This window comes from Lepidochelys olivacea (assembly GCF_965140295.1).
Source record: "Lepidochelys olivacea isolate rLepOli2 genome assembly, chromosome: 15".
NCBI classification, from domain to species: domain Eukaryota; kingdom Metazoa; phylum Chordata; order Testudines; family Cheloniidae; genus Lepidochelys; species Lepidochelys olivacea.
In genome coordinates, this window is record NC_140425.1 from 12574664 (window position 1) to 12713889 (window position 139226).

The following is a 139226-nucleotide window of genomic DNA, read 5'->3' on the forward strand; positions in this document are numbered from 1 at the left end:
CCTGCTCCTAAGGGATGAGAGAGAGTGAATGGAAGAGTAAGAAGGAGCACTTCACAGTGGGAAAGCCTGCCACAAGCACTAGATCATGTACGCTCATCACAAAGCTCCTGTGGATGAGCTTAATCTTAACGGGGGTGGGAGCCTGCAGCGTGAAGTGGCCTGTCCCAAGCCACAGCCTAAGAAGGAGACGGTAAGTATCATGAGTTAGAATTTTTATAGTAGGTTTGGAGGAAAAAAGAAAAAAAAATCAGGACGGGGACCTCTGGGTACAGCAGGACACCTAGTGCCTTCACATGGTCTCACAAATCAAGATCCATGGAACACATGCTGGGTGGGGAGAAGAATACAACCAAGTCTAATTAATTCACACAGTTGTTTAATCCAGGTTCTAAAAAGTAAGTATCACTTCATCAGATGCATGGAGTGAAAAATACAGGAGGCAGGTATAAATATACAGCCCATGAAAAGATGGGAGTTGCCTTATCAAGTGTGGGGGTGGGGTGGGAGGGCGGTCAGTGCTAACGAGGCCAATTCAATCAGGGGTGGATGTGGCCCATTCCCAACAGTTGACAAGAAGGAGTGAGTATCAACAGAGGGAAAATTACATTTTGGAGTGACCCAGCCACTCCCAGGCTTTATTCAGGCCTAATGTGATGGTGTCAAGTTTGCAAATTAATTCCAGTTCTGCAGTTTCTCGTTGAAGTCTGTTTTTGAAGTTTCTGTCTTTGAAGAATGGCTGCTTTTAAGTCTGTTGAGTGTCCAGGGAGATTGAAGCGCTCTCCTACTGGTTTATGAGTGTTACAATTCTTGATGTCTGATTTGTGTCCATTTTATTCTTTTGCGTAGAGACAGTCCGGTTTGGCCTGTGTACATGGAATCAAGTTCACGCAAGTTAAGAAGGTAGGTAGGATACATCTGGGGTCAGGCTTAAGGCACGTATCGGTTCCAAGGCTCACGAGATACATACATAGTATTTAACCAGCATACACCCAGATTGGGGTGTGCGAGTTCTTAAAGCATCAGTGATATGCCACCCAGAGAATATAGTGAGAATCCAAGTCGGTATTGGGTGTACCAAATTCAACTAATTCTATTTTTTAACCACAATAGTCTCCCCAAGGAGAGGTGCACCGTTCCTGGAGGTACTGCAATACCAGGTCGATGCGTGGAGTGGATGGAGCAAGCTCCTATTCCATCTCCCTGTTCCAAAAATCCATTTAATATATAGTCCTCAGATGGAGGACGTATCAGATATTAAACTGATAAGAACAGATTTAATAATTTTATTAAGATAATGTTGAAATAAGAAACGGTACAGAGTTCAAGCATAGAAGTTTCTGGTTGTCAGGGGATAAGGTACAGATTATCAAGGGGTGCGAAATTCGATTTAGGAGCTGGTGGAGCAAGGATCACATAATAATCTGCAATCTCCCCGACTAGGGGTAAAAGTTTAACCGGTCAGAGTACAGACATCGAGATATGGGGTAAGTTATCCACATGACGGCTATGTTCAGGTGCGGAGTATAGTGAGTGGATACGATGGTGGGGATGGGTCTACCCTCATTTGGTGGGATTTAATGTTCAGTGGGTTTATGGTTCCAGTTCATAAGGTCCAATGGGGAAAGCCTCGCAGTCCCTTTCCCACAGTGGGAATTTTTCGAATACAGACTAACACAGCTGCTACTCTGAAACCAGTGATATTATAGTAATTGTTACAGTATGGTTATAATTTCATGTATATAGTTATGAGGCTGAAAATGTATCCTCCTTGCTTAAAGCGAGCTCATGCAAAAACTCTCCAAGGACAGAGAGGCAGTTCACACCTCGTCAGGGCATGGATGGGGCCTGCTATGCAAGTGGAGAGCTGCATAAGGAGGCTTTCATCCCCAAGCCCTTTACCACCCATCAACCCCTAACCAGGGGGTGGGGCTATTCAGGGAGAACAAGGCTTTGAAAAGCCCTCTCCTAAGGGAGGAGAGAAGTTAGAGAACAGGAGCAGCTAATGTGAGTTTTGCAAGGCAGGTAACCAGATGAAGGAGGAGCAGGTCCATGACCCTTGGGGTGAGTTTCTTCTCTGTGGTGTAGGTGTGTGTGGTGTAGTGTGGTTGCTGCTTCAATGAAGGATATAGTGTGGTCTGTTCGTTTGAGGGAACTTGTGCTGAGCCTAGTGGCTTGCTAGGAAAGTTGAGAGCTTCTTAAGGAGGCTGTGATGGCCAAGCCCTTGAGCATCCATCAACCCTTAGCAGGGTTTGGGGTTCCGCAGGGAGAACGAGTCTTTAAAAAGCCTGCTCCGAAGGGATGAGGGATGCTTGGGAACAGGAAACTTTCAGCCCATGGGGTGAGTTTGTGGTGTGTGTGTGTGTGTGGTGTGCTGGGTTGTTTGAGGGAGCCTGTGCTGAGCCTAGCGGACTGCAATGCAAGGCTGAGAGCGTGTTCTCGAGGCTTTCATCCCCCCCATCCCTGTAGGACCTGCCAACCCTTCACTCGGGGCTGGGGCTAATCGTGGAGAACGAGTCTCTAAAAAGCCTGCTCCTAAGCGACCAGAGGAGCTAGAGAACAGGAGAGCTCTGCGAGGGAGTTCTCCAGGTGAAGGAGGAGCGACTACGTGACCCTTGGGGTGAGTTTGTTGTCTGTAGCACAGGCACTGACTGGTGGCTGCTTTGGAAGAGGGGTGGATGTGCTTGGGGAGAGAGGGTGAAGGGGGCACTCTGCCAGTTTTGGGGGGAAGCAATTGTCAGCATTTATACTGCACACGTCTATCCTATTCTAGTTACTGAACGTGTCTCTCATTGTTATCTTTACTATTTTAAGAATTAAATAGTTTTGAACTACATCATGCTCAAATAAATTGGTTAGTCTCTAAGGTGCCACAAGTACTCCTTTTCTTTTTGCAATTACTTTAAAGCGCTCTTCACTAACGTCCCAGTTTAAAGACATAATGGATCACTGTCGCTTTCTGGATGAAAGGGTCAGCAATCTTATTCACATCTAGGTCCCTTGGTATTGTTTTGGGGATTGGGTGGGGGGGGTGGGGGGGTGGTCACTGAAGTCTATAGTGCGCATAGGCGGCCAGTTCTAGGGGCCCGTAGTGCCTGGGCACCAGGAATATTCCTGGCCAGGGGTGACAGTAACTCTGCAGACTTACCTGTATGGGGGCTGGGGCCAGTCCCGGCCCCCGGGAGGGGCGGGGCGGGGCTGGGGGGGTCAGCGTCCCCCAGCCCACCCTTCAGCCCGCCTGAGCCACACCAGCCGGGGCGCCAGTGGCGGTTTAAAGGGCCGGGGGTTCCTGCCGCAGCAGCCACCAGGGAGGGGCAGCGCGTTAAGGACCGTCCTTGGCCGTGGCCGCGCTCGGACGTCCTGCGACTGCTCCGGGAGGGTTCACTCTTGGGGAGAGGCAGCAGCCGGGAGCCGCGAGCCCCCCCCCCCCTCCGCCGGGCAGGCGCCCGAGCTCCCCCCGTCTGGAAGGTGGAGAACGGGCGGGGGGATGGGGAGCTCCAGGAGCCGGACTGTACCCGTAAAAGAGCCGCGTGTGGTTTGCCCCCCTCCCCCCGCCAGACAGCGCTTGCGCACATCGTCTCTGATCTGTTTTGCTGCCAGACTTAACGGTCACGGAGCACGTCACAGGACGTGGGGGGAGGGGCAGAAGGAGGGGGGGGTGCGTGGTGCTTACCTGGGGCTCCTGGGCCGGGGGGGCCTCCGCGCGCTGCTGCCCCCAGGCTCTGCCCCTGCAGCTTCCTATTGGCCCCAGGGGCGCTTGGGGCAGAAGGAGCGGGTGTGGACAGACCCTGCTCACTCCGCCCAGGGGCCGCGGCCCGCGGCCGGCAGCCATGCGGAGCGAGCAGGCAGGAAGCCACCCCGCTGCCGGTGGTGGCGAAGGGTGCCCGGGGGTGGAAGGCGGGGCGGAGGGAGAGACCCAGCCTCAAACAGCGCTGGAGTCGGTCCCCGGGCGGGCGGGCGGGCGGGGGTGAAAGGGAGCGGGTACCCGCCCACACACAGCCCACATTAAAGCGCTGCTTGCTGCTTTTGCCTCCCCCGTCCACGGCCCTGCTGGTAGGGCCAGCACTGGCAGGGCCGCCGACAGTGAGGGGGGAAGAGAAGAGCGAAGGGGCGGCGACGTTAAAGCGCTGCCACGGCAAGGGACGGTCCTTAAAGCGCTGCCGCAACGGCGCTTTAACGTCCCTGCGCCTTCCCCGTTGGCGCCTCTGCCGGTACGAACCCTTCTTCCCCCTTCCCTCCCCCCGCCAAGCCGCCAACGGGGGCGGGAGGGGGCAAAGGGAGCAGCCGTGCCAGGGCCGGCCATTTAAGAGGGCCTGGGGCTGCTGCTACTGGGCCGGAACCCCCGGCCCTTTAAACCGCCACTGGCGCCCCGGCTGGTGTGGCTCAGGCGGCCTGAAGGGCGGGCTGGGGGACGCTGACCCCCCCCAGCCCCGCCCCTCCCGGGGGCCGGGACTGGCCCCAGCCCCCTTACAGGTAAGTCTGCAGAGTTACTGTCACCCCTGGCCAGGAATATTCCTGGTGCCCAGGCACTACGGGCCCCTAGAACTGGCCGCCTATGCGCACTATAGACTTCAGTGAGCACCCCCCCCCCAAACACACCCTAGGGGGTCACGTTGTTGTTCCTCCTTCACCTGGAGAACTCCCTCGCAAAACTCATGTTAGCTGCTCCTGTTCGCTAGTTCCTCTGGTCACTTGAGAGTTGGCTTTTGGAAGCCTTGTTCTCACATAAGACAATCCCACTCTTAAATTTATCCAGCTCTATTTTTATATCTAATTTAGGTATTTGTCTCTATTACTCCGTGCTTTGGAATGAGTAGTGCCACCCACCCCACCACCAGAAAACTACCCTCAACAGGATTTCCCTGCACAGCTTACCTCTTAATTCTTGGTTTTCCTGAGTTGAGCGGGAGTGTTGGGAACGGAATCAGCTCAGGATAGGGTGTATGGGCGGTGGTTAGACAAGAGTCAGCAAGGAACTGGACTGGTGCTGCAAGAGAGTGAGTACCTTAGGCAAGCCTGATTGTCTGTTTGAGAGAGTTATGGGAGAGCAGAAAAGAGCATTGGGACTACCGTAGAGCACAGGGGCCAGGGCCGGTTTAAGGCATAAGCTAACTAAGGAACAGCTTAGGGCCTTGCAGTAGGAGAGGCCTCTAAAAAAGAAAAAACTGACTCCATTTCAAATTTTATCAAAATCGGTTGATAAATAAAGGAGATAAGGGAAAAAGAGGAGGAGATTTTCGTTCACATATGACAAATATACACATCTGGCTAGACAAAAACCCTTACCCTTTACTAATTGTTCATTATTGACAGGTGCGAGGCCAGGGCTGAGGGAAGGGGGAATTGCACTTGTAAAATTAGTATTTCTACAAGTAAGTCTGCTGTCAGTCTCCTAAGGCAGCGTTTTGTCGGCCAGCTGCAACTGGTAAAATTCTGACCGTGCCTTCAGAACTCATTTAAATAAATAACCTCACCCCCAGTAAAAATCGGGAGGAAATGTGAGGTCAGAGACGGCAGCGTCAGGAAGCAATCCTGCCAAGCTCATACTCGTGCGGGACTCGTCCTAGGAGCGAGGTCATGTGTAGCGTCCCCCTTGGCTGGTAATACCCGGAAGGGCGCCGTCTTTGGTTTACGGTCCAGCACGTTGAGTCGCATAGTGCCTTCGTTCCTGTTTTTCTTCGTTTTCTTAAGTGTTCGTGTGTTTTCTTTCTTCTGAGCCGTACAATAGTGTATTTTAGTGCGCACGCCGCTTTCTGCTTCATGAGCCATCCACGTTTCACGTGCCTGAGCTTGCAGGCGATCGTCTTATGGACTTGAGTCGAGCGGATCTTGAGGAGGATGCATTTGTTTTGGCTTCCCTCCATCAGTTTTGGGAAACTTCACAGTAAATATCAGAGTGCTGACGAAAGGATAAATAGAGGGTTTTGAGAGAAGCGAAGGAAGATCTAGATCTATCTATATCAAACTATCCTGAGTACTTGGTGAGCAAGTTATTTCAAACTATGTGCATATAAGATTTATAGGCTAGTTATTATATTTGCTTGACTATAGGCTAGATTTTCCTCACTCTCTCCATGCCTGTCTAAAGATTACCATTCTCTCTGTGGCTTGTCGTCACTGTGTGCGTCCTCTGTGTTTTCTCAAGATAAATGAGCGGTCCTTGGGGAGACCGAAGTGAACACGGAGAGAGAAGTCTGCCTGGAAAATGCTGCAAGAAAAGCAATCTGCCCTAAGCATTCTGTGCAGCGAAAGAGAATCATAGAAGATCAGGGTTGGAAGGGACCTCAGGAGGTCATCTAGTCCAACCCCCTGCAGGGCCAATCCCCAATTTTTGCCCCAGATCCCTAAATGGCCCCCTCAAGGATTGAACTCACAACCCTGGGTTTAGCAGGCCAATGCTCAAACCACTGAGCTATCCGTGGCAGGCACCAGTCTCCTCTAGCAGAAGCCCCTAGCCCCACCACTCCGCCGCAGGGCAGAAGCCCTGAGCTCCCCGTCCCCAGTCTGTGGTAGGTGGAGAACGGGCAGGGGGAAATGTGGAGCTCCAGGATCCGCACTGGAACTGTAAAAGAGCCGCATGCAGTTTGGCCACCCCGGCCGGATAGCGCTTGCTCACATTTGCTTTGATCTGTTTTGCTGCAAGAGTTAACAGTGACTGAGTACGTCACAGGAAGTGGGTGGGTTTATGCAATTTAGGAGTATGCGGCAGCAGCCAGGGAAAGCAGCGAGATGAACCCAAGTAACCAGACTGAAAGAATTCTCGGTCCTTGAGCAGAATTGTGTGTTGAGTTCTTGCTTGAATTATTACATTGGAGTCATTTAGGGGGAGCGATTGTCACTGAGAGTTTCCTAGTTGTCAAAGTCTCATTGAGGGCATTTGGTCCCTGTCTGGGAGCTCCTCGTGGTGACATAGAAAGCTGTGGCAGAGGTAGGGCTGCCTCGTTTTTCAGCGTATCGTTATCGCTTCTCGGCCTTTTGGCTAAGATCAAGTGTAGTATCTGTTCTTATCAGTTTAATATCTGATACGTCCTCTATCTGAGGACTATATATTAAATGGATTTTTGGAACAGGGAGATGGAATAGGAGCTTGCTCCATCCACTCCACGCATCGACCTGGTATTGCAGTACCTCCAGGAACGGTGCACCTCCCCTTGGGGAGACTATTGTGGTTAAAAAAATAGAAGTAGTTGAATTTGGTACACCCAATACCGACTTGGATTCTCACTATATTCTCTGGGTGGCATATCACTGATGCTTTAAGAACTCGCACCCCCCAATCTGGGTGTATGTATGTATGCTGGTTACATACTATGTATGTATCTCGTGAGCCTTGTAACCGATACGTGCCTTAAGCCTGACCCCAGATGTATCCTACCTACCTTCTTAACTTGCGTGAACTTGATTCCATGTACATAGGCCAAACCGGACTGTCTCTACGCAAAAGAATAAAATGGACACAAATCAGACATCAAGAATTGTAACACTCATAAACCAGTAGGAGAGCGCTTCAATCTCCCTGGACACTCAACAGACTTAAAAGCAGCCATTCTTCAAAGACAGAAACTTCAAAAACAGACTTCAACGAGAAACTGCAGAACTGGAATTAATTTGCAAACTTGACACCAGCACATTAGGCCTGAATAAAGCCTGGGAGTGGCTGGGTCACTCAAATGTAATTTTCCCTCTGTTGATACTCACTCCTTCTTGTCAACTGTTGGGAATGGGCCACATCCACCCCTGATTGAATTGGCCTCGTTAGCACTGACCGCCCTCCCACCCCACCCCCACACTTGATAAGGCAACTCCCATCTTTTCATGGGCTGTATATTTATACCTGCCTCCTGTATTTTTCACTCCATGCATCTGATGAAGTGATACTTACTTTTTAGAACCTGGATTAAACAACTGTGTGAATTAATTAGACTTGGTTGTATTCTTCTCCCCACCCAGCATGTGTTCCATGGATCTTGATTTGTGAGACCATGTGAAGGCACTAGGTGTCCTGCTGTACCCAGAGGTCCCCGTCCTGATTTTTTTTCTTTTTTCCTCCAAACCTACTATAAAAATTCTAACTCATGATACTTACCGTCTCCTTCTTAGGCTGTGGCTTGGGACAGGCCACTTCACGCTGCAGGCTCCCACCCCCGTTAAGATTAAGCTCATCCACAGGAGCTTTGTGATGAGCGTACATGATCTAGTGCTTGTGGCAGGCTTTCCCACTGTGAAGTGCTCCTCGTTACTCTTCCATTCACTCTCTTTTTGTGGGGATCGATTTACCTCTGTCAGGCACTCGGTGAGAGAGTTGCTTCCCCCGCCCTTGCGGTTGTTTATTTTGCTACCAAGCTTTGAAATCCGAACCAGCAGGTGGCGCCATCGCTCCACAGCCGACCCTAGAGAGGGGAACGTGAAGTCTGCTCTGCAGGCTGAGCAGAGCCGGCTGTTGGGACCCACAGGGCGTGCAGTCGACGGGCTCCTCTGCCCGGCATCGTAGCTATAAGCCTAGTACCTGTTCCAGCACCACGCCCCCACGTAGACTCTATTCCAAATAAAATCAACTTGGTTCCCCCAAATTACGACTCTGCTTGGATGAAAAGCGTCTTCTTCCATCTCCGGTTTTCCATGTACTACCCACGGATGGCATCCTCCAGGGTCCTCTCCAGCATGGTTCTCGCTCTCGGAGTGATGATGGTGCGCTCGGTGTTCTTGACCCGTGGCAGCAGGACTCCCAGCTCCCGACGTTCCTCACACCACATCAAGTAGCTGCCGATATGCTTTTCCAGCTGTTGTGTTGCATTGCAGGCATGAGTCCAAAGTGGAGCAAAGACTCCACCGTCTCTTCCAAATACGGCTTCCAGGCGACCTCTTGGCTGGAAGGGGCCACGGCGATTCGCTTCCCCATGATGTCACGCACAGCACTCGCCACAAGGTTCCTCACCGTAGCATCCAGGCACATCGAAAGATGGAATGCGCAAGTGATCGCCGCAGCGTCAGACACATCACCCCTTCGAGGGATGTTGGTGCCTCCCTACCTGTGCTCGTTACTAGCCCTCCCAGGGAGTGACAGCCTCTTCTTCGCCAGCTGCCTTATGGAGCTGTTTGCCTTGTTGAGAGGTACCTTTGCCACAGCAGTTAGCACCAGGAAACCACGATCTGTATTTTTCAGGAGTTGTCGTACCAAATGCTGTCCTTTCCTGGGGCTCTACTGTGTGTCTTCATGCGTCTGTCACTATTTCCTGTGCTGTAAAGTCAACTTCTTCCAGCACCACTTCATGGCTGAGCTGGGGCAGGGGCGAAAACCATCTTGAACGCTCGGGACTACACGGTCAAACACAGCCATGGAGTATGAGAAGAGTCTCTCGGATGGGATGGCACGGTAGGATGAGGGCCCGTCCGAGGAGCTCCCTCATAGCCTTAGGACGGTTTGACCATTATTGCTTCTGAATCCTGGAATCTGCTGTCGGATCATAGCGGTGACTCAGGTGTTTCTTCTCCCGGCTTCCTGGCTGTAGTTATATCTAGACGCAGGGGCTCTGTGAGAATTCGCTGTGTTCCCCTGATTTCCATTCTTCCCCGATGGAATTTCTGCAGACAGGTCTTTAGTGAGCCTGTCTACAAGGCGGTCAAAGTCATTGAAGGATTCTATCCCCCATCCCACTCAACTCCCTCAGAGCTACAGCCAGGAAGAGATGGTCCAACAACTTACTGCATGGTGTGCCATGTTGTAGCAGTCTGCCGCCAGCCTGTAGGCCAGGTAATCATACATCCTACGTTCAGTGCAATAAACTGGATAGCCCCCACTCTGTTGCTGGACTTCTGCCTGCATTCTCTTTTTACTCCTGCAGCTCTTTCCTTTCTTCTTTGTTTTTGTTTTTATCAGGGGGGTTTTATTTACTTAAACTTCATTAACATTCTTTAATGTTATCTTCTCCTCTCCCTCCCTCCCTCCCCCCCCCCCCCGCCCACTCCCCTCTAATCTCCCTCAAAACTTTCCTGTTCCCTAGTTCCCCTGGTCCCTTAGGAGCAGGCTTTTTAAAGTCTTGTTCTCCCTGAGGAGCCCCACCCACCGATTAAGAGTTAGCACCCACCAAAGGGCTTGGCCATCAAAGCCTTCTTAAGAAGCTCTCAACTTGCCTAGCAGGTCTCCAGGCTCAGCACAGGGTCCCTCAAACGACCAGACCACACTATATACTTCCGTCAAGCAGCAAGCACACAACGGACAAGCCAGGGACCATAGGTGCTGACTCTGCGGGTGCTCAGCACTCAGGAGCCAGAGCTTCAATGTAGAATGTGATCAGTTCTGTGCTGCGAACAACTTCTGCCCTTTGGGCAGGGAGTTTGATTGTAAACAGAGGCAGGGTGATTAATTACAAGCCTTTTGTAATCTTAAATTAAGTTAAGGATGGCTAGATCATGAAAGCATTCCCAGGCGCTCCAGTAAAAGATAGGAAACAAAGGGTAGGAATAAATGGTCCATTTCCAGAATGGAGAGAAGTAAATAGTGGTTTCCCTGAGGGGCTTGTACTGGGACCCAGTCAACAGATTCATAAATGATCTGGGAAAAGGGGTAAACAGCGAGGTGGCAAAATTTGCAGATGATACAAAAAACTACTCAAGAGACTTAAGTCCCAGGCAGACTGCAAAGAGCGACAAAAGGATCTCAGGTTTCAGAGTAACAGCCCTGTTAGTCTGTCTTTGCAAAAAGAAAAGGAGTACTTGTGGCACCTTAGCGACTAACCAATTTATTTGAGCATGAGCTTTCGTGAGCTACAGCTCACTTCGATGAAGTGAGCTGTAGCTCACGAAAGCTCATGCTCAAATAAATTGGTTAGTCGCTAAGGTGCCAAAAGGATCTCACAAAACTAGGTGACCTGGCAACAAAATGGCAGATGAAATTCAATGTTAAATGCAAAGTAATGCACCTGGCAAAATATAATCCCAACTATATATCCAAAATGATGGTGCCTAAATTAGCTGCTACCCCTCAAGAAAGATCTTGGAGTCATTTGCAGTACTCCGGAAGCACTGTGTTTCCAGCTTACTGCAAATGTATAAGAAGCCTTCTCGCTGTGCCTCTATCATCCTGAACTCATTCTTCAGCTTCAGAAGACTTCAGAATTATCTCCAGTCATCAATGGGACAGACACAACTGAATAACGTAGCTGGGCTTAACATGCATCAAAACAATACCAAGGGACCTAGATGTAAATAAGATTGCTGATCCTTTCATCCAGAAAGCGACAGTGTTCCATAATGTCTTTAACCTGGGACGTTAGTGAAGACCGCTTTTAAGTAATTGCAATGATTTTAATCTACTGTAATTCATAGTGGTGTAATTATGTAGTTCAAAACAACTTAATTTTTAAAATAGTAAAGATAACAATGAGAGACACATTCAGTAACTAGAATAGGATAGACGTGTGCCGTATAAATGCTGACAATTGCTTCCCCCCAAAACTGGCAGAGTGCCCCCTTCACCCTCCCTCCCCAAGCACACACACACCCCACCTCCTCCAAAGCATCCACTAGTCAGCACCTATGCTACACACAACTCACTCACCCCAAGGGTCACGTAGTCGCTCCTCCTTCACCTGGAGAACTGCCTCCCAAAAGTCAGGTTAGCTGCTCCTGTTCCCTAGCTCCTCTGGTCGCTTAGGAGCAGACTTTTTAAAGACTCGTTCTTCATGATTAGCCCCAGCCCCGAGTGAAGGGTTGGCAGGTCCTACAGGGATGGGGGGGATGAAAGCCTCGAGAACACGCTCTCAGCCTTGCATTGCAGTCCGCTAGGCTCAGCACAGGCTCCCTCAAACAACCCAGCACACCACACACACACACACCACAAACTCACCCCATGGGCTGAAAGTTTCCTGTTCCCAAGCATCCCTCATCCCTTCGGAGCAGGCTTTTTAAAGACTCGTTCTCCCTGAGGAGCCCCAAACCCTGCTAAGGGTTGATGGATGCTCAAGGGCTTGGCCATCACAGCCTCCTTAAGAAGCTCTCAACTTTCCTAGCAGGCCACTAGGCTCAGCACAAGTTCCTTCAAACAACAGACCACACTATATCCTTCATTGAAGCAGCAACCACACTACACCCCCCCCCCCACCACACTCACACACACGCACACCCACCCACCCCACAGAGAAAAAACTCACCTCAAGGGTCATGGACCTGCTCCTCCTTCTTCTGGTTACCTGCCTTGCAAAACTCACAAATAGCTGCTCCTGTTCTCTAACTTCTCTCCTCCCTTAGGAGAGGGCTTTTTAAAGCCTTGTTCTCCCTGAATAGCCCCACCCCCTGGTTAGGGGTTGATGGGCGGTGGAGGGCTTGGGGACCAAAGCCTCCTTATGCAACTCTCCACTTGCATAGCAGGCCCCATCCATGCCCTGACGAGGTGTGAACTGCCTCTCTGTTCTTGGAGAGTTTTTGCATGGGCTCGCTTTAAGCAAGGAGGATACATTTTCAGCCTCATAACTATATACATAAAATTATAACTATACTATAACAATTACTGTAACAATTTAATAATTTTATTAAGATGAAATTTATAACATCACTATAACAACCATGCTTAGTTCATTATGAGCGTTCCGAAGGCACCCAACATGACAAACTTTGCATTGCATACCACACAATCATTTTCTAAAGATGAACCTGGTGTGTAGGATGTTCCCCCGAGGTACAGAGCATCACACCTCCCCTCTTAGTTTACTGATCTGAAAGGTAGTTTGTTGTTATAGTTCTCTTGGCATCCAGCCATTAAGGCCATGAGGGAGCGTGACTCAGTTTCCCCATTCACACACCGCAAACCAGGGTTTTTTTTTTATGGTTTCTCTGCTGTGATAAGGTTTAAACCCGTTTACAGGTATTAATTGAAAAGTAGCATTCTCAAAAGGTTTAAAATCTGTGTTGAAATTCCTATCCCCAAAACTTAACATTAATACCAAATTTTTTTTATCACAGATGGGTGTTTACAAGTATCTTTTGGATACCACACCCCTCTGTTCAGTTAGTGTAGTTTGAGGTTAGTTTGTTCATTACCCATGGTGTCCTTTGACTCTCCCATGTAATCAGTCACAGGCTTCTCTTTCCCTCCAGTGTTTCCCTTTGTGTGGGCTCTTAATTTAATCCTATTTCTGGGATTTTGATATCTCAGGCTCTGGCAAGATAAGGGTCCAGGGGGATCCTGCACACTGGCTGGCCCTTTAGGGAGTGGTCTCCCAACCCCAGGACTGTACGTATGTAGGCAATCCAGCTCCCCTTTTGGGGTTACCCTGTGTTTCCCCCTCCCAGCACTGAGTCCTTCCCTGCCCCCTAGAGGGCTGTGATCATAGAACATCAGGGTTGGCAGAGATCTAGTCCAACATCCGGCTCAAAGCAGGACCAATCCCCAATTTTTGCCCCAGATCCCTAAATGGCCCCTCTCAAGGATTGAGCTCACAACGCTCAGTTTAGCAGGCCAATGCTCAAACCACTGTGCTCTCTCTCCCCCCTGCGATCCCTGCTCTCTGTGCTAGCTGTGTTTACCCTTTGACCAGCTGAACCTCTTCCCAGCAGCTTTCCCATAACTGTTCCCCGTCTCTCAGCAGCCTGGGGAAACACCCCTCCTCTCTATCGGCTGGGTCATTTGTGTTCTGGCCAAAGGCCACCGGGAACTTTCCTGGACTCAACTCCCCTGCTGTTACTGGAGCTGCATCCTGATGTAAAAAGACAGTTGGTTTCCAAAAACTTATCAGAAATAGCATCTTGAAAACTCGGGACCTGGATTGGGGTACCCTGCGCCACCCCTCTCTCTGTCCCTGAGAAGTCAGCTCCAGGAGGTCAGTTACAGAGGTCCTTCTCAAAACCTAGGTCACAGGCTGAGTGCCTGGGTGCAGGGATGCTGAGCCAGCCATCCCCCTAGTGTCCTTAGCATCCTGCCCCAAGTGACTAATGAGGACACACTCCTGTATCCCCACTATTCTTTCCCCAGTTTCCTCCTCTGGGCCCCCTCCTTCAGCTGCCAGCTAACAACGGGGACAGTTTCCTTAATGACTGAGGACACCTCTCCTGCCCCTGTGCCTGAGGGCATGTGGCCTTCTGCTGGAAAGGAGCTAGTCTCAGCCCCTCCCATACTTAGAAGCACCCTGCTTCCCTGTGTTACAGAAATCCTCACTCACCTCAGTGGTTTCTGAGATTCCCTGCTCCATATCTTAACATGCTCCATATCTGGTTCTGCAGTGGCTAACCTCACAGAACCGATATGCAAAAAGAAAAGGAGGACTTGTGGCACCTTAGAGGCTAGCCAGTTTATTTGAGCATAAGCTTTCGTGAGCTATAGCTGACTGCATCCAATGAAGTGAGCTGTAGCTCACGAAAGCTTATGCTCAAATAAATTGGTTAGTCTCTAAGGTGCCACAAGTACTCCTTTTCTTTTTGCAAATACAGACTAACATGGCTGTTACTCTAGAACCAATATGATAAGTTTCAATTGCTTGGGGGGTTTCTGGGTTGAAAACAGCAGAACTAACATGAACTATTGTTTGCTTGCTTGCTTCCTCCTAGCACAGGGCATTTATTCCTCCAGCGATCAGTGGAATTACACTGATTGCACCTTCTGGTCGCTAAGCTCGCAGTTCTGTTCTCTCTTCTGAGGGACAAAACGGGATCCTCCCCTCCCACCAGTTTTAAACTCCTCTTTCTGGGGCCTGCCCTCAATAGACGCCTGATTCTGTTTGAAGGCATCAGCTGAAAAAAGCCATCTCAACCACAGACTTTCCATCTTTGTCCCACAGACACTGCTTCACATCAGCCTTAGGTATGCTTATATTGCACCACAAACACACAATACAGACAAACTCACCCCAGGGGTCATGTAGTTGTTCCTCCTTCACCTGGAGGACTGCCTCCCAAAAGTCAGGTTAGCTGCTCCTGTTCGCTAGCTCCTCTGGTTGCTTAGGAGCAGGCATTTTAAAGCCTTGTTCTCCCTCAGGAGCCCCACCCCCTGGTTAAGGGTTGATAGGTGCTAAATGGCTTGGCCATCAAAGCCTCCTTAAGAAGCTCTCAACTTTCCTAGCAGGCCTCTAGGCTCAGTTCAGGGTCCCTCAAAGGAACAGACCACACTATATACTTCCGTCAAGCAGCAAGCACACAACGGACAAGCTACGGACCATAGGTGCTGACTCTGTGGGTGCTCAGCACCCAGGAGCCAGAGCTTCAGTGTAGAATGTGATCAGTTCTGCGCTGGGAACAACTTCTGCCCTTTGGGCAGGGAGTTTGTTTGTAAGCAGAGGCAGGGTGATTAATTACAAGCCTTTTGTAATCTTAAATTAAGTTAAGGATGGCTAGATCATGAAAGCATTCCCAGGCTCTCCAGTAAAAGATAGGAAACAAAAGGTAGGAATAAATGGCCCATTTTCAGAATGGAGAGAAGTAAATAGTGGTGGTCCTGAGGGGCTTGTACTGGGACCTAGTCAACAGATTCATAAATGATCTGGAAAAAAGGGTGAACAGCAAGGTGGCAAAATTTGCAGATGATACAAGAAACTACTCAAGATAGTTAAGTCTCAGGCAGACTGCAAAGAGTGACAAAAGGATCTCACAAAGCTGGGTGACCTGGCAACAAAATGGCAGATGAAATTCAATGTTAAATGCAAAGTAATGCACCTGGCAAAATATAATCCCAACTATATATCCAAAATGATGGTGCCTAAATTAGCTGCTACCCCTCAAGAAAGGGCTTCGGCTTCAGAAGACTTCAGAATTATCTCCAGTCATCAATGGGACAGACACAAGTGAATAACGTAGCTGGGCTTAACATGCATCAAAACAATACCAAGGGACCTAGATGTAAATAAGATTGCTGACCCTTTCATCCAGAAAGCGACAGTGATCCATAATGTCTTTAACCTGGGACGTTAGTGAAGACCGCTTTTAAGTAATTGCAATGATTTTAATCTACTGTAATTCATAGTAGTGTAATTATGTAGTTCAAACAACTTAATTTTTAAAATAGTAAAGATAACAATGAGAGACACATTCAGTAACTAGAATAGGATAGACATGTGCCGTATAAATGCTGACAATTGCTTCCCCCCAAAACTGGCAAAGTGCCCCCTTCACCCTCCCTCCCCAAGCGCACACACACACACACACCTCCTCCAAAGCACCCACCAGTCAGCACCTATGCTACAGACAACAAACTCACCCCAAGGGTCATGTAGTCGCTCCTCCTTCACCTGCAGAACTCCCTCGCAGAGCTCTCCTGTTCCCTAGCTCCTCTGGTCGCTTAGGTGCAGGCTTTTTAGAGACTCATCCTCCACGGTTAGCCCCAGCCCCAAGTGAAGGGTTGGCAGGTCCTACAGGGATGGGGGGGATGAAAGCCTTGAGAACATGCTCTCAGCCTTGCATTGCAGTCCGCTAGGCTCAGCAGAGGCTCCCTCAGACAAACCAAGCACACCACACACACACAGACCACAAACTCACCCCATGGGCTAAAAGTTTCTTGTTCCCAAGCGTCTCTTGTCCCTTAGGAGCAGGCTTTTTAAAGACTCGTTCTCCCTGAGGAGCCCCAAACCCTGCTAAGAGTTGATGGATGCTAAAGGACTTGGCCATCAAAGCCTCCTTAAGAAGCTCTCAACTTTCCTAGCAGGCCACTAGGCTCAGCACAAGTTCCCTCAAATGAACAGACCACACTATATCCTTCATTGAAGCAGCAACCACACTACACCACACATACGTACACCACAGAGAAGAAACTCACCCCAAGGGTCATGGACCTGCTCCTCCTTCATCTGGTTACCTGCCTTGCAAAACTCACATAAGTTTTCATCGGATGCAGTGAGCTGTAGCTCACGAAAGCTTATGCTCAAATAAATTGGTTAGTCTCTAAGGTGCCACAAGTACTCCTTTTCTTTTTTCAGGAGCAGCTTATGTGAGTTTTGCAAGGCAGGTAACCAGATGAAGGAGGAGCAGGTCCATGACCCTTGGGGTGAGTTTCTTCTCTGTGGTGTACGTATGTGTGGTGTAGTGTGGTTGCTGCTTCAATGAAGGATATAGTGTGGTCTGTTCATTTGAGGGAACTTGTGCTGAGCCTAGTGGCCTGCTAGGAAAGTTGAGAGCTTCTTAAGGAGGCTTTGATGGCCAAGCCCTTTAGCATCCATCAACCCTTAGCAGGGTTTGGGGCTCCTCAGGGAGAACGAGTCTTTAAAAAGCCTGCTCCGAAGGGATGAGGGATGCTTGGGAACAGGAAACTTTCAGCCCATGGGGTGAGTTTGTGGTGTGTGTGTGTGTGGTGTGCTGGGTTGTTTGAGGGAGCCTGTGCTGAGCCTAGCGGACTGCAATGCAAGGCTGAGAGCGTGTTCTCGAGGCTTTCATCCCCCCCATCCCTGTAGGACCTGCCAACCCTTCACTCGGGGCTGGGGCTAATCATGAAGAACGAGTCTTTAAAAAGTCTGCTCCTAAGCGACCAGAGGAGCTAGGGAACAGGAGCAGCTAACCTGACTTTTGGGAGGCAGTTCTCCAGGTGAAGGAGGAGCGACTACGTGACCCTTGGGGTGAGTGAGTTGTGTGTAGCATAGGTGCTGACTAGTGGATGCTTTGGAGGAGGTGGGGGTGTGTGTGTGCTTGGGGAGGGAGGGTGAAGGGGGCACTCTGCCAGTTTTGGGGGGAAGCAATTGTCAGCATTTATACGGCACACGTCTATCCTATTCTAGTTACTGAATGTGTCTCTCATTGTTATCTTTACTATTTTAAAAATTAAGTTGTTTTGAACTACATAATTACACCACTATGAATTACAGTAGATTAAAATCATTGCAATTACTTAAAAGCGGTCTTCACTAACGTCCCAGGTTAAAGACATTATGGAACACTGTCGCTTTCTGGATGAAAGGATCAGCAATCTTATTTACATCTAGGTCCCTTGGTATTGTTTTGATGCATGTTAAGCCCAGCTACGTTATTCAGTTGTGTCTGTCCCATTGATGACTGGAGATAATTCTGAAGTCTTCTGAAGCTGAAGAATGAGTTCAGGATGATAGAGGCACAGCGAGAAGGCTTCTTATACATTTGCAGTAAGCTGGAAACACAGTGCTTCCGGAGTACTGCAAATGACTCCAAGATCTTTCTTGAGGGGTAGCAGCTAATTTAGGCACCATCATTTTGGATATATAGTTGGGATTATATTTTGCCAGGTGCATTACTTTGCATTTAACATTGAATTTCATCTGCCATTTTGTTGCCAGGTCACCTAGTTTTGTGAGATCCTTTTGGCACCTTAGCGACTAACCAATTTATTTGAGCATGAGCTTTCGTGAGCTACAGCTCACTTCATCGAAGTGAGCTGTAGCTCACGAAAGCTCATGCTCAAATAAATTGGTTAGTCGCTAAGGTGCCACAAGTACTCCTTTTCTTTTTGCAAAGACAGACTAACAGGGCTGTTACTCTGAAACCTGAGATCCTTTTGTCGCTCTTTGCAGTCTGCCTGGGACTTAAGTCTCTTGAGTAGTTTTTTGTATCATCTGCAAATTTTGCCACCTCGCTGTTTACCCCTTTTCCCAGATCATTTATGAATCTGTTGACTGGGTCCCAGTACAAGCCCCTCAGGGAAACCACTATTTACTTCTCTCCATTCTGGAAATGGACCATTTATTCCTACCCTTTGTTTCCTATCTTTTACTGGAGCGCCTGGGAATGCTTTCATGATCTAGCCATCCTTAACTTAATTTAAGATTACAAAAGGCTTGTAATTAATCACCCTGCCTCTGTTTACAATCAAACTCCCTGCCCAAAGGGCAGAAGTTGTTCGCAGCACAGAACTGATCACATTCTACATTGAAGCTCTGGCTCCTGAGTGCTGAGCACCCGCAGAGTCAGCACCTATGGTCCCTGGCTTGTCCGTTGTGTGCTTGCTGCTTGACGGAAGTATATAGTGTGGTCTGGTCGTTTGAGGGACCCTGTGCTGAGCCTGGAGACCTGCTAGGCAAGTTGAGAGCTTCTTAAGAAGGCTTTGATGGCCAAGCCCTTTGGTGGGTGCTAACTCTTAATCGGTGGGTGGGGCTCCTCAGGGAGAACAAGACTTTAAAAAGCCTGCTCCTAAGGGACCAGGGGAACTAGGGAACAGGAAAGTTTTGAGGGAGATTAGAGGGGAGTGGGCGGGGGGGGGGGGAGGGAGGGAGGGAGAGGAGAAGATAACATTAAAGAATGTTAATGAAGTTTAAGTAAATAAAACCCCCCTGATAAAAACAAAAACAAAGAAGAAAGGAAAGAGCTGCAGGAGTAAAAAGAGAATGCAGGCAGAAGTCCAGCAACAGAGTGGGGGCTATCCAGTTTATTGCACTGAACGTAGGATGTATGATTACCTGGCCTACAGGCTGGCGGCAGACTGCTACAACATGGCACACCATGCAGTAAGTTGTTGGACCATCTCTTCCTGGCTGTAGCTCTGAGGGAGTTGAGTGGGATGGGGGATAGAATCCTTCAATGACTTTGACCGCCTTGTAGACAGGCTCACTAAAGACCTGTCTGCAGAAATTCCATCGGGGAAGAATGGAAATCAGGGGAACACAGCGAATTCTCACAGAGCCCCTGCGTCTAGATATAACTACAGCCAGGAAGCCGGGAGAAGAAACACCTGAGTCACCGCTATGATCCGACAGCAGATTCCAGGATTCAGAAGCAATAATGGTCAAACCGTCCTAAGGCTATGAGGGAGCTCCTCGGACGGGCCCTCATCCTACCGTGCCATCCCATCCGAGAGACTCTTCTCATACTCCATGGCTGTGTTTGACCGTGTAGTCCCGAGCGTTCAAGATGGTTTTCGCCCCTGCCCCAGCTCAGCCATGAAGTGGTGCTGGAAGAAGTTGACTTTACAGCACAGGAAATAGTGACAGACGCATGAAGACACACAGTAGAGCCCCAGGAAAGGACAGCATTTGGTACGACAACTCCTGAAAAATACAGATCGTGGTTTCCTGGTGCTAACTGCTGTGGCAAAGGTACCTCTCAACAAGGCAAACAGCTCCATAAGGCAGCTGGCGAAGAAGAGGCTGTCACTCCCTGGGAGGGCTAGTAACGAGCACAGGTAGGGAGGCACCAACATCCCTCGAAGGGGTGATGTGTCTGACGCTGCGGCGATCACTTGCGCATTCCATCTTTCGATGTGCCTGGATGCTACGGTGAGGAACCTTGTGGCGAGTGCTGTGCGTGACATCATGGGGAAGCGAATCGCCGTGGCCCCTTCCAGCCAAGAGGTCGCCTGGAAGCCGTATTTGGAAGAGACGGTGGAGTCTTTGCTCCACTTTGGACTCATGCCTGCAATGCAACACAACAGCTGGAAAAGCATATCGGCAGCTACTTGATGTGGTGTGAGGAACGTCGGGAGCTGGGAGTCCTGCTGCCACGGGTCAAGAACACCGAGCGCACCATCATCACTCCGAGAGCGAGAACCATGCTGGAGAGGACCCTGGAGGATGCCATCCGTGGGTAGTACATGGAAAACCGGAGATGGAAGAAGACGCTTTTCATCCAAGCAGAGTCGTAATTTGGGGGAACCAAGTTGATTTTATTTGGAATAGAGTCTACGTGGGGGCGTGGTGCTGGAACAGGTACTAGGCTTATAGCTACGATGCCGGGCAGAGGAGCCCGTCGACTGCACGCCCTGTGGGTCCCAACAGCCGGCTCTGCTCAGCCTGCAGAGCAGACTTCACGTTCCCCTCTCTAGGGTCGGCTGTGGAGCGATGGCGCCACCTGCTGGTTCGGATTTCAAAGCTTGGTAGCAAAATAAACAACCGCAAGGGCGGGGGAAGCAACTCTCTCACCGAGTGCCTGACAGAGGTAAATCGATCCCCACAAAAAGAGAGTGAATGGAAGAGTAACGAGGAGCACTTCACAGTGGGAAAGCCTGCCACAAGCACTAGATCATGTACGCTCATCACAAAGCTCCTGTGGATGAGCTTAATCTTAACGGGGGTGGGAGCCTGCAGCGTGAAGTGGCCTGTCCCAAGCCACAGCCTAAGAAGGAGACGGTAAGTATCATGAGTTAGAATTTTTATAGTAGGTTTGGAGGAAAAAAGAAAAAAAATCAGGACGGGGACCTCTGGGTACAGCAGGACACCTAGTGCCTTCACATGGTCTCACAAATCAAGATCCATGGAACACATGCTGGGTGGGGAGAAGAATACAACCAAGTCTAATTAATTCACACAGTTGTTTAATCCAGGTTCTAAAAAGTAAGTATCACTTCATCAGATGCATGGAGTGAAAAATACAGGAGGCAGGTATAAATATACAGCCCATGAAAAGATGGGAGTTGCCTTATCAAGTGTGGGGGTGGGGTGGGAGGGCGGTCAGTGCTAACGAGGCCAATTCAATCAGGGGTGGATGTGGCCCATTCCCAACAGTTGACAAGAAGGAGTGAGTATCAACAGAGGGAAAATTACATTTGAGTGACCCAGCCACTCCCAGGCTTTATTCAGGCCTAATGTGCTGGTGTCAAGTTTGCAAATTAATTCCAGTTCTGCAGTTTCTCGTTGAAGTCTGTTTTTGAAGTTTCTGTCTTTGAAGAATGGCTGCTTTTAAGTCTGTTGAGTGTCCAGGGAGATTGAAGCGCTCTCCTACTGGTTTATGAGTGTTACAATTCTTGATGTCTGATTTGTGTCCATTTTATTCTTTTGCGTAGAGACAGTCCGGTTTGGCCTATGTACATGGAATCAAGTTCACGCAAGTTAAGAAGGTAGGTAGGATACATCTGGGGTCAGGCTTAAGGCACGTATCGGTTACAAGGCTCACGAGATACATACATAGTATGTAACCAGCATACATACATACACCCAGATTGGGGGGTGCGAGTTCTTAAAGCATCAGTGATATGCCACCCAGAGAATATAGTGAGAATCCAAGTCGGTATTGGGTGTACCAAATTCAACTACTTCTATTTTTTTAACCACAATAGTCTCCCCAAGGGGAGGTGCACCGTTCCTGGAGGTACTGCAATACCAGGTCGATGCGTGGAGTGGATGGAGCAAGCTCCTATTCCATCTCCCTGTTCCAAAAATCCATTTAATATATAGTCCTCAGATAGAGGACGTATCAGATATTAAACTGATAAGAACAGATACTACACTTGATCTTAGCCAAAAGGCCGAGAAGCGATAACGATACGCTGAAAAACGAGGCAGCCCTACCTCTGCCACAGCTTTCTATGTCACCACGAGGAGCTCCCAGACAGGGACCAAATGCCCTCAATGAGACTTTGACAACTAGGAAACTCTCAGTGACAATCGCTCCCCCTAAATGACTCCAATGTAATAATTCAAGCAAGAACTCAACACACAATTCTGCTCAAGGACCGAGAATTCTTTCAGTCTGGTTACTTGGGTTCATCTCGCTGCTTTCCCTGGCTGCTGCCGCATACTCCTAAATTGCATAAACCCACCCACTTCCTGTGACGTACTCAGTCACTGTTAACTCTTGCAGCAAAACAGATCAAAGCAAATGTGAGCAAGCGCTATCCGGCCGGGGTGGCCAAACTGCATGCGGCTCTTTTACAGTTCCAGTGCGGATCCTGGAGCTCCACATTTCCCCCTGCCCGTTCTCCACCTACCACAGACTGGGGACGGGGAGCTCAGGGCTTCTGCCCTGCGGCGGAGTGGTGGGGCTAGGGGCTTCTGCTAGAGGAGACTGGTGCCTGCCACGGATAGCTCAGTGGTTTGAGCATTGGCCTGCTAAACCCAGGGTTGTGAGTTCAATCCTTGAGGGGGCCATTTAGGGATCTGGGGCAAAAATTGGGGATTGGCCCTGCAGGGGGTTGGACTAGATGACCTCCTGAGGTCCCTTCCAACCCTGATCTTCTATGATTCTCTTTCGCTGCACAGAATGCTTAGGGCAGATTGCTTTTCTTGCAGCATTTTCCAGGCAGACTTCTCTCTCCGTGTTCACTTCGGTCTCCCCAAGGACCGCTCATTTATCTTGAGAAAACACAGAGGACGCACACAGTGACGACAAGCCACAGAGAGAATGGTAATCTTTAGACAGGCATGGAGAGAGTGAGGAAAATCTAGCCTATAGTCAAGCAAATATAATAACTAGCCTATAAATCTTATATGCACATAGTTTGAAATAACTTGCTCACCAAGTACTCAGGATAGTTTGATATAGATAGATCTAGATCTTCCTTCGCTTCTCTCAAAACCCTCTATTTATCCTTTCGTCAGCACTCTGATATTTACTGTGAAGTTTCCCAAAACTGATGGAGGGAAGCCAAAACAAATGCATCCTCCTCAAGATCCGCTCGACTCAAGTCCATAAGACGATCGCCTGCAAGCTCAGGCACGTGAAACGTGGATGGCTCATGAAGCAGAAAGCGGCGTGCGCACTAAAATACACTATTGTACGGCTCAGAAGAAAGAAAACACACGAACACTTAAGAAAACGAAGAAAAACAGGAACGAAGGCACTATGCGACTCAACGTGCTGGACCGTAAACCAAAGACGGCGCCCTTCCGGGTATTACCAGCCAAGGGGGACGCTACACATGACCTCGCTCCTAGGACGAGTCCCGCACGAGTATGAGCTTGGCAGGATTGCTTCCTGACGCTGCCGTCTCTGACCTCACATTTCCTCCCGATTTTTACTGGGGGTGAGGTTATTTATTTAAATGAGTTCTGAAGGCACGGTCAGAATTTTACCAGTTGCAGCTGGCCGACAAAACGCTGCCTTAGGAGACTGACAGCAGACTTACTTGTAGAAATACTAATTTTACAAGTGCAATTCCCCCTTCCCTCAGCCCTGGCCTCGCACCTGTCAATAATGAACAATTAGTAAAGGGTAAGGGTTTTTGTCTAGCCAGATGTGTATATTTGTCATATGTGAACGAAAATCTCCTCCTCTTTTTCCCTTATCTCCTTTATTTATCAACCGATTTTGATAAAATTTGAAATGGAGTCAGTTTTTTCTTTTTTAGAGGCCTCTCCTACTGCAAGGCCCTAAGCTGTTCCTTAGTTAGCTTATGCCTTAAACCGGCCCTGGCCCCTGTGCTCTACGGTAGTCCCAATGCTCTTTTCTGCTCTCCCATAACTCTCTCAAACAGACAATCAGGCTTGCCTAAGGTACTCACTCTCTTGCAGCACCAGTCCAGTTCCTTGCTGACTCTTGTCTAACCACCGCCCATACACCCTATCCTGAGCTGATTCCGTTCCCAACACTCCCGCTCAACTCAGGAAAACCAAGAATTAAGAGGTAAGCTGTGCAGGGAAATCCTGTTGAGGGTAGTTTTCTGGTGGTGGGGTGGGTGGCACTACTCATTCCAAAGCACGGAGTAATAGAGACAAATACCTAAATTAGATATAAAAATAGAGCTGGATAAATTTAAGAGTGGGATTGTCTTATGTGAGAACAAGGCTTCCAAAAGCCAACTCTCAAGTGACCAGAGGAACTAGCGAACAGGAGCAGCTAACATGAGTTTTGCGAGGGAGTTCTCCAGGTGAAGGAGGAACAACAACGTGACCCCCTAGGGTGTGTTTGGGGGGGGGGTGCTCACTGAAGTCTATAGTGCGCATAGGCGGCCAGTTCTAGGGGCCCGTAGTGCCTGGGCACCAGGAATATTCCTGGCCAGGGGTGACAGTAACTCTGCAGACTTACCTGTAAGGGGGCTGGGGCCAGTCCCGGCCCCCGGGAGGGGCGGGGCTGGGGGGGGTCAGCGTCCCCCAGCCCGCCCTTCAGGCCGCCTGAGCCACACCAGCCGGGGCGCCAGTGGCGGTTTAAAGGGCCGGGGGTTCCGGCCCAGTAGCAGCAGCCCCAGGCCCTCTTAAATGGCCGGCCCTGGCACGGCTGCTCCCTTTGCCCCCTCCCGCCCCCGTTGGCGGCTTGGCGGGGGGAGGGAAGGGGGAAGAAGGGTTCGTACCGGCAGAGGCGCCAACGGGGAAGGCGCAGGGACGTTAAAGCGCCGTTGCGGCAGCGCTTTAAGGACCGTCCCTTGCCGTGGCAGCGCTTTAACGTCGCCGCCCCTTCGCTCTTCTCTTCCCCCCTCACTGTCGGCGGCCCTGCCAGTGCTGGCCCTACCAGCAGGGCCGTGGACGGGGGAGGCAAAAGCAGCAAGCAGCGCTTTAATGTGGGCTGTGTGTGGGCGGGTACCCGCTCCCTTTCACCCCCGCCCGCCCGCCCGCCCGGGGACCGACTCCAGCGCTGTTTGAGGCTGGGTCTCTCCCTCCGCCCCGCCTTCCACCCCCGGGCACCCTTCGCCACCACCGGCAGCGGGGTGGCTTCCTGCCTGCTCGCTCCGCATGGCTGCCGGCCGCGGGCCGCGGCCCCTGGGCGGAGTGAGCAGGGTCTGTCCACACCCGCTCCTTCTGCCCCAAGCGCCCCTGGGGCCAATAGGAAGCTGCAGGGGCAGAGCCTGGGGGCAGCAGCGCGCGGAGGCCCCCCCGGCCCAGGAGCCCCAGGTAAGCACCACGCACCCCCCCCTCCTTCTGCCCCTCCCCCCACGTCCTGTGACGTGCTCCGTGACCGTTAAGTCTGGCAGCAAAACAGATCAGAGACGATGTGCGCAAGCGCTGTCTGGCGGGGGGAGGGGGGCAAACCACACGCGGCTCTTTTACGGGTACAGTCTGGCTCCTGGAGCTCCCCATCCCCCCGCCCGTTCTCCACCTTCCAGACGGGGGGAGCTCGGGCGCCTGCCCGGCGGAGGGGGGGGGGGGGCTCGCGGCTCCCGGCTGCTGCCTCTCCCCAAGAGTGAACCCTCCCGGAGCAGTCGCAGGACGTCCGAGCGCGGCCACGGCCAAGGACGGTCCTTAACGCGCTGCCCCTCCCTGGTGGCTGCTGCGGCAGGAACCCCCGGCCCTTTAAACCGCCACTGGCGCCCCGGCTGGTGTGGCTCAGGCGGGCTGAAGGGTGGGCTGGGGGACGCTGACCCCCCCAGCCCCGCCCCGCCCCTCCCGGGGGCCGGGACTGGCCCCAGCCCCCATACAGGTAAGTCTGCAGAGTTACTGTCACCCCTGGCCAGGAATATTCCTGGTGCCCAGGCACTACGGGCCCCTAGAACTGGCCGCCTATGCGCACTATAGACTTCAGTGACCACCCCCCCACCCCCCCCACCCAATCCCCAAAACAATACCAAGGGACCTAGATGTGAATAAGATTGCTGACCCTTTCATCCAGAAAGCGACAGTGATCCATTATGTCTTTAAACTGGGACGTTAGTGAAGAGCGCTTTAAAGTAATTGCAAAAAGAAAAGGAGTACTTGTGGCACCTTAGAGACTAACCAATTTATTTGAGCATGATGTAGTTCAAAACTATTTAATTCTTAAAATAGTAAAGATAACAATGAGAGACACGTTCAGTAACTAGAATAGGATAGACGTGTGCAGTATAAATGCTGACAATTGCTTCCCCCCAAAACTGGCAGAGTGCCCCCTTCACCCTCTCTCCCCAAGCACATCCACCCCTCTTCCAAAGCAGCCACCAGTCAGTGCCTGTGCTACAGACAACAAACTCACCCCAAGGGTCACGTAGTCGCTCCTCCTTCACCTGGAGAACTCCCTCGCAGAGCTCTCCTGTTCTCTAGCTCCTCTGGTCGCTTAGGAGCAGGCTTTTTAGAGACTCGTTCTCCACGATTAGCCCCAGCCCCGAGTGAAGGGTTGGCAGGTCCTACAGGGATGGGGGGGATGAAAGCCTCGAGAACACGCTCTCAGCCTTGCATTGCAGTCCGCTAGGCTCAGCACAGGCTCCCTCAAACAACCCAGCACACCACACACACACACACACCACAAACTCACCCCATGGGCTGAAAGTTTCCTGTTCCCAAGCATCCCTCATCCCTTCGGAGCAGGCTTTTTAAAGACTCGTTCTCCCTGCGGAACCCCAAACCCTGCTAAGGGTTGATGGATGCTCAAGGGCTTGGCCATCACAGCCTCCTTAAGAAGCTCTCAACTTTCCTAGCAAGCCACTAGGCTCAGCACAAGTTCCCTCAAACGAACAGACCACACTATATCCTTCATTGAAGCAGCAACCACACTACACCACACACACCTACACCACAGAGAAGAAACTCACCCCAAGGGTCATGGACCTGCTCCTCCTTCATCTGGTTACCTGCCTTGCAAAACTCACATTAGCTGCTCCTGTTCTCTAACTTCTCTCCTCCCTTAGGAGAGGGCTTTTCAAAGCCTTGTTCTCCCTGAATAGCCCCACCCCCTGGTTAGGGGTTGATGGGTGGTAAAGGGCTTGGGGATGAAAGCCTCCTTATGCAGCTCTCCACTTGCATAGCAGGCCCCATCCATGCCCTGACGAGGTGTGAACTGCCTCTCTGTCCTTGGAGAGTTTTTGCATGGGCTCGCTTTAAGCAAGGAGGATACATTTTCAGCCTCATAACTATATACATGAAATTATAACCATACTGTAACAATTACTATAATATCACTGGTTTCAGAGTAGCAGCTGTGTTAGTCTGTATTCGAAAAATTCCCACTGTGGGAAAGGGACTGCGAGGCTTTCCCCATTGGACCTTATGAACTGGAACCATAAACCCACTGAACATTAAATCCCACCAAATGAGGGTAGACCCATCCCCACCATCGTATCCACTCACTATACTCCGCACCTGAACATAGCCGTCATGTGGATAACTTACCCCATATCTCGATGTCTGTACTCTGACCGGTTAAACTTTTACCCCTAGTCGGGGAGATTGCAGATTATTATGTGATCCTTGCTCCACCAGCTCCTAAATCGAATTTCGCACCCCTTGATAATCTGTACCTTATCCCCTGACAACCAGAAACTTCTATGCTTGAACTCTGTACCGTTTCTTATTTCAACATTATCTTAATAAAATTATTAAATCTGTTCTTACCAGTTTAATATCTGATACGTCCTCCATCTGAGGACTATATATTAAATGGATTTTTGGAACAGGGAGATGGAATAGGAGCTTGCTCCATCCACTCCACGCATCGACCTGGTATTGCAGTACCTCCAGGAACGGTGCACCTCCCCTTGGGGAGACTATTGTGGTTAAAAAATAGAATTAGTTGAATTTGGTACACCCAATACTGACTTGGATTCTCACTATATTCTCTGGGTGGCATATCACTGATGCTTTAAGAACTCGCACACCCCAATCTGGGTGTATGCTGGTTAAATACTATGTATGTATCTCGTGAGCCTTGTAACCGATACGTGCCTTAAGCCTGACCCCAGATGTATCCTACCTTCCTTCTTAACTTGCGTAAACTTGATTTCAGTGCCCCTCTCCCATGTACATAGGCCAAACCAGACTGTCTCTACGCAAAAGAATAAAATGGACACAAATCAGACATCAAGAATTGTAACACTCATAAACCAGTAGGAGAGCGCTTCAATCTCCCTGGACACTCAACAGACATAAAAAGGGCTTAGGATAATAATTTTATTAAGATGAAATTTATAACATCACTATAACAACCATGCTCAGTTCATTATGAGCGTTCCGAAGGCACCCAACATGACAAACTTTGCATTGCATACCACACAATCATTTTCTAAAGATGAACCTGGTGTGTAGGGTGTTCCCCCGAGGTACAGAGCATCACACCTCCCCTCTTAGTTTACTGATCTCAAAGGTAGTTTGTTGTTACAGTTCTCTTGGCATCCAGCCATTAAGGCCATGAGGGAGCGTGCCTCAGTTTCCCCATTCACACACCGCAAACCAGGGTTTTTTTTTTATGTTTTCTCTGCTGTGATAAGGTTTAAACCCGTTTACAGGTATTAATTGAAAAGTAGCATTCTCAAAAAGTTTAACATCTGTGTTGAAATTCTTATCCCCAAAACTTAACATTAATACCAAAATTTTTTATCACAGATGGGTGTTTACAAGTATCTTTTGGATACCACACCCCTCTGTTCAGTTAGTGTAGTTTGAGGTTAGTTTGTTCATTACCCAGGGTGTCCTTTGACTCTCCCATGTAATCAGTCACAGGCTTCTCTTTCCCTCCAGTGTTTCCCTTTGTGTGGGCTCTTAATTTAATCCTATTTCTGGCATGTTGATATCTCAGGCTCTGGCAAGATAAGGGTCCAGGGGGATCCTGCACATTGGCTGGCCCTTTGGGGAGCGGTCTCCCAACCCCAGGACTGTACATATGTAGGCAATCCAGCTCCCCTTTCGGGGTTACCCTGTGTTTCCCCTTCCCTGCTCCCAGAGGGCTGTGATCACAGAATATCAGGGTTGGAAGGGATCTCAAAGCAGGGCCAATCCCCAATTTTTGCCCCAGATCCCTAAATGGATTGAACTCACAATGCTGAGTTTAGCAGGCCAATGCTCAAACCACTGCGCTATCCCTCCCCCCTGCGCTCCCTGCTCTCTGGGCTAGCTGTGTTTACCCTTTGACCAGCTGCACCTCTTCCCTGCAGCTTTCCCATAACTGCTCCCCGTCTCTCAGCAGCCTGGGGAAACACCCCTCCTCTCTATCAGCTGGGTCATTTGTGTTCTGGCCAAAGGCCACCGGGAACTTTCCTGGACTCAACTCCCCTGCTGTTACTGGAGCTGCATCCTGATGTAAAAAGACAGTTGGTTTCCAAAAACTTATCAGAAATAGCATCTTGAAAACTTGGGACCTGGATTGGGGTACCCTGCGCCACCCCTCTCTCTGTCCCTGAGAAGTCAGCTCCAGGAGGTCAGTTACAGAGGTCCTTCTCAAAACCTAGGTCACAGGCTGAGTGCCTGGGTGCAGGGATGCTGAGCCAGCCATCCCCCTAGTGTCCTTAGCATCCTGCCCCAAGTGACTAATGAGGACACACTCCTGTATCCCCACTATTCTTTCCCCAGTTTCCTCCTCTGGGCCCCCTCCTTCAGCTGCCAGCTAACAACGGGGACAGTTTCCTTAATGACTGAGGACACCTCTCCTGCCCCTGTGCCTGAGGGCATGTGGCCTTCTGCTGGAAAGGAGCTAGTCTCAGCCCCTCCCATACTTAGAAGCACCCTGCTTCCCTGTGTTACAGAAATCCTCACTCACCTCAGTGGTTTCTGAGATTCCCTGCTCCATATCTTAACATGCTCCATATCTGGTTCTGCAGTGGCTAACCTCACAGAACCGATATGCAAAAAGAAAAGGAGGACTTGTGGCACCTTAGAGGCTAGCCAATTTATTTGAGCATAAGCTTTCGTGAGCTATAGCTGACTGCATCCGATGAAGCGAGCTGTAGCTCACGAAAGCTTATGCTCAAATAAATTGGTTAGTCTCTAAGGTGCCACAAGTACTCCTTTTCTTTTTGCAAATACAGACTAACATGGCTGTTACTCTAGAACCAATATGATAAGTTTCAATTGCTTGGGGGGTTTCTGGGTTGAAAACAGCAGAACTAACATGAACTATTGTTTGCTTGCTTCCTCCTAGCACAGGGCATTTATTCCTCCAGCGATCAGTGGAATTACACTGATTGCACCTTCTGGTCTCTAGGCTCCCAGTTCCGTTCTCTCTTCCGAGGGACAAAATGGGATCCTCCCCTCCCACCAGTTTTAAACTCCTCTTTCTGGGGCCTGCCCTCAATAGACGCCTGATTCTGTTTGAAGGCATCAGCTGAAAAAAGCCATCTCAACCACAGACTTTCCATCTTTGTCCCACAGACACTGCTTCACATCAGCCTTAGGTATGCTTATATTGCACCACAAATACACACTACAGACAATCTCAACCCAGGGGTCATGTAGTTGTTCCTCCTTCACCTGGAGGACTGCCTCCCAAAAGTCAGGTTAGCTGCTCCTGTTCGCTAGCTCCTCTGGTTTCTTAGGAGCAGGCATTTTAAAGCCTTGTTCTCCCTGAGGAGCCCCACCTCCTGGTTAAGGGTTGATAGGTGCTAAATGGCTTGGCCATCAAAGCCTCCTTAAGAAGCTCTCAACTTTCCTAGCAGGCCTCTGGGCTCAGTTCAGGGTCCCTCAAAGGAACAGACCACACTATATACTTCCGTCAAGCAGCAAGCACACAACGGACAAGCTACGGACCATAGGTGCTGACTCTGCGGGTGCTCAGCACCCAGGAGCCAGAGCTTCAGTGTAGAATGTGATCAGTTCTGCGCTGGGAACAACTTCTGCCCTTTGGGCAGGGAGTTTGTTTGTAAGCAGAGGCAGGGTGATTAATTACAAGCCTTTTGTAATCTTAAATTAAGTTAAGGATGGCTAGATCATGAAAGCATTCCCAGGCTCTCCAGTAAAAGATAGGAAACAAAAGGTAGGAATAAATGGCCCATTTTCAGAATGGAGAGAAGTAAATAGTGGTGGTCCTGAGGGGCTTGTACTGGGACCTAGTCAACAGATTCATAAATGATCTGGAAAAAAGGGTGAACAGCGAGGTGGCAAAATTTGCAGATGATACAAGAAACTACTCAAGATAGTTAAGTCCCAGGCAGACTGCAAAGAGTGACAAAAGGATCTCACAAAGCTGGGTGACCTGGCAACAAAATGGCAGATGAAATTCAATGTTAAATGCAAAGTAATGCACCTGGCAAAATATAATCCCAACTATATATCCAAAATGATGGTGCCTAAATTAGCTGCTACCCCTCAAGAAAGATCTTGGAGTCATTTGCAGTACTTCGGAAGCACTGTGTTTCCAGCATACTGCAAATGTATAAGAAGCCTTCTCGCTGTGCCTCTATCATCCTGAACTCATTCTTCGGCTTCAGAATTATCTCCAGTCATCAATGGGACAGACGCAACTGAATAACGTAGCTGGGCTTAACATGCATCAAAACAATACCAAGGGACCTAGATGTAAATAAGATTGCTGACCCTTTCATCCAGAAAGCGACAGTGATCCATAATGTCTTTAACCTGGGACGTTAGTGAAGACCGCTTTTAAGTAATTGCAATGATTTTAATCTACTGTAATTCATAGTAGTGTAATTATGTAGTTCAAACAACTTAATTTTTAAAATAGTAAAGATAACAATGAGAGACAAAAAGAAAAGGAGGACTTGTGGCACCTTAGAGACTAACCAATTTATTAGAGCATAAGCTTTCGTGAGCTACAGCTCACTTCCTCAGATGCATATCGTGGAAACTGCAGCAGGCTTTATATATACACAGAGAATATGAAACAATACCTATTCCCACCCCACTGTCCTGCTGGTAATAGCTTATCTAAAGTGATTTCCAGCACAAATCCAGGTTTTCTCACCCTCCACCCCCCCACACAAATTCACTCTCCTGCTGGTGATAGCCCATCCAAAGTGACAACTCTTTACACAATGTGCATGACAATCAAGCTGGGCTATTTCCTGCATAAATCCAGGTTCTCACATCCCCCCCACCCCCATACACACACAAATGAGAGACACATTCAGTAACTAGAATAGGATAAAAGAAAAGGAGGACTTGTGGCACCTTAGAGACTAACCAATTTATTAGAGCATAAGCTTTCGTGAGCTACAGCTCACTTCCTCACGAAAGCTTATGCTCTAATAAATTGGTTAGTCTCTAAGGTGCCACAAGTCCTCCTTTTCTTTTTGCGAATACAGACTAACACGGCTGCTACTCTGAAACCTAGAATAGGATAGACATGTGCCGTATAAATGCTGACAATTGCTTCCCCCCAAAACTGGCAGAGTGCCCCCTTCACCCTCCCTCCCCAAGCGCGCGCACACACACACACCTCCTCCAAAGCATCCACCACTCAGTGCCTGTACTACAGACAACAAACTCACCCCAAGTGTCATGTAGTCGCTCCTCCTTCACCTGGAGAACTCCCTCGCAGAGCTCTCCTGTTCCCTAGCTCCTCTGGTCGCTTAGGTGCAGGCTTTTTAGAGACTCATCCTCCACGATTAGCCCCAGCCCCAAGTGAAGGGTTGGCAGGTCCTACAGGGATGGGGGGGATGAAAGCCTCGAGAACATGCTCTCAGCCTTGCATTGCAGTCCGCTAGGCTCAGCAGAGGCTCCCTCAGACAAACCAAGCACACCACACACACACAGACCACAAACTCACCCCATGGGCTAAAAGTTTCTTGTTCCCAAGCGTCTCTCGTCCCTGAGGAGCAGGCTTTTTAAAGACTCGTTCTCCCTGAGGAGCCCCAAACCCTGCTAAGAGTTGATGGATGCTAAAGGACTTGGCCATCACAGCCTCCTTAAGAAGCTCTCAACTTTCCTAGCAAGCCACTAGGCTCAGCACAAGTTCCCTCAAATGAACAGACCACACTATATCCTTCATAGGAGCAGCAACCACACTACACCACACATACCTACACCACAGAGAAGAAACTCACCCCAAGGGTCATGGACCTGCTCCTCCTTCATCTGGTTACCTGCCTTGCAAAACTCACATTAGCTGCTCCTGTTCTCTAACTTCTCTCCTCCCTTAGGAGAGGGCTTTTTAAAGCCTTGTTCTCCCTGAATAGCCCCACCCCCTGGTTAGGGGTTGATGGGTGGTAAAGGGCTTGGGGATGAAAGCCTCCTTATGCAGCTCTCCACTTGCATAGCAGGCCCCATCCATGCCCTGACGAGGTGTGAACTGCCTCTCTGTTCTTGGAGAGTTTTTGCATGGGCTTGCTTTAAGCAAGGAGGATACATTTTCAGCCTCATAACTATAATACATGAAATTGTAACCGTACTATAACAATGACTGTGACAATTTAATAATTTTATTAAGATGAAATTTATCACTATAACAACCATGCTCAGTGCATTATGAGCCTTCCAAAGGCACCCAACATGACAAACTTTGCATTGCATACTACACAATCGTTTTCTAAAGATGAACCTGGTGTGTAGGGTGTTCCCCCGAGGTACAGAGCATCACACCTCCCCTCTTAGTTTACTGATCTGAAAGGTAGTTTGTTGTTATAGTTCTCTTGGCATCCAGCCATTAAGGCTATGAGGCAGCGTGCCTCAGTTTCCCCATTCACACACAGCAAACCAGGGTTTGGTTTTTTTTATGTTTTCTCTGCTGTGATAAGGTTTAAACCTGTTTACAGGTATTAATTGAAAAGTAGCATTCTCAAAAAGTTTAATGTCTGTGTTGAAATTCTTATCCCCAAAACTTAACATTAATACCAATATTTTTATCTCAGATGGGTGTTTACAATATCTTTTTGAAACCACTCCCTTCTGTTCAGTTAGTGTAGTTTGAGGTTAGTTTGTTCATTACCCATGGTGTCCTTTGACTCTCCCATGTAATCAGTCACAGGCTTCTCTTTCCCTCCAGTGTGGGCTCTTAATTTAATCCTATTTCTGGCATTTTGATATCTCAGGCTCTGGCAAGATAAGGGTCCAGGGGGATCCTGCACATTGGCTGGCCCTTTGGGGAGCGGTCTCCCAACCCCAGGACTGTACAAATGTGGGCAATCCAGCTCCCCTTTCGGGGTTACCCTGTGTTTCCCCTTCCCTGCTTCCAATGGGCTGTGATCACAGAATATCAGGGTTGGAAGGGATCTAGGCCAACCCCCTGCTCAAAGCAGGACCAATCCCCAATTTTTTCCCCAGATCCCTAAATGGACTGAACTCACAATGCTGAGTATAGGAGGCCAATGCTCAAACCACTGCACTCTCCCTCCCCCCACGATCCCCGCTCTCTGGGCTAGCTGTGTTTACCCTTTGACCAGCTGCACCTCTTCCCTGCAGCTTTCCCATAACTGCTCCCCATCTCTCAGCAGCCCGGGGAAACACCCCCCCTCTCTGTCAGCTGGGTCATTTGTGTTCTGGCCAAGGACCACCTGGAAATTTCCTGGTCTCAGCTCCCCTGCTGTGATGTAAAGGGACACAGTTACTTTCCAAAAACCTTATCAGAAATAGCATCTTGAAAACTTGGGACCTGGATTGGGGTACCGTCCTCCACCCCTCTCTCTGTCCCTAAGAAGTCAGCTGTGTGACTGCTCCCCTCCAGGAGGTCAGTTACACAGGTCCTTCTCGAAACCTGGGTCACAGGCTGAGTGCCTGGGTGCAGGGATGCTGAGCCAGCCATCCTCCTAGGGTCCTAAGCATCCTGCCCCAAGTGACTAATGAGGAGACACTCCTGTATCCCCACTATTCCTTCCGCAGTTTCCTCCTCTGGGCTCCCTCCTTCAGCTGCCAGCTAACAACGGGGACAGTTTCCTTAATGACTGAGGACACCTCTCCTGCCCCTGTGCCTGAGGGCATGTGGCCTTCTGCTGGAAAGGAGCTAGTCTCAGCCCCTCCCATACTTAGAAGCACCCTGCTTCCCTGTGTTACAGAAATCCTCACTCACCTCAGTGGTTTCTGAGGTTCCCTGCTCTTTCTCTGGGACACATCTCTCTGCTCCCTAGAGCCAGGTTTCTCTCTGGTTCAGCTGCAACCTGGACAGTTGTCTCCCTGGCAGGCATTACACCCCCATCCCTTCCTGATGTGGTGTTGCCTCCAGCTACAGTGTAGGAGTTGGTCTCAATCACCCTCCCACCTAGAAGCATGTGGCTTCCCCCAGCTGCAGAAGAAGCAAGGGGACTCTCTCCCATTCTCTCAGAAGTTCCTGAGACCTTCCCCTTCCCCTTGGGGGGTCCCAGCATAAAATTCCCTCCTGCTGCAGGCAAAGGCTTTAACCTGAGGTAGACAGAAAAAATCGTTACCCAGGAGCAGGCCCAATAGGAGGTGTTCCATTACCCGTCCAGTCAAAACACCTTCCAAACCACATGGATTTTAGCTAGTGGTATGAGGAATCTGCTTTTGTGCACCCCCAGAATCTCTGCTATTTGGCCAGGCAACATACTGGCCTTTGGGACCCCACACTGCTTAACCAGAGAGATCTGGGCCCCTGTATCCCTCTGCCCCAAGCATTACCTGCCATCAATTTGGACAGCCTTAACATGCTCCATATCTGGTTCTGCAGTGGCTAACCTCACAGAACCAATATGATTGGTTTCAATTGCTTGGGGGGAGGGGGGGTCTCTGTGCTGAGGACAGCAGAACTAATGAGCTATTGTTTGCTTGCTTCCTCCTAGCACAGGGCATTTATTCCTCCAGCAATCAGTGGAATTACACTGATCACACCTTTGGGCTCTTCTGCTTTTACAGGAGATTTGGGATAGGAGTTAGCAGTAGAGGAATGTTTTTAGGTCAGAGAATGTTTAGGCTCCCAGCCCCCTTCTCTCTTCCCAGGGACAAAATGGGATCCTCCCCTCCCACCAGCTTTAAACCCCTCTTTCTCTAGCCTGCCTTCAATAAGCGCTTGATTCTGTTTGAAGGCATCCGCTAAAAAAAGCCATCTCAACCACAGACTTTACATCTTTGTCCCATTGATGCTGCTTCACATCAGCCTTAGGTATGCTTATATTGCACCACAAACACACACTACAGACAAACTCACCCCAGGGGTCATGTAGTTGTTCCTCCTTCACCTGGAGAGCCCCCTCACAGAACTCAGGTTACAGCTCCTGTTTTCTAGCTCCTCTGGTTGCTTAGGAGCAGGCAAAGCCTTGTTCTCCCTGAGGAGCTCCACCCCCTGGTTAGGGCTTGATCCATCCATGCCTCAGCACAAGGTCCCTCAAACGAACAGACCACCCTATATACTTCAATCAAGCAGCAAGCACACCACAAACGCAAACACACACCAGCCACAGACAACAAGCTCACCCCAGGCTCCTCCTCCATGTGGAGAACTCACTGGCAAAACTCACATTAGCTGCTCCTGTTCCCTAGCTTCTCTGGGCACTGAGGAGCGGGCTTTTTAAAGCCTTGTTCTCCCTGAGTAGCCCCACCCTCGGGTTACCAACTTTCTACTTGCATAAAACCAAACAGCTAGATGGACTTTGGTCTGACCCAGTAGGCCATTCTTCTGGTCTTATGAAAAGTTATACTTGGAGTAGCTTGTGGAAAGTAAATGTAATGAGTGTAAATTGTCTCTTAGTAATCAAGAATTTAGTCCCTGAATAAATACAGTCTATTAAAGAAGTATTTTGGCTACTTACCTGTCTTGGCTTCTCACTGAAACTTTAACTCGTTTCTCCTGGTATTGCCAATGTCTGGTGATATGTTCTAAATAAATGTGCCTTGACCGCCTGATGAAATACCAGGAGAAATGAGCTACAGTGCCAATGAGACACAAAGAAGGGAAAGCAGCTGAAATTCTTCTCTAGTGGATCTTATTTACTCACAAACAACCTACTTTAAATTCCCAGTTACTGAGGGACACTGTATTTATTCTCTGCAAGTTGCCCCTAGTATAACTTCCTGTGAGTGATGTATCTGAATATTTGAATACTGATATTTAAATTGTACTGCTAAATATATTAACCCCAATTTGGGATATTGGCATGATTGTTGAACTCTTGGTGAGTTTTGAGGTTGGCGAGACTGTAGGAACCATGACAACAGCTCTGTGACCTTTGAGGATCCTCCACTCAGTGAGTCTGCAAGGAACCAGATCCGGTCAACGGGCCTAGTAATTTCCCTGGCACACACAGCTTATTTCCCCAGCCACCATCACAGATAACTAAGCTGGAATAAGACGTTTCCCCCCTCAGTCCCCAGAGTCTACACAAACAGCACCAAATGGCACCGTTTTCTGCTGATGTCACTGTGGCCTCATAGTCTTTTACCAAGGGAGGCTTTGAGATTCCACTTATAGTTCAAGGAGAAGCTACAGCTAGGGGAGGGAACATTGCTTTTGTGGAGACAAATGGATAATTTGTTACACAGGCAGGAAAGAAGCTGGTGAGAAACGAATGGGACATGGGTGGAAGGGTCCCTCCGAGTGGAAATTTGCTTTTCAAGTAGTTGGTGCAGGTTTTTTTGTCTAGGAAAAACTATTTGCTGGCTCAGACTACTCTATCTAAGACCAGGGGGCTATTCTTCCAATAATAAGGCTTAGTACAACTGTAAATGCTTTAAATTTTCAAAGTGCCTTAGGTCCTAATTATCTCACACAACATGCCTGCAAGGTATTATCCCCATTTTATTACTAGGTGTATATTGTGCCGTCCTTGTATACAGTGTATTTTTTCTTTCTGAAGAGCTGGAGCCAGATTCTGATTTCTGTGACACCAGTGTAAATGAGGAGTGACTCCACTGACAACAATGGGGTTACACCAGCATAAACCTTGTGAGAGCATCAGAACCACAGCCCCTGCTCTGAGACGCTTTTGCTCTATAGTGGGAAACAGAGGCACAGAGAGAGAACTGACTTGTTCAAGGCCAAACAGCTAGTCAGTGGCAGAGCCTGGAATAGAACTCACAAATCCATGGGTCTTAGCTCCACGGCAGGCTGGTAATTTTAGTCATTTCTGAGTTGCTGCAGTCCAGATTCCTACACTGAAACTCAGTGTTTAAAAAATGTCAGCACAGTAGACTCCACCCACAGACAAAGGGTCTCCTGCTACTGCATACACGTTGAGGCAAAGCAGAGATTTATGATTTATAGGAAGTGGCTGGCGAGAGGCAGAATTTTTTTTTTTTTTGCAAAGTGGGGGAGGGGGCAGTTGATCCTGGCTCAGCACTTAATTATAATTACTTCTATTAAAACCAGTGTCAGATGGATGCCAGTGCAATAGAGGAGCAGCTGTTCTCCGAACTCATATTGGTTTGTTGCATTCTGGCTCGTTAAGTGATTCAGCCAAGCAGAGAGCAGTTTAGGCAGGAGACTAGAGGGTCGAGGGTGCTGTTTTCATTTAGCACATGCTTGGGGTCTAGTTATGCAGCTGGAAATTCTGGTCAGCCACCCCAACACCAGAGTGCTGGGCTAAGAGTCCATGAGGTGACAGGAGGACTGGTTTTGTGAGGAGCCCTTTATTAACACCATTGTATGTTTAAGGGCTCAGCTACAACAGAAAAGTGACTCAATTTAAAGGTGTGATTTTCAAACCTGTGCAAAAGTGGGAATGGCTGTTGCAGTTCAGTTTAAATTGATGAGGAAGAGGTTTAAGATCAACGGAAATAAAATGGTCTTAAATCCCAGTAAGTCTCCACACAGGGTGATTGTGGTTTAAAAAAAGAATTTTTAAGATAAAGTTGGTGCAACTTTCTCATGTAGACAAGGCCTAAAGCCCATTTCCGACCAAAGGGTTTCACTGTTTGCGACATGACACGTCTGAAACAGCCAGTGCCCTGCAGAAGGAAGAGACCCTTTTGCCCAAACAAACAGGGACAAGGTTCTAATCTTACAAAAAAAGCAAGGGGTCTTTCACAGCTGCACAGGGGATGTAGCATCTCCCTCCTTCATGGCTCACGCTAAAGACACATAGTGAAGTGCTTGGTATTCCACTCATCGTCCCTGCAGGATTTTTCAAGCCTGAAGCTCAGTCCAATAGATCAGCCCATCTGGATTTAAAAATGTGTTTGGTCCCATTCATAGAAGGTTGGTTACAAAATGCTCATCCATGGCAAACACGAGCTTCTGGTGTGTCATCTGGGCTCAATCCATGGAAATCACTAGGCACTTAAGACCCACCCGGGAGGGGGCTGGTGACTGCAAGGGAAAGAGAGGGAGAGAGGCCTTGTATAGAGTTCTCTGAGGCCTGTGCCCACCTCTGAAGTTTTGTCAATGGGCCCTAGAGGGAGCTGTGAGTCTTCTCCGAAGCTGGAGTGTAAGCCAAACTCCTGCAGGGAAAGGCGAAAACAGGGAGGATCTGGAAATTAAATACAAATGTGGCTGCCTCCACGATCAGGTTTTGTCTCCATGTAAATACCAAGCTGCTCCACGCAGGACAGCGCAGGGGGACTGAAGAGTAAATTCTCACCAAGTCCAAGGTTATTTGGTTCTTGTAGATCCTCTACGTGTTTCTGCAAAATATTCAGAGGCTGGGGCCTGTTCTTAATCCTCAGCCTCAAGCTGATCTTGTATATGTTGCACCTGTGCGTGTTGTGTCTCTAAGTGCCTGGAGCCGGTTGTTACTGGGATTAGATGGGGGTGAGAGAATGTTTGCCAAACGTCGCGTTAGAAATCTCAGTCAAGGCAGTGCTCAGTAGGGGCATTATTTATTGAACTCCATTTTTGTGTTTAGTGTGCAGTATGTAGAGGAAGTCACAACTCGGATTGCAGAAGAAACACCCCTGGACTTATCCTACAATACCTATTGTATTGGACATGCCTTGCCGCAGTTCAGATTCTTTATGTTGTGACGTTCCCCTCTGGTGTTAGCCGGATGGGTGATCTGCTAGGCCACTCCAATCCTTGACTCTGCCTTACCCTGCTCTGCCGTGAGAACCCCCATTCGTGGGTTGTTCACGCACAGCCTCTGGCATGTAAGCTGCTCCCAGCTACTTGCAACCAAATGACACTAGCCAACATCTCCGGTCCCAGACACAACCCTAGGAACCTCCGTCTTGCAGTGTCCAGTTATGCCCACTGGATGCTGCAAGCTTATCTAAGTTCATCAATTTAACAAAGAAATTGATATGTACCAGGCTTGTTATCCCAAGGGGAGCCTCTGATACACTTCAAACCAAACACACTGCTTCAGATAGGATAAACAAACAGATTTATTAGTGATTATAAGTCAAAGCATAAGAAGTCAGATTTGGTCAAATGAAATAAAAGCAAAACACATTCTAAGCTGATCTTAACATTTTCAATGTCCTTACAAACTTAGATGCTTCTCACCACAGGCTGGTTGGTTGCCCTTCAGCCAGGCTCTCCCCTTTGATCAGCATTTCAGTCGCTTGGTGGTGTCTGTAGATGTAGGTGGAAGAGAGAGCATGGCAAAATGTCTCTCCCTTTTATCAAGTCCTTTCTTCCCTCTGGGCTTTGCCCCACCCCCCTTCAGAGTCAGGTGAGCATTACCTCATCGCAGTCCCAAACTGCCCAAAGGAAGGGGGTGACTCCCTCCAGGGCGTAACAGATTCTTTTGTTGCTGCCTACGCCAGTGTCCATTGTTCCTGTGAGGCTGGGCTGGGTTTGTCCCATCCATGCCCTGAAAAGGTGTGAACTGCCTCTCTGTTCTTGGAGAGTTTTTGCCTGGGCTTGCTTTAAGCCAGGAGGACACATTTTCAGCCTCAAACTATACACATGAAATTATAACCTATAACCTTATTATAACATTACTGTAACAATTACTATCACATCACTATAACAACCATGCTCAGTGCATCATGAGCCTTCCGAAGACACCCGACATAACAAACTTTGCATTGGATACCACACAATCATTTTATAAAGATGAACATGGTGGGGGTGTAGGGTGTTCCCCCAAGGTACAGAGCGTCACATATGTAAACTAGCTCTAGGCAGATGGCCAGGTTCTGGCAGAATATGGAGGTCAAATCACTCCCAACCCCATTAGCTAGTAGCCCCAGCCTTCAGCACAAATAGCAGGAGAGACAACTAGTAGCCTCTCTCCTCTCTGGAAGACCCACCTAACCTCAATGGCTGATTGATCCACGCCACTCAGCCAGCAGCAGAGAGGGAGGCACACAAGTTCTGGTTCTCTAGCTTGGGGAATTCGGTAGATAGTCAGCATGGTAGTCAATGACACCACCACCACCACCTAGGCAGGACGCTGCACTCCGTGGTCCTGTGTTAATGGGAAGGGAGAATTATGCTGGAAACTGGGGTGCAGCAAGTCAAGAAAGGAGAAAGCGTTAGCGAAAACTACTTAGAATGGTCATTAACCACTGAAAGTCTCTGCCATCTACTTGTTGGCTTGGGGCCAGCGGAATGAGTTGGTAGGTCTGAATCAAGTTCCTAGTCCCCAGCTGTCAACATCACAGGTCACCATATTCCAGCTGGCATAATGGACTAGCCCAGCCTAAGCAGGGAGGCCGAGAACTAAATGGAATGTGGAGACTGAACAATGCTCATGATTTCTGTCCAAAGAGGCTGTTGCTGAGACTCTTAACATGAGGGAGTTTGCAACCTTCGCTATGAAATAACCGTCAAATCCTCTCTCCAGCCCTAACCGTCCCACTGTGTTATTGGGGGCAGGAGGAAATGGCAGGCGTGAAAGCAAGAACTGGGGAAGGTGACATTTTAGTCTTTTCCACAAAGTAATTTTTTTTTTGTTTAAAGGAACATATTTTGTTACTCCAAGCCAGGCAAAAAGGAACGAGGTGGGTGGTTTGTGGCCCTGTGTATGTGCTAAACCAAAAACAGCAATTACAGTCAGCTACATGTTTAACCAGGAAAAAAAATCCGGAAAATATTTTGTGCTCGTAACAGGACCAAGTTAATAGTGCTAGGAGAATCCTTAACTGCTTAAATTGTGAATTGAAGTTCTAAGTCGCGGGCTTTAACACTGCATTCCTGTCAACTTTTGGATTTCATACATACATGCGCACAGCACACAAGGGTTTAGGATTAACCAGCTTGAGAGAATTTTAATTAGAATTTCCTGCTGTTGTACTGCCGCCTGCCATCCAGACGCTGCTTGTATGCTGTGGTGCGGGATCTGGGGCTTTTAATAAATCAGTTTAGGACTCAGATCTATAAAGGCCACTTCATTTTCTTCACATGCCCTCTGCTCAGAAATCGGAAATCAGACCAGTTCCTCCACATGCAAACTGGGAGTTAACTCCAGTCTCCATGAAGGGTACAGATTTTTTTCTTGATTAACAGCAGCTTTCTATTGACCTTTTACTACATTATTGTACACAGGACCAGGTTCATGCCCAAAGCCTTGTTTTCATTTGCTTCTTGGTGATCATTCCTTGTGAAGGTCAAAGTCCCAGAGCCAAACCCTATTGTCTTTTTCTTGTGCTACTGGCATTGGCCTGTATAAGTCCCTTTAGACTGTGAGCTCTTTAGGGCAGGGATGACATTTTCTGTTCAGGCATGTGTGGGTTTTTTTTTAATTGTTATTACTGCAAACAGCCTATACATCTGTGGTGTTAGGTGGAATAATCAGTGGCATGATTTCAAGTGCTTCGCACAGAGGTGCATCAGGAAGGTTACTATGCAGTCCAGGGGGTTTAAATGTAGGTTGTGATTTCCAGCTGCTGTCACCATGCAAAGGTTGAGAACGACCTGAGGGTATTAGCACTCTTCATGACCCAGTGTCCGGGCAGTTATTGCATTGCACGAGGGTGTGGCAACACCAGCGTATTGTGCTGAGGCAGGGGGCTGAGAAGGATGAAGAGAGTGTGTCAGGATTCACATCTGCTTATTGCACAAGTGACAGTTTCTGTTTTAGCACCTTCAGTTTTACATCTCTGCCCTGTCCATGCAAGATGTGCACTTTGGCCCTGTCCAGGCTAAGGCAGAAATCGTACTAATAAACATCACCCTCCTCAGCTCTTGCCAGTGTGGCCTTTGGTTTCTCCATGATGAAAGGGAAGAGGAGCAATAGATGACAGATGCTTTGAACCATTTCCACAAGATTAGAAATGACTGGAACCAAGTCAAGTGAAAATAATGGTAAAATTTTATTAGCATAATCACAGGAATTTTAAATGGAAAAAGCAGAGTTAGAAGTTTACAAGGGAAAACAAATGAAATAACTGTCGACCCAGAGGGAAATCCCCCCCCAAGCTATTCGGGGCATGATTTGATTGAGACCCACCTTGTCTGACAGCTCTTTGATTGCACTGCAAGAGTTCATCAGATTAGGAGATCATTGTAAACAGAGCACTAAGGCCTTGAAAGACAGCACTACAGTAACCCCAGCACAAAACCTGTCAAAGCAACAGGTGTATCTAGAGCTTAACTTGCCTCTGAACGGGCAGCGGCAAGGCCTCTGCATGCACAGTCCTTTAGCTCCTCAGAGGTTTTGTACTGTACACACCTGCCTCCTGTGTCCAGTTTAAGCCTGAATAACCCGTCTCAGCCTTCCAAAGGCACATTCTTGCCTAACCCCTCCTAAACCCTCTCCTAACCACTCCTTGGGACATGTCCTCGGACCTGCAACAGTGCTAGTACAACTTGCTGGTCTGCACTTTAGCACCATCAGTATCCGTGAAGTATGCCTGCAAATCACCCAGGGCAATCTTAACACAGCCCTTTCCCCAGTTTGCTCTGTACAGCATCTCAAATGTTCGAGTCTAAACTGTACTTGAAATTAGGAAATGTGAAATGGGTATTTCTGGCCCTCCTACTCGCAGCAGCCATCTCGAGGGAAAGTAACATTTGGAGGCAACAATGAGCATAGGACCTATCCCCAAACCAGTTTAAATCCCAATTTATCAGGAAAGCTCTCAACATTTTGCTAAGGCAGTAATGGTCATGGAGACTATTAAACCATTATTAAAAGGGGATGAAACTGTTTTGCTCTGACATTGGGATACTGTAACAAGATTTTCCCCTTCTACAGCACCTTCCCTCCAAGGATCTCAAAGCCCTTCAGAAATATCAGTGAATTAAGCCTCAACACCCCAGTGAGGTAGGTTAAGTATTATCCCCATTTTACAGGTAAGGAAACTGAGGCACAGGTTATAAACTCACTCAGTATCACACAGAAATGCAATGGCAGAGCCACTCCCAATCCTGTGCATTGGACACAGGACCGTTCTCCCAACCAGCAGAGTCAGAACAAGTGTCAGTTTCAGCAGGAAGCTCAGAAATCCCAGTTTTAAATCAAACTAATTTCAAATCCAAAGTGACAGTTTAGACAGTTTCTTGCCTTGTGAACTTTCCAAAAGCTGTGCTCAGTCCAGCTAGAGTAGCTTTTTGTTTTACCACTTGTTCCACAAAACCCTGCTTTCACAACCACAGCCTGAGGCTCATTTGTCTGGGAAACCAGTGAAAAACAGTTCCACTTATTCAAGTGGGGTATTGAAGCATCGAGACAAGGTTATTTAAAATAGTAAGCTAGGATCCCTCTGTTAAAGTGAGGGTTTGTTTCTTACACAGTTAATCCCAGAACTCCCTATGCCTTTTCCACGTTGAACACTGTAACCACCCTAATGTTGCACGCCTTAATAATCAAAGGTCTATAATATTCTAGAGTCATATTTTCAAACCCACTTCTCACTGCACCACTTTGGCCATTAGTGTAGAACACTGTAGGGTTGTTTCTAACACACAATCCTTTGCCCTTCTACAGCACCCTGCTTCTGAAGGCCTTTGACAAATATGAACCAAACCTCAAAATCCTACAAGGCGGGAATACTACCCCATTTTGCAGATGGGGAAACTGAGGCACAGAGTGGTTAAGTGACTGGCCCAAGGTTACACAGCAAGTCCGTGGCAGAATCAGGAACAGATTCCAGGTCTCCTGACTCCCACCCCTTTTCTTTAGCCCCAGGACAATCCTTCCCACCTACGGGGAGGACTCACCTTCCCGAGTTAACCCTCTGCTCTAATTTCTGATGGCTGAAGAGGAATAAAACTATGAGGGTGGACTTTGAGTTCTCCATCTTGCAGCGTGTGGCACTGAATTAAGACTCACTTTATTACCCTGGAAGTTGGGCTTTGGGAGAAAGGCAGGTAAGTCAAATACAGCAGTTTACAGGTTACAAAATAAACTTTCCAGGTGATCTGTGAAAATTAAAATAGCTATTCACAGCTCACCTGCTTGTGCTAGAAAAAAAATACAAGTCACGTTCCCTTCCCCTGCAAAACCCAGAGCCCTCCCAACCCCCAATAAAAAGAAAATACTTCAGGTTAATAGTTGGTTAAACCCAAGCATTGAGGTTACAGATACAGTAACCAGCACAACTGGTACACTGCTTAGAACAGCACAGTTTGAGATATAAAAGTAGCTTTCTTAAAATCACATCAAAACCAATTTCTGTATAAGAGGATTAAAAGAAAATTAGTTAGGAATTCAAACCTCAGTGTAGAAATCCACAGTTTTTATCAAAGCATACAGTATTCAGTTCGATAGCAAAACTCCAAGTGTCACACACACCAGATCTCAGGGACTTGTTAGACCAGTAACAGTCAATATAAAAGGTTATTGCTCGAGAGATTCTCGGTAGAACATGTTTATCAAGAGCAAGGAACAGAACAGTATCAAAGAGGAGGGACTGCAGGCCTGCTCAGCAAAGAGCAGAGAGGAAGATGAACAAGGAATATGAAGTCTGTAGCTTTATTTTTTCCTTGCTTTTTAAAAAATCCTAGAGGGGCTTTTCAGGCCCTTTCCTTAGTAAAATGCAGGCCAGACTCACAGCATAAGCTACATTCACTCAGAGGGGAGGGCTGGGCCCTCAAATTTCTCTGCATTTTCTTTTAAAATGAATTGGTGCCAGTCTCCTCCTCTCTCCCCGGAGCAGCAGAATTAGGAGCATTTGCCCTAACCACTCCTGGAGAGCTGGGGGTGTCCTGCACAAAATGGGACACTCCATTCAAGCAGGGAGGGGGTTTTCTTCCACCCCCTCTGCCCCAGCGCGTTGAGGAGGGGGAGAGAATCACAAACTAGAAAAACAGACTAACCCCCGACTCCCCCTTTCCAAAAAATAAGTGGCATCACTTCCCTGTAGTGTTACTGAACTGGAAAGACTCCACTGCAGGGTCTTTCCAGCTTCGGGGGCTGCTGCTGTAATCTTAGTAAATCCTGTGTGTCCCAGGACTCGACCAGGCACAGCCCAGGCAATGCAGAGGTCACAGCATGGCCTTTGCTGTGCAGGAGCAGAGCTACTGCCTGGGTCACACAGCATTTCAATGCCCCAGCGAAGCCGAGGACACTTTTGTTTGGAAGTGTCACATGTTGGCTCAGGGAGAGCTGACTCAAGGCTGGCTTTATCCAGCCCTCTCCTTGAGAAAGGCGTCTCCTCGCTAGAGCCTCAGGCTCCTCTTGGCTGTCAACGATCATACAACACTTTAATGATGGGGCTCAGCATCTCCCCGCTGAAGCACAGCATGGGCATTTCCAGTTTAATGGTCCATCTGGTCTCCCTGGATCCACTGTCTCTCTAGAGCAGCAGTTAGCATCCCACAACCTTCCCCTTTTCCCTCCCCCCCGGCCCTGGTAAGGTTTCTAAATCACAGTAATGCTCAGAGAGACTTGGCTGCCTAGTGAGTGGCAGAAAGATGCCCCGTTCCCAGCTAGGATGAGTCTAGCAGAAGAGTTTGAGGAAGCAGTTCTGACAGTAGGGCTTGTCATTCTGTTCCTTGAAGGTTCCTTTGTTGAGCTGCTTGAGGCAGAAGGCACAGACAAAGTGTTCTGGGTGAAATTTCTTGGCCATGGCAGTGATGCAGCGTCCCGTGATGGGCTTCTGGCAGCCGGAACACAGCGAGCCGCGGCGTTCGTGATAATGCACCTCACAGTAGGGCTGCCCATCATGCTCAAAGAAGCTGCCGTTGATGAACGGCGTGAAACATTCCTGCAGGAGGAGGAAGCAAAAGGGAACAGATTGATATGGCAAGCTGGGGACACAGGCAACTCCACAACCCATGCCTTCGCCTGCCATGCCTAGCTGCCTCCTGCAGGAAGTGGGCAGGGTGAGTCATCTTCATCCAGCAGAAAGGGGAAGGGGGCTGCAGAAGTACTGCTGCAAAGACTGACCGGTGCCCAGCAGAGACAGGGTTACTGAGCGCAAGCAGGGCAGATACAGAAACTGGGAGGGAAAATAAAGCCCTCAACGATAGTTCATGTCCCTTTACTCCAGGCTGGCTTTATTAACACAAAGAAAATCCAAACCCAAGAGCAAAACTACTGAGAACACTTGGTAAGCAACACCAGAGCCTCTCAGGAGGGAAGAGAACACCCCCATCCGCACAGACAGCTGCCACAACAGCAGCTTTTATCACCCCACCCACCCCAGCTCACCCAGGTGATAGTCAGGGAACCCAGGCTCTCCTGGAATTCCTTATGCTCCAGGGCATCAGCATCAGGGGCACCTTTTACCTTGTCACACTGGGCTGGTTTTAATTTCTTTAGCTGTATCTGCCCTGCTTACGCTCATATTAATGAAAAAGAAGGTGACAGCCAGCTGTTTTTTTAATTACCCATATAGAATGCCAGATATTATGCATATTCCCTGGGTACAGCACCCTCCTTCTCCATGCATCCCCAAACTATGCACATACAAGAGTCACTTCACCACTGAAATACAGTGGCAGGCGGAGGGTGACAGCCCCTGGAGAAATGTGGAGGGGGGAGAAATTTTGGCTAAGGACCCTAGGGACAAGTCCATACCCTTACAAAAGTGATACTGGGTCTTTAATGTCTTTGAAGAGAAGCTGTTAGAGACCAATTTTTTAATAGGCACCCATCTCTCCATAATGGTTATCACTGTCTAAGCCCCTCCCAGACATTAATGGATGTACCTTCACTACAGTCATGGGACTTTAGGAGGAATTCCCCCCATTTTACAGATGGGGAAACTGAGGTATACAGCCATTCAGGGACTTGCCCAGGGTCACACGATGAGTCAGCAGCAAAGTCAAGAACAGAAGCCAGATGTCCTGAGTCCTAGTTTTGTACTTGAGCTTCATGACCATCCTTCCTCCCTAGGGGACATGCACATGACTGCATGTGCACTCATGGTTGGACATCTATTTAGTCACAGGCAAATGCAAACTGAGCCCTGCATGCAGGCATCCAGCAGAGTGCAGCCACAGTAAGTGCATATCCATGCATGTTCACACACCGTGAACTGCAAGGAACTCCATTTGCCTGCAGCATTGAAAGGCAGCAGGTCCCTGGGAGCCTGATGCTGAGACTACTGACCCATCCACCTCCATTTGAAAATAAACACTAGAAATTGGCCTTACTTTAACAACAGAAAGACAGAATACGCCCAAAAGTTGCGGGCCCCACGAACAGGCAGCAGCATGAAGAATGCCAAGCAACGTCTCCTGAGCAGAAGAAAAGCCTGAACCCAGGTCCAGGCAAGGGCGGAGCTGGTCCGCTGCCTACAAGAGGCTGCTAGAATTTCTATTCACAGGGGCCTTCGAGTGATGGAGTTTCAAACGGACAGCTTCAGCCAACTCCTTTCATGCTGGCTGCTCTGCAGCAGAGGAAAGCAGACTAGGTGTCTGAGCACAAGATTTGAAACAGGAACTCGTGTTCTGACCCTCATTCTGAACTCCGCCTTTCTGCCTCAGTCCTGGTAACACGTGGCTGATATTAATCTTTACAATGCTTCTGGGAGATGGGTAAATATTTGCAAGGCTCTTTGAAGACGTGCTAAGTATTTATTCTGCAGCATTACAGTTCACTATGCAACAGCATATTCAGTTTACAGCTATTTCATTTGTTTCCAAGTTGGTCCAAATAGGTCAGTCTCATTAAGTTTACATTTCCAGAGTGAGCACACGAGGAAGCTCCTCAAATCAGGGTGCTGAGGCGGAGTGCTTAGAAAGCTTAGCTCACTATTACTAAGAAGCCACTGGAAACATTCTGTGCTTCTCAGTGAACTACTGCAGAAACCCATAACTGTGGCTATGGGGGAGGGAATTAAGCCCCTAGGGAATTTAATGGAAACAGGCAGAGAAGCAAGAGGGTGCTTGGTGACTATCACGCTATATATTTTGTGGGGCTGGCTGTCCTGTGCTGGCACAGATCCCTTGTTCTGATCGAGGTAACCACCAGACACCCACCTACGGGAACTGGGAGAGGGGTCAGGTGACAGTGGGGCAGCACAGGCTCTCTTACCCGACAGACAAAGCACTCAGGGTGCCACAGGGTATTCAAGGCAGAGATGTAATTTTCCAGGATGGCCCGGGCGCAGCCCCCACACTTTGGAGCGAACATGTCGAAGTAATCCTTGCGGCAATAGGCTTTGCCATCCTTCTCATGAAATCCTGCCAAGGACACAAGGGAAAAACAGAGCCAGACAGCATCAGCCTGTGACCTTCATTTGTGGGAACACCTAGCCAGACTCGATGAGGTTAACAGGGTGGCTGGGATCCCCAGTCACAGATCAGTTATCCCCATCCACTAAGTAACGCCACAGTCCCTCTCTACCCTCATACCCCCAGTTTTCTACATTGCTTGCTCTATGACCGTAGTCCCCACACTTTTCATGTCATGCCCCTTCTTATCCCTGTCCACGCCCCACTCCCCAGAGCTGCGGTTGGGAGCGGGGCCACGACTCCTGGAGGGAGGCGTGGACAGGGTAAGGTGGGCGAGGATGGGGCTGGAGCTCCGGCCGGGAGTGGAGTTGCAGCTGGGCCACAGTCGGGGGCCAAGAATCAGGCGGGGCTGGAGCTGAGCCCGGGCGGAGCCAAGCCAGGGCTGGGCCCAGAGTGCAGCCACAGCCGGCCCCGGAGCATAGTACGGGTGGCAGCCAGGGCTGCGGTCGGGTACGGAGCCACAGCCAGGCCAAGCGCCAGAGGACAGGGCCTTAGCTGGGGGCAGAGCGGGTTTGGCGCTTCCTCCCCACCCTCTATGGGAGCTGGACAGGGCCCTGCCACTCCCCCCAAACCTGCCCCACAGTTTGGGGACCACTGCTCTATGAAAAGGACCCATCACAGCCCCTTACGTTGCCTCCATTCCCATCCCTTACTTGCTTCACCAGAGTGGCTTCTCTCTGCACAAACCAATAGTACCTTCAGGTCCAAAGAAAGCTCCACACTGCGCACAAAAGAAGTGTTCTGGGTGCCATGTCCTGTCCAGGGCTGTCACCACTTTCTGTTTGGGAGAAACCACAAACAGTGAGCACTCAAACGCCAGTGCTGAGTGCAGCAAAAATCAAATGTGCTTAAAGAGCTGAGCTAAGCCCCCTCCTTGGGGATTCAATCCCCCCCTTTACCCTAACAAGGTCAGACACACCACTCCTTTCCTCTGGCCCCACCGGGGGGTGGGGGAAGGGGGCACAGTCCCTTGCAGTACTCGAAACTCGGGAGGAATGCCTCTTACTATGGTATCCCATTGGGAAAAACCTGGAGCTCCTTACTGCAATGACAATAGATCGATCCTAATACTGAGTTCAGTAGAGTTGCAATAGAGGCAAATCTATTTCAGTAGAACCTGCCCTCTCATTGCAGGACCTTACAGCAGATGGAGGGAGATAGCTGCACTGGGTCCAATTATTTCCCCTACAGCACTAGGGTGAAGGAAGAATAGGGGTCCCAAAACTACAAGAGAGGAGTTATCAGGGATAGATGGACGTGTGCTTTTCTACTTGACTGTACAGAACCAGACTCCACCGTGCATGGCCAAGAGAGACACTCCTACTGACACGCGCTGGCTCAGGGACTCACATCAAGGATCGGCCCGTTGCAGTAGTAGCAGCGAGGGGAGAAGAGATTATGATAGTCCTTCTCACAGTAGGGCTGACCGTCGCGTTCAAAGAAGTTGCGTGACCCGATTTCCTCCTGACAGTGGGTGCAAACAAAGTGCTCCGGGTGCCAGGTTTTCCCCATGGCTGTGACGACCTGCAGGGAAGATGGAGCGGTTATGGGGGACGACTCTACTTCTTTGCTGTGGCAACTCACGTGACAACACACCAGGCAGAGTTTGGCACTAACTACACGTTCTACTACTCAAGTGAGCCCTGGACTGGGGTAGCATGAAAACTGAATTACCTATCATCTCAGGAGAGGGCAGTCCCTCAAGGGCAGGGTAGAGGTCACTGGAGGAGCTTACAGCGTACCTGGCCAGTGGATAAATAGAGTACTTCAGTTTCTTCAGCATCGCCAGTCCCTTCAGCCTCATGATACAGCCCTCCCAGTTACTCCTTGCTGTAGCCCAAGGCTTAGCAACAAGATGGTGCCTTAGACTTACCTGACCAGCAATTGGTTTCTTGCAGGCTCCACAAACACCTTTGGCAACAGTAGCTACTCCCAGTTTGTTCAGGTCAGACTGGAGGCTTCCCAACATACTGTCCAACTGGCTGCCAGGTTTTGGAGGTGCAGACGGAGGGGAGCTGCCCCCAGCTTTCCCCTGGGCCATGAACTGCAAAGAAAAAACCCAGAGACTGTAAGACAAGCACTGTACAGCTCCTCAGGGATTTCTGCAGTCTCTGAACATAAGAACAGCCATACTGAGTCAGACCAAAGGTCCATCTAGCCCAGTATCCTGTCTTCCGACAGTGGCCAATGCCAGGTGCCCCAGAGGGAATGAACAGAACAGGTAGTCATCAAATGATCCAACCCTCTGCCCACAGCTCTTCAGCTGTCCTGCATATGGACAGACCAGAACTTGCTCTGGAGAGGCTAATGTGTCTACAGAAGGCAGTGAGAATCAGGACGAGGGGCAGAGATGCACCCTTGTTACAATGGGGTTGTGACAAAAGTGTGGCTTACCCAGAGACCCCAGGAGCTAGAACATCAGAGTGTGGAGGGGTGGAGATTTGGCCTCCTTACCCTCCCAATAAAGCAGAGATTACTAGAAGGCCACAAGAATTTTTTTCAATAGAGCCTCCACGGAGATCTTCCCTCTACCTCATAGGTTCCTGGCTGGCTTACAAAGGCAGAGACATGCTCTCTGAGTGGTTCCCAAACTGTCTCCCCTTCCCTGTCACACACAGTTGTTGCTGTCTCTCCAGTCTCTCCTCTCCTCTACAGTCTCCTTCTCACCCTCCCACACTTCTTGTCTGTTCTTTTCAGGGTATTTCCCCCCTTTTCCTTTGGCATAGTTTTGCTCTCTCTTCTGTGCCCTTTTGGATAGCTCTGACCCCACTCCCCAGATTCACTAAAGGCTGCAATGGAAGAAGTGAGGGAAGGTGGGGAGCATTCAAAGAATCACCTGTCGCTTTACCTGCAGATGTGGCAGCACATCAGTAGTGCATGGGGAGGAGGTGGTAGGCCAGCAAACACTGCACGATCCACATGAGAGATTTACAGGAGGGAATGTGGAGAGGGGATAAGAAAGGTCTTTGGAAGCCCACTTTGGGAATCACCTCAATGAATACTTTACTTTGAACCCTGTTTTCCGCTGGGGGTGGTTGGGGGGTGCGGGGGAGAAAACAGATCTATTTTCTTTAGTATTCTAACCTCAAGAGGAAGTAGGGAAGAGGAGAGAGGAAGTGTGCAGGACTTTGCTCTTTATGTTTGGATACTCATCTCCATGTGACTCAGAGTTCACGTCCTGTTACACAGTAAAGCGTAGGTTATTTTACTTGACCCTGCAGCGCAATGGTGGTGGTCAGGTTTAGAGATCTCCACTGAGCCGTTTCCTGAAGGGACCTTTTGGGTGGATTTATTGTAGGACATTATGTCATGTCGCTGTTAAAAGTGAAATGACACGGCCATAACGCTAACAATATTTGTGAAAAAGGTGCAGGGTGGAAGGACTGAAGCAACCTAACATCCCAGCACTTGTACTGTTAGACTACCGTGGAGTGCCAAAGGGAATGGACACATGCTGAAGTGCCCTACAGCCCTGGTTTTACTGAAAGGGCCCCTTCCACTGCACACACAGGGAGTGTCACCCACCCTCCTGTAGCTACTGGCATTAGACACTGTCCATATAAGCTAGTCAAGTACTAACACTGGTTTCCATTTGTTCGTCAGAAGCCGCATACCACATGCATACTTTACCCCATCATGCCTAACCAGCATGCTGGGACTCAAGAGATCAGCAGCACTCAGCTCCTAATGGAACATAAATGCACCTCCTTCCTACTATCCCCCTGACCCCTCTCCTCAGACAGCTGGTTCTAGCAGTCCAGCACCATGAAGCGCACACTGAACATAAAGGCCTCTCTCTAGTCCGTCCAACCCTCAAACTCCTATTCTATGTTGTGATGAACGAGGACATTTTTGTAATATTTCCATGATTCCTATGTGTGTATCAGTTTCTCACCGGGCTTTGCATTGAGTGTAAAGGGAAGGGATGTGGTGTTGACTCAGCAGCCTTGCTGGAAACTAGAGTCAAAACAAGCTGAATGAAGTCTACACATGTGAGTGGAGGATCGGAAGAGACAATGGAACCTCCAATCCCTGGGCCAGTCACACCTAGCGACCAACAGCCAAGAGGATGGAGATTTCCCCCCCACTTCTCTACAGGGAAGCAGAGCAAAGGCCCCGGGATTGTTAGGCAAGCACTGTACAGTCCTCAGGGAATTTCTGCAGTCTCTGCCCATAGCTCTTCAGCTGTCCTATGTGCAGACATACAAAGAGGAAAGATATCAGGTGGCTGTTGTACGAGCTGTTCTCACAGAGAGAGACAGCACACACCCCGCACCTGAAACCAAAGACAACAGGATAGAGACAGAGACAAAATGATTCCACAGCAGCTTGGCTGGCCACACTGAACTGTGTCTTAATCTTTGCTTCTCTGTGCTCACCCCTAACGACTTTCAGATTCTGTACCCCAGCTGACCAATACGCTGTTTTGAAAAGGCTCCCTACCGTCATTAGTACTGGGAACACTGCACTCTGAAGGAGCGAAGGACACACCTCCCACAGGAGTCTGGCTCTGCCGGATTTGCTGCAGGGAGCCATGGAGGGAAACAGGGATTGCTGGTGCCCAAAAACCCAGTTTCGGAGTCTGTGGAGTCTTGCCCCTGTGGAACTGGATGAGTCCTTGGGGCCCGGCACATGAAAAGGGTCAGCCCAAAAAGACTGGTTACAGGCTGAGACATAGACCAGACCCTGTGGATCTGATACACAGGCACACAAGCATTTGTCATTTATACCTACAGTGCAAATTCCCCAAGACAGTGTTATGGGGAGGGAACATCTTGCCAGACACAGAGTTTAGGATTCTCCCTCTCTAAACTGCAGGGCAGTCAGGGGCCTGATCCTGAGAGGTGCAGAGTACAGTGAATTGGGGACGTTCAGCACCTCTAAAAATTAGACCAGCGAATCTAGACTGATCATAACTCAAGTGTATAGAAAATGGGGGTGGGTGGACATGTTTATGTATCTAGTAGCTCTTATCTCCTGCCCTTACACCCAGGTTTCTCTGAAGCTGGTTTTTCTCTATCATCAGCACCTTTCCTAGTCTGATCCCTGGAGCACTTCAGAGCCAACCCACAAAAAAGGTAACAATACAAATGTGTGGGTGCCCATATGATGCAACAGAGGGTCACAGGGAGCCACATGCTTCCTCATCCTGGCCAGGGGCCTGTGGCCATTGGACAGGGGGTGCCGAAACCGACAAGAAACAGACAAATGAGAAGAGAAGTGCCACTTGCAGAGAGGATGGCAATGAATGGAATTCATAGTGACACTTCCCTCCCTGCCCCAGGGACCAGCCTGCCTCAGCTAACTTCAGTGCAGCCACTGACATCTCAGGGCAGGACAACATGGACTTGACCTTTACTGGTGGTACAGGTACTGCATTCTTACCAGCCAAGGGATGCAGTTCCTTTTGGAAATATTACACACACACACCCCCAGGGGTACACACCCAATGCCTGCACTTTGTAGAGAAACTCATGAGCACAGCCCCTTTAGGAACACTACGAATGCACACCACACTCGTGTGCTAGAAATGCTCATGCAAAGGCCTTCCAAATTCCTGCCCTAATTTAAAAAGTCTACCACTGCTGTCAGGTTCAGCAACACACCCGTAAACAGCAGACCATGCATAGAAAAAACAACAATCCAGCATTCATAGCCACAGGACCTCTAGGAACAGCTCAGAGGACTGTGCCAGAATCACATCTCTCTTGCCTTAACAGCACACCATGCTGAGAGGGGAAACAGAAAGGGTATCCTGCCTTTTCATGGGTGGGCGGCGTGAGGGGTGGCTGAGCAGCAAGTGGATTGGTGTGTTGGACCAGCAGTGGAGTAGGGATCACCTGCAAAGTATGACAACAATTTATGATGCAGAGGAGCTTCCTTGATGGATTGTTGCCTGTGGAGACTGAAGCTGTACTGCACTGGCTTGTGTGTATGAGGGTCACTACCTATAATGGATGGAATCAGGCCTGCTCAGGTACTGAGTCTTCCTACACTTTTCTAGCAGTATTCTCCCTGGGTTTAGGCAGCAGAACATCCAGAGCAACTATTTATTGCCTCTGCACTACACCCCAAACCCCATAGAATTGCAGCTAAGCAGTGTCCCCATGGATGGGGTTCAGGGGCATGTGGAATCACTGTTCAGCCTCTTCTGGTTCTCAGGCTCTTCCACATTTTTCTCCCCTTCCCTCAGTGCCACACTGTGGAGGGGAGTATTGGGCCCTAACTAATGAACGTGATTCCTTCAGTTCAATGGAGAGAAACAAAGATCATGGTCCATTCCCAATGCCGCATGTATGTGGCCAGCAAACGGACACAGGATCTGTATCGTTCCATGCATGTGCACCTCACACAGCTATAAAGGGACACATCTGATAGAAAATCAGCCATTGGCAGCACTAAACTCATCTTCTGAGCCTAGTACCAGCCTTTACCCAAACAGTCTACCTAAAGAGCCAACAGGCCAGAAGTGCTGGACTCAGGCTTGTAATTGCTCTGTTAAAGGAAGAGCATGAGGAAAAGCATGCCTGCATCGGTGGGAAGAATGGATCTTCATCAGTCTGACAGCCAACAGAAGATAGTGTCTTGGCAGAAGAAGACGCTACCACTGGCTCAGTCAGCATGGCAGGAGGAATCTGGGCTTGGGGAGAATGGAGGAATCTATGATCTTCAGAGGGAGGAGTGCCCACCACAGAGAGTTCCTGGTAGTCATCAGAAGAAGTCTCCCACTGGAACAGAGGCTGGGGAGGCAAGCTGAAGTAGCAGGAGACTGGACTAGAAGCAGCAGCAGAGCGTACATAGGAAGATTGTGGTGGGAATGGAGGAGGGGGTGGAGGGAGTGGAGAGGGAATAGGGTGAGAAGAGGAAGAAGCTTTGGCTGGGAAAATCTTGGCAGCTTCTTTGGGATGCTGGAGTGGGGGAGAAGCTGGCACAGAGACTGTTCTTCTCATGGGCAGGGGGGATTCTGGAGGAATTATAATCTAGAAAGAAAGAAGGGAGAAAGGTGAACAAATCTGGAGACGAACCGAGAAGCACTTCCTGCATCAGAAGGACAGGCAGCATGAAACAGATGGTAACACGGCACTCACTACCTAGCACTTCTATACTTTCCTTTCAAAATAGTCTTCCTTTCACGTCAGAACACAGAGTGCAAGCAGGCCAACCTCACTGCTGTAGCCAAACAGAAATAGAGACCATGGTGCCATTTTCGACAGACCTTCTTTGAGGAAGTGCCAGATTCTCAAGGACAAGGCACCTAGTAACACCTGCCTAGCTATAAGCACTTCAGGGCAAGTTCCTTATCTTGCATCTAAAAACATCATACACCCCTATGTTGCCAAATAAAAGAAAGAAATAAAGTCTGCTTATTGACTGAGCTCCCCACTGTGGAATGAAAATAAACCTCACTTCAATGCCTGACCTTAGACAGCGTTAGACTTCCCATCAGATAATACTGCTCTCCCAAGAGATTGCTTACTCCAATTCCTACATCGCTGGGATTTGGATTTCCTAGCTGATCTGAAAAGGGAACAGTGCTAGGACAGAGGAGTCAGATTCCAAAACTATCCCAGGACTCTCAAGAGACCTGTCACGCCCACCTCCTACTCTACATCTCCATTAGAGACCTTCTGAGCAGAGGGACACCCTAGTGTCTCACACTAGGGGAATACCCTAGTACAGAGTTTGCTCTCTACCTTCTGTACTTGCTGTCCACCATCCTGCTGCTTCCTCTGTGGCCTGGCGGTGACAATGACCCCCTCAGTCAGCCAGTCTTCCTGGCTTTTCCATTCCTCCTCTTCCTGTTTGCTGATGCCCAGTCTGTCTTGAAGCTCTTCAATCAAGCGATCCTGCGACACAGTCTTGTGAAATATGACTGGCCCTACCTTCCGCCTCGGTGAGCGCTCACGATACATTGGGTGCACATTTAAGGTCTCTTTTGTCCTCTCAATTACAGATTTTATCTGAATGACAAGGTGACAGTTTCAGCATGAAAAGAGCTATGCAACACCAAGCCCCAAGATGCAGCAGCACAAACCCAAACTATTAGTGACAACTGTGAGCAGGAAGAGTGATGGTATTTACTGCACAGTGCCAAAGTTCCTCTTGGCAGAGCCCAGAGCAGTGACTCAGTGCAAGGAAAATCCCAGCCAGGCCGGTCATAGCAGCCGAAAAGAACTCCGGCAACAAAATGAAGAGAGATTAACCAGCACAAAGCCATGATTTGAGGTACAAGGTCACAGTTCAACAAGATCACCCCATTACGTGTTATGGTTTCCCTAACACCACAGTGATCCATGTCAGCCTCTTTTTCACCCTTCCCCTGCACAGTTCTGGGGTAAATAAAATTGCCCAGCACAGAGGATTCTGGGATGCAACAGCATTTCTAGTGCTGGAAGGACCCTAGGGGCTCCCGTGTCAATACCTTAACAGGCTCAGATCTAAGCCAGCAGGGAAGAGGAGTTGCCATCCCAAGTCTGGGCAGTCATTAGCAAATCGCTCCATCACTGTGGAACAGCACTTTGCTCTTCAGAGACCTCTGTGGATCATGCACTTGCCCCATTCTAGCTATGAGACAGCCTGCAGATTATGGTTGCTATTCATGTTCTATGCTGCACAAGCAGCCAATCACTGATCCACATGCAAAAGGTACCACAAAACTGCTGCTAGAGTAGAGGGTCTCAGACCTGTGCGCCATGCAGCTGTCATTACAGCGACTCCAAGCACTCCAGAACAGCATGCCGTTAGTCTGGAGTAAGCTATCAGACTGCTCCGGAAGAGCCCAAATATGCATTCACACCATGCACAGGCGGCTGGCTAGGACCTGCCCACTCCTGCATTCACTCAATGCCTGCCTGGCCTGATGCAGAAATCCGCTCAATAGGTGGCTTGGAGACAGACAGCAGATCCGATTCATCTTTCCAAACATTTTCAGCTGTTTCTGGAGTGACTGTTGAGCTTCTGACTTGCTCTCTTTCCCAGTCTTCTCCTGGCTTGCTCTTAGCAGGGCCACCTTTCCTAGGAGTTCTCTCTCTGCTCTGCCTCTTTTTAGCCATATCAGGAGAGTCATCTGTCCTGCTTTCATGCTCAATTTCAGCATCCTGCTTCTGTCCTTGTTCTGCTCCAAGACCTAACTGGCCTTTAGTGTCTGGGAAGACATCCCACCGGTCCACAGCCACAATAGCAGGTTCACATGCTGACTGCAAGACATGGTCATTCTCAGAATATAGCTCTGGTATAAGTTCAGATAGCTCCAGAGCCCACAACTGATCTAAAGCTGCTTCCATTTTTCCATCCTTCTGGGAAGGAAAGGCTGAATTATCCCTGAAAATTGCCTGCTGCGCTGACTCCTTGGGTGTCTGCATCTTCACTTGGGTGGTTATGCTCGGGCTAGAAACAGGAACAGTTGTGAGCTTGGTCTCAGTTCTATGCTTCTTTTCAGTGACTTTTGCCTCATCAAGCCCCTGACTGTGGGCCTCTGCATTAGAAGGAACAGACAGAGATTCCATCTTGGAGGATATCATGGACTGGGACATCTCTCTAGGAGGATCTGACTTTTTGCTCAGCCTGACTGAGCTCAAAGAAAGCATATGATCCCCCAAAGGAGCAGAAATAGCAAAGTCCTCTGGAAGTGATTGACCCATCTGAGCCACAGAGGGGAGCTGCGGAGTGGTGGCAGAACGTCCTGGAATAGCTGCAACTGCAGCGCTGCTGCCTTCTTCAATATGAAGGACTTCCAAGGTGGCAGGTGCCAGCAAGGCCAGTAGGTCCTTGCTGTGGCCTGTCCCATGGTGTTTTGACTGGAGCAGCAGAACTGTACCGGGAGGAGTGTCGATTGAGTCTGGATTTGTGGGGCTGGAAAGCAGCTCCAGGGAGGGTTCAGAAATCAGTGACATAGTGGAAATAGCCTGTAAAAACGAGACAGAAAAAAGAGGAACAGAGAGGGGGAAAAGATAGAGACAGAGGTGAGGAAAGGAAAAGAACAAGGCACAACATGGCAGAACAATCAAAACCTGCAAACCACTGAGCCCTCCTGACATAAAGCCATCAAGGTAGCCAGGATGGACAAGTGGGAAGTCAGAGTGTGGAATGTGAACACACAGTTGTGCCCCTTCTCAAAGGAGGGTGCTGGGAATGAGGAAAGATCATGCAGCCATTGAGTACTTTTTCTTAGGCTCTTCAAAGCTGCAGTAATTCTTTCTCCTGTAAATGGGGCTGGTGCATCTGTCCCCAGAGCCCAGCCCATTAGATCAAGAGTGCCTAGACCAAGACTGAGAGTCACATTAGCAATGTTCTCCAAGTCAGACACTCGCATTAATTTGCATAGAAATTTACACACTTTTTGAAGAAACAAACCATGAAGCATGTAAGCCATAATATTTGCCTCCCTGATACACTAGCCTCAGGGCATTCACAGCAAGAGGTGTACATGACTCAGGCTCTGGCCTGCTAAAATCACAAGGCTCTCCTCCGGATCGAATACATCATGAATCAGAGGGAAGCATTCTAGGACTTCACAGGCTGTCCTTCGGGAGCCCTGTATTAACTCTCTTCTTCCTTTAGGACTATAACAGGGTTTACAAGAGAACTGGATAAATTCATGGAGGTTAAGGCCATTAATGGCTGTTAGCCAGGATGGGTAAGGAATGGTGTCCCTAGCCTCTGTTTGTCAGAGGGTGGAGATGGATGGCAGGAGAGAGATCACTTGATCATTACCTGTTAGGTTCACTCCCTCTGGGGCACCTGGCAATGGCCACTGTTGGTAGACAGGATACTGGGCTGGATGGACCTTTGGTCTGACCCAGTATGGCCATTCTTATGTTCTTCCTCACCCATCCCACTTTTCTTGCCCCTTTCATATTTGGGCAAGAGAAGTATAAATTTTGTTCCAAAACATGCTCTGAAATGGTCAGTGGCAGGTACTCTGTTTTTAGTTCTCCACTGCTTATATTTTAAACCTGACAGATCATGGCTCTGATCCTGTCCACTATGTCAGCTCCTACGTGACAAACAGGAATTCTTTCCCTTTTCCTTAATGGAGTAGAAATTAGCGTGGCTTATTTTGTGCACTCCCAAACCAGCCACTGTGGCCTACTAAGTGACTGGAGTGTCTATGCAATCACAGAACTTGTCTGAGATGTCAGGCTGCCGAGCTAAGCAGGACTGGGCTTGGTAAGCATCTGAATGGGAGACCTCTCTAGGAAAACCCAAAGGGCAGCAGAAAGCGATGCTAGTGATTTATTACAGAGCACTCTTCCCTCTGAGCTATAGTTTGTAAGCACAGAGAGGCTCTGGCAGTAAAAGGTGCTATATTAAAGTGTATTTATTATTAGAAAACTCCCTGTGTGTTTACACTATTTGTTCTCCGTTACACACCAACTGCCCTCTGAAGCATAGATGTCATGGTTAAGGTGTTCCTATTTTTACCTGAGTTTGGGACAAAGTTTTCAAGCTTTCTAAAATCTAGTCATTTTCAATAAGGCAGCTTATTTTGCTCTAGAAATCATTTTTCCAACACGTTAAAAATATTAAAACAAGATGAGAGCAGCAGTGAACGTATAAAGAGCTGCACTACAATGGGAGGCTGGTTAATGCAGACACCAAGTCACATAGCAAGGAGGAATCACATGTCACAAATATGCGAAAGGTGCAAAACTTGTGCATTCAGTAACCTCAGTGCCAGCTGACTGATAAGCGGAACAACACTATCAAGTGAATTCTGTAAGTGAACAAAATAAGCAACTCATTAAGGTTAATGCATCAGCCTGCAATAGCACCTTTTACTCTATGGCTTGAGAAAAACTGAACTAAAAGCAAACAAAAAATCCCACACCACCCACCCACATGCTGTAATTTCTGTCTGGACTTTGTCCTCCTGGCTTTAAATTAATCTTCTTTCCTAGCATGTTTGCCTTATTCCTCTCTGCCTCTCTCATACACGCATGGGACTGGAGCTCAGAAGTAAGGTCAGCCTTTCATCTTTAACAGTTACAAAGTACTCTGCAGAGCAGGGCATCAACAACATTTGACATGCAAAGACCTGCTGCTCCCTGCCTCTATTCATGGTACCAGCAAAGCGAACTAGGCCAGAGACATTGTCAACTCAACTGAGCTAGCACATGGGAGCAGAATTGAGGGGTGAAAATCAAAAAGGACTTAGAGGGAAGTGTGAAACAATTGGGAGGTGAGAGGAAAGGGAAAGTAACTGCTGGGAGCAGGTAGTAATGTCAACAGAGGAGGCTGACAAGAAATAGACAAGTTGCCAAGAGACGAGGTTTAGGAACACACTGATAAATTAAACAATAAAGTCCCCAGGACCAGATAATATTCACCTGAAAGCTCTGAAGGAACTTCAATATGAAATGGCAGAACTACTAACTGTGGTTTACAATCTACTACTTAAATCAGCCTCTGTACCACATGACTGGTGGATAGCTAATGTGACAGCGATTTTTTTTAAAAGGCTCTGGGGTGATTCTACCCATTAACTGGCTGAGAAGCCTAACTTCAGTACCAGGCAAATTGGTTGAAACTACAGTAAAAAACAATCATCAGACACATAGATGAATACAATATGTAGGGGAAAAGTCAACACAGCTTTGGTAAAGGGAAATCATGCCTCACCAATCTATTAGAATTCTTTGAAGGGGTCAACAAACATGTGGAAAAGGGTGATCCAGTGGATACACTGCACTTGGACTTCCAGTAAACCTTTGACAAGGTTCCTCAGCAACCTCTAAAGTAAAATAAGGAGTCATAGGATAAGAGGGAAGGTCCTCTCATGGATCAGTCACCGGTTAAAAGACAGGAAACAAAGGATAGGAATAAATGGTCAGTTTTCACATTGGAGAGAGGTAAACAGCAGGGTCTCCCAAGGATGTGTACTGGGACCAGTGCTGTTCAACATATTCATAAATGGATATGGAAAAAGGGATAAACAGTGAGATGGCAAAGTTTGCAGACGATATAAAAATTACTCAAGGTAGTTAAGTCCAAAGCAGACTGCAGAGAGTTACAAAGGGATCTCACAAAACTGGGTGATTGGCCAACAAAACGGCAGATGAAATTCAGTGTTGATAAATGCAAAGTAATGCATACTGGAAAACATAATCCCAACTATACAGACAAAATGATGGGGTCTAAATTAGCTGTTACCACTCAAGAAAGAGATACTGGAGTCATCATGGATAGTTCTCTGAATACATCTGCTCAATATGCAACGAAAGTCAAAAAAGCGAATAGACTGTTAGGAACCATTAGGAAAGGGATAGATAATAAGACAGAAAATATCATAAAGCCATGGTACGCCCACACCTTGAATATTGCATGCAGTTCTAGTCACCTCATCTCAAAAAAAGAGATATCAGAATTGGAAAAAGTACAGAGAAGGGCCACAAAAATGACGAGGGGTATGGAACAGCTCCCATATAGGAGAGAGCCATATGAGGAGAGATTAAAAAGACTGGGACTCATCAGTTTGGAAAAGAAACAACTGAGGGATATGACAGAGGTCTATAAAATCATGAATGGTGTGGAAAAAGTGAATCAGGCAGTGTTCTTTACCCTTGTACATAACACACGAACCAAGTACCTCCCAATGAAATTAACAGTCAGCAGGTTTAACACACACATAAGGAAGTACTTCTTCACCCAACACACAGTCAACCTGTGGAACTTGTTGCCAGGGAATGTTGTGAAGGCCAAAAGCATAACTGGGTTCAAAACAGATAAGTTCATGGAGGATAGGTCCATCAATGGCTATTAGCCAAAATGGTCAAGGACGCAACCCCATGCTCTTGGTGTGTCTAAACTTCTGACTGCTAGGAGTTGGGACTGGATGACAGTGGATGGATCACTCAATAAATTGCCATGTTCTGTTCATTCCTTCTGAAGCATTTGGCACCAGCCACTGTAGGGAGACAGGATACTGGACTAGATGAACCATTGGTCTAGCCCAGTATGGCCATTCTCATAATGGAAGCAAAGTGAAATAGATATGGAGATGTTTATGCATTCTCGACACCACAGGAGTACCTTTAAGGTTCAGATACAGAGTTAGGCACGTCAGCATCTCACAGAAATGTAATTGCATACAGTAACTCCTCACTTAACATTGTCCCGGTTAACACTGTTTCCTTGTTACATCACTGATCTATTAGGGAACATGCTCATTTAAAGTTGCACAATGCTCCCTTATAACGTTGTTTGGCAGCTGCCTGCTTTGTCCACTGCTTGCAGAAAGAGCAGCCCGTTGGAGCGAGCTGGTGGGGGCTTGCAACCAAGGTGCGCCGGCAGCCCCCCTAAGTTCCCTGTGCGGCAGCCACCCAGCAGGCTATCAATTGCCAGCAGTTCAGCTGTCCCTCCCCCCACTGCCATGTGCTGCTCCTGCCCTCTGCCTCGGAGCTTCTCCCTTGTGCCTCCTGCTTGCTGTGCAGGGGGGTGGGAAAGGTGGGTGCTGATGTCAGGGTGTCCCCCTCCCCCGCTCCTGTACCCCATCACCACAGAGCGCTGGGCAGGGGGGAAGGGGGAGGACAGGGCTCTGGATGGAGGGAGTTTGCTGGCAGCAGCTGCTGTTTCAATTCGCTGATCGACTTCAATATACTTAAGAGTGGGGTCAGCGTACTTAAAGGGGCAATACGTTTGTCTCTCACACACACATGAACTCACAGTGTGTGTCTGTGTCTCTCATACACATTCTCCCCCCACAGCACTTTGGAAAGTGGAGGGAGTGGTGCGCTCCAGCAGAATAGCATGGGTTCGTCATCACATTCAGTTTCTGCAGGGAATGTTTGCAGCTACCACCATGCATCTATTGTGTCTCCTCTATTGTGTCTCCTCCCTCCATTTGTGCTGCCTGGTAGAATGTAAGGCTACATTAACAACATGTTAACCCTTGAGGGCTCAACTGAGTGCTAATTCATCATTTAGCAGCAAGGCCTTCCCTGGGAAATATCCCACCCTCTTATTCCATCACCTCAACCAAGCTTCACAGTCATCACTGCTGTGTACAATATTAAATTGTTTGTTTAAAACTTTGTGTGTGTATGTATTTCTATATTGTCTGGCGAAAAAAATTTCCCTAGAACCTAACCCCCCTCCATTTTCACTAATTCTTATGGGGAAATTGGATTCGCTTAACATCATTTCGCTTAAAGTAGCACTTTTCACAAACATAACTGCCATGTTAAGCGAGGAGTTATTGTATTTATTAAACGAAAATTATTTTTACAAATAAACAACCTGTCCCTAACCCTTGCTGTCGAGGGTAACTTCAGAAACCCAAATGCATGGGCCCAAATTTCCTGGTTTGCGCCTTGGGCTCAGCTATCAATACAGCTAGGAAACAAGCAAGGGGGACAAGAGTATTCTGAGACTCTAACAGCCCTGCCAAACACTACCCATCCTGCCAAGCAGCTTTTACTAGTGCTCTGATATTTAGTCTCACAGCCTTTCCAATGACTGTAAGACAGGCAAGCTTACAGACTCCCGACCCTAAGTGCCTCTTCTGTAGAAGAGAGACAAAAGGCTGGAAAGCTGAAGTCCTTAGGCTGCATGAGGATGTTTCTCAGTCATCAAGAGTTCACTTGTGTATACCTGTGCTTAGTGCCAGCAGCCACAATGAGATTTTGTTTGCTAAACATTGACAATAATGTCATGAACATATGGCTGCTGAATGTGTTATCCTGCAGCTTCTATATCACCTGTCTCGGGCTTGAATAATTTACTTGGGGCTATCAAAGAGGGAATTCTTTTCTACCCTAACTGCACAGTTGAATAAACTGTCAATTTTCAACATACAAAAGGTTAATAGTGCTCTGTACTAGGACTGTTATTGTTTAATATATTGTTGATGTGAGAACAAAAGGTGAACAGCCAGGTGACAAAATCTGCAGGTGATGCAAGATTAAGTTAGTCAAAACTCAAGAAGACTGTGAGGAACTTCATAAGATCCTAACAAAACTAGGTGATTGGGCCACACGATGGCAGATTTAATTCATTGCAACAAATGCAAAATAGCGTAGATTATTCCTTCCAATTTTAAAGTACTCACACCAATTTTTGATTTCTAAATTAACTGTAAACACTTAAGAGATACAGACAGCTCAATGAAAGCCTCTGCTCCATACACAGCAGCAGTCAAAAAAGAAAACAAGATGTTAGGGTGCACAAGGAATGAGAACACTGAAAATCTAATGTCATTATATAAATCCATGGTACCCTCTCCCCCATTCTGGAATATTTTGTTCAGCTCTGGTTGCTCATCTTAAAAAAAAAAAAATACAGTGGGAACAGAGGGCATTCAGGTGACAAAAATGGTCAAAGGCCTGGAGAAGCTTTCATATGAACACAGATTGAAAAGACCGGGACTTTACTGGATTAGGGAAAAAAACTGAAGTGGGGATATGGTAGAAGTACATAAAATACTGAGTGTTATAAAGAAGGTAAGTCAAGCAGTCCTACTTTACCCTCACTCATAATCTAAGAGATTCAATTCAAGTAAAACTCAAAATATTAAAAATAACAACATGGAATCTTTTTGTAATCTTGCTAAGATTGTGGCATAAACAATATCATGTGGCAATGAGTTCCACAGGTTAGCCATGCATTGTAAGTAAAAGTATTATACGTCTGAAAGGATGAGACCGTCCAATGTTTGTGTGCACGTGAGTGATATCTATATCTATCTATATAAAAATCTTATGTAAGGGATACAAACCCTCCTACTCCAGGTCATAAGGTAACCACTAACTGAGGAAGGAACTTTCCTCATGGGCAGGTTATTCCATTATGGGCTTTTTTGCAACCTTCCTCTGAACCCACTGGTACTAGCCAGTGAAATACCTGGATCATTGGTCTGATCCAGTATGAAAATTCTCATGTTCCAGCAGATGTGTTGATGCAGCACTTCCCATCCTTCTGCCCCAAAAGGCTTAGACATCAACCCCTTTTTACCTGCATGGTAGGAGGTCCTTTAGAACCCAACCCTGGAATTTTCCTGCCCTTTGAGATGGAACCTCTACTGCCCAAATCATCTGCCTGGAAGTCTCAAAAATCATCTTCCATCTTCTTAATTGGGAAAAATCAAGGGCACCAAAGGAGATATCCTCCAGAGCAGCAGAGGCTGGTCTTTGCCAGTAAATAGATGGGAGATGGATTCCTCTTATTAAATTACAACCCACCAAAACAATGGGCGCTGCACTTAGAAGAACTCAGCTCCTACCTGTTGCCAACAAAGCATTTCACTTCACTGTGAATCACACACTGTCACACTCCTCCCCATCCCTCCCAAAAGATATCCCCATCCTACAAATTAGTGTTGCTGGGCAACATAGGTACAGTTAGTCATTATTTCAGTGAAGTGTTTTTCCTGAATCAGAACAAAAAAATGGGCACTACACCAGCTGGGATTTCCCCTCATGATGTTGACAGAGATAGGCATTGCCTTGATCCAGTGTTTGGCATGGGGAGAAATACCACTGAATGCCAGCTAAGCACTTGGTACGGTACACAGCAGGAGCAAATCCTCCCTGCTTCTAAGAGACTTCTGGACATTATGAGATCTGCACTTTGCACCAGCATATCCTACCTATTGCTCACCACTTCAGAAGATTAGCCTACTCCCTTGAATGCTACTCTAGGGCAAACCCTGACAGATCTAAAGAGCAGTAAACTTAATTTACAAGTCTCTGCATATCCACGCCAGGTATAAGACTTCATCACACCAACCACACCTGCAGCAACACTTTGACAGCACTAATACACCACCGAGAATTAACTGGTACAAGGAGTAAAGGTTGCAGTGGGTCATCTGAGGAGAGGAGGTGGTCAGTAGAAAAGGATGACAGACAAGTGAGTGGAGAACAAAGCTCAGAAATTATTACGGTTGGGCACCTTGAAGTCAGAGAGAGATGCCATCAGCTCATCCAGTTCTCGTGTGGCTGAAGAAGCAGATATGCGAGTCTGCTGCTGGCTGGAGGTGACCCGCTGTGGGCTGCTCACCTCGCCCTGGTTCACAGTGATGGCAGGGCTGATAAAAAAAACAAAAATAAAACCACACACATTACATTTTAATGCGGTGGTAGTGGTGGTGAAAAATCCCAGGCTGACAGCCTCAGCTCTTGGGATTCTGTTTATCCTCAGGACAGGTACAGCATGGAAAGCAGCACAGCCCGATTCCCCACACTTGGACCCCAAATACACCTCAACATGCCTTCCAGGAGATCAGCTTTTGTGGCACTTCCAACCTTTTGCTCTCTCTATGAGACTGCCAAAGAAGCCAATTAGTGCAGTTGTGGTAGTTTGTGATATGGGCAAGCATCCATTGGGAACTAGACTGAGACCCACCCAATTTATTTTGTCAGATGGTGACAATTTGCAGTCAGCATAACTGCGTTCAAAGCAGAGTTAGATAAGTTCATGGAGGATAGGGGTCCATCTGGATTTGAACACATACCCCCAAATGGTAAAATGACCCATTAAACAATTATTTGTTTTTCCAACATTAGCAGCTTCTGACTCAATGGCAGTTGCAGTAAATCTGAGCCCCAAAAAGAAGCAGACATGGCCACAATCTTCAACTTCCTCCTTGACCTTCCCCAGTTTGGAGAGAGAACATCCCCTCATTACCAAGAAAACAGGAGGCCATCTGCCCAGCTAGTACTGCACTCTACTAGCTGCCGTCATTAAACTGTGTGGAGTCACTAACCCATCTCTTCCCCAGTGCCCCCTGCTCCCAAGGGAACAGTAGCTGGGTCAGTACTCACACTGGACTTGGCACAGAGCTCTCCAATTCATCCAAAAGGCTCTCCACACTGGGACGCACATCTTCAATCCCACGCCCTCCGTTCCGCTTTGGCTTCTCTTTTGTAGGGGGTGCTGCCTTCACCCCCAAAGAGCTAGTGCTCTCTGGGACAACATAGAGAGGTCCAGTCCCGCCTGGCAGGGAGGGGCTCCTGCTGGCCTCATCTTACAGAAAAAGAAATAAAGAGTCAACAGACCCTTGCTTACAGTGGAAAGAGAGGCAGGTACAACATGGGGAGGGCAAAAAGGAGGATGAACCGGGCAGGGGAGAAAGTTACAGGGAGATTTATACATGGAGTGAGGTGAGAGATCCAGGCATCAACATACCTACCACTGACACATGGGTCACCACTTCCTACCTGTTGGGAAGCCACTAGGGGGATTGTGCTGAACAGCGTTCAGTTCTAGGAGTAGTCGGTCCAGTTCTGACAGGTTGCTGCCCAAGGAAGAGCTCATCATGGTGGGAGATGGTTCTGCAGACTTCTGCTTGTTGGGAAAACTGGGTTGAGAGGAAAAAGAAGAGTGTAAAAATGGAGAGTCACCCCCCTTTTGGGTGAAAGAAAGCAGGATGGGGTCTGGGGAAAGCTTTGTAACAAGAGCCCCACTGGCATCTTGTCAGGAACCCAAGACACATTTAATGTACACACTGAAAATAAAATGAATAAATGCACTCAGCATAGTATCAGCTGGTGCTCACTGTTGGAGCACACTAGCAACAAAGCAGCTGATCAGCTGTGTCCTCACTCTGCAATAGCAGCTATGAACAAAGTCTCCAATTTCCATGGCTGCATATAGCACAGGGTTAACAGACTGCAGATCAGGAATATGCAGAAGAGAAGAAGAACCATTAGCTAGCATAGAAGAAAGTCATTTGTTTCCACTGACACCACAAAAGCAAGAAAAATTCCCTCCTAGAGGAAAAGAGGTGAAGCAGGGCTGGTTTAGAGAAAGGGAAGGCAACTGAAGTAAATACCCCACCCAGCACTCTGGAATCTAGCCTCCCTAACTACTATGTGATAAAACAGCATACACCAGCAAGGCATGAGGTTTCTCTTTAAACCCCAATAAACTGCTAAACAGTCCTTTACCTTCTAGGGTGCTACTCCACTGAAACAATTTTTAATGATCATCATAACACCCCATTAAATATGTACATTTAATGTTATTTTAATATATAACTGTGTGTGATGTTTGTTTTAGATACTACTTATCCCTTAGGGATATTCCCCACCCCCCATTTTCATACCCATACTTAGCACTTGCTGTGCTTTGCATCTTCAGAGTGCTGTTGACATTAATCTTTGCAACCACTCTGGGAGGGAAATAAGTTTATCACAGTTTATCAGATAGGAAAAAATGAGCCACGGAGAGAAGTGATTTCTTTAATGTCACAAAACACGTTAGTTTCCAATCTGGATTAGAACTCAAGACTTCCTGGCTGCTGGTCCTGTGACTGACAATCACACCCACTATCTATCTCCCTGCCATACCAGAATTACAGGGTTTAGGACTCCACAAAGCCTACGGTACAAATGACAACCCTGGAGTTCCATAATAGGACCAGTGGATACCCCCATTTTGAATCTGAAGGTGAAGTCCACCGATGATGTAGCCCCAGTATGCAATGTGTCATCTTGATCCATGCAGCCAGGCTGCACCTCTTGCTGGGACCCGCCAGCTATGCCCCAAGATTAACAAACAAGGGAAGCTGCAAACTGCTCCATTTTGTGCCATTTGCATGCAGTCCTCATGCCCCTGGCAACTGCCATTACTGTCTGAGTTGGGAAAGGTCTGGGCATCCATGTTTGGGTAGGTCTACACTGCAACGCAGACCAGGATTAGTAGAACTCGGGTTAACAGATCCTGGGTTTGTTAACCAAGGGCTTCAGCATCTATAACCTCAGAATAGGAATTGTTGAACCTTGGGTGCCAACCTGGGGCTCTAGCGTCTACACTGCATGACACAGGCCTGAGTCCAGCCAACCATATCCCAGACTTCCTCACGCCCTCCCAAAATGTGGCCGCTCTTGCCCTTTGTTCATGATGCAGTGGGGGAAAACTTGACTATCCACCAAAAAAATCGGCCGTAGGAGCGTGGGATACTTTTGGCAGACTGCCAGAGCACAAGTCCAGTGGGGCTGCATTAACACTGCAAACCAACAGGGCTTGAACCCTGGGGGTCCCAGCTTGACTCAGGTTCGGACCTTTCAGCCCTGTAGGGCCCTGGGACCTTGGGTTAGTTCCATTTGTGTGTAGATGGAAGGGGATTAGAGCTGAGCCTGAGTTTGAACACTGGGTTCACATTGCTTACCCTTAGGGTATGTCTACACTGCAATAAAACACCCACGGCTGGCCCATGTCAGCAGACTTGGGCTTGCATGGCTATAAAACTGCAGTACAGATGTTCAGGCTCAAGCTTCAGCCTGGGCTCTGGGACCCCGGGGTCCTGGCCCGAGCATCTACACTGCAATTTTTTTTATAACCCTGCAGCCCAAGGCCTACAAATCCCAGTCAGCTGACACGGGACAGCTGCAGGTGTTTTATTGCAGCGTAGATATACCTTTAATGGCTTTAACCAGAACGAGGACTGTCAGGCTGCTGCTGAACTAATTCAAGAACCAGCTTTCATTGTGATCAGCAGAAAGAATTGACGTGGTTAGAACTTGTCATGGATCAGGAAAAAGTCACAGCTGCAGCAACTTAAAAATACCAGACAGCAGGTGACAGGTTTCAGAGTTGCAGCCGTGTTAGTCTGTATTCGCAAAAAGAAAAGGAGGACTTGTGGCACCTTAGAGACTAACAAATTTATTTGAGCATAAGCTTTTGTGAGCTACAGCTCACTTCATCGGATGCATTCAGTGGAAAATACAGTGGGGAGATTTATATACACAGAGAACATGAAACAATGGGTGTTACCATACACACTGTAAGGAGAGTGATCACTTAAGATGAGCTAATACCAGCAGGAGAGCGGGGAGGGGGACGGAGGAGGGGACAACACACGACCTTTTGTAGTGATAATCAAGGTGGGCCATTAGCAGGGGAGGGGAGAGGAATAAACATGGGGAAATTTGTTAGTCTCTAAGGTGCCACAAGTACTCCTTTTCTTCAGATAGCAGGTGGACTGTCCAGTTTGGGGAGGCTGCTGGAAGCAGCTCTTGGGATCCTAGAGCTGCAGGGGGAGTTATATTAACTTGAGAAAGAAACTAACAGCAGCAGAAATTGGAACACTGAAGAAGCGGTCTCACTGTTCTTGCTACTTTTCCACAGTCTCCTAATACGAAAGAGGAGGCAGTACTGGTGGCCATAAATATACATCTAAATAGTTCTGACCTCTCTGAGCACGGAGATTTATAAATTTGCCATGAGCAGTCAGATTGTTCCTTCATTCAAGGTCATTTTATAAGTCATATCACTTCACATCCACCCAGTTCACAGGTAACTGAATCATATCTGTTGGTCATTCCCTGGACCCAGCTTCTGTCTCCCTTCTAACAAACTGCATCTGGGATGCTTAACATTGGACTGCAGGAGACTATCCTTTGCATTTTTATGGAGCTGTTCATCCATATTGCTCAGAGCCGGCTCAGGTTTACCGTACAGTAACTCCTCACTTAACCTTGTCCCAGTTAACGATGTTTCGTTGTTACGTTGCTGATCTATTAGGGAACAGACTCATTTAAAGTTGCGCAATGCTCCCTTATAGTCATTTGGCAGCAGCCTGCTTTGTCCACTGCTTGCAGAATTCCCTGGAAAAGCAGCCAGCCTTGTAGAGTGTCAGGCTACATTAATATCTGTGTATTAACCCTTGAGGGCTCAGCCGAGTGCTAGTTCATCATTTAGCAGCAAGGCATTCCCTGGGAAATATTCCACTCTCTTACTCCACCACCTCAGCCAAGCTTCACAATCATTCATTGCTGTGTACAATATTAAACTGTTTAAAATTGTTTAAAACTTATACTGTATATGTATATAATGTCTTTTGTCTGGTGAAAAAAATTTCCCTGGAACCTAACCCCCCCGCCATTTACATTAATTCTTATGGGGAAATTGGATTTGCTTAACATCGTTTTGCATAAAGTCGCATTTTCCCGGAACATAACTACAACATTAAGTGAGGAGTTACTGTACAATTGGGAAAACACACAAGGTTAAATGACTTACCCAAGATCAGACAGCAAGTCACAGGCAGAGTGTGAAACAAAAGCCATTTTTTTCTGATTCCCTGGTGCCCTGTTCACTAGATCATGTTGCCTCCTACCCTGCCTATGGAGGGATTAAATCAGTTTCCCATCTCAAAGTCATTTCCACAAGTTTTGACACCCTACTACACTTGAAACAAGGCTAAATTAACAATGACCTCCATGAAAAAGGAGAAGTTCTCAGAACTCTGGAGAGCCCTGAGCAGTAAAACCAAAACAGAATGGGTGGGGTTGGGATCTATCCTGCCTCCTATAACTGGAAGCAGAGTCACAGTGCTTACTTCCCCCAGCACCCCGACTATGACTCAGGCTTCTCATCTCCCTAGGAGGGGAAGGAGGGGAAGGATACCTGTAGACGTGCTCCTCTTCACTGGCCCGTGAGGAAGGAGAGCAGACACTCTCTCGGGGAACGGAGGCACTGGAGCTGTACACAGGAGACTGGGACTGAGGCTGAGGAAAGGAGATTTGTATTGGAGACCGAGAACACTGAACAAATGCGTACACTTTAGTGAACTTAACAGGACAAAGCCTGACAACAAACAACTACAGATCAGCCTCAACCCCTATTGCACAAGCTAGCCCAGCAACACATCTCATGCGCCCTCTAGCTCACCCACGAATTCTGCATCTGAGTTGGAAACCTCCCAGTCTCCTTTCCATAGGCTGCAAGGTGGATGATTAATATAAGTCTTTTGTACTGTGGTTTTCACTGGAACATTGATGATGGGTCTTCAGATGGTATTTTATTACTAAGCCAGACAAAAGTGGGTGCTTAGACTTTCCCTTCCCCCAGTCACTCCATCTTGTTGGGAAACTTCCCCCATTTCCTCACCACATGCCAGCCTGCTGATTACCCAAATTCCTCCCTCCTCACCTCATCTCCTGCACCCTAGATACACTCCACATCAGATCAGAAGACATGCACAGACCCCTTCGCTTCCCCCTAGCATCGCACACTTACTTGCTGGTAGATGTATCGGGAGACACTGGGTTGCCACTGGTCTAAAGGGTCAATCACAGTCCCATTCAGGGCTTCGCTGGAAGGAGGGGGTGGCACTGGTGGGGGCACTGGGATTTCCTGGTATGTATGGTTTCCAGTTGGATAGGAATAGGGTGTTTCCTCCGACAGGAACACTGGCCGCTTGGAGATGTGAGAGGTGGTAGACTCCAGGTCCGCTAGCAAAGCATCTGCAGAGAAACAACAAAAAAGGTCTTTTTGTCTTGGCTAGGCAGACCACCAGTTTATTCCTCTTCCCCTCATTCACATGGTGTCACATTTACAGCCCCTATGGATGATGTACTGCCCGTCCTACAAAACACTACTGGACAGGGAAAGATTCCATTCTCTCCAGCACAGCACTGCAAGGGTCAGTAAAACCTCTGCTATAAAAAGGAAACTTCAAGAGGCACCAAAGTAGCCAGAAGAAACCACAATCTGGGATTTTGTGCTAAACTGGGGAACAGCCCAGCAGCAAGGAGCTTTTCGTCTCATTGTGCTTTGCAGTAGAAGAACTCGGAGGATCTATGTCAGATATTGACACAGACTAATTACAAGCCCCATATCACTAAAACATGGCTGCGAGTGCCACTTTCTCCAGGAAACAAGCTCCCCGGAAGGGATTTTCTCTGGAGTCTCAGAAGCCTGAACCAGCACAAAAGAGACTTAAGTTTCAATCAGTCTATCAGTGCAGCAAGCGAGCATTTGCCTCCCAGAGGAACAAGATTCCTCCTTATCACACAGCAAGCCACACAAATGGTTAACTGGATGGCGCCTGCCAGGTAAAGGCAATTTCATCTCCTGGAAACTATTCTTAACTTGCTGGGTGGAGACTGCTTACAAATTCCTGAAGGGAAGAAAAAATCTCCATAAAGCTAGAAACGTACACACTAGCATATTAGGCAAACACATAACGAGAGGGTAAGACACACTCTGGAAGCAGAATAGTCACTTTAACCTCTGAGATGAAGCAAGAAAAAGGGTCCCTGCCATTCTGGCTTTCTTCCCACAAACTTTGCTCCTTGCCCAGTCCAAGCACAGCAAGCACCTTTTGCAGTGACTCACAAACAAATCCCAGCTTGCTGGGCCTGTGATCCCACCCCAAGGAGCCTCCTGCAACCCCCAATGGTGGAAACTCCAGTGAAGCATTGCAGGTCTGTACGGTACTTGCTTTCTAAAGAAAGCCTCACTGGCTGGGTGGCCAGCCTTCCAGAGGAGCAACAGACTCCAACGCACACCTACTTAAGACTAGTAGAGAAGAGAGGAGTTGGTCAACAAGGGACAGAGGCATTCTCCATTACCAAAGCATCCAGATGTACCAGGCAGGACAGTTCAGAGACACAGAATGCTGCCAGAGTGCAGTGAAGTAAAGCAGCTTACATAGGACTAGGAGATGAGGCTGCCTCTCCAGAAGCCCCTTTAACTGCTCTGGATCTCAATCCCCTTCACCATAACTGCAGACCAACAGTCTTCAAGGGATCTCTCAGCCATTTTCCTCTGTGTGCAACAGCTAGCTTCAGTTCCTTCAGAACTCAGAGGGAAAATCTCTCTCATTGCTAGGCTTCACAGACATCTGGGCTTTCCAAAGCACAGCACAGCTCCCAAGCCCCAGCTGGCATCACACAGTCCTACTGGCTGTCTCCTCAAAACCCCTTCGTGAGCTGAGCAGCTCATACAAGCCCAACACATTCAATAGCCCAAACTGTATTCAAGGGTCAAATGGAGGACAGATGTTGTTACACTACACAAAGAAGGAAGGGGAGGCTTTTCTGTTCTCCCAAGGGCATCTTCCTCCATGGGCCAAGGTGTTACCATGGAGAAAGACCTCTTAAATCAGAGCCCCCCCACGGCAGGGCAGAATAGAGAGCCCCAGCAGAGGCGGTATGTTAAATTAATGCCATGACTTTAGTCTCATCAAAAGATACTCCAAGTCATTTAAACCACAGTCGCCATCTTATGGTGGACAAAATATCCCAGGAACAGATTCCCCAAGGGCTTTTCACAGCCATGGAAAAGTCAATCCAGCCTTTTTTAAGCAACAGAACAGAGGGTGGATTCCAGAGTTATACAGACACATACCTCAGAGGAGCCAGGGACGTACTGCCGCTGCTCTGACTGTGCAGGTCCAATGTCTGTGTGGTTTTGTGTACGGTTTCCTGCACAATCTCTATCAGGGAAGGTGTGGTTCTGGCCTTCTCAGGGCCAATGACTAAAGCAAATCATACTCCACCAGGAAGCAAGAAAACCACGCAAACTCAAGCCTTCGAAGTCTCCACACCCACAGCACATAAAAGCAGAGTCCTGTGCCAGTCATTCTGGACACACCTTCCTATCCCTCCCATTCTACTGCTCTTCTCCTCTAAGGGGCAGACGCAAGTAACTTTCAGCTCCTCACAAAAATCGCCTTCTCAGATCACTTGCCCTTCAAAGGAGAGGCTGAACAGAGGGCACTCCATTTCCTCTTGCTGCACAGCACAAAACTAAGCAAAACTAGCTACATGCACCTGCTTGGTCCTGTGTGTCTGTGCATGTGACAGGGTGGACAAGGAGGGGAAGGGAGAGAGTGGAGAGCAAGCGCAGTTGATGTAAAGAAGAAACCCAACCTTCCCAGCTGCCCACTGACAAAAGAGAGCCACAGTGCATGGAAAGGAAATATGGACACAACCACTCTACTCCCTGCTTGTGAACAGTTACGTGGCAGACAGTACAGTTTAATGATTAACTACCCCCCACATCCTCCCCCCTTCCTGACTTGAGCAAACACTACAGAGCTGAGGAACAGGAAGCTGAAGGAGGAGGGGGATCACTCATAGTTACTCAGCCAGAGCTTCTGAGCCAGATGATGGGGGGGTGGTTGGTGACGAACTGTGCTTCAGCTTTACAACTGCTTCCAGAGCAGTTCAGTTACATGCACCAGGGCAAGATCCACCATGGTCTGTGCACATTGGGTGGAGAGAGGAAGAGAGAGGCAGGAAGGGAAATAAGATAGAGATCTACCATCTGAAGAGCTGAGAAGCTCATTGTGAGGTCAACATAAGAGTAACGTTCAGTTCACTACACTAACCTTCACTCCCCAAAAGGGACACTGGAGCCCAGGTGGTCAGAGCCTGCTGAACTGTACCAGTCTGTGGCATTTTTATCATGTGGAAAAGTGTCCCCTAAAGATTAGTCCGCCAAGGCCTTGATAGACTAGCCCAGTGGTTTTCAAACTGTGGGTCATGACCCAGTACTGGGTCATGGAACGCAAGGCACTGGGTTGCGGCAGCTCTGGCCAGCACCGCCGACCGGGCCATTAGAAGTCCTGCTGGCGGTCCTGCCCAGCTAAGGCAGGCTAGTCCCTAACTGTTCCAACACCAGGCTGCACCCCAGAAGTGGCCAGCAGCAGGTTCAGCTCCTAGGTGGAGGTAGGGTGGGGCATGGGGCTCTGCGCGCTGCCCCGAACATCAGCCCCGCACTTCCATTGGCCGGGGCAGTACCTGCGGGAGAGAGCCGCGCGCCTCCGCCTAGGAACGGACCTGCTGCTGGCTGCTTCCGGGATGCAGCACCATCCGTGGTGCCAGGACAGGCAGGAAGCCTGCCTTAGCACTGCCGCTGACCGGGAGCCGCCCGAGGTAAGCCCACATCCCAACCCCGTGCCCCAGTCCTGACCTCCTCCCGAACCCCAACCCCCTGCCCCAGCCCTGAGCCTCCCCCAAACCCAGAGCCCCCTCCTGCAGCCCAAACCCCTCATCCCCGGCCCCAGCCCAGAGTCCTGACCCCCTTCTGCACCCCAAACCTCTGCTCCATCCCAAAGCCCCCTCCCACACCCCAAACCCCTCATCCCCAGCTCCGTTGGGTCATGGGCATCAACAATTTTCTTCAACTGCATCGACAGAAAAAAAGTTTGAAAACCACTGGACTAGCCCACAGTGCAGGCTGCTCCCGATATACAAATGTTACAGGCTTAGTTGATTTCTTGGATAAAGAAAATGTTCCTTCTTGAATATTCCTCTCCTCCTCCCCCCTCCAAGGCAGGCTGTGCTGTGTGATATTGGAGAAGCAAATAAAGTTTCTCTTTTCCAACCAACATGAAACATGTTCACTGAATAATCTGAACTCACTGGAGACCCATAGGTTTTATATTGCTGCTGGCCAACAGAGGGCACCATGAAAGTTTCTACACACAGCTTGATGGAAACTTTCAGAGCAATTCGCTAACTTGGCAGCAACCCATCACTCTGCGTGTTCAGCTCCAAAGAGCTGCCCTTATTTTAGATTTGCACACCAACCTTCTGCCAATGCCACTTATACTGCAATTTCCCAGCCCCCAGAACACACTGCAGTATCTCTGGAACCACAACCTGACACCCCAGTAACAGCCACACATGCTGCAGTAACTACTGTTTTACTATTGCTCCTAACAGTCTCCAATTGAGACTTTCTACATGCTAGAGCTTCTCTTGTAGTCTGGAAACTTCCAAGGTCTAAGAAAGGTCAGAGGCTTCACTCCAGGAAATGGATTTAGTCCTCTTGTAGCAATGAGACAGGTACAGCACAGTATGACAATAGAACTTCAGGTCCACTGTTTCCCCAAGGAGCAAACTTGCCAGGAATGAAGCAAAGGGACTGTATTTAATGTGTCTCAACCTGGACTCCCAAAGATTCACAGCACACAGACCTGGGGGCATAGCAGTGGAAAATATTCCACTTATTGGTTACTAAATAAGGCTCAGTCTTCCCTTGGTGACATGGAAGCTGTATACAGGGCTATAGCTGCTAATCTCCAACACTGGGACTCCCATTTTCCACTCTGTTACTGTCAGACCCTCTAGTGTGGGCAGAATATTGCAGGATGGGAAGTTGGAGAAGGGGAGTCTCTACTACAGCAATATTACTCAATGCCATTCCTACCCTCCGTTATCACTTCATTCCACTTATAGAGCTTGTAAAACGCTGAATCAATAACGCAGAGATGAGACACACAGCAGTCTCAATGCTTACATCATGAGATTCCTTAGCAAGCAATACCTGACTCTGCATGGCTGGTGCTCCAAATTCACCAGATTGCTCTGCCAACCGTACCTGCGGAAGGAGCTCATGAGACAAGGAGCAACAGGCTTTGCTATGGCAAGTCAGACTGTGGAGAGGAGAATCCTCTCTTGGTAAGACCAACTATTACACTCTAGAGTGGAATCTGACTTCAGCTCAGGGTGTAGCTCAAACTGTATCCTTCACAGACTGAGGACACTGTGTTTACATTCAAGCAGCTGGCTATTCTACACCAGCTTTCCTGTGTGATGGGGATTTTTAAAAAACTGAGGCATAGAATATCTAGATATTTCTAATGCACACAGTGACATTGGAACACCAGGTCCTTAGCTTGCACCTCCCCCAGGAAGCTTTGATAACGAAACATAATTATGAACTGCAATGTCCCTGCTATTCTGGTCTTTGAATCCCACAGCTCTGCCCACGCAATTTGATATGAACCAGTGGCAATTAATACTGACCATGATACCTCAACGTAATTCCCAGCAATTGCCAATGTTCTGTCAATGATTTAGACAGCTTGGGACAGTGGTTCTCAAACTGTGGTGCATGCAGCCCCACTTGATAGTCTGCAGAATGAAATATGTAGCAGATCAAGCAGTGCAAGAAAGGGCAGTTGGGGTTGGGAAAGGAGTTGGGTCCATTAGAGGATCCCTTTTTTATGAGAAGGTCCACAAAATGAAAACGCTGGAAAACTTCTTAAGATAAACTACTTTTACCAGTTCAAACAGCACTGAGAGAGTTAATCATCTCCATAAGTAAGGCTAAGCTGTACACTGTACATTCCTTCCCTATCTCTCCTGCACTAGACACCCATGCACAGCCCTATCAGACGGAGAATAGCTCATACATTCCAAGGACTCTGCTGCAGTTTCCCTTGCCATTCCCTTGCATGTCAGCACTTGCTGCTATCTGGAGAACACAGTATCCTCAGGCAGAAACACCTCTACAAGCAGCCACACAGGCAAATGCCAAGGCTTCCTACATCCCAGGTTTGTCTAACAATCACAACACAGCAGCTGGAAGGCGCACAGGATCAGTTATCACAGAGCCCCCTTTACACATTTACAGCACATGTCAGTCTCCTTTTCAATACAACTAGCAGTTGCGCTTTGGCTCCTTCAGTAGGCACTATTTAGCAAAGCCTTCCAAAAGAGGCACAGATAACATTTTCACTGGCATTTTCCCTAGGACATCAAGGTTTCCTCTTTGTTTAGCCCCCTACTGAAAGCCTCCTATGCATTCTAGGAATGTCCCTTGAGGGAGGAGAGAACATGAAGCAGGAGACAGCAGTGAAAGAGTTATGGTAAAGCCCACAGCACAGCACACTGGCAAAGCTAGAGCAGGCATAACTGCTGGCCTCCTATCCACCCTGGCTCCTTATAACATAGGTTGCCTTCCACTACTCATGTGCAATCCATGAGATTTCCACAAACCAATACACTCTATTCCTCCTACCAACCCACCCTCATGCCCCACAGCAAGATATTCGCACAAAGAATTACCGGAGAAGATGTTTGCAATCCAATTTTAATGATGTCATGTCTAGCTCTCAGCAGAAAGGTACTTGCTAGCTACATTACAGAGGCTTCTCTGACTACCAGTTCATAAGATGGGAGACTACATCCCAAGGAGATAGTCAGAGGAAAGCATATACTCACTCTTCTACCCACAGTGATCCCTCCCTTGTTTCCAACAGCCTATTGCACTAACTGAAGTCTGTGAGTTAGTGGTACAGACACATTATATCATTAATCATACCAAGGATGACAGAGTTGGTGCCAGAGGCGAGAGGAATCCCTAGGATTTCCATAGGCAGCTCATCTTCCTTCACAGCTGAGGAGGGGTCATTATTAAGGTAAGTGGACAGAACACCAAAAAGGAGCGAGTTTGTAGCACAATCTCTGCCCTACACCCAGTCTATTGGTCAGAAACGAATGGTAACGTAATGAATACAAGATACCCCAAACATTTCATAACTAGCAGCCTTTAATTTTCCACAGCTAAAGGCCACTTCTGTGAATTCTGATCCATCAGGCTATAACACTACTCCTTGTGGAACATCTGGACAGTGAGCAATAAGGATGGATCCAGGACTTTTCCACTAGCCACAGTGCATAGCTAATGCTGCCAATGTTCAGCCACAGAGCTGGTCTCCTAGCAGTGCCACAGGAGATTCTCATCACCTCTACAGCTCCCTCATGTCCCAGAACCAAGGATGTGGTGGGCAGTACTGATGAAATATATTTGGTCATATGTGCTACGCTATCCTCACTGCAGCCAGGTTGGTTAGAACTCACACCCATCTTCATATGTGAATGCACCACGACTCTCCCGAGCACCCAAAAATTGTTTGGAACTGTCGGATCTGGGCAGTGGACATCTCCAGGGGCCTGGTAACTGGGAGCAAAGAGCAGTAACTGCCAAGTCAAGTTTAATCAAAAAGGATACAACATTGTAGGAATGGTCACTCTATGCCGGGGTGGCCAAACAAACTGTTGCTCGCAAGCCACGTTACAGCTCTTTTACAGTTAAAGAGCGGCTCGTGGCACTTCCCATGCCCTCCTCCCATTCTCCACCTCCCAGAGTGGGGTGGGGGGACGGACAGACAGCACAGGACCTCTGCCTTGCAACGGGGTGGTGGAATAGGGGCTTCTTCACAGCAGGGAGGGGAGTCTCGGGGCTTCAGCCCCACAGAGCGTACCACCAGGGCTCAGGGCTCCAGCAGGTGCCTCCCTGCTCTCAAACTTCTGAAGATTGTCCGGGCTCAGAGGGTCTATGCAAACCCAATCCAAGTTAGCTTTCAGCCCTCTAAGTGACATACCATTCTCCAGCCAGTTTACCCCAATACCTGAAAGACACGGCCTGGATTCAGATCCTTACACTTTCACTATCCTCCTGTGAGAGACAGTCCTGCTAACTCTCCAAAACCTTGGATTTCAGGGTTGAGAGAGACTCCTCTGGACAGACCTCCTCTCAGACAAAAGCCCAAGAGCCAAACTTTAAAACAGCAACCCTCCTTTCCCTCATTAGTTGCAAATGAATCTTGCCTCCCCCAAGCTCCACAAGTACATGACTTGCACTCTCATTTACAGGGAGACAGCTCAGGGCGGTAACACGATCCCATGCAGGACAGTTTTACATGGTGAGTAACTGCAGAGGAATGGGGAGCCTGGGTATATTTATCCCATTAAGCAGCCTTTCAGAAGGAGCACTTGCAGTCCACTAAAAGAGCTGATCCAACAAAGACATGCTGGAGCCTCCCTCCCCAGAACGCCTGTAGGGGACAGACCTGCCCACGCCCTGGCAGAATCAGGCACCCATGGAGAGGGAAGAGGCGGGGGCGCTCTTGAACTGGAACATCAACAAGGGCAGTCCCTTCAGAAGTGCAATTTTAGCCTAAAAAGGGGAGAGAATAATCAGAAAGTGGAAAACAGGGGCAGGAAGGTGTGTAAGCTAGCTCCTGGTATAAGGAAGCCTAGGCACAAAAGTCTAATAGATACATCTAACTACAAACTACAAAAGGGACTCTCTAAAAACAACTCACTCCAAGGACTACTACCAGAATAATAGCAAAGAAGCATAAACTAGAATATTATATTTATCTGCATTACCATAGCACCTAGGATCTCTAGTCACATACCAGGAGCCCTTTGTGCTAGGTGCAGTACAAACAAAGACCAAAAAGATGGTCCCTGCCCTAAGGGGCTTACAATGTAAGTATAAGACAAGAGACACCAGACAGGCAGGGGAGCACAGAAGTAACTAAAAAGACAATACTGATCAGCATGATAGGCAGTGGTCTCTAAATACTAGCAGCCAAACGGCTAGCAAGATTTTTATAGGCATAAAAACTAACCCCCTAAAATAGCCCACCAATTCATGTATGGCAGAAAAGATGTAAATACAGTTTAGCTTACCTTCATTCTGGTAATATGTAAGACATTTTGAAAAGAGGCCATTTAAAATGTTTCCATAATTGAATGACACTTTGAGATTCTTACATAGAAGGCACTTGAAATCGAAAGTACTTCCCAGACATTAATGAATTAAGTCTCACAACCCTCTTATGAGGTAGGAAATGATCATTATACCCATTTTTTCAGATAGGGAAAAACTAAAGACACAGGATACGTCTACATTGCAATTAGACACCCGCGACTGGCCCATGCCAGCTGACTCAGGCTAAGGGGCTCGGGCTCAGGGGCTGTTTAATTGCAATGCAGACATCTGGGCTCAGGATGGAGCCCAAGAAGGGCCGTCCTTACCCATATGCAAAGTACGCAGCTGCGTAGGGCACCAGGAAATTTGGGGCACCATATTTCCTGGTGCCCTGCGCAGCTGTGTGCTGCTCCAGCCCCTGCCCCGCTTCTTCCCCAGGGCCCCCACCCCTGCTCCACCCCAGCCCCGTCCCCACTCCACCCTTTCCCCAAAGCCCCCACTCAGCCCCACCCCCACTCCCCTGAGGACTGCAGCAGGGTCGGGCCTGCACTCACTGGCAGCGGGAAGTGCAGCAGCCTGGCCCCAGCCACACTACTGGTGAGTGCTGGGGGGTGGTTCCCCCATTCCCCTAGCCAGCCCACCCCCACGGTTGCCTGAGGCCAGCCACCCGTCCCCCACGAACACCTGAGGTCCCCCACTCCCACCCATGGGGGGGCTGTGTAGGGCCCAAGAATAGCTATGGACAGCCCTGAGCCCAAGCTCTGGAACCCTCCCACCTTGCAGGTTACTAGAGCCTGGGCTCCAGCCAAAGCCCAAATGTCTACACCGCAGTTAAACAGACCCTTAGCTCGAGACTTGTGAGCCTGAGTCAGCTAGTATGTATGGGCCAGCCACGGGCTTTTAATTGCACTGTAGACATACCCACAGAGAGAAGTGATTTGCCCAAGACCATATGAGTACTAGCAATGGTAATACAGACCAAACACTGGTATTTTTCCCTGCTCTGCCCAGATCTTGGGCAAGTCAGGTTGGCTTGACCTGCTCTTATTAGGGTTAGATGACATGGTAAAAGACCTCAGCAACTGATTTGTAATAGTGCTCTAGCAAATGTTATTCCATTCAGGTTCTTATACTTTGCCCACCACAGTCATATCTGTGCAAGCTACAGAAACCATGGCACAGACCCACTTCTTTCTGTCTGCTTGCCTTACAATGACCTAGCCTCCACTCTGATGGGAGATCAGGTGCACATTCACAGAGAAATCCTTGGGATCCCTCTATCCTCTGGCATCACTGTTGGCCTTTTGGATGAAAAAATGAGGTAATGTATCTACAGCACTAACCACTACAGCTGCATGGGTGCTACAGTAAGGGGCGGAGATTTTCAGGAAATTGACAGTGTACGCAAGGCTTCAGACATCAATCAACATAGCAAAGCAACAGATAGAGATCTATGGGCAGCTACATCACACAGCAGACGGACGGACGGACACACTAACTTTTTACCAGAAGCATTTTACAATTGTTTTAACATGGTTCAGGCTAACTCAACAACTTTTGACCAGCCAGCATGAATGGAACCACACCAAGTCTAAACAGAGTTGTAAACACAATTATATTTATATTGCCTTAGGTTCTGTCTCTTCTGAGGCTCCAAGATACATCTACTCTATGTGAGGAAACTACTGGAGACACTATCATTATATGGAAAGAAGGATACTCACCTGGTTCCAGGACTTCTCTATTCTGTTCAGGTTCTTGTGAAGCCCTCATTACTTTAGTACCCAAACACCTTCCAGTCATATATTAAGTGATGTGACTTACATGTGTCACATATGGCTCGGTCTCTCCCTCCCTGTCCCCCAGGAGAAAACGGTATGTTTTTAAAAACTTTATTACAATGTACACTGCGCTATGTATTTGTATTAGTAGAGGCAAGGTTGAAAAACTGTCCCTTGTGTTTGGAAGGAAAAGTGGCGAGATTTGTGGGGGACCTGTTTATTGCTTCCACAGATTCAAATAACTGGGACTGCAATTAGGGTTGCTAACTTTGTAATATTTAAAAACTGGACACTCCAGCAGGAGCGCCAGAAGTCCCATACCTCACATCCTCTTGGAAGGGGAATATGAACACTGCACAAGGATTGCACTAGCTTTTGACACAGACCTCTCCTTGCCTCAATCTTCTGAATAGGAGCCAACTGTATGAGCTGGGGAAACCCTCGAAAATCCCAACAAGTGAGCTCAGACCAGACACAGGAGCCTGGTGTTGCTGAGCTGATTTCTCTTACGAGAAGAGTCAAGAGTACTGTTCATACAGTGTGCTGAGATATGAAGTACATTTCAAAAGCGTTCCTGGAACTGGCTCAGACCAAGCCCCATCACTTCCTTGCAAGTTTACATAAATAATTTGCTGAAACCCATGACTGCACAGGAGCTCAGCAATGGTACACTTGGCAGCATTAACATGCTGAAGGTGCTCCAGGCTGTCAGCACCTCCCAGGGTCAAACTTTTTGCTAGCAGCTTCCCACCGTGGGAAGCCTTCTACACACAGACTCTATAGGAGACCAGTTGGCCATACTGTGGCTGTGTTCCACAAGTCCCTGTAAACCACAACCCCTTTCCTTGAGTCAGCTCCTCCGTTCCCCCTCCTCCTGCCAATGAGGCAACAGACTAGGTATTTTTGGAAACGTTGGTTCCATTCATATCAATATTTGGACAGGTAACTAAGCCCAATCTTAACCAGACCCACAAGGTATGATCGCATAGATTCACACAGACACAGTGCATAGGCTGAGAGAAATTGCGAACTGCCTCAAAGATCAGCTGGTAGTTTCCTGAAAGATCAGCTCAAATCCACAGCACTTACTTAAAATCCAAACAGTACAAGGAAACCACAAAAGAAAAAAGAAAAGGAGTACTTGTGGCACCTTAGAGACTAACAAATTTATTTGAGCATAAGCTTTCGTGAGCTACAGCTCACTTCATCGGATACATAGCACATCAAAAATGTTCCACTTCATTCCAACCTCAGAAGCTAGACTGGATCTAAACTCAAACAAGCTGAGAGGTGTCAGCAAAAGGGTGTGTTAAAAAAGAATTAAAATCAGATTATGCATTTCCCTCTTGTATTCACAAAGACAGCCTGCGGCTCCCTTCCACTAAGTCTGTTCTCAGTCAGATCATGGGGCTGTTTCACAGTGCTGTGTAAGCATCCTTCTACTAAACAGACTAAACTGGACTAGTTGCCCTCCAGACTTCTGAAGCTCTTGAAAGTACAAAGCTAACACTTAGAAGTGGCTGGATAGTACTTGTAGTTATAAATGCCAAGATAATGCTAATCAAATCTCTCAGGCGTTAGACGATTGCTTACAGGGGTCAGGAAGCAACATCCCCTAACCTCTGCTATATGGAGTGTTGCAAGTGAATTGTCTGGGGTGGAGGTGTCACTTCTTCTGAAGCATTAGGTGCTGGCCACAGACAGAAACGGAATGCTAAACTTGAAGAAGCAATGGTCTGATCAGATACCACCACTCGTTTGTTCTTATATGCTATTGGGTTGGAAGGTTGTGCTGGGATTAGAAGGCTACAAAACCAGATGCAGCCACTCCAATGTCTTATGACTTAGGCTACAAAACCAGATGCAGCCACTCCAATGTCTTATGACTTAAGCTACATCCATGCTACCCACTCCATCACACTGCCTAGGATAATATACACCATGAAGTCACCAAGTGGAACCCTGGGAGCAGTAATCCCCACTTTACTGGATGTGCATACCCTGATGAAAATCATTGGCCACTTTGCCCACTGTATTTTGTCCCTTTAAATCTCTATCAGCTTCAACTCGTCGTTGTGTACTTTATACTTTGCTTCCAGTATTGAGCATCTGAACTTAATTGGAATAGTGCAAGTTCTTCCCTGGGCTCCGGGACCATTTACTTCCCTTACTAAATATCCTGCTACTAACTTTTTTTTTTTTTTTTATAAAGAGGTGGGGTTTTGTTTTTTTAAAGTCTGTACTTCTGCTCTTTAGCCAACAGCAACTTTCCCCACTTAAGAAATAGAAAGACACCTTAGATTTGTTTCCCCTTGTTTTTAAGTTTAGTCCTCATCCTAGCAAACTCACCTCAGGTCAAAAAGGATTATCATATACTGGGTCCTATGGCTTCTATGCTTTGCTCCTTTGTATTAGGTAATGACAATAAATACAATGTACTTCATTTTACAGCAGCTACATGTGGCCATCTGGCTCCTGGTAAACAAGACCCTCAGTTGGGCAGAGTTTAGATGCCCCTGGGATAAAGGTTCACAGACATGAACCCCAGTTGTATGAAGCTAGAATAAGAAAATATCCCACGCGGTAGATGTATTAGTTCTCCCCATTCATGTGGTACCTTTCCACCCAGACTCATTGCAGAGATCAGGAGTTCATGGACCTCTAGCCCAGATCCTGAATGAAAGGAAGTGATTGCCAAAGATGTGTAAACTGACGGAAACTCCCTTATCTGCAGCTTCACAAACAACCTCTAAAACAGAGTTAGGAAAGAGTTCAAAAAGTCACAGCACATGAGCAAACCAGCAGCCAGAGTTGCTCTCAGTTGCTAGAACACAGTAGGGATGCAAATACCGTTTAAAAAGTTAACCATTTGTGACGAAGCGGGACTGTTCTTAATGTTTCCTCTGAACAGTGTGGGGGTGCCTCAGTTTCCCCTATGCAGGTCTTAAGTATCTAGGTGGTGGGATAAAGGTGTATGATCATTGCAGAGCCCTAGAGGGCAGGTGTGTGCAGGGGTCTGGACACAGAGAATGGCCGACACCCTGTTTCCTGGCAACTGACGGCCTGGGCCCTTCCCCCCTGCAAGGTGAGAGCTAAAGGGTTGGAGAACAAAGGAATCAGGTGACCTCCTGGCCTGGGAAAGGGACAAAGCCCAGAGGAGGAGGGGCTGGAGAGAGTTTCAGTTTGGGGCTGGCTGGGGACATGGAGTGAAGTGCAGATATGGTTGTCTGGCTCACTGCCCCCCCCCCCAAATGGACCCAGCTGAGGGGTCCTGTTCTCTGCACCCACAAGCTCTGTTTTAGACCATGTTCCTGTCATCTAATAAACCTTCTGTTTTACTGGCTGGTTGAGAGTCACGTCTGACTGTGAAGTTGGGGTAAAGGACCCTCTGGCTTCCCCAGGACCCCGCCTGGGCGGACTGGCTGTGGGAAGTGCACGGAGGGGCAGAGGATGCTGAATGCGCCGAGGTCAGACCCAGGAAGGTGGAAGCTGTGTGAGCTTTTTGCCCTACAGACAGTCTGCTCACAGAAAGGAGACTTCCCCAGAGTCCTGACTGGCTTGGTAGGGAGGAGATCGAGAGCATCGCCCGGGGACTCCGTGACACCATTTAAAAGAAATATTTTTAATCGTTTAAACAGTTAACTGTTAAGCAGCTGGGCCCATTCCAGCCGGGTGCCACAGCTGGGTTCATTCCTGCCAGGTGGCGCTGCTCTGGCTGGCACAGGGCCATGGGGCCGCTGGGACCGGCTGGCCCCTGGCACGGGGCCCAGGGTTTAACAGTTAAGTCAGTTAACCGGTAAGACAATGCTTACTGGTTAACCGGTTAACATTTTTTACTTCCCTAGAACAGCCAGTTTCTAGCAGGCTGAAGAAGATGATCCCAGATGGGAGTAGATTGGCCTCTCTGCTAGGACTGCCAATTGTGGTGGATAGGGACAAATGGAACGAGTACAAACATTCACAGAGGATTAAACAGTACAAATTTGTCGTTATTGACCTGGGCTGGATTTGAGCCAGCATCCTTGGGACCATGACCAGTCCACTGAGCTATCCAGTCCTCCATTTATTCTATCACAGGCAAAACAGCACTGCAGGAATTTCAATCAGATGCAGGCTTACTCCCAGAAAGTTTCTAGACCTGGGATCAACACCTTAATTCAGAAATAAAAGATTTGCTCTACTCTGACAAAACACCGCCAGGAAAACCTTTATGAAACTCAAGCAAGCAGCCACTGACTTGGCCCCTCCATAAACAACTTCCCAGGGCCAAGGTCCCTGATCAAAACACTGGTTCCCTCATATTCCTACAGGAAGAGGGGCTCAGCCAAGCCAGTTATCTGAGGAACCAGACCCTTCCTGCTACATCAGCATGCAGCTCTTCCACAAGAGCCAGGTCAAACACACAGAATATATTGCTATCCCTAGACTCTCATTGAAATACCTTCAGAATCCTGTACAAAGGATACATCACCATTCAAGCGCAGCTTCTCACAGGGAGCAATGAGCACCAGTCCAGCATCACACCCTCGAGGTGTAGGAGACTCCCAGGATTCCAAAGTGCCAGTTCTGGCAGCCAGAAATGCCCATTCCATGGCACACAAGACCAGGACATAAGCTGGAACCTGTTCACAGCCACACATTAAGATTGTCCCAACAGAAATAGGCAGTTCTAAGCTGTTTCCAAAAATCAGAGAAGCATCTATTTACAGGATCATAAATATCACTGAAAGACCATTCCTGAGTGCAAGGATTGTAAGCGGAACTGAGGACACTTTCCAGCCAGCGGACTAGATACAAGGTAAATACAAAGTGGAAGGAGTGTTAGCAGCTATAGGAAAAGCCCTGCAATAGGAAATTTAGCATGTCAAACACAGGGCTGCAAGATGCTTGAGATCTCAGCATGCTACCCCCATTCCAAGCTGTTCTCTCCACCCCAAACACTGGCATCAGCCTGAGCTAATTGGTGTCTGCCCTCATAGCTGCTGCAAGAGAAAAGGGATCCCACTATCCTGGCTACTAGGATGGGGAGCCAAGCTCTTTGATTCCCTTACTCTCCTTTCCTAGCAGGCTTTATGCCTGGACCTCTGTTCTTTAGTGTGGGCAATTCCCTCCCACATCTGCCTGAAAAACATAGACAAAACATGCAGCATGGAGAATGCTCTTGGGGCTGGAGCTCTACTCCCCACACTGCTGAAGACCAGAGAAAACTTGGAGAAGAGCTCCAACCTGAAAGATCCAGCTGTGGAGAAGCAGCATACAGCCACTGCTGGGCAGTGCTCCAATTGCCCACTCACCAGCACATCTTGCCAATGGATAGTGGGCGAGTACATTTTTTGAGCCCTGGGTGGACTCTGTTTGGTTACAAAACCCAAGTAACAGAAATACTGACATAACAGTAGGAATATATTGACAGGTTTCAGAGTAACAGCCGTGTTAGTCTGTAGTAGGAATATATTGCAGGCATCCATATCAGAACAATAATCTCTTAAAGCTACAACATCGACTGGTACAATAGTAACAGTGGATCATTTCAACTACCCCAATATTAACTAGTTAATGGCACGTTTGGAACAGTTTGAAGAAGCAGCTTGATGCCATATACAACTGCAGGTTAGAGCAGTTTGAGCACCTTTATGGAAGGAAAGGATGCTAGATCTGAATTCCCCCATGAAGAAAGTGCAGGAGCTCTACTGGGCAGTCATCATGGCACAGCTAGGTTAGACTTCACAGCAGAGGACAACTCCCTTAGGGATAACAATTATCAGCTTTAAGGGTCTGACCAATCATGGTGCCAATCACCCTTAGATCCCATTGATGCCACTGCAGACAACGGTTGACTATCAACCTATGAACTGTAAGGTCTTCAAGGCTGGGACTGTCTTTTCATTCGGTGTTTATACAGCGCCCAGCACAATGGGGTCCCGGTCTATGACTAGGGCTCCTAGGTGCTATAGTAATACAATCAAATAAGAATGGCTGCAAGCACATCCAAAGAAAGATGTAAAAAACTTTACACCACACAGCCCCCAAGTGAATTATCTGTCTTCTTCAGAAATCTGTCAGAGACGAGAATGCCTGTAGGACTTTGAGCAAAAAAAAAAAAAATAAAAGGAAAAAGGGAGAGTAAGTCGCAGGGCTGTACAGAGAAGTTACATAAGATTCAGGGGGGAAACAGAATGTTTAAACAGTTCAAGTACTGTCCAAACAACAAACAGATTTGATTATAAGCTGCCAAGCAGGATGGCAGTTGTAAATTTAAAAGATACACACAAAGACAATGATATGAAGGACAGAAATACTAAGATAAATCGTAAATCCATTCAATACATTAGAAGCACAAATGCTGCCATGAAGACTGGGGGGCCCTCCAGACCACCAAGGGGAGAGGGGCCAGCAACAGGATGAGGAAGCAGAAAAGAAATGAAATCCGTATCAGTCTTTAGCACTGAAAACTATAGGAACATTCCGATTCTGAAGATTATTTTAAAACAGGAAAACAGAATGCAGGCTTGATACATTTTAGTCTTTATGGAAGATGTTATGGAGCAACCTGAGAAACTCAAGTGCAGTAAATCATTCACATGGGAAGGCATTTATCCCATGGCTCTAAAGTGAGTGAGTGTGAAGATACTGAGGACAGAAAAAATATATCATTAGAAACACAACTGCACCTGCAGATTAAAATGCCAGTAGTGGTGGGGGCAAGGTAGATCTGGGGAATCACAGATGGATGAGCACCACCTCAAGAGGTTAGGTGATTATAACATGAGTAAAGAGAACCTGATAGGTCAAACAAACAAGCCTCACAAACCTGCTTGAGGGTTTTTTAAAAAAAAGTTAAAGGGATGTTCGTTCGCACATAGAATTTGCTTAAAGTGTTCTTCTCTCTAATTCTAGCTACCAATAAAGCGCCTTCTAAATAGCATGGCTGGATTTTCTTTTAATTCTTTTTAAAAATATGTAAGGATTTTTCTGCCTTCCCTGCTGATGTTTACAGAGCGTTTCCAGCAAAAGAGTGTGAGATGACCTGAGAGCAACACCAAACAGTTTCCTTTAAGAGAGAAGAAAGGCGAACAATCACCAATATAACAGCAACACTGACCACACATTTAACCTACTTTTCAATGACATTTCTCTTAGAACATAAGAATGGCCCTACTTGGTCAGACCAAAGGTCCATCTAGCCCAGTATCCTGTCTTCTGACAGTGGCCAGTGCCAGGTGCCCCAGAGGGAATGAACAGGTAAACATCAAGTGATCCATCCCCCGTCACTCATTTCCAGCTTCTGGCAAACAGAGGCTAGGGACATCATTCTTATGTTCCATGGGAGGCACTGGGATCTGTTCCCCTTCCTGTTCCCTCCCTGTCTACGGCCAGGAGAGCTGGGCCCCTGTGTACCCCTCTCATTGCACCCTTGACCCCCACCCCTAAAGAGAGAGAAGAGGATTGGTCCTAGGAAAGCTGCCCTCTGGTGCCACCTAGGGCCCATAATTACATTGGCCAGTCACAGGTCTGCACCTCCTTCCTGGGATGACCTTCTTCCTTTTCTCCCTCCTCTGTCACATTCCATCTCTCCTCCTCCACGGTCTCCTTCTGCCCCTCTGGCTTCTTCTCCCATGCAGAGTGCGCAGTGAGGGTCTGACAAAAGGCAAGCTGCACCGATCGTCAGCGGGGCTTGGGTACTGCATTCACAAGCCACTGGCAGCATGTTGCACTCTAACTGCCCTGTCTGGACCCTGCTGGCACACTCTAGATACCCAAAGCACATTGACTTAGTCCAACAGGGTCCACAGGGCAGTGAGACTGCAACGCGCAGCTTGTTGCTTGAGCGGTGAATCCAGCAGTGCCCCAAACCATTCAAAATCACCACGGCTTGCCTCTTACCAGACCCTCACTGCACAGTCTGTGCATGTTCCACAGGGGCAGTGGAAATGAATGTCCTCATAGGTGCAATGCTATTTGCAGTGTTCATCAGACCCGAGTGATGGTGAGTGGTACACCTGTGTGTGCTTACAAAATTAGATTTTAAGAGAGAAATAGTAATTTTGTAATTACAAGTAAAATATAGGAGGATTACTGAAAATGAGGGTGAGTTGTCATCTCTGCTACAGCAGGTAAAAATAGATTCAGACAAAAGTATATTTTTCAACCTTAACAGTGCATCCTTAATAAAAACAGAATAGTGACCTGGTGGCCATAATTTCCTTGGACTAGCAATGTTTTTGACACCATCCCTCATAAAAGATTATGGAAAAAAACAATGGGGTAGAAGGCAAAGTCATTGCATGGATTAAAAGTTAGTTAAGCGTTAAGGACCAATCTTAGTGATCAGCAGTTTCTCAGTATGATAACAAAGGGTGCCCCAAGGATTAATACAAGGAACAGCATATTATTTATAATTTGGCACGAGAAGTGGACAGTGAACTGGTGAAGCCTGTGCATGGCACTAAGGTTAGTCCACTCTGGAATCTTTTGTACCTTTTCCCAAGCAATGGTGTAACCACAGAGCTCAAGAGTTTCGCCAATGTGTCATGTAAACACAGTGGTCCACAGAAAAGCAGGATAAACAGTTGGAGGTTTGGGCAGGAGATGCAGAAGGTGAGAGCTAGCAAAATCTAGAGTAGTTTACCCTATAAAGGAGAAGTGTTAGAAGGCACCTGACTGAAATTCTCTTACCTTCTTCCACAGCATGAGAAGAAAGGGGGCATTTGTTCTAAATGCACTGCCTTTTATACCACAAGGGGTCATCAAGACAATTGCTGTGATCAAATAATTTTATGACCATGAACATATGTACCTATGCAAGGTAAGACAATGAGAGTTGTAATCAGATCACAGGACATTAGGGTGCAAACTGATCATCTGCAAGAGTCAGACAGGAGTATCCCCTACTCAGAGGGTGGAGATGGATGGCAGGAGAGAGATCACTTGATCATTACCTGTTAGGTTCACTCCCTCTGGGGCACCTGGCATTGGCCACTCTCAGCAGACAGTATACTGGACTGGATGGACCTTTGGTCTGACCCAGTATGCCATTCTTATGAAAACACCATTGCACAAATGGTCAGACACATGATGGCTTTCAACCCTCCCACCTTTTGGTGAAGCATGCAGCATTGGCCAAAGACAGCATAGAGCACTTCATGAATAAACTGTCTGATGTGGCATGGCAACTCCTATGTGCCTAGCTAAAAATATTGCCATGCTGAGCAAGCGTATGGAGACAGGTCTGCTATGTGGAGCCATGCTCCTGCTCATCACATTGCACTTGTAAGTGGAAGCCAGAGCATGGCAAACGGGAAATGAAAGTCTCACCATGTAAAAAACCCAACAACCCTCAATCAATCCCTTAATTTTCAAATCAACTTTATTCTTCATTCACTTTGTTTTCCCTCTACAGTTTACCATAGAATTAGATCAGCCTTCCTGCTCTTACCTTCATCCTCCTTTGCTGGGGTCTGTGCCCCACTCCTAGCTGAGAAATATCTCCTGCTTTTCACCACACCCTGAAGGCTGCCACATTCACAGAATCACAACTCATGGCCGCAGTATAGTGGAGACCAGAAGATGAACCCCAAGAAGGAAATAGGTTTCATAAAGGTAAGAGTAAAGATCACTGAAAAAAACAACCTTTAAGTACCAGTCAAAATTGAGAGGTCTGTCTTATTGAAATGGAAGCAGCACAAGAAATACAGTCCCTCCCGACCACACACACAGGATCCCTTTTTAAACCTAAAACCACATCCTAAGGAAAAAGGGTTTTCATCCTGAAAGAAATTAAAGTCCCCATTTAGCTTCAGCCTTGGTTGTCCCCCTCTGCTCCCTGGACATCTAGGATCGTTGTGATCCTGTAATATGAAACAGAGTAATTTATATTAATGCACTGAAGTCAGGGAGCCCAGCCAGCAACAGTCAGTGCAGCACAAATCCAGAATGACTTCAGTGTCCCAGCTCATCAGACTCCCAATCTCCTGACCTAGGACCTGGGGAAAATCACATTCACACCTTTGCTATACCAATAGCAAAAAAGCTATAGCTTGTAGGCTCACAAACACATTCATGTACACACAATACCTTAGCATTCCACTACTGTCCAAGACTCCAAAATTAACTTGGTATGATATCTGAATTCAGAGAGCCTACAGGGAAATGCACAGAGATGCTAAGTCTTGGGTCAGTGGTTCGGCCAACCTATGAAGATAGCCTCCTTCCCCACCAGCACAGACTCCCCTCCTCTTCCATCTCTGACTGATCCAAGTTTCACTGCTCAGCGCAGCCGGAAACTAGACCGAATTCAACCTCCCAAAGCCAAAAAAAAAAGAAAGCTGTTTCTGCCAAGAGAGCACTGAATATGCTGCATTCCATTTCATTAAAACAATTACTAAAGAGCTAGCCAAGAATTACATAAAGCTTCCTCTCTGCACCACCCCGAGACCCTTCCCTCCATCCCCCCCACCCAATCTTGCACACCATGCAGCCTCCCAGCTCCGCACACAGCAAGTCCATTACACATCACACCACAGTGAGATCATGCTGGAGGAAGCAATGCAAAATACCTCAAGTGTCACTAGCTACTCCATCCCCCCCATTCCAAAACTTATGCAAGATGAAAAGAGACCAAACCTCCAGCACATCTGAATGCCCCAAATCCTCTCTTGCCACCATCAAAATGGTGTACTAAGGTGGCGCATGTACCTAGTCTACACAGCCCTTTGCTTTTTGGCCAAGATAAAGCTTGGTGGCATTTACTAACTGATAGGCTCTCTATGGGGCAAGACTACAACTGGCCCTTGCAAGAGGATGAACTATGATCTAACCAGTCTTTTCTCTCTCTAACATCTCTGATCCATGCCTCTAAACAAGCTCAAGAAGCAGAGGGTCCTGGAGGTGCCAGATGAAAGCAACCCTTTACTGAAGTATAGTAGCAACATGCCAGATTGGCTATGCATAAGAGACACTGCCCACGGGAACTGCATGGGAGAGCCAAACAGCAAACCTCAGATTAAACTCCAACAAAATTGACTGAAAACTACAAGCTTGGGGCTATAGAATCTGTCTGATGATTCATTCCAAATGCTACAGCTCCCAGCTTGACTGACAAGTCAGAGCTCCTCATATTTCACAGCAGGAATAAAGGGCAGGCTTCTCCTGGGCCATGCCTCTCACCCACCTAGAGCAGTAAATTGGCCACTGATGAGAGATTTCGTGATGTGAATGAAATGGCATTTCTCCCCCTTCCCCAGGACTCCAGCTCTCTGCAAGGATCCTATCTAACTGCTGAAGCTGCTCACAGCCAGTCAAAACAGCCCCAGCCCCATATCACACTGCTATCAGACTTTAAGAGCCCAGGGAGAGGGAGGAGGGAAAGAAGGTTACCCAGCTCAGAACTACTATTTCCAAACAGGTTCACTCCATTGGCTACTCTTGGGTGCAAGGGACAACTTGCAGGGACAAAACAGAGTCACAGGGTCACCTGCCAGCAGAGAGGATTGGGGAGGAAAAAACGTAACTTGCAATAAAGAGGGAGTGGAGAGAGAGAAGGCCACTAGATCCCACCCACCGCTCATAGCAGCTTTGGGCCCCACAAACCATAAGACTGACCCCAACTTATGCTCACTTATTCTCAGGCTCTTTTGCCTCTTTCTTCATACAGTTTTTGGGAATATACTTCCCTACCCCACAGGAGACTTTATTAACGTGAATTAAGCTGGCCCAACTCAGTGTCACTAGTGGTAAAAGGAACCTACTTCACAGAGAAAAGCCTTTAGCTTTATTTATAATAAAAAAAGAAGGATGGAGTCCTTAATCCACCGCAACTCAGTTACAGTCCACCTATCCAAAAGCTCGTCTATTCTTGCCATTTTTACAGTGTGCTCATGAAAAGCACCATACCAATTTAGTCCATAGACAACCATAAACACCCCTGTCACAGCAAGGTCAAACCCTCTTCTCATTTTGCTCTCCAGAGATGGAAGAAAAGTGAGATATTATCCGAGAGCTAGACAAGCAAAGGATTAAATCTGTCTACCAGCTCGATTCTGTGACACAACTATGGGGCTGGATTATTCCTGGAGATCGCATGCTGTTTGATTTATGAGTGAGCCACTTAAACCCCTAGCTCCCCATATGAAGTGCCACTCTGTAAAGCCGATTTCACATGACCTACAGGGATATGTACCATGAACTGTGGGAAAAGCAGCATAGCAAACTGGTTTGAAGTCCCCAAACTACCTTAAAAATGTTTAAATAACAATCTACGCCCATTTTGAATGTGGGGAAGGTCCAACACAGACAAGAAGCTGCCATATGAGATGAGCAAAATTAACAGTCTCCTTATGTAGCTGGTCATAGGATCTTTAAAGCTTGTCTTCGACAAACAACCAACTCTCGGGCAAGAAAGGGATACTTCCTGTACCAGACATGAATTACTCCTCATTAAAAGAAGAGAAACTCCACCCAGAGAGAGAATGTACCAGGCTCCTGATCAGAATGAACCTGGAATCCCTGGGGCTATTTTAGAGCCATCTACTGCAGCTGAAACATCAGAAATGTTTTTAGCCCCAAGTCAGTGGCTCTGGTATGTCTTGACCAGGGATTTGACAGTGTTAGCAAAAAACTCTAAAACACAGACAAGACAGCGGAGATTTGAACGTGTGCTATAGTAGTCAAGTTGAAGGTTGCCATTATTTAATGATGACCACACTACAACATTTTATTTTTAGAGCATCTTTAATGCAGAGCATCAGAAAATCATTCACAGACTCAGGCCACATCTACACTACCACTTATGTCGGCAAAACTTTTGTGTCACCCTGAGCGACATTAGTGGTAGTGTTCACAGTGCCAAATCAGTGGCAAAGCTTCTCCCGCCGACATAGCTACCACCACCTGTTGAGGTGGTTTTATTATGTCGACGGGAGAGCTCTCTCCCATTAGCACAATGCAGTTATACAAGCAATCTTACAGTGGCACAGCTGCATCGGTACAGCTGTGCCGCAGTAAGCTCGGTAATGGACATAGCCTCAGTCATATGCTAGAGTAAAGAGGAAAATTAGAGAAAGAAACTTATGTGAGGACCTGGGAAGGGAAAAGCTCCAGAAAGATGGGACAGCAAAGCGGAAAACTTGGCAGGTAGGGAACTGTTATCCCTATTTTACAGATGGGGTAAAACTTGCCCAAGGTCTCATAGCAAGTCTATTGAAGAGGCAACAACAAAACCAAGAGTCTGCTGATTTCCTGTCCTGTGCTTTAATCACTAGGCCACACTAGCTTAGCTATGACAGTTTGTACCCCAATAATAAAAATGTTATTCAGGACAGGCTATGGTGAGCAGGGAGCAGATGACAGACCTGCTCATACATTAGAGGGGCTTCCCACAGTTGACATGCCACTTCCGAAGAGCTGCAGTGTAGAAGTGTGCAAACTCTCTAGCATCACAAGGGAGCAAACAAAAATAGACACAAAATCAACTTCAGAATACAAGGGAGGGCCTGTGATCTAAGGCCTAGAGCAGGGAACTGGAGACCTGATTCTCCTCTCATTCACATTGTTTTTATGCCAGTGTAACTTCATTGACTTCAACCGAGTTATTCCTGATTTTCATCAGTATTAGTGCAGGGGTTCTCAAACTTCATCAGACCGCAACCCCCTTCTGACAACAAAAATTACTACACGACCCCAGGAAGGGGGGTCAAAGCCAAAACCCCACTGCCCTGGGCGGGGGGGGGGGGGGAGAGGGAGTCAAAACCAAAGCTCCAGGACTTCAGCCCCTGGGGGTGGGGGAGGGGGCAGTGCCTATACCAATGCAAAACTCTAGTGAAAAACTACATTGATGTAATTACACTAATGCAAATTTCCTTATACAAGGAATGGGGATAATACTGACCTACCTCAAAGGGAGCGTGAGGCTTATTACATTACTCTTTGTGAAATGCCAAGATACCCAGACAAAGTATTAAACTAGAGTTCACATTCTCCAGCAATAAAACAGCCTTTTTCCTAGGAGTTGTATTTATTATAAATATAAAAGAGGGATGAGGAAAAGAGGGCCTGGAGAAGTAGAAAGTATTAGGATTCCCCAGGAAAAATGAAAAATAGGAACCAATAAGTAGGGAAGGAGGGAGACAGAGAGAGAGAGAGAGAGATCCAGTGGATAATAAGGTGTAAAGGAGGTTACCCATTAGTTTCTCTAACAGTTGATGGAGACTAAGTTAGAGGATCCATTTCAGCCAGGAGGGCAGCTGGACATTTGGCTATGTTGACCTCTCCCAGTTGGAGACAAAGAGGCTAAAGACAGCACAGAGTCCAGGCTTTCAATGGAAATATACCAGCAAGAAAATGAGCCTTTTTCTGCATTACACACTGCTTGAGGCAGAGGATTCCCTGTCTGAGTCCCCCAAGACAATAAAGCCCCTGTTTTATGAACAGCGTCAGTACAGCTAAGAAGCTGAAACAAGTCAGATTCCTACTGTGATGGATACTAAGCTACGTCGACACTAGAGACCTCAGAGTGGTACCGCTGTACCAATACAGCAGCACCTCTCGTGTAGCTACTCTATGCTAGCGGGCCGCATAATGGCACCGCCCCCAATAAGCAGCGGTAGCTATGTTGGCAGGAGAAGCTCTCCCATGACATAGAACTGTGCACAGTACCACTTATGCCAGCGAAACTTATGTTGCTCAGGGCTGTGTTTTTTCGCACCCCTGAGCAACGTAAGTTTTGCTGACATAAATGGTAGCACAGAGTTGGCCTCAGTCCTGTTTTGAGTCTTTTTGCCCAGCAGCAAAGAGTCAGGGCTAGTCTACACTGGCAGCCCTTTAACGTGGCTTGTGTAGTCGAGGCAGAGCGCTGGGGGAGAGCTCTCCCAGAGCACTAAAAAAACCACCTCCACAAGGAGCGCAGCCCAGAAACTTGCTGTGTTCGAGGGGGGGTTTTCACAACCCTGAGTGAGAAAGTTGAGGCACTGTAAATTGCCAGTGTAGACAAGCCCACAGAAACCTGACCCAGCTGAGAGCCAAGAGGCTGAATTTTTGCAGCAATGTTTCCCACCAAGACCATTTACTGAATGTAGGCCACAATGAAGCACTTTCACACTAAACATTCCATCAGAGCAGCCCAACCAGGTCAGCTCTACAAACTGCAAGGCATCTAACCTGAGGGAAGTGAGTCAGACAGACCCATCATCAACCAAGGGAGAGAAAGACAGACAGCATGTCGCTGCAGAGCACAGCAATCTTCCCCATACCAGAAGAGACAACAAACAGATGTCAACATATGCACCCTGTTCCACACTTAGGACTAAATACTGCTTCCATGAAAATCAAAGGCAAAACTCCCTCTAACTTCAATGGAGCAGGGACAAACCTTTAAAAAGAGGATGGGAGAGATGTGCCACCACAGAGAAAAACAAAGTTTAAAATAAAAACTTCTCATGTAGCTGAATCTTTTAATCTAGCACTTTACCTAATCCATCAGACAAAATAAGCAACCTGCCACCAGCAGTCAGCAAGTGTGTCTAAAATCAGAACGCAACTGAACAGTCTAATGTTTATGCACAGCCAGAATATTGCCATTAATACATTACTTATTAAACACCAAAAGCATAATCTGTATTTATGAAACCTCTTTTACGAACTCTGGTGAACAGTTCCCAATCCTTTTTAAAATGAAGGCACTATTGTTTTAGCTGGATTTTGCAATCAAAATGAAGCAGAACAGTATCATGAATTTTTAACACCTCAAAAGAGACTATTCTAAAAGCAGAACCATTTTTGTGTAAGTTACCAAGACTGTGCTTTTTTTAAACCAAGCTTAGCAGAGGTTTTGCAGAAGTGTTTCCACGCCTCTGTCATTTCAAAGAAAACAGCTGATGAAGATTTAAATATCCACCTCAGTGCTTGAAACTCAAACATTGCAATTTGTACTAGTCCATGAGGAAGACAGAGAAAGTGACTATGGGCTCATCTACACTTACAATGCTGCAACAGCACAGCTGCATCACTGTAAGGGTGGGCGTCTCCCGTCAGCATAGATACTCCATCTTGCGAGAGGCAGTAGCTAGTTGACAAGAGAAGCCCTTCACCAACATAGCGCTGTCTACACCAGGATTTAGTGCGTTGCACAGTTATGTGGATTTTCCACACTCCTGAGCGACGTAGTTCTATCAACATAAGTTGCTAGTGTAGACCAAGCCTAAGAACTAACAGAAGTAAAACTGGACTTTTTTATTGTCCAGAGTGAAATGCAAAATACACACCATAGTTAAAAGTCAATGAATTTAAAACAGTACCACACATAAGGGATTATGTTTAATAATGCATTATTTTTAACTTGACAGCAAATTTTATACTTTTAAAGAGGGAAAAACAACCACCACACAGATCACTTCCCTCAGGCCATAAGAAACAGAGAGGAAGCCAAACAATCAAGCTGCATCTGAAATCTACAAAACAAGCAGCAAATTTAAAGCTTCCCACCTCAGGTGGTAGGCCTAACATGGTATCCAAAATAAAACAAGATAAGACAGATTTCATTCTTCCCCTCCCCTCACTGTGGATCTGGTAGAGCCCAATGAGCAGACCTGAGGGATACCTGTTCCGACAGGGTAGGTTCTGCACTAGTATTGATGATTCAACATCCTCCTTTGTCATCTAAAAGAGTCATAATCAAAACGCATGCCTTTGGCAGTTATCCTGCTGGGAATCCCCAAACCATCCCTTCCTGCCTTACATCACACTGCATTGTTCTTCTGGTATTCAATGGGCAACAGACCCAAAAATAATGCAGACATTTCCCTCTTTTTAAGAAAGTAATTTCATTTTCCACACTGGTTTATGACACTTCAGAAAGAGAAACCCAGTCACCAACCTTCCTAATCAACTTCCAAAAACCTGTCTATGATATGCACCAATCTCTTCAAAAGAGCAAGGGACACAGATCTAAATAGATCTCTCACCTGCGCAAACTCCCCTTTTGTCCCCATGTGCTGCTCTAGTGTATAACAGTGCTCACACAAAGAATGCATTGCACCACAGACTTCTCATTCACTGTGACGTACAAGTTTCATCTGTAGAATTTCTGAACAGTTTCTGGCATGGCCTGTGTGTTGGAAGACAAATTCCTTTAACACTGGAGAAAAAGCAATAGCAATCTTTACTTGCTGTAAACAAACCCCTAAAACAACAAAGATCCATTCACACAGACCTTTCATGATAGCTGCCTTTCCTGATCTCTACTCACAAGAAGCATGAAAGTAGGATTCTTCTGGATCCTCCTCTTCAATGCATAAGTCTCTCCACACTATTTTTTCAATAGGTTCAAAAGTTTCAGCAATATAGTCAAATTCACCCATGATGTAACTTCACTTCAGCAGACTTACACCAAGCATTACTTTGTCCCATACCATCCGACACACTATCCTTTCTCCTCTCGGTTCCCAAAGACTAACATAATTATAAAGAGTAGACAGCTTTCATGTTAACAATGATCTGCAACAGGAAAAGTAACTGGGCTTGCAGCAGGTTCACTTCTTTATGGTGGATACTATAGATATGAAAAGCTGTTAAGAGGGAGAGAGGATTCTACTTTTTTATATTTAGCTATTCAGACCTTGTCTATCCTGGAAGACTCTATGGACAAATGGAGAACTGTTACAGTCATGGCAGAAAAGCAAAACTTGAACTGCTGAGAGAGGAATGGATTTTTAATTCACTTTTTTTTTTAAATCTGTTTTGTGTCTGCTCATGCCAGCATATTTAACTCCTAACATCCAGGGAGCACTTGAGAGGAAGGACATCTTCATTAAAGATTCAAACACTTGTATCAATTAAATCGAAGTATGAAAAAATTCCCAATGTACACCCAACAACTCCTATAAAACCAGAGAAGACTCTACTTGAAATTTCAGATATTTCTAACATAAAAAACAAAAGCAAAACAAAAAATTAGCTTTCAGGTCTTCTTTATACATTGTAAAGCACCACAAAAAGGGCACAAACCCAATTTTTCAGACTTCTGCAATTCACCTTTAATCTTCCCACTCTATGGAGATATTAGATGGAGGGAAAAAGCCACTATTGATGCAAGCAATAAGCTATCTGGCCAGATGGCACAGCACTTTGAATTTAAGGAATGTAACAGCTGTAGCTGGCACAGCTCAACTCCTATGGCTTTAGAAGCATGTAGGAAAGGCTCTAAGATGGTCCTAAAACATTATCTGTGTGCTCACCCATGAAGATACTCCTCAGCAAGCCAATAAATCACTAGGGATACATTACTAGTAAGAACGCACTGAAAACCTGGCACTAAAAGCCAAACACCACTTGGCCAAAACCATATCTCTGAAAGGTGCCTGAGCTGTGGGATATGAGGGAAAACCCCACAAAAAAAAAACAGGACTGCCTCCTCCTAAGATACAACTATCAGTTTGATGCTATTGGAGGTTCTTCTCCAACATCTAACTAGGCTGTTGACCACTTCCATCTGGGAGGGGGCTTGCTCACTAAGAAGGGAACTGTTGCTCCCCATGAATGTTAGAGCTGCAGCATGCCTCCCAAACACCAACTGACTGTTTCTCAACAGTTTTATCCCAAACCAGTTTAGACTATGTTTTCTGAAGGTGTTACTGCCGGCTTGAAGCTAGCACTGTAATTCAAGCTTCTGGGTCCAGTAATAAAATTGTGATTTTCTTGGAGCAGATCTTAAGGGAATGTATGGTTTCTATTAAAGGTATGATGAAAGTAATGGATTGCAGCCCTACCCCAGTGCTTGATTTAATCAGTTTCATAAGCAGAACTTGGTCACCCTAACATCTCCCAGAACACTAGGGAATTTCTGGGGATCCATCTTCCTTCCCTGATAAGGTGTGGGAGGTAAACAGAGATTCTACAGATCTTTCGCATAAAGCCAGTTGTTTGACATACTCCTCTACAGAGGAGTTGTGAATGGTTCATAAGGTTGCTCTGCACCTAAGGGAGCAGCAGAGAAAGGACATGATGACAGAATAAATTCTGAATATGATTGCATCATGGTTGCAATGTGATTGCAAAGTCTGCTGGTCAGTTTCATCTCAAAGGTTCCTAAGAGATCACTTTATATATGCAAGCCAGGCCTAAAAACAGAAGCCAGACACTATAGCAATGGAAAGGGAACGAAATGTGTGCGCACAAGCGTGGTCAAGGTGCAAACTGATTGAAAGAGAAGGTGCAATTTCCTGGTCAGAATACAAGCAGAGGAAAGGGTGAGCAGTCTAATATGTGCACAAGGGAAAGGTGGGGAGGCTATGGCAGATCAATTGGAGACAGGGTGCACAATAATGGAAGAGCACAAGCAGGGTACAGGCCAGTGGTGAGGTAAAAGCTAGGAAAGAGTGGAGTGGGATACACACTGGGAGGGAGGGGAGGTGGAGGCGCAAGCAGGTTTACAAAACCAATTGGGGGTGTAGAAAAGTGGGAGATGGGGGTGCTGCAAGCTCAGGGAGATGTGTTCAGGGGGGAGAGGCTGAGGGGGATGTAGGCAGAGGCTTGTGAGGGGTTGCAGGCTGGGGGAGATCTGGGGGCACAGGCTTAGGGATAAGCATATGTAGGAGAAATGAAGGAGGTGCAGGTTGAGGGATGTGGGGGAGGGGGTGCAGGCTGAAGGGGGTCTTGGGGATGCAAGATCAGCGGGTGCATAGGTGGGCAGACTTGAGGGTGCATGGGGGATGCAGGGGATATAGGCAGAGGTGGTGCAGGCTTGGGGTTGCAGGCTGAGGGATGGAGTGAGGGGGATGCAGGCTGAGGGGGGTACAAGCAGAGGCAGGTGACAGGGTGGGGTGTGGGCTGAAGGGATTGGGGGGTGCAGCCTGAAAAGGAAAGGGTGTGGGCTGACGGGGGCTTGTGGATTGGGGGCTGTGAGGGATGCAGGCAGAGGCAGGTGAGAGGTTAGGGGTGTGTACTGAAGGGACTTGGGGTGCAGGCTGGAGGGGAGGGGGCTCAGTGGTGTGTGGATGTGCAACGGGGGGGTACACAATCTGAGGAAGAGGGGGTGGGGGTACAATCAGATTGGGGAGGGAAGGCTGAAGGCTGGGGGGGAGAGGCTGAAGGGAATACAGGCAGAAGCCGGTGAGGGGTTAGGAGTGTGGGCTGGAGGAGAAGGGCTCAGAAGGATGCAGGCAGAGGCCAGGGAGAGGTTAGGGATACGGGCTTGGGGAAGAGGAGGTTTGGGGAGTGCAGGAAGAGACCAGTGAGGGCTGGAAGGAGTTGTGGGGGTGCAGATGGGGGGAGGAGCTGAGGGGGATGCAGGGAGAGGCCGGTGAGGGGTATGGGCTGGAAGGGGGAATGGGGTGGGGGAGAACCTGAAGAGAAGGCAGAGAGAGGCCAGTGAGGGGTTAGGGATACAGGCTGGGGGCAGAGGAGATGGAGGTGCAGTGAGACGCCGGTGAGGGGTGCGATCTGGAAGGGGTGCAGGCAGGGGGAGGAGCTGAGGGGCTGCACGCGGGGGAGAGGGGCTGAGGGGTTACAGGCTGGAAGGAGTTGTGGGGGGTGCAGGTGGGGGGAGGGGCTGAAGGGGTGCAAGCGGGGGAGAGTCCAGGGGAGGTGCAGGCTGGAAGGAGTTGTGGGGGTGCAGGTGGGGAGGAGAGGCTGAGGCAGAAGCTGGGGGTTGAGGGGTGGGCTGAAAAGAGTTGTGGGGGTGCAGGCAGGGGGGAGAGAGGCTGAGGGGGTGCGGGCAGAGGCCGGGGGAAAGGGGGGGCGGAGGGGGTGCGGGCAGAGGCCGGGGGAAAGGGGGGGCGGAGAGGGGGCGGGCAGAGGCCGGGGGAAAGGGGGGGCGGAGAGGGGGCGGGCGAGGGGGTGGGGCTGAGGGGGGCGGGCAGAGGCCGGGGGAGGGGGGGGCTGAGGGGGTGCGGGCGAGGGGGTGGGGCTGAGGGGCGGTGGGGGGGACTGAGGGGTGCGGGCAGAGGCCGGGGGAAAGGGGGGGCTGAGGGGGGGCGGGCAGAGGCCGGGGGAAAGGGGGCTGAGGGGGGGCGGGCGAGGGGGTGGGGCTGAGGGGGGCGGGCAGAGGCCGGGGGAGGGGGGGCTGAGGGGGAGCGGGCAGAGGCTGAGGGGGTGCGGGCGAGGGGGTGGGGCTGAGGGGGTGCGGGCAGAGGCCGGGGGAGGGGGGGGCTGAGGGGTGCGGGCAGAAGGGGGGAGGGGCTGAGGCGGTGCGGGCAGAGGCCAGGGAGGGGCTGAGGGGGTGCGGGCAGAAGGGACGGTGATCGCCCATGGACCGTGCCCGGGTCTCGCACTCACCCAGGTCGTCCATGGTCCGCCCGGGCCCGCAGCCGCCGCGCTCCGCTCGCAGCAACTTTCTCGGCCAGCCGCGCGGGCGCGCTCCCGCACCGCCTGGACGGCGTGCGCGCCCCCCGAGCGGCCGGGCGCCGGGACGCTGCCCCCTCGTGGCGGGTCCGAGAACGTCAGCTCCCGTCCGGAGCCAGGGCCGGGCGCGGAGCCGCAGCCTGGGGCCGGCGGGCGGGCGGGGGGGTCAGGACGGAGGCAGCCTGGCGCGGCGGGGCGGTGCCACAGGGTGCCGCGTGGTGCTTGGTGGCTGGATGCTCCGTCGCTGGCCGGGGGTCTGTGCTGCGGCGTGGAGCACGGTGGACACGACCGCGGGGTGGCGCCAGGGCCGAGCTGCGCCCTGCGGTGGGTCCAGAGGTGCTGGACCCCAGCGGGAGCCATGAATTGCGCAGTGCCCCTCGGCGGCGCTGGGCGGCCCCTGGCTTCTTCGGGGCACCGGACGACGGAGGCGGCTGAGGGACTGCCACCTGGTGGTGAGCCTGGGAACTCCAGCTCCCAGCCTGGCGGGACGATCAAGAAAGTGGGCTGCGGCCCAGGAAAGTTTTATGCCCGAATAGATTTGTTGGTCTCTAAGGTGCCACAAGGGCTCCTGGTTGCTTTAACAATCTACATGTCTGTCGAGTCTACCTCATGATGTACCATCCCTTTATGGTAGCCTACCTGACTTCTTCAGCTGTGTCAGTCTGGTTTCCCCAAACAGCTCCCCAACTCTTACCCTCTTGAGAGAGGGAGGGAGTCCCTGATGATCCGGCTAGAAGCTCCTTTGTTCTTGTCGGTTACCAGGCCTTAGCCTTGCTTGTCCAAACCAGTTCAGTAGCCTCAGCTGGAGATAGAGCCAGATGCCTCAGAGCCAATGGCTCTGCCACTGTCCCATAAGGGCCGCCAGGTATTTACTGTGGGGTGGCTCACCCTCAGCCATTGTTTCCATCCTGACTGCTTTTCCTTACAACCGCCTATTAAATTAAGCTCGTATATCCATACAGTAAATGTCCAAACCATATCAACCATACAGCGTTCACAAATTATTACAAGGCAGCCCCACTTCTGTCACAGCTAGTATTTGTACCACTCTGTCCTCTTATCTTATTGTACTCCAGATGACAGGATGGTTAAAAACAGTCACTGGCACTGGTGAGCAATTTCCTGAGAATTGGCGGTGTAGAAAAGGCCAAAGGGATAGGGAACTCAGAGAACACCACTTGTGCACCACTTTTCCTAAAAATGAAACCTAATGAGTCAGGGTATGTTCTTAAAGCCTCACTGCATGTCCTGTAGTGTAGTGTGCACATGCGAGATTGCACTTTTTTGTAAAGAAAACACAGAGACCTTGCAGTCAACTACTAACAATACCCTGTGCTTTATTTTTCACTCTCCAAACACAGGCACACCCAGTTTCCTGGCTAACACAGTCCAGTAGACATCATTATTTCCCCTACTAAAAAGTATTGTCATTAGGTCAAGGGATACTGCACTATCCTCTCCCTGTTCCTGGCCGAGACTTTAGAATAATCAGCAGCCTCCAGAAATTCATCCCAGGTTTATGCTGCATCCCATATATGATGGGAAAGGACATAGAGAGCTTAGAGAGTGCTGTATGGTTATCATTGTGATGCCAATATGATTAATATATAAAACTTATACGTGTGTGCTTTGCTATGAAGTCTCATGGGCGTGAGTTAAGAAACTCCCAGTAACCTGGGACAAAACAGACATTTAAAACACCATGTGCATGTAATCTGGCCATGTTGCTATTATCTAAAGTCTGATGCCCTGGCTATTATTGTCTCTAGGTTGTTACTGTTGGTATATTGCAGTGTTACATAGCGAGATGACTTGGGGATCTGTGGTTCTCAGGCATAGAGACACACAACCGTGGAGTGTTGCAGTTGCGGCTGGTAATTTGGAAGTCCTAAATTCACAGGAATCCTGTCTTTCTTTCCCAGCACTGCCACCCAGCTTCCTTGGAATCTACATTTTGCTTCCCAGGAACGAGTGACAGGCATCTTTCTTGGTGTATGCTGTGTTCTGTATCTTAGTGTGAATACAAAATAAACTGCAGTGCATTTGTATTGATGCCTAGTCTGCATTTTTTAATTTCTAAAGTCATCCAGGGACATAGAGTAGTCAAGCGATTAGTGAAAATAGCCATATATGGTAAAGGGAGCTGTATTTTTCCTGCATCATGCACATTAAGGTAGGCTAGGCTGCACTAACCAGTTAAATTCTTGGTTGGAAGTGATGAGCTTTGATTCTATGTACAAAACAATAGTACAACAGTAATTACTGCTGTTGATAAAGATTATATCACTAACCACCTAATGGAGAATTAGGTTATGTGTGCTGGAAAGACTACAGCATGGATTTAGAGATTCAGATAGGTTATAGGCAAGAAGAAGGCAACACCAGGGACTAGCTTCAAAGGCCAATTCTGAGCTGATTTACATCCAGTGCCATCCTGTTAAAATCTCAGAGTGTAAATAAGCACAACATTAAACCAACAGTCCAGGGCCATTGTAGAAGAAGGACTCATTGCTTCTGAACAAGTATGTGTCAAGACATGAAAGGCAAACGCAGAATTGGCCGGATCCTGGATGTTACTGATTGCTTGCAACTGCCATTGAAATTAATGGGCCTCAATACCTCTCAGAATTGGGCCCTTAGGAAACAGACTTTGCTCTAGCTGCTGAATTGAGCTCTGTGTGAAATGCCTGGTGAAGTAGAACTGGCAAGGCCATCACCACTGGTGATATGATTTTCCAGTAAAACAGCTTTTAAATCAAACCTCTAAGGGACTTGTCTTCACGGCAAGTTAGCTCAAGTTATAGACTCAAGTGGTCCCCTTAATTCAAGTCCCACCCATACACAAAACTGCCTCACTTGAGTGCCTTGGTGCTTTTAACCTGAGTTAACTGGAAGAGGCTAAAACTTGAGTGAGCATAAGATATCAGTTGCTAGCATGACCAATTGTTAGTGTAGGCCCACATTAACTTAATATGGGTTCTATTAGTCCTCCAATGCCTTTCCACAATGCCTCCTCAGCTGAATATTCTTGTCATCTACTTCTTCTCTGCTTCAGGAACAGACATCACTTCCCACTTCACATGTGCCAGTTTGGCATTCAGTCCCCACATTCGTGTGTGGTATCTAGTGCTAACAGATGCAGTTCTCCCGCTCTGGTACCAAACTTTGTCTGACTAGAATGGCAAGCCAGAGAACACATTCCCAGTGTGTTGCTATCTGGCTCGAGGCAGACATGAAGGTTTTTGTAGCTCAAGAGGAGTAACTTGAGTTAACTATGTAGTGAAGCCATATCCTTAAAGAAAATGACTGCATTTCTGGTGAAAGATGCCAAATGGGCAACACTGGAAAATAAAGTCATTGTTTTTTTAATAGAGCAAGTACAGTACAGAGGTAGGCTTCCTTACCCCACCTTCGCCCTACTAACAGGGCAATTTATTAAGTGATCCATCCCCTGTCATTCAATCCCCATATCTGGCAGTCAGAGGCTCCAGGCTCCCCCTTCTCTACTCAAACCACTTAGACCATCCATCTGTTTCTCTCCAATGCTCTGGATCCCTAGCCATGCAAATAGGGAATACATTTGTTCATTGAGCTTTGAGATAGGGGAGTCAGATAGGCAATGAGTCAACCGCTCAAAAGCTGCACTAAATTTGCACAAAATGAAGGATTGCAGATGCCCTCTTCAATACAGGGATTCAACCCATGGCAACTAAGGCTGTGATGTGATGTAAGTACCTGATGATCTATCATGATGTGAAAGGTGTGAGATGGGTACTGTCCACATAATATATCTATGCATTAAAGACAATGGCAGCCACAACACAGAATTTAGCCCATTAGGATCAGCTAACCAGTAATCAGCAGGTGCTTTTTCCAAGATAAAAGGCTATGGTTTCTTCATGGTAAAAGTCTAAGATCACTTTTATAAGTGAGTAAATTCTAATACATTGCTTGACATCATGTGATGTAGTATGGGTATATTCAAATCAGTCTCTAGAAGCTATTGAAATACCTCTGAACTCTCCAGAAGGGTCTTGTGTGTCACCCCCAACTCTTCATTCTCAGTCCTCTGTGGAAGGAAATCCCAGCCTTCTCCCTGCTGGCGGTATTAGCCTCTGACTGGTTTTATTTAATATATAGTATCAGAGGGGTCACCGTGTTAGTCTGTATCCACAAAAACAACGTGGAGTCCGGTTGCACCTTAAAAACAAACAGATTTATTTGGGTATAAGCTTTCATGGGTAAAAAGCCCACTTCTTCAGATGCATGGAGTGAAAATTACAGATACAACCATAAATATATTTTGGCACATGAAGAGAAGGGAGTTACAAGTGGAGAACCAGTGTTGAAGGCCAATTTAGTCAGGGTGGATGTAGTCCACTCCCAATAATTGATGAGGAGGTGTCAATACCAAGAGAGGGAAATCTGAAATGGTTGTGGGTGAGGACAAAGTCACAAAGCTCAGCCACCAGGTGTGCTGTGGCTACATCAGGGATACTATTCTTGACAGCTTGTAGTCCATCTTCATGTGGAATATTGGTGTAAAGAGCTTCTACATCCATGGTGGCCAGGATGGTGTTTTCAGGAAGATTGCTAATGCATTGTAGTTTCCTCAGGAAGTCAGTGATGTCTCAAAGATAGCTAGGAGTGCTAGCAGCATAGGGTCTGAGGAGAGAGTCCAAATAGCCAGGTAATCCTGCTGTAGGAGTGCCAATGCCTGAGATGATGGGATGGATTTCCAGGATTATGGATCTTGGGTAGCAGATAGAATACCTCTGGTCCAGGCTCTAGGGGTGTGTCTGTGTAGGTTTGTTCCTGAGCTTTGTGACTTTGTCCTCACCCACAACCATTTCAGATTTGGGGACAACCTATACCTTCAAGTCAGCAGCACTGCGATGGGTACCCGCATGGCCCCACAGTATGCCAACATTTTTATGGTTGATTTAGAACAATGCTTCCTCAGCTCTTGTCCCCTAGCACCCCCCTAGGCTGGCTCACTGTAAAAGCAATGTTCCCTCTCTTGGTATTGACAGCTCCTCATCAACTATTGGGAGTGAACTACATCCACCCTGACTAAATTGGCCTTCAACATATGTTAAAAGAAAAGGAGTACAGCTGTAGCTCAGGAAAGCTTATGCTCAAATAAATGTTAGTCTCTAAGGTCCCACAAGTACTCCTTTTCTGTTTGCAGATACAGACTAACAGGGCTGCTACTCTGAAATGAATATACCTTAGTCTTTAAGGTGCAACTGGGCTCCTCGTTATTTCATATATAATGTCTTTACTTTGCTGAAGAGGTTTCTCTAGTATTTTTTTTTGCTTTCTCTCCTTTTAATTTTCATTCCCCTTTCAATAGCTGTGGAAATACAAAATGAGACTTATTTAAAATTAATGTTAGAGTTGCTCTCAGCTTATTAAAATATTTTATTAGCAGGAACAGATTGTGGCAAAAAATAAAGGGAATAAAAGCATACATCTCTATCACACATAGATGCAATAAACTTCTATGTACTTGATAAATTACCAGATTTTATACAAACAGAGGTGGCAGAAAAGGCCATAAAAATGATTTATGAAAGCCCTTAAAAAAGCAATAAACAAACATAAAACTAGCACAAACAGTAGAGTAGACAAACAATTATATACGTGCCTCTATCCCGAATACAAAACAGACTAGCCTCCAACAAGTATAAAAGCCACCAATAAACAAAAATTGCTTACAGAAACATGAATATTTAAAGCCCGTTTGAATCTATTATTAACCAACATTATTCAGTCTCCGTAGAGACTGTCAAAAATTGCCAATGCCGACTATATTTCAAGTCGTCATGGCGGGGTATTGGGAAAAGTTTTCAATTAGCAATAATCGCGCCTCGGATTAACCTCATTGGCTACGATACTGCCACTGCGCAAAGCTAACGATAAGCTCGCCGCCGTCGCAGCCCCTCGACGGATCATGGTCTCCTCAGTTAGGGGGAACGCTGGTATAACGGGGCGGCAAGTCGGGTACGAGCCGCCCTGAGGAACCCCGCCTCTGACACCCAGGAGTGCCAGCCAAATCCAGCAGGGTTGAGGGGTTCAGCGCCTTCATGTCACTCAAAACCATCAGATCGCCGCAGAGATCTCTGGGAGTTGCTATGCAAATTAGATATTGACGTCGCCAGGCCGGAGCCTGCCTGAGGCGGATTCAGCAGCCGAAGCAGCTTTAGAGGAGGTGGAAGGCGGGAAACTAGTGAGGGAGGCACCAGAGAATGGGGGTGGGGCGGAGAAAATGGCGGCGGCCGGGAACTGGGAGCAGGCGCTTCCTGGCTTGTCAGCCCGCGGGACAGCGGAGCTGGGGCAAGGGCGGCGCGCCTGTGCGAGTCTGAGGGAACGGCCTCTCTTCCGTCCGACTGGGAAACAAGCCGCTGAGGGGCGCCCCCCGTCCGCTCCCCGGGGCGCGGGACAAGCCGCTGAGGGGCGCCCCCCGATCCGCTCCCCGGGGCGCGGGACAAGCCGCTGAGGGGCGCCCCCCGATCCGCTCCCCGGGGCGCGGGACAAGCCGCTGAGGGGCGACCCCCGATCCTCCCCGGGGCGGGGGACAAGCCGCTGAGGGGCGCCCCCCGATCCGCTCCCCGGGGCGCGGGACAAGCCGCTGAGGGGCGCCCCCCGATCCGCTCCCCGGGGCGGGGGACAAGCCGCTGAGGGGCGACCCCCGATCCGCTCCCCGGGGCGCGGGACAAGCCGCTGAGGGGCGACCCCCGATCCGCTCCCCGGGGCGCGGGACAAGCCGCTGAGGGGCGACCCCCGATCCGTTACCCGGGGCGCGGGACAAGCCGCTGAGGGGCGCCCCCCGATCCGCTCCCCGGGGCGCGGGACAAGCCGCTGAGGGGCGACCCCCGATCCTCCCCGGGGCGGGGGACAAGCCGCTGAGGGGCGCCCCCCGATCCGCTCCCCGGGGCGCGGGACAAGCCGCTGAGGGGCGACCCCCGATCCGTTACCCGGGGCGGGGGACAAGCCGCTGAGGGGCGCCCCCCGATCCGTTACCCGGGGCGCGGGACAAGCCGCTGAGGGGCGCCCCCCGATCCGTTACCCGGGGTCTCTCAACCCTTCTGCGCGGGGAGCGTCCCAAGTGGTAGCTTTGGTCCACTGCGGCGCGGCGGAAGACCCGAGGACTCGGAGTCATATCCCCCGCTCCGCGGCGATTACCTCGGGGTGACGTTCACACCCGGAGCTCGCAGCCTCCGCCGCAGTGCGCTGGGGGTCCTGCACTGGGAAACTGTCCCTTAACCCCACTGACGGCAGGGCTCCTTAGGAGCCCGGTGTACCTGCGAGAGGGGCCAAAAACTGAATTCTCAAGAGACAGTTCCTGGTTGAACAAACAGCCCAGTCCGTACACACGGCTATTCAGGAGCCCACCCCGGTAACCGGCCGTGCTTTACCCCAACGGGAGCGACAGAAAAAAACAAAAAGCCACTCCAAGCTTGTCAGTTAAAACAACACGCCACTGACCACTAGGTGCACTCAAAACCCAGATACCTTTAAAAAGCGATTAATAAGACCAACAATAAACAAAAACGAAGTCTGACTTTACAACCACAATATCAGTCTCACATGAGACTGTCAAAAATTGCCAATGCCGACTATATTTCAAGTCGTCATGGCGGGGTATTGGGAAAAGTTTTCAACTAGCAATAATCACGCCTCGGATTAACCTCATTGGCTATGATACTGCCACTGCGCAAAGCTAAAGAAAACTCCCCAATCTTACAAACCACTAAAATCTGATCACTCTTTAGGTTAAAGGGAGTTTTCACTAGACCTCAAAATGCCCTGAAAACTTTCTTCCTTCAGCTCAATGTAAACCTAACTCTGTTATAATTATACAATAAGATATTTACACAGACTTTGACTTTCCCTAATTTTATTACCAATTTAAAGAGATACTGAAGCATTCTGGGATATTGTATGCTAATTAGCTAATTGTATTGATAAGTGCTGAGGCAAACAAAAGAGTTTAGGACTATAATAAAAAAAAAAAAGACCCTAATTTAAATTATCAAATTAACATCATACTGGATCATTTACAGTTTGATCTGTCTCATAGAACTTTCATTCTTTCCTTAGAAAAAGCATCAGAAAACGAAAACAAGCTCCTCAGTAACACAGACTAAACTAGTGGTTTTCAAACTTTTTTTCTGGGGACCCAGTTGGGTGTAGGAGGGGCTCAGAGCTGGGGCAGAGGTTTGGGTTGTGGGGGTGAGAGCTGTGGGGTGGGGCCAGGAATGAGGGGTTCAAGGTGTGGGAGGGGGCTCTAGGCAGGGCCAGGAGTGTGGGAGGGGGCAGGGCTCTGGGCTGGCGGTGCTCTGGGATGGGGCCAGGGATGAGGGTTTGGGGTGCAGAAAGGGGTTCCAGGTTTCAGGGGAGCTCAGGACTGGAAAAGGGGGTTGGGGCACAGAGTTGGGGTGTGGACTTACTTCTGGAGGCTCCCTTTTAGCGGCAAAGCCAGGGTGCAGAGGCAGGCTTAGAATCATAGAATCATAGAATATCAGGGTTGGAAGAGACCTCAGTAGGTCATCTAGTCCAACCCCCTGCTCAAAAGCAGGACCCATCCCCAATTAAATCATCCCAGCCAGGGCTTTGTCAAGCCTGACCTTAAAAACTTCTAAGGAAGGAGATTCCACCACCTCCCTAGGCAACGCATTCCAGTGTTTCACCACCCTCCTAGTGAAAAAGTTTTTCCTAATATCCAACCTAAACCTCCCCCACTGCAACTTGCTTCTCGCCTGTCCTGGCACCACAGACAACGCTGCACCCCGGAAGTATCCAGCAGCAGGTCCGGCTCCTAGGCAGAGGCGCGCAAGCCGCTCCACGCAGCTCTCGTATGCAGGCACTGCCCCTGCCTCCCAGCTCCCATTGTCCAATTCCCGGCTAGTGGGAGTGCGGAGCCGGTGCTTGGGGCGGGGGCAACCCCGGGATCTCCCTGCCTAGAAGCCAGACCCACTGCTGGCTACTTCTGAGGCACAGTGCAGTGTTGAAACAGGTAGGCACAGAACCCTTGACAGCACCTACTGCTCTTCAACTCTGTCTAGGGAACCAGCGGATGCTGCTCAGAGGAACTCTGCCCAGATGCATGAAACAAGGGTGGAACGAAAATAATACCCACAGTGGCAGATCACTCCCTCCTCCAGCATCCTCCTCCTGGCGTTGTAAATGGCCACTTTGGCCAGTGCCAGGAGGAGGTTGATGAGGAGTGTCTCGGGACTTTGTGGAGACACAAACAGAGTGCGCAAATACAAAAAGATGTGGGGAAAAGTGCAGCCACAACCTCAGCTGCAACCTGATGCATTCTAGATAGGTGTGTGCCAACTTCTCCGTCATGCTGCAAAAAGGGCAGGTGTTGGGATAGGGGTGAATTGTGTTAGGCACAGGCCTGTGCTCACAGCTCCATGAAGGAGCCACCAACCAATATCCCTGGCGGGGCGTGGGACCAGAGTGAAATAGAGGCTGGCACACGGGGGTTCCTCACCGTCTCAAAGTGGTAGAAACTCCCACCACTTGGTATTGGAGCAGGACACGAGGGTGAGGAAGTGAAACATGTGGAGCACAAGTATGTAAAGTTGTTCCCTTGGTGCGGTTTGGAAGCCAACTGTCTGCAGGGCACAACGCTGGCTCGGATTATGGAGGGGAGAGAACGGGGGGCTCACAGAACGGGCTAGATGAAAAGATCCGGAGTGTCTTCATCCATCAGATCAATGTAAACTGACCTCTGTTATAATTAAACGCAGACTTTGACTTTCCCTAATTTTATTACCAATTTAAAGACAAGAAGAGATACTGAAGCATTCTGGGATATTTTATGCTAATTAGCTAATTGTATTGACCCTATAAAATGCAGAGGCGAGGAAAAAAAGCTTTGGGTATGTCTACACTATGAAATTAGATTGATTTTATAGAAGCTGATTTTTAGAAATCCATTTTATAGTCGATTGTGTATGTCCCCACTAAGCACATTAAGTCGCCAGAGTGCATCCTCAATACCATGGCTAGCATTGACTTACAGAGCAGTGCACTGTGGGTAGCTATCCCGCAGTCTCCGCTGCCCATTGGAATTCTGGGTTAAGCTCCCAATGCCTGATCGGGCAAAAACATTGTCGCGTTTTTGGGTACATGTCGTCAGTCACCCCTTCCTCCATAAAAGCAACAGCAGACAATCGTTTCGCACCTTTTTTCCTGGGTTACCCATGCAGATGCCATACCACAGCAAGCATGGAGCCCGCTCAGCTCACCGCTGCTGTTTTGAGCATTGTAAACACCTCGTGCGTTATCCTGGAGTATGTGCAGAACCGGGCTAAGAGAAGCCAGCACGAGGACGATTGTGATGAGGACATGGACACAGATGTTCCTGAAAGCATGGGCTGTGGCAACTGGGACATCATGGTGGCAATGGAGCTGGTTGATACAATGGAATGCTGATTCTGGGCCAGGCAAACAAGCACAGATTGGTGGGACCGCATAGTGTTGCAGATATGGGATGATTCACAATGGCTGCGAAACTTTCACATGCATAAGGCCACTTTCCTTGAACTTTGTGAGTTGCTTTCCCTTGCACTGAAGCACAGAAATACCAAGATGAGAGCTGTCCTGACAGTTGAGAAGGAGTGGTGATAGCCTTGTGGAAGCTTGCAACACCTGACTGCTACCGGTCAGTTGGGAATCAATTTGGAGTGGGCAAGTCTAGTGTGGGGACTGTTGTGATCCAAGTAGCCAATGCAATCACTGACGTTCTGTTATCAAGGGTAGTGACTCTGGGAATTGTGCAGGTCATACTGGATGGCTTTGCTGCAATGGGGTTCCCTAACTGTGTGGGATGATAGATGGAATGCATATCCCTATCTTGGCAGTGGACCACCTTGCCAACCAGTACATAAACCGCAAGGGGTACTTCTCAATGGTGCTGCAAGCACAGGTGGATCACAAGGGACATTTCACCTACATCAACATGGGATGGCCAGGAAAGGTGCATGCCGCTCACATCTTTAGGAACTCCGGGCTGTTCGAGCAGTTGCAAGAAGGGACTTACTTCTGAGACCAGAAAATTACCGTTGGGGATGTTGAAATGCCAATAGTTATCCTTGGGGACCCAGCCTACCCCTTGCTCCCATGGCTCATGAAGCCATACACAGGCAGCCTGGACAGTAGTAAGGAGCAGTTCAAGTACAGGCTGAGCAAGTGCAGAATGGTGGTAGAATGTGCCTTTGGATGTTTAAAAGCTTGCTGGCGTTGTTTGGCTGACTAGGTTAGATCTCAGCGCAACCAACATTCCCATTGTTATTGTTGCTTGCTGTGTGCTCCATAATATCTGTGAGAGCAAGAGGGAGACATTTATGATGGGGTGGGAGGTTGAGGCAAATTGCCTGGTGGCCAATTTTGAGCAGCGAGACACCAGGGCGATTAGAAGAGCACAGTTAGGCTGCACATTAGAGAGGCTTTGAAAACCAGTTTCATGACTGGCCAGGCTATGGTGTGACAGTTGTGTGTGTTTCTCCTTGATGCAAACCTGCCCCCTTTGTTGATTTTAATTCCCTGTAAGCCAATCACCCTCCCCCCTTCGATCACAGCTGACAAAGGAAATAAAGTAACTATTGTTTTGAAACCATGCATTCTTTCTTTATTAATTAAAAAAAGAAGTGAGATAACTGACAAGGTAGCCTGGGTCGGGTGGGGTGCAGGAGGAGGGAAGGACAAGGCCACATTGCTTATTGTAGCCACACTACAAATCAAAACTGTTTGAATGACAGCCTTCTGTTGCTTGGGCCATCCTCTGGAGTGGAGTGGCTGGGTGCCCGGAGCCTCCCACCCCGTGTCCTTGGGCGTCTGGGTGAGGAGGATATGGAACTTGGGGAGGAGGACAGGAGGTTATACAATGGATGCAGCGGCGATCTGTGCTCTTGTTGGCTTTTCTGCAGCTCCAGCAGATGCTTCATCATGTCAGTTTGCTCCCCCATTAGCCTCAGCATCACCTCCTGCCTCTGGTCTTTGCGCTCACTTAATGCTTTCCTGGCCTCTGCCACTGAATGCCTCCATGCATTAAGCTGTGCCCTATCAGTGAGGGAGGACTGCATGAGCTTGGAAAACATGTCATCACAAGTGCATTTTTTTCACCTTCTAATCTGCGATAACCTCAGGGACAGAGGTGATAGGGTGAGCATAGAAACATTTTCACCTGGGGGGAGATAAAAAGAGAGAGTAAAATTTAAGATGATACATTTCTGAGAACAAAAGGGAGACTCTTTCACAGTGAATCAAGCAATTCACAGCAGACAGCACATGTACTTTAGGTACAAGGTCGCATTTTGCCTTTTATATTGAGCACCTGCTGGTATGGTGACACATCACAAACAGCTGGGCAACAGAATTCGGTTTCCAGGCAGCCATGGTAAGCCTTTTGGTATGGGGGGTTGACTTCTTACACCTTCATAACATGTGGGAATGGTTTCAAACTGCAGCACCATCCTTTCCCATAGCAAGCAATGCCGGCTGGGTTTCACATTTAAAAGGAGGGGCTGCGGTTTTCGGGTGGATGTCCAGTACACACCTCCCACCCCCCCACCCCCCCCATGTGGCTATTCTCTGGGATGATCCCTTTACCCCTCTGGGATGATCCCTTTTAGCCAAGCGCAAACAACCCAGCATGAATGGGGTCCTTTTACTGTTCCCTTACAAAAATTCCCCTATTTCAATCAGGTGACCATGAATGATATCACTCTCCTGAGGCTAACACAGAAAGATATAGACCGAATGTTGCTTGAATGCGACCAAAACCCAGGACCATTCACTGCCATGCTTTGTGCTGCAATGATCCCAGACTATTTGCTACTAGTTTGGCGTGGTAAAGTGTCCTACTGTGGAGGAAGAAATAAGGCAGCCCTCCCCAGAAACCTTCTGCAAAGGCTTTCAGAGTACCTCCAGGAGAACTTCATGGAGATGTCCCTGGAGGATTCCCGCTCCATCCCCAGACACATTAACAGACTTTTCCAGTAGCTGCACTGGCCGCGAATGCATCCCAATTCTTCAGGGCAAATCAAACATTAAATACTATTGCTTTTAAACCCTGTACTGTAGTTACAAATGTGCACTCAGCAGAGCTGCCTTCTCCGGTTTCAAGGTCAGGCATCCTGCCTTGGGAGGGTATTGGCTCCAGGGTGATGAAAAGGTCCTGGCTGCCAGGGAGAACGGATTCACTGCTTGCCTGATGCGCATTCTCCTCTTCCTCCTCCTCACCCTCATCCTCATTCTCATCCTCCTCCTCCCTGTTGCGTGAGACTCCCCCCTTGTAGGTGTCCACGGACAGTGGTGGGGTAGTGGTAGGGTCCCCCTTAGAATGCCATGCAGCTGATCATAGAAGTGGCATGTATGGGGCTCTGACCTGGAGCAACCGTTTGCCTCCTTTGTCTTTTGGTAAGCTTGCCTGAGCTCTATGCGGCACTGCTGTGTGTCCCTGTTGTAGCCTCTCTCCACCATGCCCTGTGCAATTTTGGCATATATATTAGCATTTCTTCTTTCTGATTGGAGTTCGGCCTGCACAGGTTCTTCTCCCGATACAGCAGTCAGATCCAGTGTCTCCCTTTCGGTCCATGATGGAGCTCATTTGTGATTCTGGGGGGACTGCATGGTCACCTATGCTGCTGAGCTCACCACGCTGACCAAACAGGCTGAGGGTGCAGGCTCTGGGGCAGGGCCAGAGATGAGGGGTTTGGGTGCAGGAAGGGGTTCTGGGTTAGGGGTGGTCAGGGCTCGGGAAGAGGTATGGGGTGAGGGAGGGTGTCAGGGCTCTGGGCTGGGGGTGCAGGCTCTGGGGTGGGGCCGAGGATGAGGGGTTTGGTGTGCAGGTAGGGGTTCTAGGTTGGGGGTGGCTCAGGGCTGAGGCAGGAGATTGGGGCACAGGGTTGGGGCACAGACTGACCTCCGGTGACTCCCAGTCAGCAGCGCAGCTGGGGTGCAGAGGCAGGCTTCCCGCCTATCCTGGCACTGCAGACTGCGCTGGTCCCTGGAAGTAGCCAGCAGCAGGTCCAGTTCCTAGGCGGAGGCGCTCAAGCAGCTCAGTGTGACTCTCACGCACAGGCACTGCCCCCCACCCCAGCTCCTATTGGCCAGGAGTGCAGTGCCAGTCATCGAGGCAGGGGCAGCGAACGGGGCCCTGCGGCCCCCCTGCCTAGAAGCCGGACCCACTGCTGGCTGCTTCCAGGGCACAGCACGGTGTTGAAACAGGTAGGCACTAGCCTGCCTTAGCTGGGCAGCACCAACGATGAGACTTTAATGTCTCAGTCGGCTGTGCTGACCAGACTGACTCAGTGCCTAACATGCTACAACCCAGTACTGGGCTTTGACCCCAAGTTTGAAAACCATAGGATTAAACCACCCCAGCTTTAAGACAAGACCAATGTTTATTCCTGCTCCCATATATCAAAAATACCTCAAAGAAACCCAGAGAAACTGAAAAAATACAAAGAAAGAACCTAGCCTCCTAGCCCTGGTGTACACTAGGACTTTAGGTTGAATTTAGCAGCGTTAAATCGATGTAAACCTGCACCCATCCACACAATGAAGCCCTTTATTTCGACTTAAAGGACTCTTAAAATCGATTTCCTTACTCCACCCCTGACAAGTGGATTAGTGCTTAAATCGACGTTGCCGGCTCGAATTTGGGGTACTGTGGACACAATTCGATGGTATTGGCCTCCGGGAGCTATCCCAGAGTGCTCCATTGTGGCCGCTCTGGACAGCACTCTCAACTCAGATGCACTGGCCAGGTAGACAGGAAAAGAACCGCGAACTTTTAAATCTCATTTCTTGTTTGGCCAGCGTGGCAAGCTGCAGGTGACCATGCAGAGCTCATCAGCACAGGTGACCATGATGGAGTCCCAGAATCGCAAAAGAGCTCCAGCATGGACCGAACGGGAGGTACGGGATCTGATCGCTGTTTGGGGAGAGGAATCCGTGCTATCAGAACTCCGTTCCAGTTTTCAAAATGCCAAAACCTTTGTGAAAATCTCCCAGGGCATGAAGGACAGAGGCCATAACAGGGACCCGAAGCAGTGCCGCGTGAAACTGAAGGAGCTGAGGCAAGCCTACCAGAAAACCAGAGAGGCGAACGGCCGCTCCGGGTCAGAGCCCCAAACATGCCGCTTCTATGATGAGCTGCATGCCATTTTAGGGGGTTCAGCCACCACTACCCCAGCCGTGTTGTTTGACTCCTTCAATGGAGATGGAGGCAATACGGAAGCAGGTTTTGGGGATGAAGAAGATGATGAGGAGGAGGAGGTTGTAGATAGCTCACAGCAAGCAAGCGGAGAAACCGGTTTTCTCGACAGCCAGGAACTGTTTCTCACCCTGGACCTGGAGCCAGTACCCCCCAAACCCACCCAAGGCTACCTCCTGGACCCAGCAGGCGGAGAAGGGACCTCTGGTGAATGTACCTTTTAAAATACTATACATGGTTAAAAAGCAAGCATGTGAAAGGATTACTTTGCCCTGGCATTCGCGGTTCTCCTAGATGTACTCCTAAAGCCTTTGCAAAAGGTTTCTGGGGAGGGCAGCCTTATTGTGTCCTTAATGGTAGGACACTTTACCACTCCAGGCCAGTAACACGTACTCGGGAATCATTGTAGAACAAAGCATTGCAGTGTATGTTTGCTGGCATTCAAACAACATCCGTTCTTTATCTCTCTGTGTTATCCTCAGGAGAGTGAGATATAATTCATGGTCACCTGGTTGAAATAGAGTGCTTTTCTTCAGGGGACACTGAGAGGAGCCCATTCCTGCTGGGCTGTTTACTGTGGCTAAACAGAAATGTTCCCCGCTGTTAGCCACAGGGAGGGGGGAGGGTTGAGGTGGTAACCACGCGGTGGGGGGAGGCAAAATGCGACCTTGTTACGAAAGCACATGTGCTATGTATGTAATGTTAACAGCAAGGATTACCCTGAAAGAGTGTAGCCACTGTTTTATAAAATGTGTCTTTTTAAATACCGCTGTCCCTTTTTTTTTCTCCACCAGCTGCATGTGTTTCAATGATCACAGGATCTTCTCCTTCCCAGAGGCTAGTGAAGCTTAGAAAGAAAAAAAAACGCACTCGCGATGAAATGTTCTCCGAGCTCATGCTGTTCTCCCACACTGACAGAGCACAGACGAATGCGTGGAGGCAAATAATGTCAGAGTGCAGGAAAGCACAAAATGACCGGGAGGAGAGGTGGCGGGCTGAAGAGAGTAAGTGGGAGGCTGAAGAGAGCGCTGAAGCTCAAATGTGGCGGCAGCGTGATGAGAGGAGGCAGGATTCAATGCTGCGGCTGCTGGCGGACCAAACCAGTATGCTCCAGTGTATGGTTGAGCTGCAGCAAAAGCAGCTGGAGCACAGACTGCCACTGCAGCCCCTGAGTAACCAACCGCCCTCCTCCCCAAGTTCCATAGCCTCCACACCCAGACGCCCAAGAACATGGTGGGGGGGCCTCCGGCCAACCAGCCACCCCACTACAGAGGATTGCCCCCAAAAAAGAAGGCTGTCATTCAACAAATTTTAAAGTTGTAAACTTTTAAAGTGTTGTGCTTAAAGTGCTGTGTGGCATTTTCCTTCCCTCCTCCACCACCCCTCCTGGGCTACCATGGTAGTCATCCCCCTATTTGTGTGATGAATGAATAAAGAATGCATGAATGTGAAGCAACAATGACTTTATTGCCTCTGCAAGCGGTGATTGAAGGGAGGAGGGGAGGTTGGTTAGCTTACAGGGAAGTAGAGTGAACCAAGGGGCGGGGAGCTTCATCAAGGAGAAACAAACAGAACTTTCACACTGTAGCCTGGCCAGTCATGAAACTGGTTTTCAAAGCTTCTCTGATGCGTACCGCGCCCTCCTGTGCTCTTCTAACCGCCCTGGTGTCTGGCTGTGCGTAACCAGCAGCCAGGCGATTTGCCTCAACCTCCCACCCCGCCATAAACGTCTCCCCCTTGCTCTCACAGATAATGTGGAGCGCACAGCAAGCAGTAATAACAGTGGGAATATTGGTTTCGCTGAGGTCTAAGGAGTCAGTAAACTGCGCCAGCGCGCCTTTAAACGTCCAAATGCACATTCTACCACCATTCTGCACTTGCTCAGCCTGTAGTTGAACAGCTCCTGACTACTGTCCAGGCTGCCTGTGTATGGCTTCATGAGCCATGGCATTAAGGGGTAGGCTGGGTCCCCAAGGATACATATAGGCATTTCAACATCCCCAACAGTTATTTTCTGGTCTGGGAATAAAGTCCCTTCCTGCAGCTTTTGAAACAGACCAGAGTTCCTGAAGATGCGAGCGTCATGTACCTTTCCCGGCCATCCCACGTTGATGTTGGTGAAACGTCCCTTGTGATCCACCAGAGCTTGCAGCACTATCGAAAAGTACCCCTTGCGGTTTATGTACTCGGCGGCTTGGTGCTCCGGTGCCAAGATAGGGATATGGGTTCCATCTATGGCTCCACCACAGTTAGGGAATCCCATTGCAGCAAAGCCATCCACTATGACCTGCACATTTCCCAGGGTCACTACCCTTGATATCAGCAGATCTTTGATTGCGTGGGCTACTTGCATCACAGCAGCCCCCACAGTAGATTTGCCCACTCCAAATTGATTCCCAACTGACCGGTAGCTGTCTGGTGTTGCAAGCTTCCACAGGGCTATCGCCACTCGCTTCTCAACTGTGAGGGCTGCTCTCATCTTGGTATTCATGCGCTTCAGGGCAGGGGAAAGCAAGTCACAAAGTTCCATGAAAGTGCCCTTACGCATGCGAAAGTTTCGCAGCCACTGGGAATCGTCCCAGACCTGCAACACTATGCGGTTCCACCAGTCTGTGCTTGTTTCCCGAGCCCAGAATCGGCGTTCCACCGCATGAACCTGCCCCATTAGCACCATGATGCATGCATTGGCAGGGCCCATGCTTTCAGAGAAATCTGTGTCCATGTCCTGATCACTCACGTGACCGCGCTGACGTCGCCTCCTCGCCCGGTATCGCTTTGCCAGGCTCCGGTGCTGCATATACTGCTGGATAATGCGTGTGGTGTTTAATGTGCTCCTAATTGCCAAAGTGAGCTGAGCGGCCTCCATGCTTGCCTTGGTATGGCGTCTGCACAGAAAAAAGGGGCGGAACGATTGTCTGCCATTGCTCTGACGGAGGGAGGGGCGACTGACGACACGGCTTACAGGGTTGGCTTCAGGGAGCTAAAATCAACGAAGGGGGTGTCTTTACATCAAGGAGTATTTCAGGCAGGACTTCACTGAGGGTTCCAATAGGAAATGGTGCACCTAAGTTATCGTTCTTATTGGAACAAGAAGGTTAGCCTGGCCTCTGATTGATACATGGCTAGATTTACCTCGCTGCACCTTCTCTGTGAGTGACTGCAGTGTGACCTAGAAGAATGAGTCCCCTAGACAGGGGAGGAGGGGAAGCAAATGAACACAGAACAAATTTGGTCTATTTCTTGTTTTGATCCACTCCATCTATCTTTTACATCTTTGGCCGGCAGCAGACAGTGCAGAAGGACTGCATACCATCCACATCTCATGGCTGCTCGGCAGAAGATGGTACAGTACGACTGCTAGCCATCCTCATCTCTTGCCTGCCTGGCAGAAGATGGTACAATACGACTGCTAGCAATCCTCATCTCTTGCCTGCCTGGCAGAAGATGGTACAATACGACTGCTAGCAATCCGTATCGCCTGCCTGCTCACCATAAGATGGTTCAATAGGACTGACTGCAGGACTAAAGAGAATGACCTGGTCAAGTCACTCCAAATTTAGTCCCTGCGCCCATGTCTGCCCAGGCGCTCCCAGCCGACATGGCCAGGAGCACCTCGGACATGACGAGGATGGCTACCAGTCGTACTGTACCGTCTGCTGCCACAAGGCAAGCGGTTGCTGCTACTGTGTAGCAATGCTGTACCGCGTCTGCCAGCACCCAGGAGTCATAGGGTGACGGTTACCTGAGCGGGCTCCATGCTTGCCATAGTATGGCGTCTGCACAGGTAACTCAGGAAAAAAGGCGCGAAACGATTGTCTGCCCTTGCTTTCACGGAGGGAGGGAGGGAACGGGGGCCTGACGATATGTACCCAGAACCACCCGCAACAATGTTTTAGCCCCATCAGGCATTGGGATCTCAACCCAGAATTCCAATGGGCAGCGGAGACTGCGGGAACTGTGGGATAGCTACCCACAGTGCAACGCTCTGGAAGTCGACTCTAGCCTCGGTACTGTGGAAGCACTCCGCTGAGTTAATGCATTTAATGCACTTAGAGCATTTTCTGTGAGGACACACACACTCGAATATATGAAACCGATTTATAAAAAAACGACTTCTATAAATTCAACCTTATTCCGTAGTGTAGACATACCCCTAGAGTACCTTCTTCACCTAATCTAGTCTTCACTGAGACAAAAAATCAACGTCCACAGAAACTACTAAAAATTGCTAACAGCTATATTTCAAGCTGTCATGGCAAAACACTGATGAAAGTTTTCAATTAGCAATAATCATATCTCCATTGAACTTCACAGACTATGCTACCACTGCACAAAGCTAAACATAGAGGTCTTGTGACCCTTGCTCACTCAACACCCACCTGTTTTACAGCATGGGGTGAATTAACGGCCTGCCTAGCTCACGCTGGATGAAGCTGCCAGCAGCTATTCCACCATGAGCCTCTCTTGCTGCAGGACCTAATCCTGCGGAAAAAAAACCCACAAGTCCGCCTCATGTGAGCCTTTTCCCCCAATCTGGTCGCAGGGCATCATGGGCCTGATTATGCTAATTAGCCAATCACCCTCTTTGCAGCCCTAGCCTCTTGTCCCCTTCCTGTCTCCCAAAAGTTCCACGTGTGGCAGCCTCTCCCAGGACTCAGGCATCCTCAGGAGGAGATCTTACCTATTTCTCCTCCCCTGCCCATATCATCAGCAACGCAGCAACTGTCCTGCTCTCTTACAGGACCAATGCCAAGAAACACCCCATTAGACTCTTCCAGACAGCTTGGAGAACAGGAACACAGCCCAAAGCTCCTTCCAGCCTCAGTAAGGCCGGTGACCACTTGTGGAGAGGCTGAGAAGAGAGGCCATGGTACGCCAGAGGGGAGCAGAACTTCCATGCACCTCAGGCCTCCAGTCTTATGGGGAGAGGGGGAAGAACCACACGGCACTTTTGCTCAACCCTGATTTGACACTGTATACCACCCTGTGAACCCCATATTCATCATTAATATATAATTGTGGTATTTCATATAAAGCATGCCACATAAGGTATTGTGGGAAAGGCTATGATCTGCTGAAAGCCATGGTTCTATATAAATATATATATCATTAGTGTTGTCAGGGTTCCCCCGCCACACTCTGAACTCTGGGGTACAGATGTGGGGACTCGCATGAAAGACCCCCTAAACTTATTTTCTACCAGCTTAGGTTAAAATTTTCCCAAGGCACAAATTCCTTTCCTTGTCCTTGGATGGTATTGCTGCCACCACCAAGTGATTTACACAAAAATTCAGGGAAGGGTCACTTGGAATCCCTAACCCCGCAAAATATCCCCCCAAGCCCGTTCACCTCCTTTCCTGGGGAGACTTGAGAATAATATACTAACTAATTGCCTTAGCAATGAGAGCACAGACCAGACCCTTTGTCTTCAGGATACTGAAATCAATCAGGTTCTTAAAAGAAGAACTTTATTATAAAGAAAAAAATAAAATAATCACATCTGCAAATCAGGATGGAAGGTAACTTTTCAGAGTAATAAAAATCAATAAAACACAGAGGATAAACAGGAATAAAAGTACCTCTGCAGCATAGAAAAATTCACAAGCCAAAATAAATGATAACCTAAGGCATTTCCTTGCCCTACTTCCAATTTCTGGGGTTTTAGATGGAATCTAGGTATATTTTCAGGAGATGTTGTACCTGCCTGGCTTCTCCCTCTGTCCTGAGAGGGAACAACAAAAGAGAACAACAAACAAATCCTTCCCCCCAGATTTGAAAGTATCTTCTTTCCTCATTGGTCCTTCTGGTCAGGTGCCAACTAGGTTATTTGAACCACTTAACCCTTTACAGGTAAGGCAATTCAGTACAGCTGCCAAGGAGGGATTTTATGCTACTGCATACATAAAGGTTGTTATTCTTCCCTCTGTATTTATGACAAGTGCATATGAAGTTATGAGGTTGTGTTGTATGGTTGTCACTAAAATATGTTGTGAGTTGGGGAATTGCTCAGATATTAGATCCCCAGAGACCAGGACAAAGGAGGTAACCAACACCCGGGCCAATGTCGAATAACCATCAACAGCCATTGCTCAGCAAGGGAGTTACAACGCAAGGGCTTACTTGCACAAGGCCAGCCCAGGGGAATTGTTCAACCTTGCCTGGTGACTCAGCAATGCCCACCAGATATGCCTGGACTTGTGTTCTCCAAGCACATGGACTGAGGATATAAAATAGGGGACATAAGCCACATGGGTTGTCCTGTCTCTTCTTCCACCTATGCTTAAGGCAACAAGAATACTGGAGATGAGGAGACTGGTCCCCAGGGTAACAGGGAGAGCCTGTGTATGAAAGACTATCCCCAACCTGCAATATCCAGTGGGATGAGAAAAACTGCTTAGTCCAGATATTGCCTAGTCTAATAAGGTTGAGAATTTAGACTGTGTGCTTATCTTCACTCCCCCCGCCACAATGCACTAGGAAGCCATACCTTAAGCCCACTTAATACAGGGCTCTTTAGGAGCCCAGTGTACCTGCTAAAGGGGCCAAAAGCTGAGTTATCAAGAGACATTTAGTGGTTAAACAAACAGACCATTCCCTACACCGAGCTATTCAGCAGCACTCACTAGTAACAGGTAATGATTTACCCCAATAGGAACAGTAGAAAAAAATAAGTGAAAAAAAACAAACCTGTCAATTAAAACAATGAACAGTAGTATCACCCTGCAGCCAAGTCCACACATACTCTTTAAAACCTATTAGTATGCTAATCAATAATGAACAGCCACAATTAAAATCTGATTTTACAACAACCATATCAGTCTCACATGAGACTATCAAAAATTGCCAATGCCGACTATATTTCAAATCAACATGGCAGGATATTGGGAAAAGTTTTCAACTAGCAATAATCACACCTCAGATTATCCTCATTAGCAATGATACTGCCATTGCACAAAGCTAAAGAAAACTCACCAATCTTACATGCCACTAAAATCTGATCACTCTTCAGGTTAAAGGGAGTTTTCACTAGACCTCAAAATGCCCTGAAAACTTTCCTCCTTCAGGTCAATGTAAACCTACCTCTGTTGTAATTAAGCAATAAGATATTTACACAGACTTTGACTTTCCCTAATTTTATTACCAATTTACAGACAAGAAGAGATACTGAAGTATGCTAATTAGCTAATTGTATTGACCCTATAAAATGCCAAGGAAAAAAGCTTAGACTATTGTATTAGAAAAAGACCCCAATGTAAATTATCAAATTAATGGTATACTGGATCATTTACAGTTTGATCTATCTCATACAATTTTCACTCTTTCATTAGAAAATCTTTTCCTCATTCAGCTTACAGCCCATTTGTTATTGGGAGAAATGTTCATTTAGTCTCTAAGGAAGTCTTGAAGATACCACTCTTAAATGAAAAATGCCTTAAAGTTGCTTCATGAACTGCTTAAAACACATGCATATCTCGGTTCAGATTCTCAATCGATTAACAAAAAAAAAAAAGACAATTTGCAAACTTTATTAGCAATAGCAAAGCATCTGGCTCAACTGGACATGATAATTTAGTTAATTTTCCCCATATTTATATTCTTGGTTACTTTTTCCACCTAGCAAACATCAATAACCAGCAAGGCTGCTGGAACAATTTTTATAGTAGGGGTGCTGAGAGACATTGAACAAAACTGTAAACCCTGTACATAATGGAAACCACCTCAAGCACTTCTATTTTCATCACTTTTGATAACCAGGGTTAAATTCTTCTTGCCAGGAAAAATTAAAATCATGGGAAGTCACAGCCTCCCTTTTACAACAAAACTACAAATGATTTCCACTTCCCTCTCTCAGAAAATATATCATTAACTCCCATTTCCTCCACTCCCACCTCTCAAACCAGGAAACTTAGGCCTGGTCTACACTATGGGGGGCAGGGCAAGCTAAGTCAGTCTAAGTTACACAACTTCAGCTAATAAAATAGCGTAGCTGAAGTTGATGTACTTAGAGCTACTTACCGCGGTGCCTTCTTTGCGGTTGGTAGACTGCTGCCACTCTCCCGTCGACTCCACCTGTGCTTCTCGCTCCAGTGGAGTACCGGAGTCCATGGGAGAGTACTCGGCGGTTGATTTATCACGTCTTCACTATACACGATAAATCAACCCCCGCTGGCTTGATCGCTCCAGAGGTAAGTGTAGACATGACCATAGAGTTAACTCCCACTCCCACCTGCATAGAAATAGTGAGATGAGCACAAGGAAAATTGCACTAAATATCTCCTCATTCCAACTCCCCATCGCAGCCTATTCACGGAAAGGAATATGGTACCGAGGTACCAAATCTCTTTAAGAATGAAGAGTTGGGAAGACATTAACAGATATCTATTAGGGTATCATTAACCCAGGACTGACTCAGCTGGCAAACAACTTATTAAAACATCACTAGAGAAACTACAGGGTGAGTCATATGAAGCCCTATTAAATACTTCCTACATTTAATAAACCACCAGTTAGAACAGAAACAAGCTTCATTACCCAGACTAACACCTTCACATATTAATAAACATTCTAATGCAAATCTTCAGATACTTTCTTACAATTCAGTCTTCAGAGTCATTCACTTTAAAAGAAAATACGTTGCTTCAGTTCTAGAACTACCACGAAACTGCACCCACTCTCTCAAAAAGACCTTCCAAAATTACTAGTACAAACTATATTTCAAATCAACACAGAAAAAGTTTCCAAATAACAATAATCACACCTTCCCCTAACCTCTCAGGCTATAGCACCACTACACAAAAATAACCTTTTAAAGTCTTTCACTTTACCACGCTCAGAAAGTGGACAGAGTGAGTTTCTAACATAGCCAGGGAAGGAAGGAAAAACTTGCTTATATTCAGGTAGAATGATGTACGGAAACCTTTATAGAGACTTTTCAAATTTTCTATATGTTATTACCTTTATAACAAAAGATCCAGGGATCTTATGATAATTGGCTCAGGAAACTGCAAAAGGCCATAAGAAACCTCTGTTAGCAGTAACCAATTGTATCCAACCTCTGTAAATGTGTAACATTTAATTTGCTACAATGCAGCTGCTCGATCTTTCTCATACACTTTATTTTTTTATTGTTAATCTTCTATTGGGGAATAGCCCCATTTAGATGCAAACAATATGGTTTGTTATTGTACCAACTTCAACATTTAAACGTTGTGGAAGCAGAAGAAAACAGAAATTGCTGGCTACAAATTTGTTCACATTTGTTTCATATGCACCATCTGCAACAACTATATCGCACAACACAGACATGTAACACAGCGAGAAGAGACTGTATTTTGATATTAATAGTACTGTAATAAAAGCAACAATATTACTTATTACTATTACGTAACATATATATGGCCTTTAATATTTAAAGTTTAGTGACTACTGGGTCAAATTCTATTTTCAAACCCCCCCCCCCTTTCAAAAGATAAAATTTGAATAGAATTTGACTGATTAATTAATCTTGATAATGTTCATTGGAAACAAGAAATAATTTTATTTATTAGCTGAAACATTTATAACTCTTAATTTGGAAGTGATTTACAGGTTAATTTCCCAGGCATTGGACACAAATTTAATGCTCTGGATGAAAAATAGGGGATCGACATGGGAGCCTGATTATTAAAGGTATTTAGGTGCCTAAAGATACATTTAGGGCTAGATCCACAAAGGGACTTAGGCTTCTGACTTCTACTTTAAGCACCTAGGTAAACTATTTAGCTCCTCTGCCCCCATGCTCAGCTGCTGCCAAATCCTATAAGCATTTAAATTCCCAAGGTACCTCAGTTTCCATTGATAAACCATCCTAAATTATCTACTAGTGTGTGTTCACAGAGCCACCTAAATCCAGACATCATGAGTAGCACCAAGCCTAAACCCCGCAGCATGGGGTGCATCCTTGACCATCTGAGCTAATAGCCATTGATGGACTTCTCCTCCAAAAACTTAGCTAATTCTTTTTTGAACTCAGTTAACTTTTGGTCTTCACAGCTATGGTTGCCGGGGCTTCTGCTTTAGCCATGTGGCCTGATTTACCTCCCATTCCTCTGTCTTGCTCTCACTGGAAAGAAGGGAAATTTTTTTTTTATGAAGGTGATGTTTAAAAAAAAAAGTGAACGGTACAGAGTTTAAGCGTAGAAGTTTCTGGTTATCAGGGAATAACATACAGATTATCAAGGGATGCGAAGTTCAGTTTAAGATCGGATGGCGTAAGGAATATATAATCTGGGCGTAAAAGGTTGACAGGTCAAAGTACAGACATTGACATATGAGGGTATGTTGTTCATATAATGGCTATGTTCAGGTGTGGAGTATAATGAGTGGTTACGATGATGAGGATGGATTGACCCTCATTTGGTGAGATTTAACATTCAGTGAGTTTATGGTTCCAGTTCATATGGTCCAATGGACAAAGTCTCTCAGTTCCTTTCTTGTAGTCAATGCATGCTGTTGCTCTGGCTTACGCCTCCTGGTACTGTCAGTGGCCAGTGATGTGTTCGGTGTAGATGTCCCTGGACCATCAGATGGTGTCTAAGACCATGAGGTGCCGCATGAGCCGTGCATAGCATCAACCGATCCCGCAGGTCCACAGCACACGCTTGTTGCAGGGGTCCCAAGCGCCCAGGGCTCCGACGATCAGGGCGTCCACCTGCACCTCATAGCCCTTCGCTCTCAGGGTGTTGGCCAGGGGAGCATACTTTTCCAGCTTACGAGCTCAGGCTTCGCAAAAGGCCAGGATCCTGCTCTCAAAGGAGACCGTGACATTGACGAGGATGATCTTTTTCTGGGCCTTGTCGGTGACGATGATGTCAGGTCACAGCGGGCTGTTGGTACCGGGGATGGTACAGTTCATGGTGATCTCCCCTGGGGCGGTGCAATGGCTTTCACCAGGCAGTTCTGGATGGCGTTGTGGCGCAGCTGCCAGGCTCTGGAGTGGGGCCTGCAGCTGCACAGGATGTGGGGCAGGGTCTCGTTGGAGTAGCTGCACTTCCTGCAATGCTTGTCTCAGTTCCCGTGGTGGACGGCTCCATTGAGCGGGACGCAGTTGAGCCAGGCATGGTGGATGAACTGCCAGTCAGCAAAACGGGTGAAGTCACCCCCGGTGAGGAAGTGGATGGTGGCATCCCACTTGCTGGTCAGTTCAAAGGCTTTACCCTGGTCTGTTTACGCTTCAGGGTTTCCACATACAGCAAGTGGATGGCGGCCTTCAGAGTCCTCTCCAGCAGGCCCCTGGTGCTCGGGGCAACAATGGTGTTGTTGTCGGACCTGATCTGCAGCACCAGGACTCCCAGCTCCTGGCGCTTCTCACACCACACCCAGTGGCAGCCAATGCGCTTCCCCAGGCGACGCATTGCCTTGCAAGTGTGGGACCATAGTGAAGCGATGTCGTGCCCGTCCCATCCGAATTCGCCATCCAGGGAGCCGCTCAGGAAGGTGGCAATATCTTGGTTGGAGGGGGCTCTGCCGATCCACTGCTTAATCACATCACGCAGGGTGTTTGCTGTGATGTTCCTTACCGTGGTGTCAGGACACATCAGCAGGCGGAAGGCATGGATGATCCCCCACAACGTCGCACAAGTCGCCCATGCAGGGAACGTTGGCGCTGCCATGCCTGTGGGTGATATAGACCAGCTCATTGCTGGCTCTCTAGGGAAGGAACAGCCACTTCTTCACCAGTTGCTGGATGATCTTGTCTGCCTTGTGGAGGGGCAATTTATATGGCTGCCCTTTCACCTTCAGGGTCCAGTCATGCTTTTTAAAGCAAGCAAGCACAGGACTCACTTTAAGAATTCAGGGAGTCTGTGCTTCCCAGCTCTGGAGAACAAGCCCCCCACCCCAAACCCCCAGAAAAGGAAAATACCAGAGCTTCTCAGGAACACAGACTGAACCACCACAGCTTGAAGACAAGATCAGTATGTATTACCACTCTAATATATCAGAAATACCCCCACAGAAACCTGGTGAAAAACTCAGGAACCCCAGAGAAAAAGAAAAGAAAACTAAGAAAAAAACCTAGCCTCTCAGAGACCCTTCTGCACCTTACCTATCTTTTACTCACATAAAAACTCAGCCACTACAGAGACTGCCAAAAATTGCCAATAACAGCTATATTTCAAGCTATTAAGGCAGGGCATTGATAAAAGTTTTCAATTAGCAATAATCATGGCTCAGTTCAACCTCAAAGACTATGATACTACCACTACACAAAACTAACCATAGAGACTAGGTGACCCTTGCCCACTCAATAGCCACCTGTTTTACAGCATGGGGTGAACTAACTGCCTGCCTAGCTCACGCTGGATGAAGCTGCCAGCAGCTATTCCACCATGAGCCTCTCTTGCTGCAGGACCTAATCCTGCGGGAAAAAACCTCACAAGTCCGCCTCATGTCAGCCTTTTCCCCCAATCTGGTCGCAGGGCATCATGGGCCTGATTATGCTAATTAGCCAGTCACCCTCTTTGCACCCTCTTGTCCCCTTCCTGTCTCCCAAAAGTTCCACGTGTGGCAGCCTCTCCCAGGACTCAGGCATCCTCAGGAGGAGATCTTACCTATTTCTCCTCCCCTGCCCATATCATCAGCACCACAGCAACTGTCCTGCTCTCTTACCGGACCAATGCCAAGAAACACCCCATTAGACTCTTCCAGACAGCTTGGAGAACAGGAACGCAGCCCAAAGCTCCTTCCAGCCTCAGTAAGGCCGGTGACCACTTGTGGAGAGGCTGAGAAGAGAGGCCATGGTACGCCAGAGGGGAGCAGAACTTCCATGCACCTCAGACCTCTGGGAGCAGCTTGCCTATCCGTGGGGGGAGGGGGAAGAACCACATAGCACTTTTGCTCAACCCTGGCTTGACACTCTATTCCTCGAGGGAGCGCCCTGTAAACCCCATATTCATCATTTATATGTAATTGGTATTTCATATAAAGCATGCCACATAAGGTATTGTGTGAAAGGCTATGATCTGCTTAAAGCCATTGTTCTATCTAAATATATATATAATTAGTTCAGTGGTTCTCAAACTGTGGATTGGGACCCCAAAGTGGGTCGCAAACCTGTTTTAATGGGGTCACCAAGGTTGATGTTAGATTTGCTGGGGCCAAAGCCACACCTTGAGACCCCACTGCCTGGGGCTGAAGCCAAAGCCTAAGGGCTTCAGCCCTGGATGGCAGGATGCAGGTTACAGGCCCCCACTTGGGGCTGAAGCCCTTGCACTTCGGCTTTGCCCCTCTTCCCAGGGTAACGGGGCTCAGGCTTTGACTTTGGTTCTTCCCCCCTCCTGGGGTTGTGTAGTAATAATTTTTGTTGTCAGAAGGGGGTCATGGTGCAATGAAGGTTGAGAACCCCTGCATTAGTGCATATGAAGTTATGAGGTTATGTTGTATGGTTGTCACTAAAATATGTTGTGAATTGGGGAATTGCTCAGTTTTTAGATCCCCAGAGACCAGGACAAGGGAGGTAACTAACACCTGGGCAGGTGAAGAACAACCATCAACAGCCATTGTCCAGCAAGGAGTTACAATGCAAGGACTCACATGCAAAAGTCCACCCCAGGAGAATTGCTCAACCGTGCCTCGTGACTCAGCAATGCCCACCAGATATGTCTGGACTTGTGTTCTCCAAGTGCATGGACTGTGGATATAAAATAGGGGACAGAGGCCACTTGGTTTGTCCTGTCTCTTCTCCCACCTACGCTGAAGGCAATGAGAATGCTGGAGCTGAGGAGAGTAGTCCCCAGGCTAACAGGGAGAGCCTGCATATGAAAGACTGTACCCAACCTGCAATATGCAGTGGGATAAGAAAAACTGCTTAGTCCAGATATTGCCTAGTCTAATAAGGCTGAGAATTTAGACTGTGTGCTTATCTTTTATTTTCCTTTGGTAACTACTCTGATTTTTGCCTAACACTTATAATCACTTAACATCTATCTTGTGTAATCAATAAATGTATTTTAATGTTTATCCTTACAGGTGAATTTGACTGAAGTGCTTGGTAAATCTGTCAGGTTACAAAGGCTGGTGTATATCTACTTTCCATTGACAAAGTGGAGAAGCAATTGATAAACTTGCATTGCTCAAGAAAGGGTCTTGAGCATTGCAGGATGGTATATTCCTGAGATACAAGGCTGGGAGCTAGGGGGGATTTGGCTGGTGCCTTTCTCTGAGTACGTGCAGGGGGTGTAAAGGGTGGAGAGCCCCATGCACCAACCAAGCGCTCAGGGACATTACTACGGAGTTGTAGCTCTGCGCCACTGTTATGAAACACTAATCCCCACTGCACGACAGTAGACCCAAGTACTCCGAGTAATATCTGCTAATACTCAGGGTCACCCAGCCTGGAGACATTCACACCCAGAGTTCACTGCCCCTGCCACAATGCCCAGTGGGTAGTGCACTGGGAAGCTATCCCTTAGGCCCACTCGTTAAAGGGCTCCTTTAAGCCCGGTGTACCTGTGAAAGGGGGCCAAAAACTAAATTATCAAGAGACATTTATGGATTAAATAAACAGAACATTCCATACATGCAGTTATTCAGCAGCACTCACTACTAACAGGTAATATGAACAGTAGAAAAAAAACAAGAGAAAAAACACCTGACAGTCAAAACAATGAACAGTAGATTCACGCACAACTAGGTCCACTCAAAAATCACATGTACTCCAAAAACCTATTTATATGTTCATCAATAATGGACACTCACAATTAAAATATGATTTTACAACAACCATAACTGTCTCACATAAGATTGCCAAAAATTACCAGTGTTAACTATATTTCAAATTAACATGGTGGGGTATTAGTAAAAGTTTTCAACTAACAATAATCACACCTCAGATTATCCTCATTGGCTATGACACTACCACAGCGCAAAGCTAAAGAAAACTCGCCAATCTTACAAACCACTAAAATCTGATCAATCTTCAGGTTAAAGGGAGTTTTCACAAGAACTCAGAATGCCCTGAAATCTTTCCTCCATCAGATCAATGTAAACCTACCTCTGTTATAATTAAGCAATAAGATATTTACACAGACTTTGACTTTCCCTAATTTTATTACCAATTTAAAGACAAGAAGAGATACTGAAGCATTCTGGGATATTGTATGCTAATTAGCTAATTGTATTGATAAGTGCCGAGGCAAGGAAAAGAGTTTAGGACTATTAAAAAAAAAAAGACCCTAATGTAAATTATCAAATTAACATCATACTGGATCATTTACAGTTTGATCTGTCTCAGACAACTTTCACTCTTTCATTAGAAAAAGCACCAGAAAAGGAAAACAAGCTCCTCAGTAACACAGACTAAACCACCACAGCTTTAAGACAAGACCAATGTTTATTCCTGCCCCAACAAACCAGAAACACCACATAGAACCCCAATAAGAAATTTAGAAAGCCCAGAGAAAAGAAGATAAAATAAAGAGGGAACCTCCCCAAGAACCTTCATCTCATCTGGTTTTTTACTCAGGCAAGAAGTCAGCTTTTACAATAACCACCAAAAATCACCCATGACAGCTGTAAATCAAGCTCTCAAGGTGGGATATTACAAAAAGGTTTCCATTAGTAATAACCATGCCTCAGCTGAATCTCAGAGACTACAATACTGCCACTGTACAAACCTGAAACTGTAGGTCATGTGACCCTTGCTCACTCGCCGGCCACCTGCTTTAGAGCATGGAGAGATCCGCTTGCTTAGCTCGCACTGGATGGCGCAGCTATGCCATTTGGGAGCCTCTCTTGCTGCCGGATCTTACCCCCTGAAAAAACCCCCACAAGGCTGCCCCATGTCAGTCTTTTTCCCCAGTCTGGTGACAGGGCATCATGGGCCTGATTATACTAATTAGCCTGTCACCCTCTTGGCAACCCCAGCCTCCTGTCCCCTTCCTGTCTCCCAAAAATTCCACAGCAGCTTCTCCCAGAGCTCAGGCATCTTCAGGGGGAATCTCATACATTTCTCCTCCCCTGCCCATAGCATCAGCACCACAGCAACTGTCCTGCTCTCTTACAGGACCAATGCCAATAAACACCCTATTAGACTCTTCCAGACAGTTTGGAGGACAGGAAGGCAGCCCAAAGCTCCTTGCAGCTCCACTGGCTACTTGGGGAGAGACTGAGAGGAAGGGCACAGCAGGCTGGAGGGGAGCACAACTCCCATGCAACTGAGGCATCCAGAAACAGTTTCCCTAAGCAGGGGTGAGGGGACAGAGAACCACACGGCACTTTGGCTCAGACCTGGCTACTTCTGGCTTGTCCCAGTGACTGCTACCACCATCTACTTGCTGTCAGCAAAAGGGAATAGCTCATAAGAATGGTCATACTGGGTCAGAAGAATGGTCCATCTTAACAGTGCTGGAACAATTTGTGTTGTGGGGGTGCTGAAAGCCATTGAACCAAACTGTAAACCCTGTATATGATGGGAACTACTTCAAGCCATGGGGCGTGGCAGCACCCATAGTTCCAGCACCTATGGTCCATCTAGCTCGGTATCCTGTCTTCCCCCAGACACCAGTGCTGGATGCTTCAGAGGGAATGAACAGAACAGGACAATTTATTGAATGATCCATCCCCTGTCATCCAGTCCCAGCTTCTGGCAATCAGAGGGTTAGGGACACTGCAGCATGGTAATAGCCAATGATGGACCTCTACTCCAGGAACTTAGCTAATGATTTTTTGAACCCAGTTTTACTTTTGGCTTTCACAACTCAGGTAGCCAGGTGTGACGGGTTGGGTCACAGAGACCCCCTTGGTCTGCCACCTGATGTGCCGAGACTACCTCTAAGACAGTTTTCCCTGCCAGCTTGGGACTTCAGTACCCTGTCTTCTTGAGCCAGACATGTTAGCCTGCTGCAAACACAGACCCAGGTCTGAACCACGTCCTGCAAAAGCTGCAGGCTTAACTGAAAACAGCTTAAGAAGTGCTCCTGTCTCCAGCACCCAGATACTCAGTTCCCAATGGGATCCAAACCCCAAATAAATCCATTTTACTCAGTATAAAGTTTATACAGGGTAAACTCATAAATTGTTTGCCCCCAATAACACTGCTAGAGAGATGTGCACAGCTGTTTGCTCCCCCAGGTATTAATTACTTGCTCTGGGTTAATTAATAAGCAAAAAGTGATTTTATTAAATATAAAAAGTAGGATTTAAGTGGTTCCAAGTAATAACAGACAGAACAAAGTAAATTACCAAGCAAAATAAAACAAAAACAACCAAGTCTAAGACTAATACAGTAAGAAACAGATTACAGATGAAACCTCACCCTCAGAGATGTTCCAATAAGCTTCTTTCACAGACTAGACTCCTTTCTAGTCTGGGCCCAATCCTTTCCCCTGGCACAGTCCTTGTTCCAGCTCAGGTGGTAGCTAAGGGATTTCTCATGACTGCATCCCCCTTTGTTCTGTTCCACCCCCTTATATATCTTTTGCACAAGGTGGGAATCCTTTGTCCCTCTCTGGGTTTCCACCCCTCTTTCTAAATGGAAAAGCACCAGGTTAAAGATGGATTCCAGTTCCGGTGACATGATCACCCACTTGCCAGCACGCAGGTATACAGGAGGACTTATAAGTAAACAGAGCCATTGACAACCAATTGTCCTGGTTAATGGGAGCCATTAAGATTCCAAGCCACAATTAATGGTCCACTCTTTGCATAATTACAATAGGCCCTCAGAGTTATATTTCATATTTCTAGTTTCAGATACAAGAATGATACATTTATACAAATTGGATGACCACACTCAGTAGATTATAAGCTCTGTAATGATACCTTACAAGAGACCTTTTGCATGAAGCATATTCCAGTTACATTATATTCACACTCATTAGCATATTTACATAAAATCATATAGAGTGCAACGTCACACTGGAGCCTCTGCTTTGGCCATGTTCGCTGATTCACCTCCCATTCCTCAGTCCCCCTCTTGTTAGAAAGAAGGGAATATTATATGGCTGCCCATACATCTTCTGGGGTCAGTCATGCTCTTTGAAGTGAGTGAGCACTGGATTCACTTTAGGAATTCATGAAATCTGCACTTCCTGGCTCTGGAGAATAATCACCCCCAGAGCACACAAAGCACCAGAAAAAGAAGGCAGCAGAGCTCCTCAGGAACACAGACTGACTCACTACAGCTTTGAGAGGAAGTTCAGTGTTTATTCTAACCCCACTAAACCAAAAACATCACAGAGAACCCCAGTGAGAAATTCAGAAAGCCCAGAGAAAAGGAGACACAACTAAAAAGGAACCTACCTAAGAACCTTCACCTTATCTGTTTTTTCAGTCAGGCAAGAAGTCAGCCTCCAAAGAAGCTACTAAAAATTGCTAATGACAGC

At 47.9% G+C, this 139226-nt stretch overlaps 1 protein-coding gene across 1 annotated transcript; it reads right to left on the reverse strand.

Moving 5' to 3' along the window:
- Window positions 1-43213: 43213 nt before the first annotated feature.
- PXN (paxillin) lies at window positions 43214-106025 on the reverse strand. The gene is made up of 11 exons (XM_084648955.1): window positions 105558-106025; window positions 73507-73733; window positions 72895-72995; window positions 68703-68842; window positions 68307-68508; window positions 67435-67570; window positions 51419-51589; window positions 50896-51069; window positions 50242-50323; window positions 49346-49494; window positions 43214-47069 (listed from the first exon to the last, which is right to left on the reverse strand). The coding sequence occupies exons 1-11, from the start codon at window positions 105568-105570 to the stop codon at window positions 46803-46805; spliced, it is 1662 nt and encodes a 553-aa protein (XP_084505081.1). The 5' UTR covers window positions 105571-106025; the 3' UTR covers window positions 43214-46802.
- Between the last annotated feature and the right edge of the window lie 33201 nt (window positions 106026-139226).

Coding starts and splice junctions, on each gene's coding strand:
- PXN (XM_084648955.1), bottom strand. Junction 67,571..68,306: donor AGCTCTGTGCCAAGTCCAGT/GTGAGTACTGAC, acceptor TTTTTTTATCAG/CCCTGCCATCACTGTGAACC. Junction 51,590..67,434: donor CATCTCTCTCTGACTTCAAG/GTGCCCAACCGT, acceptor TTTTCTTTGCAG/TTCATGGCCCAGGGGAAAGC.